At 38.7% G+C, this 114,604-nt stretch overlaps 15 protein-coding genes across 25 annotated transcripts; 8 read left to right on the top strand and 7 right to left on the bottom strand.

Moving 5' to 3' along the window:
* Positions 1–5,927: 5,927 nt before the first annotated feature.
* On the top strand, positions 5,928–10,094 carry RB195_021205 (uncharacterized protein; the record flags this gene model as incomplete). Its single annotated transcript, XM_064207826.1, has 15 exons — positions 5,928–5,964; positions 6,024–6,100; positions 6,254–6,343; positions 6,921–7,069; positions 7,127–7,221; positions 7,411–7,486; positions 7,566–7,675; positions 7,830–7,927; positions 8,578–8,685; positions 8,743–8,863; positions 9,401–9,486; positions 9,554–9,642; positions 9,702–9,809; positions 9,910–9,971; positions 10,039–10,094. The coding sequence occupies 15 exons, from the start codon at positions 5,928–5,930 to the stop codon at positions 10,092–10,094; spliced, it is 1,362 nt and encodes a 453-aa protein (XP_064063707.1).
* Positions 10,095–11,064: 970 nt separating this feature from the next.
* Positions 11,065–13,342, bottom strand: RB195_021204 (uncharacterized protein; the record flags this gene model as incomplete). Of its 2 annotated transcripts, XM_064207825.1 has the most annotated exons (8): positions 11,065–11,166; positions 11,399–11,409; positions 11,472–11,524; positions 12,019–12,087; positions 12,350–12,468; positions 12,522–12,657; positions 12,929–13,037; positions 13,237–13,342. In XM_064207825.1, 8 exons carry the CDS (start codon positions 13,340–13,342, stop codon positions 11,065–11,067), a joined length of 705 nt encoding a protein of 234 aa, XP_064063706.1. The 2 variants fall into 2 exon arrangements, with proteins under 2 accessions (XP_064063706.1, XP_013307209.1); XM_013451755.2 differs by lacking the exons at positions 11,065–11,166; positions 11,399–11,409 and having other exon boundaries at positions 11,425–11,524.
* Positions 13,343–18,202: 4,860 nt separating this feature from the next.
* RB195_021203 (uncharacterized protein) lies at positions 18,203–19,902 on the top strand (the record flags this gene model as incomplete). Of its 2 annotated transcripts, none has more annotated exons than XM_013451756.2 (4): positions 18,203–18,259; positions 19,117–19,251; positions 19,688–19,756; positions 19,825–19,902. In XM_013451756.2, 4 exons carry the CDS (start codon positions 18,203–18,205, stop codon positions 19,900–19,902), a joined length of 339 nt encoding a protein of 112 aa, XP_013307210.2. The 2 variants fall into 2 exon arrangements, with proteins under 2 accessions (XP_013307210.2, XP_064063705.1); XM_064207824.1 differs by having other exon boundaries at positions 18,227–18,259.
* Positions 19,903–21,490: 1,588 nt separating this feature from the next.
* Positions 21,491–33,707, bottom strand: RB195_021202 (uncharacterized protein; the record flags this gene model as incomplete). 2 transcript variants are annotated; one of them, XM_064207822.1, is made up of 28 exons in its annotated part: positions 21,491–21,594; positions 22,043–22,178; positions 22,883–23,014; positions 23,066–23,239; positions 23,344–23,467; positions 23,854–23,994; positions 24,053–24,153; positions 24,318–24,397; positions 24,519–24,677; positions 25,150–25,330; positions 25,398–25,469; positions 25,632–25,764; positions 25,835–25,968; positions 26,691–26,763; positions 26,837–26,909; positions 26,978–27,071; positions 27,136–27,206; positions 27,276–27,356; positions 27,449–27,572; positions 27,630–27,701; positions 27,766–27,938; positions 28,011–28,071; positions 28,846–28,956; positions 29,044–29,136; positions 29,215–29,337; positions 30,632–30,713; positions 31,519–31,707; positions 33,628–33,707. In XM_064207822.1, 28 exons carry the CDS (start codon positions 33,705–33,707, stop codon positions 21,491–21,493), a joined length of 3,171 nt encoding a protein of 1,056 aa, XP_064063703.1. The 2 variants fall into 2 exon arrangements, with proteins under 2 accessions (XP_064063703.1, XP_064063704.1); XM_064207823.1 differs by lacking the exons at positions 28,846–28,956; positions 29,044–29,136; positions 33,628–33,707 and adding an exon at positions 33,253–33,334 and having other exon boundaries at positions 31,519–31,696.
* A 779-nt stretch (positions 33,708–34,486) lies between these two features.
* RB195_021201 (uncharacterized protein) lies at positions 34,487–40,509 on the top strand (the record flags this gene model as incomplete). Of its 3 annotated transcripts, none has more annotated exons than XM_064207820.1 (15): positions 34,487–34,595; positions 36,676–36,706; positions 36,773–36,866; positions 38,309–38,404; positions 38,481–38,541; positions 38,600–38,723; positions 38,780–38,881; positions 38,953–39,035; positions 39,131–39,222; positions 39,281–39,392; positions 39,462–39,571; positions 39,637–39,768; positions 39,824–39,907; positions 39,963–40,064; positions 40,387–40,509. In XM_064207820.1, 15 exons carry the CDS (start codon positions 34,487–34,489, stop codon positions 40,507–40,509), a joined length of 1,455 nt encoding a protein of 484 aa, XP_064063700.1. The 3 variants fall into 3 exon arrangements, with proteins under 3 accessions (XP_064063700.1, XP_064063701.1, XP_064063702.1); XM_064207821.1 differs by lacking the exons at positions 34,487–34,595; positions 36,676–36,706 and adding exons at positions 36,399–36,463; positions 36,592–36,618; XM_064207819.1 differs by lacking the exons at positions 34,487–34,595; positions 36,676–36,706; positions 36,773–36,866.
* A 917-nt stretch (positions 40,510–41,426) lies between these two features.
* Positions 41,427–45,338, bottom strand: RB195_021200 (uncharacterized protein; the record flags this gene model as incomplete). Of its 2 annotated transcripts, XM_064207817.1 has the most annotated exons (13): positions 41,427–41,486; positions 41,821–41,939; positions 42,009–42,081; positions 42,172–42,285; positions 42,376–42,502; positions 43,070–43,194; positions 43,269–43,388; positions 43,454–43,534; positions 44,082–44,222; positions 44,661–44,776; positions 44,922–45,032; positions 45,101–45,209; positions 45,282–45,338. In XM_064207817.1, 13 exons carry the CDS (start codon positions 45,336–45,338, stop codon positions 41,427–41,429), a joined length of 1,353 nt encoding a protein of 450 aa, XP_064063699.1. The 2 variants fall into 2 exon arrangements, with proteins under 2 accessions (XP_064063699.1, XP_064063698.1); XM_064207818.1 differs by lacking the exon at positions 43,070–43,194 and having other exon boundaries at positions 42,376–42,491; positions 43,301–43,388; positions 44,082–44,255.
* A 1,734-nt stretch (positions 45,339–47,072) lies between these two features.
* Positions 47,073–49,710, top strand: RB195_021199 (uncharacterized protein; the record flags this gene model as incomplete). Of its 3 annotated transcripts, XM_064207816.1 has the most annotated exons (8): positions 47,286–47,296; positions 47,348–47,376; positions 47,457–47,550; positions 47,600–47,618; positions 47,679–47,762; positions 47,822–47,896; positions 48,119–48,168; positions 49,599–49,710. In XM_064207816.1, the coding sequence occupies 8 exons, from the start codon at positions 47,286–47,288 to the stop codon at positions 49,708–49,710; spliced, it is 474 nt and encodes a 157-aa protein (XP_064063696.1). The 3 variants fall into 3 exon arrangements, with proteins under 3 accessions (XP_064063695.1, XP_064063696.1, XP_064063697.1); XM_064207815.1 differs by lacking the exons at positions 47,286–47,296; positions 47,348–47,376; positions 47,457–47,550 and adding an exon at positions 47,073–47,142 and having other exon boundaries at positions 47,679–47,757; XM_064207814.1 differs by lacking the exons at positions 47,286–47,296; positions 47,348–47,376; positions 47,457–47,550; positions 47,600–47,618; positions 49,599–49,710 and having other exon boundaries at positions 47,664–47,762; positions 48,119–48,271.
* A 1,161-nt stretch (positions 49,711–50,871) lies between these two features.
* RB195_021198 (uncharacterized protein) lies at positions 50,872–51,273 on the bottom strand (the record flags this gene model as incomplete). Its single annotated transcript, XM_064207813.1, has 1 exon — positions 50,872–51,273. One exon carries the CDS (start codon positions 51,271–51,273, stop codon positions 50,872–50,874), a length of 402 nt encoding a protein of 133 aa, XP_064063694.1.
* A 158-nt stretch (positions 51,274–51,431) lies between these two features.
* On the top strand, positions 51,432–71,568 carry RB195_021197 (uncharacterized protein; the record flags this gene model as incomplete). Of its 2 annotated transcripts, none has more annotated exons than XM_064207812.1 (44): positions 51,432–51,606; positions 54,037–54,109; positions 57,857–57,926; positions 57,985–58,087; positions 58,523–58,622; positions 58,693–58,760; positions 58,817–58,913; positions 58,973–59,060; positions 59,117–59,212; positions 59,291–59,451; positions 59,518–59,614; positions 59,768–59,831; positions 59,897–59,970; positions 60,033–60,140; positions 60,196–60,336; positions 61,281–61,436; positions 61,498–61,583; positions 61,660–61,756; positions 62,175–62,314; positions 62,378–62,477; positions 62,539–62,720; positions 62,795–62,867; positions 62,924–63,082; positions 63,162–63,284; positions 63,744–63,851; positions 64,336–64,452; positions 64,535–64,660; positions 64,894–64,998; positions 65,079–65,221; positions 66,179–66,256; positions 66,558–66,666; positions 66,727–66,861; positions 68,297–68,395; positions 68,657–68,835; positions 68,906–69,052; positions 69,113–69,202; positions 69,642–69,849; positions 69,912–69,991; positions 70,076–70,256; positions 70,343–70,453; positions 70,507–70,616; positions 70,721–70,784; positions 71,328–71,435; positions 71,494–71,568. In XM_064207812.1, the coding sequence occupies 44 exons, from the start codon at positions 51,432–51,434 to the stop codon at positions 71,566–71,568; spliced, it is 5,004 nt and encodes a 1,667-aa protein (XP_064063692.1). The 2 variants fall into 2 exon arrangements, with proteins under 2 accessions (XP_064063692.1, XP_064063693.1); XM_064207811.1 differs by having other exon boundaries at positions 64,535–64,678.
* Positions 71,569–73,618: 2,050 nt separating this feature from the next.
* RB195_021194 (uncharacterized protein) lies at positions 73,619–82,641 on the bottom strand (the record flags this gene model as incomplete). Of its 2 annotated transcripts, XM_064207807.1 has the most annotated exons (7): positions 73,619–73,693; positions 73,968–74,040; positions 74,324–74,474; positions 74,576–74,701; positions 76,160–76,294; positions 81,444–81,763; positions 82,568–82,641. In XM_064207807.1, 7 exons carry the CDS (start codon positions 82,639–82,641, stop codon positions 73,619–73,621), a joined length of 954 nt encoding a protein of 317 aa, XP_064063688.1. The 2 variants fall into 2 exon arrangements, with proteins under 2 accessions (XP_064063688.1, XP_064063691.1); XM_064207808.1 differs by lacking the exons at positions 76,160–76,294; positions 81,444–81,763; positions 82,568–82,641 and having other exon boundaries at positions 74,576–74,699.
* RB195_021196 (uncharacterized protein) lies at positions 74,822–80,464 on the top strand (the record flags this gene model as incomplete). The annotated part of the gene is made up of 5 exons (XM_064207810.1): positions 74,822–74,905; positions 79,553–79,650; positions 79,782–79,844; positions 80,300–80,374; positions 80,461–80,464. The coding sequence occupies 5 exons, from the start codon at positions 74,822–74,824 to the stop codon at positions 80,462–80,464; spliced, it is 324 nt and encodes a 107-aa protein (XP_064063690.1).
* On the top strand, positions 81,152–81,475 carry RB195_021195 (uncharacterized protein; the record flags this gene model as incomplete). Its single annotated transcript, XM_064207809.1, has 1 exon — positions 81,152–81,475. One exon carries the CDS (start codon positions 81,152–81,154, stop codon positions 81,473–81,475), a length of 324 nt encoding a protein of 107 aa, XP_064063689.1.
* Positions 82,642–83,937: 1,296 nt separating the features above from the next.
* On the bottom strand, positions 83,938–100,691 carry RB195_021192 (uncharacterized protein; the record flags this gene model as incomplete). The annotated part of the gene is made up of 20 exons (XM_064207805.1): positions 83,938–84,106; positions 84,903–85,061; positions 85,129–85,291; positions 85,347–85,473; positions 85,534–85,602; positions 85,668–85,757; positions 85,826–85,899; positions 85,966–86,058; positions 86,113–86,216; positions 86,281–86,360; positions 86,438–86,530; positions 86,586–86,681; positions 86,748–86,804; positions 86,875–86,949; positions 87,025–87,123; positions 87,186–87,275; positions 87,332–87,454; positions 87,690–87,787; positions 87,853–87,922; positions 100,545–100,691. 20 exons carry the CDS (start codon positions 100,689–100,691, stop codon positions 83,938–83,940), a joined length of 2,076 nt encoding a protein of 691 aa, XP_064063686.1.
* On the top strand, positions 93,891–95,186 carry RB195_021193 (uncharacterized protein; the record flags this gene model as incomplete). Its single annotated transcript, XM_064207806.1, has 2 exons — positions 93,891–94,134; positions 94,960–95,186. The coding sequence occupies 2 exons, from the start codon at positions 93,891–93,893 to the stop codon at positions 95,184–95,186; spliced, it is 471 nt and encodes a 156-aa protein (XP_064063687.1).
* Positions 100,692–108,641: 7,950 nt separating the features above from the next.
* Positions 108,642–111,482, bottom strand: RB195_021191 (uncharacterized protein; the record flags this gene model as incomplete). The annotated part of the gene is made up of 1 exon (XM_064207804.1): positions 108,642–111,482. The coding sequence occupies one exon, from the start codon at positions 111,480–111,482 to the stop codon at positions 108,642–108,644; it is 2,841 nt and encodes a 946-aa protein (XP_064063685.1).
* Positions 111,483–114,604: the final 3,122 nt, after the last annotated feature.

Genomic DNA, 114,604 nt, shown 5'->3' with positions numbered 1-114,604 from the left:
ATTATAAAAAAAATTCGATTGCAGCAATCATGTATCAATATATACATGTTCATCAAGCGGTTTTCTTTTTTGTTTTCTTCGGTTCGGAAAAAGAAGATCATAAGAAAACTGTAGCCTGCTGAATATGAGGAATGAATTTAAAGAGCAAAAGATAGAAATTTAAAGGATAATAGCGGAACAAAATTTAGGAAAAAAAGAGGTAAACAGTATTCTTAATTAATTTATAAAAGTCATTTTAAAAAAAGTACTTTTTGGATACCACAGTTACACCCTTACACCAACTTTTGGAGCTAGAATTATCTCTGTGAGAATAGTTGACGCATAACAAATAAAAAATAATCCGAGAAAACAAAAATATATGTATGTTGGTCAATAAGGACTTATGGTGTACTTACAGTATCAGGAAGGAAATATTCGAGTTCAGCGAAACTTATCGGTGGAAGATCGTTTAAGGCTTCCTGAAAAAAGTAGTCTATGAAACAAATCAAAAATTAGGAGTTTTTCAAAGAATACTAAAAGATTTGTTAAATTCACTTCTGTACTCTGGTCCCTATTTACTTTTAAGCTCGCAGAATTGTACCCAATTCCCTTTCACTAATAGTAATGCGGAGGACGGTTGTGATCATTTCGGAGCTATACCGCCTATGACCTGGATTTACCTATTTTGGTAAACATTCCGTTTTCCAACCTGATTTTCCTCCTGCTGTTTTCTGAAGGACAAATGTCTCTTGTGCAAGGGCAAATGAAAAACATAATAATAAAAAGATTTGGCAAATTCTCCTGAAACACAAAACAGCCGAATATGTGAAGAACTTCTTCCCAGGCAACTGGTAACAAAAACTTTTCTGGAGGTGATCAGGGATTGATCGCCTTTTGTTGGACTTTTTTGAAATATGTGGCTGTTAAAATTAGGATACAACATTGAATAAACAGTTATTGATTACAGTTTACCATGTAAAAATTAGAAAAAAAATGATATGATAGCACGGTAGTGAAAGGATTTCAAGGATTTTAATTCACAGTGAGAATGAGAATAGGATAGTGATTGCAAATGTCCCGAAGATGAGGTAAAATTGAATTAGGAATACTCTGCGATGAATCGAAGAGAAAAGCAATGCATGAACAAATTAATCCCGAGGCTCCAAAAATCACTCGGTCTACCTCGCTTATCAGTAGATGAACATGTTCCGACAACGGACAAAATATTCATATCCATTTCAGGATTGAACTGAACAACTAATGTTTCGCTGATAAAAAAAAATAACTCACTCCAACAGGTTCTTCAGGTTTTCCAAACTGCATAAAATTCAAATGTTCACTTTCACCATGTGACCATTGTAAAAAGAATAATAATAGCAGAAATACTACAGCAATCATCGCGCGGACGAGTTTACTCGATCGTGCTCGCATGGAATATCCGTACTGGCGTTTTGTGATGATGAATGCCGGAAGATACTCTTCAGTTTGATCGAAAATTGTGGATGAAAAGCGAGAAGCAAAAGACTTATGGAGGTGTGCATTTCAGAGATGTTTTGAAACGATAATCTATTATAATAGTAAAAAGTAGGGCATTCAATTCGAACGGTGAGATTACAAAGATAGTAGTAGGAAATGAGTCTGGAAATCGTTAGGGACTTCTTTGCTCAGGTCATCCCAATATTTCCGTTAACTTAAAGACTTACTAACACTCTGCTTCTGATTTATAGTAGCATTTTTTTTGTCTATTTATTTATTTATTTATTCAGACTTCATATTTGTATCGCTTCAAAGCAATATAAATATGAAGTCTGAATATGATTAAAAAATATAATAGAATAATAATGAATAATAATAATGTCTTTCCCATTTGAGAATACGATTGTTCATGAATCAGCACTTCATCACTGAAAGTGAATAGCTAGCTCAGTCCGGGGCCTTAAACCTTAGGATTAGTCTTCGAGGATCCATGACATGTAGAGCAAAGATACTAAGAAAAAAGAAAGACAGCTGGATTTGGAACAGAACAGTACTACTGCTTTAATATTACCAAACTCTCCAAACAACCTTACTGGAAGGAAGCAGCTAAGTCATACTTCTTTGAAAGTCATCCAAAACTTTCAACGAAGAAAAAGAACAGAAAATTGCCTGAGAGATGGTTTTTCCGCAATCCTCATTCGAAGGCAACACTCCACGAATCTGAGGTGGTACGGATTTCAGATGGAGTACTCGTATACGGGATCGTAGATTATGGAGAGGGGGTGATTCCGTCCATTTCTTCCTAATTACCGTAAAAAAAAACGGGCCGGAAGATACGGCTTCAAGCGTTCCTGCACGCTATTTTCTACAGCGAGTTCGATTGGAGCGCGCCAGCCTTGTGCACACGCCGCATCTTCCGGGCCTTTTTCACGCCAATTAGCAAGAAATGAACGGAATCACCTACCTTTCCATAATCTACGATTCCGTATACGAATACTCCACCTGAAATCCTAGAGGAGTCTCACTTAAAGGCATCATCTAACGAATCCGTACCACCTCAGATTTGTACGGTGATGCCTTTAACTCATCCACCATATAAATTCTTGGGATCATATTTCGTCTTATTTCGTTTCCTGTGAATGTAACTGAACTCTGGAACAACCTCATAAGCGTTTATTTCGTTATAGGACCATGTAAGCCAACGACCGTTACACCTTACACAGAATCTGAGTGTTATAAGGTTTTTCAATGTTTCAGCTACCTGGATGGAGATCCGGGTAAGCTATAGACGTTTGTTGTGTTGCATTAGCAAATCCATATTAGAAAACTCTCAGAAGAACTGTTGGAGTAATGATATTTATTGAAGTCCAGGAAGTTACATCTTTTTTGAATGAGTGGTGGGAGTTCATCTGTTTGCCATCCAAACTTGATTTGATGCTCTTATGACGAGGAACCTACAACATCCAGAAAAGTCGGATTACAAAGAAATTACAAAGAAAGAGTGAAATTACAGAGGTAGATAAATTCGAAAAGCACAATCCTTTTCTAATTGAAAGAAAAAATCCAAAAAGCTTGGATCCGTTGGAAAGTTATTGCCCTAAACTTTTCACCTCCACAGTTAATGAAAAAAAAATTCGAGTTGATTCTGATCGAGGAACTGAGCTATCGAACCTCTTTAACTCAAATTCAATTGCTAGACATATGTAGAAGATAAAATTTATAAAATATATAAATCAATAGAATCGAATCAATTGATATTTCGTTCTGTTCTCTTTTTTTAGATACGCCACATTGACAATAATTTTTTATTGTGGATTTATTGTGACAATAAAATGAAAACGATAGATATCATATTCAACAACGTGAAACCGGTGAATTAGTTTATTTATTGAATTTTCAACAATATTTTATTTTATAATATGACCGTCACGCATCAATATTTCTTTTATGACCTAATCAATCACATTTCAAGTGTTATTCTTTCCAATATCACGTCAAAACTGGACTATTTATCCTTGTGTTTTCTGGATAGTTTTGTTTCAATTCGTCAGCACTTTTCCAAATACTCGTGGATGAGGCTCGTTTATTCCTTGGATATGTAAATTTTTACAAATACAACTGCCATTAGTTCTACAGTCACTGTTAAATTGAATCTTTCAGCTTTTCTTTTTTCCCTGAATTTCTTAATGGTGATTTTTACTGTTTTAGATTATCAATCATAACTATGCACTTGAAAATTTCTGCATAACAGTGTAGTTGATCCTCATTTTTGTCACAGTTCCAGTGCTTGCCAATAATGAATGATGGATGTCATGCGATTCGGATCAATCGATGCTACAAAAGAAATGAACGGACCGGGAAGAGGGTTCGAGGATTCCTGAATATGTTGTGAGTGTTTGTAATGAATTTTCGTTAGCTCGAATAAATTCTACAGAATCAGTGATTCAATCCAGAATATTGTCAGGATCTGAAGTAAAATCCAATCTGTCAAGAATTGAACATCTTTCCTTTTTTTTTTCTTCTTACATGTTAATGTTTGAATTTTTGAATCTTGCTCGTTGTCAATAGAAGAGTGCAACTTTTTTTTTTTCAAATGAGCAATCCGTGAACATATGTCGTTGTCCACGAATAATACACTCAATAACGCAACGCGTCTAACGTATGCTATAACATCACATCTACATCAGATTCAGATTCTGGATGTAAATTTTCGGCCGACGTAACTGCGCCGACGAGCCGATATTCTTTATTATTCAATTTCTGATTTAAATAAAAACGTGCGTATATTCCCAGTCTTTGTGAACGTCATCTGTGAACGCTTAATCATTTCATTAATGCTTCCACGTCTCATCACCATTCATGCAAATTTCTTTCGTACATCTACGGAATGTGCGTTTGTTACGTGTGTTATCATTACGTCAGCTATGGATCGTTACGATAAGACAAACGTTCGGGAAGAAAAAAAAAGATGCGTTCTCCTGTGAGTAGCTTTAGGAACGATAAGGTCACACTGAGGGGAAAAAAATACTCGGCGAGTGATTAATTTCTATCGTCGTGTTATCTATCAGAAAAGCACGATTCATCATTCTTTAACGATTTTTCCCTACTTTATACCTGCTTTTTAAATCTCCTGAACGAACGAAGATTGTGGATTTTATATCCTGAAAGTTGACGAATCAACTAGACGTGAAGTATCTTAGTGACGTTCTCGAATTTGTTTACTCAATCCGAGCAAATTTTCCCGCTCGAATTCCTCTCGGCTCACCTAGCACGTGGCCTCCCGCTCCAGAGTCGCACCGCCCCCGCGCTGACCTCTACGCTGGACGCACATCCATCCATTCATTCATTCACTCGTTTCTGGACTGATTACATTCCATTTTATTTGCTTGCCGTCGATGTGTGCATGCTTTTCAAATAAGACGTAAAAACCTAATTTGTATGGATTTTCATGGATACCACTTGTGAAATATGCACTATCTTCCAGAATTTTTCTTCCTTATGGACCACCATCACTTTCTAACGTAATGTTGCTCTGGTGTTCTTCCAGGAAAAAAAAACTTCATTAGTTGGGCCAACAAATCCAAAGTCTATTAACTCATGAAACATTTTCTAAGCAACGTTATCCGTTGCACAGTAGGTTTATACGTCAATCATTTGTCAAATTCAGGATTTTTATCGGAGTCGTAAATCGATAAAGGAACCGTTGAGCGATTATTCCTTTTTTCTTTGTCTTCTTTGCCAAACAAAGCATTTGTTCATTTTTTCGCACTTCATACGTGAAGCCACTGTTCACTACGCGCTTTGTTGACCCTGTACTATCGATTCTCAGCTATTTTCTGGCTAAATTCCTAGAAAAACTACTACTTGTAATATTTTGTTCATTGCGTTCTAGTAGTGTGATTCAAACTCATAACTACATGCGTTTTATATAGCAATGTTTACATTCCCAGACTTTTTTTTTACACCATGACAACTTTACGACTGCCATTAAATTAAGGCATATAAAATTGTGATTTGTGCGTTTTGTTCGTCCTTTTTTTTTCGTTGTAAACTTTTTTATCTTGAAAATGATCTTTTCTGGATTTTCTGTCAGCTTGATGTTTCCGTGCTAAGTCTCTTCAAGGGTTTTTGTTCTCAAAGCATTAATTGAAGTCCATGGAATTTACCTCGAAGTTTTCAAGCTATGTTCTCATCGTTATTTTTTTTTTTTTGCAATACTTTCTTCCTGCATGTTATTACAATTTGAGGAATTTCCAATAAACAATAATAAATCAATCACACTTCTTTGTCCTCATCGTTTCTCTTGATTATTCAGATTTTACTCTTTCCTCCTGAATTTTTCCAGCATGTCGCAGTTCATTTTAGCAATAGTGTCCCTAAATTTCGATTCGACTGTTTTTTGCTACTCATAACTCCTTAGTCGAATCCGATATTTATGGATTTATTTCAGGTGATAGCGAGATTGTAGAGAAATGCCCGATGGCACAGTGATAGATCAGCGTTCAAGAGGTAATCTGATTCATAAAATATTGTGAAATATGCTATTTTAATTGTTCCCCTACCTCTAGAACCGGATCCAGAAAGAACGATTTCCGATGAAGGCGCTCCATTCATTTCAAGCGGAAGTGATGATGATGCACCAAAGGCAGTTACATTCAGCTTATTTAAATTTCTATGTGCATTTTTTTATGCGTTGGAGTTTGATCGATAGAGTGCGGATGCAGGAGACGATGCTGGATCCTCATCCGGATTCGCCTCATCCGTGATGTCGTTGTTTTCTGAACAGTCAGAAATTCAGGATATTGGTAATCTTGTCTATCTTATTGTGATGCTACATGGAGTTGGTACACTGATGCCGTGGAATATGTTTATAACCATTGCTCCCGATGTAAGTTGACGTTTTAAATGTTATTCTTCGCGATTAAATGTTTTCTACTTAAACGAATAAAGGAAAACCATCCAGTTTGGCTTCTAACAAAATCCGCAGAAATAAAAGTTTGACATAGTATCCTGGGAAACTACTTTTCTCTGATGTATTGCATCTTTGAACAGTTATGACTCGTACATTTCCCTTCTGATTTACGAGCGTACAAAAAATTGCCTGCAAAAGATTTTGGTTTGTTTCTATCTTTCTGGAGATGCGACATTTACATGGATTTTTGTGAAGAAGAACATACAGCGGTTCAGATTGATTCAAATTGAATGTGATTGAAATGCAAATCCTGGAAATTCACTCCAACATAACGTTCGCATGCACGTTGTTCTGTTTCATGTAATTTGTTAAATAGAATAATAAGAACCATGTGGGTAAACACGAAAAGCTTGAATTATTTGATTCGGGATTAGAGGAAGATACTGTAAATATCCTAGGATGATTAAAGTGGTATTATCAGTCTGTTTCTTTCGTTTTTTTCGTAAACCAATCTATTGAATCTAATTTATCCATAAACTATCCTTTTTTATAGTATTATACGAATTACAAAATGAAGACGTTCGATGAAAACGGTACCGCTCATGCTACCGAATACTCGGCCAACTTCCTCAACTACCTCGCTATTGCCTCACAAATTCCTAACTTACTACTTAACTTTATTAACATTTTCGTTACAGTGAAGTAAGTGTTAAGAATTTCTAGCATGTATTCCTTTTTATCGTACATTTTCTATTTCAGGGGAGATTTAACGAAGCGAATTTCGCTTTCGTTGCTTATCGTCGGCTCAATGATTATCTTTACGATGAGTTTTGTTTATGTGGACACATGGTCATGTGAGTATTTTCTCCTATAAGCACCTTAATCAGCTTTTCCTTCTTTTCTTGTCGTTCCACTTCTTCTTCGTTAAATAACAGAAGCGTTAACAATGAAAACTTATGGTATTTCTGAAGCAACAGCTATTATTTTTGAATAGTTTAAAAATATCAAACTAAGCAGTTTAATTAATTAATCACTTTTTCTAGGGATGGGCACGTTTTTTGCCATCACTCTTATGTCAATCGTACTTTTAAATGGAGCGAATGGTATTTATCAAAACAGGTTAGATGTAAATATTGATTCAGGTGTATTTGATCCGAGTGGGATTTGATCATTCATCTATGTATTATTTATTTTTCAGTATTTTTGGACTTGCTTCCGATTTTCCATTCAAGTTTACTAACGCTGTCATTATTGGAAATAACCTTTGTGGAACTTTCGTTACTATAGTTAGTATTATCACAACTTTAGGTGAGTTCGCTTTATTTTCTGTTCTCTTTTTATTTATAATAGATGAAATTGCTTGTTGTTTCGCCTATTGCTCACAAATTAATATTTTTCGATAGATCCCAGCACAAAAATGGATTACTGTGTTCCTATTCGTATTAAAGTACCTCCATTATAGTGTCTAAGAACACCCCGAATGCAGCTTTTGCTTACTTTGGGATCTCCTTATTCACTCTTGGCGTGTGTTTCGCTTCGTTCTTCCTATTGAAAAAACAGGTACTGTATTTATTTTTCCTTATATATTTGTACTTGAAAATAGGAGCGCATATGCACACGTTGTGACTTTAAATTCACTCATCATGAATACTAATTTGAGGAAGCAGTGCACATAAAGAGATCGTCGGTTACTCATTGAAGCTCGGAAAATTCGAAAGCCTTTTGGCATTGTTCCAAATTTTCCGCTCTTAATCATGCCATCTGGGGAACTCTCTTACGACCTTGGCAAACCTTTGCAAACTTGACAGGGCATCGGGAGAATGTCCGTGAAGAAATGATGGATTACACGGAGGCAGAGCATATGTCTATGTCATGGGTTTAAATCGGAAAAGAAAAGAAGAAAAAAAGATCGATAAAATCGATATTATGCTTGCTTGATCGCTTGATCATCCCGCACGGCGAAGTTAGGATCGCTATATTCAGCCTGTATGGAAACCATTACGGGCGAGGAGGGCCCCTCTCTTTTCATGCTCTCGAAGGAAAATTGAGGGGAAAATACACAAAACATGGAAGAAAACCAATGCTAGACGGGAATTTCCCACATTATGTTTAGATCAAAGAACGAATTTCCTTTCTACAGCGAGATTATTTACCTATATTTGATATTTTATGGATATATATATATATACCCTAATTTTCATGTATTTTAGAGATTCTACCAGTATTATTCGAAGCGTGCTATGCAAGCAGGTCTAACCGAAGGGGACGTTAAGAAAAGTGGACCATCGGCTCAAGAATATTTAGATGCTTTCAAGCAGGTAAACAATATATAGTGTAAAAGAAACCCTTTTGTTATTATAAGTATGTTATTATAGGGATGGACTCAGATGGTCAACGTATATCTTGTATTCTTTGTGAGTTTATGCGTATTTCCGGGAATTATGGTGGATGTACGGGACGAATTAGTCGGGCAGGAATATTCGTTCATCCTTCCTGGTAATTATTACAACATTGAAAGTACTATTAACACTTAACTATTAAGTTCTGGAAAAAAAATTATCAAACCATAATATTCCGTGGCAAAATTCAAGAGGTTTTGCCTATGTATATCTGGATTAGAATACCGGTACACTGTTTGTTTAGCGGGACAAAATCACTCTAATGTATATTTTGTTGTAAATAAATTCCAAATCTTAAAAGTTGTTTACGAAAACAGTTTCGAAAGAGAATTTTCATTCTTTCAAATCTTTTCGCACTGCAATTTGTTCCCACTGACTCATGTTTATCAAAACGATTCTTCTTTGATTCTGACTCACTTCATACGTTCACACTTGCATTGATCATCATTTGTCTCCCATATGTTATAGCAAGAGAAAAAACACTAAAAATAAGAAGCTACCCAACAATTGAACATAATCTCTATATGTAGAGGAATGAATCTGTAGAACCAGGAAATTTTGAAAACTTTTTTCATTTTTATGACTTTTTTCCACTTTTTCTTGCAACAAATAATGTTGAACCGAGTTGTTACAGAGAGATTCTTTGTCCCAATTACATGCTTTTTACTATTCAACGTTTTTGCATTCATTGGTTCAATGCTTGCCGGTCGCTATCAATATGTATGTTTTACGTTTTACTAATTTTGGATTCTTCCATGCTTTCGTTTTCAACTCTTTACTCGTTCAGCCAGCACCGGACAAGCTCTGGATGGCAGTCTACCCACGTTTGTTATTTATCCCATTCTTTGCTTTCTGCAATTACAGACCTCTTACAAGGTAAATAAAACGTTTTTTCTTTGTTACAAATCTTCAACATATGTTGGTTTGATTTTCAGGACATGGCCAGTATTATTTCCTAGCACATGGTTGTACATATTCATGGGAATCATAATGAGCGTTTCCAGTGGATACCTTAGTGGTCTTTCAATGATGTACGCCCCGAGGTAATCACTAACTTTTAGAAACAGTATAGTACTGTAAGAGAGGGAGAAATATAATTACATGCATATAAAATTTGAATTGTCAACCTAACTATTCTATTAGAATTGTGGAACCCTCGAAGGGACGCATGGTCAGCATGATGGCTGGATTCTTCCTGATATTCGGTTAGTTATTAGACAATTATCACGACTTTTTTTTAGTCCATAAACCATTAAATTTTTACAATTTCAGGAATTGTTAGCGGTTTAGCCTTCACTATTGTTGTGTCGGCCTTCATAGAGCACTAACGTTATATCTTTGTTATAATGCGAATTTTTCCAGAAAATCTTTGTTATTCCTCAATTTCTCATTCCCTTTGTGAATCATTGTGCCTATACTTGTTGTTTTTCTGGTTGATCTATCATTAACATGACGGTTTAAGTCACTGTGGTGGCGTGACTCAATTCTTTGTTCAAATCACTACTAATTAAAAGTCACTACTGACTCATCTGTTTTCTATAGATTTTCTAGAATTTTCTAGCTCTATCTATATCTTTCCTCAGTTCAGTTGAACAAACGATGACACCTGTTGCCTCTGATCTATTACAAACATTAAAATACGAAGTCATCTGAATTGTAATTGCATAGATTTGTGGGTTCCAACGCTCAAGAGGATGCACCGACTATGAGCATGACCTGGGTACATCCTGTCACGAATATTCACGACTGAAAAAGATTGCAGACTTTTCGTTCTTTCATCTAATCACGTCTTTTATGTTGTCAAAATTAGTTCCACATCATATTTCTAATCTGATTGTCGTCTTCTCTTCAGTACCTCATCGTCCATTTGCCGTTTTCTGCCTCACGCAGATGGTCAAAATGATCATCGATGAGCGAATGCCAGTTAGAGATGAAGATTAGATTCTTGTTAACGTATTAAACACGTGTGGATTCGAATGAATTTAAACGGCTGAGAAATGCACACATCCTTCTCACTAATTTCTTTCATTAGTTATTCGTTTGACTGCTAGTGAAAGTCGTAAGGATCAACTGATCACAAACGCTCCTAATTATATAGAAACAATCTTCATATATGTATACATAGATAAAAACTTCAATAATTTAAGGGAAAAGAAGCATATCACATCGTAAAAGATCTAAAAGTTATTACACAGATGAGATTTTAAAGGGATAACATCACTGGTTTTGAAGAAAATGGCCAAAATTTCAAGTTTATACTTCTAAAAATTTTGGATATCTTGCCAAAGAAAGCAGCATTTAGAAATATAGAATCCTACTTTGAAGAAATTTGATGAGAAAAAAATTCACATGCTCACAACCATTATGCGAAGGCGAGAACATATGCACAAACATTAGCATCTGAAAATATGACGATTCATCTCTCAGATAGTTGTCTAAAGTATAGGAGAAGAGCACTATCTACAGATATTCATTCAGTGCAAGAATGATAGTGTAAAATGATACGGAGTGAGAGGGATCTTACAATCATGTATGCCAACTGACACATTCATAGACACCACATACATTCTTATGCATATGAGAGAAGAAACGATTAGAACCGAAAATAGGACTAATACATAAGTCATCTCACCGTATACGTGTCTCGTTGTCACGTTACTAACAGTTGCAGTCCTTCTTCTCCTGTCCAGCGGTAGCCGCAGCACGTGGAAGATTTTGTTTCGGTTGAACTCCCGTATCAGCTGCATTGAGGTCGATGCTGAAACTCAGAATAGAAAGTATAGTTCACGTGCGTCCGTGTACTTCACATATGTGAAAAAAGTGCTGAGTAATCCACGAGCAGTTGCAATGACGTTATAATATAGGAATGCATACAAACATTGGAAGCAATCGATGAATCATGGATTAGTTAGTTTGCGTTAAGTGAACCTACTCAGTAGAGAAAACTCAAATTTCCCCGCTCTAGAGGACAATGGCTCTTAAACAGCCAACGAACAGTCCAAGAGACGTTGTCATGGAATTTAGATCAGACTTTGTGGACAATTGTAGAGAGAAATTGCCTGTACCCTAATTCGGAGGAACACCTTTAACGTTTACAAAAGCCCTAAGCGTAGTTTGCTATCAAAATCACGAGGAAGAACAAAATAAATACAATGAAAACATAGCCAAATCTTTGTTTCAAGAAATAAAAGAAGCAAACATTTGCATACAGTTTTATGGAATCACCCTATAGTTTTTGTAAAAGTTAGTTACCTGCCGTCCTTTACATTTTGGTAGATCTTCCTCGCTGTTTCCAAAAACGCGTCTTCGACGTTGTCACCACTGAAAGAACAAATTAGCGAGCCGTGCGTGAACCCGCTTAAAAGTTGAAGCTGTCATGATATCCAGACATTTCGTCATGCATAACGTCAGACTAAAATACTGTAAATTTCAGAAGCGTACACTGAAAGTAGTTCCACGCTAGCAAACTTAGCTCATCCAATGTTGTTAAACATCGTCTACTGTTAGGAAAGAACGTGATGTGGTGCACAACAAATTAGTTTAAAAGTGAAAAACGGTACCAGTAAAGAATGAAAAAGCCTACGTCTTTGCCGAGCATTCTAGGAATGTAAGGCCATTTTCCTCAGCGAACGCTTTAGCCTCTTCGTAAGGTACATCTCGCTGTCCTTCGAGATCAGATTTATTGCCAATTAAGAAAATGGCCTGCAAAATTTGCCTATTGCATAATTCATGATTAAGTCAGGAGAATATCGAACCGTGTTCGGATTGGTTAGATTTCGTGCATCCGTTAGCCAGCTGCTGAGATGATTGTAGGTTGAGCGCCTTGTGATGTCATAAACCATCAGAGCTCCAGCAGCTCCACGATAATATGAACGTGTAACGGCCCGAAATCTAAAGTACAACAATTGGAGCAATTCATTGCAAGCTACAAAGAAGTTCCTCAAACAAGGAACTTCTGAAGATGCTTTTGCATTCATAAGAACTTCGTTAGAACGTGCTTTGCTAATCGCTGAAGAAAAAAAGCACAAAGGAAGACGCTCATCACTAATTTGTACCATTCTAGAATTTAGAGAAAACGTTCGAATTTAATGCTAAGGAGCGCGAAAATTAACCACAAACGTTACAGATGAAAGGAGGCACTATAATTGTTGAAGCTTTTTACCTTTCTTGCCCAGCAGTGTCCCAGATTTGAAGTTTGATTTTCTGTCCGCTGACCTCGATTATACGAGTCCCAAACTCAACACCGATGGTATGTGGGCAGTCTGCCATGACTAAACGGATAAAATTGGGGAACAAGAATATCATGTTGATGTGGTTAACACAGGGATGAAACCAATTTTCCCCTTTATTCCGTACTATTTCAAAGTAAACTCGCCTAAAGTGAAGGAAAATTAGACAAACACATAAAACACGACCACCATCTTTGAATTAAAAAAAATAGACAAATAATAAATATCAATGGTGACTCACACTTCTTTTCCGTAAATTGGTGCAACAAACATGATTTGCCAACACCCATATCACCGATGATTATGTATTTGAAGATGTAGGAGTAGTTATAGGGAGCTCCCGACATCCTCCAAAATTTTACCTGAAATGCTTTAAGGAATGCTATTGGAACGAAGTGAATTAAAACCAGCCAACGTGTCGAGATTAAATCGCGGTGACAGCCAGCTAAACACTTCAAAACACATATTGGTCAGCTAGCTATGGAGAGGAAAAACAGACGCATTCAACTCCGATCGATTGATTGCGCAGAGTGCATTTTTATTATGAGACCAGCCTGACGTTGAAAAGAGCACCTCTCTCCAAAAAATATGAAGACCTCAAAATGGAAAGCAAAAAAGTGTTAACGGTTGTATATAAATTTTGATTGTGAACTAGAATAACATCAATATGTAAAAAAAATGCAGGAAACAATATCGAAACAAATAGAAATATATAGAAGTGATACCTCAACATCACAACTTCAAATTTTTGCTCCAAGATAAATAAGTAATAAATAAAAATTCCCAATTCCCGAAGACATTAACAAACTAGTGGGTGTTGATGATTACTTCGTAAATAGTGGAACAACAACTCGAAACGTTGAAGGAGGAAAATTCTCGAGTATTAGAGAGTTAGTGGGACGAACAAGTTAGCACTTGAGGAAGAGTGCGAGTTTCGCAACCAAGCATCCACTAACACGACGCTCGATAGCACTCACCACGAACGATCAATGAAGTGACTAATGAACTGTCCCTACGACACTGAACCTTTAATTCGTAACCATATAACTTATCTACACCATTACTCGCACTCAATTGAGATGATATTTCCATCAAAGATCGAACAGCGGAAGAAAGACGGAACGAAAAACCACAATAACTGTTCTAGGAAGTAAGGTTTAAGGATTGTGGTAACCAGGTGTTGATTTAAAGCTGTAATAGAGGTGGTCAAGAAAACAACTAAATCAGTTTCTACTACGAAAAAGGACTAACTGAACGTGAAGACAACCGCTACGCCATGTGATCGATGATTCGCTGAGGTGTGATATTGATTGGCACCATTTAGGCGCCATTCAATTAATGCGCCAGTGACCTGGATTGACACAAATCCCTGTCCGTGTTCGAAATCTCCAATGGGAATTTCGGACCATTTGTTTCGTCGATTGTTGGTTTTTTCTTAGTTTTCCTCTTCATCTGTGAAAGGAGTAAGTCTCTCTTGTTTATATTTTAACATTGATTACTTCGTATAGTGTGGTGAATTTCTCGTATACATCCGAGCTCGTATCAAGTGTCTTTATCCTTGGAAAGATAATTACTGCGGTAGGAGATGGTGTCGCCCACTATTCTGATTCCGTGCTCCATTGGCATCTAGAAGAAAACGATAAGGAAACCATGGGCGACCACCTCTCCTCTTAACCGTACTGTAAGATGTTACTTCGCTGGTGTCTTGACGCAGACTCCGTTGCGGTGGTAATTCACTGTGGGACCTAACCATTTGTTCAATATTGCTATGTGAGGACTAGTGCATCTATATTTCTGCTAGGTGGTGTATTTAACCACAGACAAATTTTCATTGGACAGCAACATATCCAACTCAGGTCCATTCATTTGCTAGAGCGAGTTTATTCACCTGGATAAGTGATACGGGCTCTGGATTCTCGATAGCGAAGTTAGAGGACGGGTTAAGAGAGAGTGCTGATTACGCAAAGATCTTCCGTCTTGCTTTCTTTACGAAATAAGGGATGAAATGGATGAAATCAAATGGTTTTATGCGGGTACGATACACGCCCTAATATCCAATTATTCTAAAGAGGTAGCCGGCAGGTCTTCGTTTTATTAACCTGTAAGACTGAATGAAAATTCGGCAACGTTACGACGCGTTCCGATAGTTCCAACAGTGACGTTGATTTAAATGTGACTAATCGATTAAGAAAAAAATCTCTAGTTTCAGAGCGCTATTTTATTACGTTCAATTTCATTTATTTCATTGAAAAGGAGGTTAGAGGAACAAAACACAAATAGTCAGTAGGAAAAATGAAATGAGTATAGTCCGATCAAAATGACGTGAACATTGGTGCAGCTGCGTAAGCATTATTTCCTTCTTATCGTTAGCAGTTTTACTGCTTTCCAATTTCATCACGGAAAGAATTCTCATGCTCGGTCAAACACTCCCCCATACCGCTCCTTTTTTTTCACGGATGGCCAACATTACAGCTTATTAGTCTGGATCTATTCAGCGTTTTTAACATTGATTCGTCCCCTGTTTTTTTTTTTCCAGGTAGTAGACACAATTCCTATATCAATGACATCGTTGTGGTTTAATTTTTGTCTGCTCATTGAGAATTTGATATGTTCAGGTGCACATAGAAAATAGTATGAGAAATATCAGTATAAGAACAAGTAACAGTACAAGAAATAAATAGAATAAATATAGAATTATAGTATAAAAATATAAATAAGAAACAGTATTTATCTACAGTGAGTATCGTTGCGGTTACCAAATGAATTGATTTGTTAAATCAATGACTGTTTTGCCGGAAAAGTTGTTGTTAGGTCATTTCATGGAAAACTGTAAACTCGTCCAATATTCCACTTCAGACTTTATAGCTATTTCACAACTAAAAGTGAAATGATCGTTGCAACGGAATTTTTGAAGAAATGGACTTATTTCTGGCCTTTAGTGCGTATTTTAGTATGATGTTACGTTTAAACGAAAGAAACTCAGATTTAAGCGTGCGCACGTGCGCGGCCTGGCGCGCTCCAGATTTGTTATTAAAGGACACGGATTTTTCTGGCGCGCTGTTTGTGATTTCGAAATTCGAAGTTAACGGCGGATGTGTCATCCTTGTCATTGTTTTTGTGAAGTTTCTAGATGCTTTGTGTAGTTCGTAGTGTAAGATTAGAATTCTTCTCTTGAGTTTTTCTATACTTTCATTACTGTGCTGTTCATTTTTAGTGACTGTCTCGTAATCTTTCGAGTTTCCGGGCAGAGTGTGGTTGGAAGGGGAGGGCACTCAGCCGCGCTCTTATTTCTGGAAGTAAGTAACTAAATCAGTCGAGCCCTTAAGGCCTAAGCATTAGTATTAGAGGATCAATGACATGAAGGCTAAAGTTAATAAGCGAAAAAAGAAAGAATGAGCTTCCAGAAATAAGAGCACGGTTGAGTGCCCCGCCTCCACCACACTTTTCCCGAGGTTGCTCGAAGTATGGACTAATGTAATGTGTATTCCTTCTATGAAGTCATGCTTTTCTGAGACTGAACGAAAGGATCAAAATAGCTTGGAGCTTGCAGTTTTGAAGTGTTTGAGTTCGCACCATTTTTCAACACTTTGTTGAGGTATGGAATGAAGTAAAAAGATAGAAGAAGGCAAGATTTAGAAGTAATTGCAGGCGCATAAGGTATCGCTTGAAAAAATCCCCAGAAATTTGTGGGTTGTCGAAGTTGTGTGCTTAGAGAGTCCTTTTAAGAATTTCTCCACTTGTGGGAATGATGTCAGCAACTCGCTGCTCACCAAACATTTTATGGGGTTTTCGCTTATTTTCATTTGTTTTGCACAAGACTAGAACTAACAGTAGTGGATTTATCCCACTTGTGTGTGTGTGGTTTGATGATTCGTTTGGGTTCCGTGGGTTAATCATTCCTTGTACAAATTGTCTGCTCTCTTTCGCATTAATATAATCGGTTAACGATAATTTGTCAAAGTTCAGAGACATCAGGTGTTCTTTAGTACCAGAGAGAATGTTTGTTAGAATTTCAAACTCTCCGTTTCCGTAGCTCATATTGTGTTCAGACAATTATATTTTATCAAAAAGTGTTTCTAATTAATTTGACTTCTCTCTTTTTTCAGTTCATAGCGTAAGGAAATTTAATAGAAATTATGCAAAAGATGGCAGGAAATAGTCATTCAACAAAAAGATATTGTTCATAATTGAAGCCCTGAAAGCCAAACTCTCAAATTTTGTGTTCATTGTGAGAGCAGCTAAAAGACTTTTGTGTTTTCTTTTCAGTTGTTTTGATTTTTCCTTTACTGTCAAACTGATTCCCAGAAGGAGTAGTTTCCTAGTTTTTTGCGTAGGACCCAATGAGATGCGCATCAGGAGGTATCCGAGCTAATTTGGTGCAGCCAACAAGTCGAGACCAGACTAGTTGAGACAAGTTATGACACAAAACTTGACTAGTGATGTAGGAACTTCGAAATCCAATGAAATGGGTAACCAGAGAACTGTGTGAAGTTGAAATTTTACTTGTACAAAGGGAAAAGAAATATACCTTATACACATACTATAAATATATCTCCTATGTAGTCTTCTGCGTAACAATGCGGGATATTTCACGGGACTACTCGTTTATAGTGACTGTGGTGACATAACTACTAGATCCCAATTCTTTGGGATCCTGCATTGCGCCGCTGGATTAGGTCGTTCTTTTGCGCGCATTTTGAAGAATTTATGTATTTATGTAAGCAAACCTTGAAACATGTCAGTTAGTTTGTGTTAACTTGTCTTAACTTGTTTTATCTTGTCGGCTGTACCCAATTAACTTGGATACCTCCTGAGCGCCTCCCGACCCAATGATCTCATATTTTCAGTGGCCAGTGGTTATTTGGGATGAATTCCAGCATGGAATGTATTAATATTTTATGATTATTGTTAATATACTGTGGTACAGTTCGGGAGTTCTATTCTGTTTTGTAAAAAGAAAAACCATTTCATATATAACATTGATTGGAAAGAAGATAATCTTATTCGTTCTCAAGTATTAGTCATTACCGAAATATTGTGGGAGTTCATTGTCCATTGCCCTAGTTTTTTTCCCATTTATATCAGGGCCTTGCTGATGTCGTGAAACACGTCTCGTCATGCTCTGGATACTTCTCTTTTTTAAGTTGTAAATTTGGCGCATAAATGTCCTCCTTTTCGCAGATCTGGTGGTCTTCCATTTTTAAACAATGATTACGCGTCGTTCTCCTAGTATGTCTTACTTATACGCCACAAAATGCGAAAGGGTGGGTATTTTTGGGGTACTTTATTTTTACTACAGTCAGGTACGGTTTTTTGTTTCTTTTTTTTTGTCTTTTTGATGTCAGTTACAACCTTTCTAATCAGTGGGATCAGAGCATTTCTTGCATGCTTCTTTTTTTATTGACAAGACTTTTTATTCAACTCTGACCATTGTCTTTATGTTGTGTGGTCTTCTTCAAGAAGATTTCCATTCTAGCGCTAAAAGTCCGGAATTTAACTGCAGCTCACGACAGTGCTTATTTGATCAGGAATTTATGTTCAAAAATTTCTACGAAGGCTGAGATTTCTTTTCCCATTTCTGCGTCGAATTACCCAGACCATAATCTGATATTCTCGGTTAAGTAAAATTGATTTGTTAGTGCGGAACTGGGTTTGCAGGATAGTTCTCTCCTATCGTATTCCTGCATTTTTCACTTCTTCAAGTGGACACATATCTTCTATGTTTTGTGTTTTCGTGGCAAGAACGGGATTCTTTCTTCCAGTTTGTTGTTTGTCCTATCTTTCACTGTTGTAATCTGTGAATTGACATAGGAAATAGTTTCCCTCGAATTTGTTACGTTACTGCAACTCTGATAAGAGTCATTACTTTCATTACGCCGATCTGTTATCGGTACAATCGCTTTCCGGTAAAACAAGTGTTCAAATAGAAAGTTTTATTTTGTCATCAACTTCTTGTTAGGGTTCTGTATAGTTTTCTCAGGGTTATTTTAACTCGTAGTATTTGGTGATTCCTGAAGCGAGTTTACGTTTTGTTTCGTCATGTGACTTACCGATTTCGAGTAGTGTCATCTGCCATTTTGTTCATCTGGTCTCCTTTTTTATGTTTTCCGTTTATTTATAGCCTACTGACGCCATGTCGACTTCTGTGAAGCATCGAGAGTTCATCGGTGAGCCGATGGCCGAAAAGGAGGTCACTGCCATCGCTGGCATTGGACCTACATATGGTGCAAAACTAGCCGAAATAGGATTTGATAAGGTGAATTTTTTGATCTTTTTGTAAGCGTAATCAGTTAAGTTAATTTTTTGCTTTTCCTGCTTCTTGTTTTAAATTATTGTGATAGATGAGAGGTTTTTTTTGAATGAAACCACAGTTGGTTCTCTTTCGGAGAAGGTTCGTCGATGAAGAGACCACAGTTCTTAAGGGGATGGGTATTGCTGTTCTTTGACGGCGTTTCAGTTTTTTTCACTGTCAAAATTGTCTTATCTGATTGAGTAAGGGAGAATTTAACAGGAGCTTATGTCAAGAGAAATTCTTTTTCCTTTGCACACTTGAGGTTTCATTCATATCCGTTTGTTTGTCTATTTTCATATATTGTAGTCGAAGGAAATTTTCGAAAGAATGAATCTATTGATATTCTTCAAAACAATGTCGTAATACAGTTATTTTCTTATTAAAATTTCGTATATTGCAGGCTTACATCCTTTTCGGGCAGTTTTTGCTCCTCAAGAAAGACGAAGACCTCTTCACGGAATGGTTGAAGGTAAGTGCAGCTTTAACCTGTTTTTCTCCCTTAGTTCCACTTATCTGTTGGTTTTTTTTCTTTTCCAGGATACTGCCGGAGTGTCTTCTCAGCATGCGAAGAGCGCTTACAATTGTCTGAACGCTTGGGCGGAGCAGTTCATTTAGTTCCTAAATGAGCGAATCGCAGAGTATTTGGTTGCTTCTCTTGATTATGTTGTCAACTTGAAAACTTGTTTGCCCTACGGTTATTATGCATAGTTCTTCAAGAACTTTTTTGTGTTTTGTGAATAACATTGAATTTTGATAAGAAATTTCCGTTGACCATTGTTTTTCGATTAAGTACATAAAAGATTATGACCGAAGTTTGTGTGTTACTGTAAAGATAATGCACTCGAAATCAAAGTTCAGATGGTTTTTCGCAGTGGATTTCTATCTGTTATGGATACTTGACTGATTCTTTATGGTTTGGGTGAATTTTAAGGTGATACCTAGAAACTATGTATTTTTTTTTTGAATGTCACGGTTTATGTCGAATAGAGTTTGTCTTTGATGGCCTTTTCCACACTTGGAAGTCTCAGTTTGGCATCGGCTAAGAAAAAAGAACTAAAGCAGACGTTGCAAAGCTGTTCAGGACTGGATTTTTGTAATGAAATAAGATCCTGGAAAAGACAGGTATATGAGTTAATGGAAGATTCTTTTAAAACCTTTGTCTTGTTGGTGTCATTTTTGAAAAGTTTAAGTGAAACAGACGATTTTCGTTCTGTTAAACGAAACAAGGGGAGTGGTGCCGCGAATGAACGGAAAAAAGACTCTATGAGGAACGCTATCCTCATATCCTTCAGAGTCTGCGGACCAACTGGCAGACCTTAGGTGTGATAGGGAGGAGACGGACTCTCTTCAGATAAAGGGGTCTCGCTCATGGGATGACGATTCCTTCACCAACCATCTAAAAAGCGAAGGCGGTCGGAGCCCCGGCTCATGGCTCATCGCATCCGTGAAGCAGACCAATGTCTTCATATCCACGTGTTTTCCCATACGGCTTGTTCAGTCATCTGATACGTAGAGCTGACAAAATGTTCAGTGAACCGACTAACAAGTTCAGTATCCAGGTGGGTACGGGATGAATTACATGGATCTTAAACGATGTTTAGCGAACATGGGTCTAGTTACGTTAAGAAGGAAGAAATGAGCGTTGGGATACTAGGTTGAGTCATAAATAACTCTCGCCCAGGCACATAACACCTATTGTTTTTGTTTACGCATACATTGGGTTATCCAAGCGAAGGATTTTTGTTTTCGCTACGCCGGTAGAAATCCGGTTAGTCAAATATATGAAAAAAAAAACAAAACAAAACGGAAGGAATTTACAACTCAACCTAATATTACATTTTGTTTCAGTTGTGAATCTATGGTGACTGTAAACAATTCGATCGATGCCCTTCACCTTTTAAGGAATCTTACGCTGGAAATCTTCGTGGATTTCTGTTTCTTTGGAGGGTAAAGGTGAGTGCAGAGTGCTCCTCATTCCTCCTACGTGGTTTTGATTTTTTTTTGCTCTACGAAATCTTCACCACTCCATAGGATATGTTTCACTTAGACTTGTTTATTGTTGAACCTCACTAGATGGGATTTTCTTTCGTCTTTTAAAATTTTTATCCATTTATTAACATTTATTAACAACAGAGAAAATCTACAAAATAGTAAAGTATTTCGGAAAATTTTGAAAAAAATGAGCTTTTTTCGAGTAGAATTTTCAATTCGGTCGGAACATTCCTGATGTTGTTGGTGGGGTAGGGAGATGTCCATGATGGTGTGCGTCATGAATATGTTCATTTAGCCAATAGCAATTAACTTCTCCTGAATTGTTAATGAATGGTACATTTAATGGAATCTTATAAATAAAGAGGAATTACTGTAAACAAGTTCTCTGGCTGCACAGTTATAACTTAAAGGCATCACCCCACGAATCTGAGGTGGTACGGATTTCAGGTGGAGTATCTGTACACGAGATCGTAGATTAAGGAGAGGAGGGTGATTCCGTCCATTTTCTCCTAATTGCTGTGAAAAACGGGCCGGAAGATACGGCTTCGAGCGTTCCGGCGCGCTATTTTCTACAACGAGTTCGATTGGAGCGCTCCAGCCTTGTGCACGCGCCGCATCTTCCGGACCGTTTTTTTTACGGCAATTAGGAAGAAATGGACGGAATCACCCACCTCTCCACAATCTACGACACCTCAGATTCGTAGGGTTATACCTTTAAGGCATTTTTTAAAATTGGACTTTGTTGCTCTAATTATTCACATACCTTTTCCTTTAACCTGTACTATTCCTCGCTTCACTAACGTGTACTCATTGGTGGTCATAAGTCTCAATGCTGTTACTTCGCTGGTTTGGATCTGATTAGGAGGACAATTCGACTGCATCCTGGACGCGAAGTTTACCTAAAGTCGGTATTCGCAGACAAAATATCACGAAATTGACGTTGGAATCTGTATTTAGAAATAAAGAATTCGGGTTGTAGACTACTAGTATGAGCGAAAACGTCCTACCCCTGTGCGTGCCCCGTGGAGCCAATTTTTTGGTTTTACTTGAACACGCCGCTTAGGAGACCTCATTGATCATAGACAGCTCGCTGGTGGACGCAGCGCGTGTATATAACTGGCGCGTTCTTACGTACCTACCATAGGAAACAACTATAAATCTAGAAAGTATGAAAGTAAGTGGATCAAGGGCATCAGGGTAATTACTGTAGGTGTAAAGAGTTGCCCCATCGCGTAAAATGGTCTCCCTGAGTCCTGGTTTTGTAAATGGGGTTATGCGTCTCTCTTGTGGTACCGATATGAGTAAAGAAATCTACTTTGTAAGGATTCATTACGTCCATCCTTGTGGTGTAAAGAGTTGCCTCGTTGGTTAAATTGGTCCCCTGACTCCTGGTTTTGTAAATGGAGTTATGCGCTTCTTTTGTGATACTTGTCAACTGTAAAACAACTGACATCGAGCATTTCCAGGAATGCTGTTTTCAAAAAAGTCTTATAATTACAGATCTCGTAGAACGTGTACGTGAAAGATACGCAGAATTCCTACGTAACACGGTTATCGGAAACTTCGAAATCATTAACATTCCCCAAAACCGTTTGAACCTTACCGTATCGCCAAACAAACAATATCTTGGCGAGCGAATTCCGATCACTCCGGCCGCAATCGGTCCACAATGAAAGCCAATACGAACACGAATCTTGAAATCTGGACAATGAGCGACAACGTATGTGTAGGATTCCTGAAATAAATAATTCAAATTTGCAAAAAAAAACGAGCAGCTCTGCCCTACCTCTCGAATATCCAAACTGCATTCAGCAATTTCAATAACGTGACGACCCTCATTTTCATTCGGTACCCCGGATGCTACCATATACGTTTCACCGGTAGTTTCTACTTTATACGCGTCATGTTTCTTGATGATATTGTCAAAACGATCAAAAATATCATTTAAGAAGCTGATAACCTGAAACAGTTGGTTTAATTTAAAAGAAAATCTAGAAATTCCTAGTAAACCTAAACACATTTGACTCAAACTTTCTTATCCAAAACTGCCACCATATCACAAACCTCATCCGATCTGCTTTTCCTGACAAGAGCAGGAAAATCACAAAGCTGTACAAAGCATACTGTCGCAGCATCGTAACTACGTGGAGGTATGGTTCCACCTTGTTTGAGGACATCAGCGACAGATCTGTAAAATATGGTCATGTCGGTAGTTTTTTGTAACCACTACGGTTTCCCCTGAACTCTTCCCTCAGTAAGCAAAAACTCAGAGTGGAGACCTCACTGTTTATAGTTGCAGGCGAATCGCTGCGATCCGCCCGTCTTTAATCAATATCTATCAAAAGTATAATACTACATCGCCACTGATCGTGAAAATATGCGGCAAACCATTTCTTTCTTCTGGTTTATATAACTATAAATAATATAATATTGATAATAATAAATAATATAATATAGACGTAAAGATGCTGTTTGGTACTTCACAATTTTTCTACATGTTCCTTTATTGTGGACTGAGTTCTGGGATTGAATTCACACATCTTCGTTCCATAGTAACAAAATATTCGCACTAACGCTGGTAGCATCTCGTAGAGAAGGCGATTCGTCTGATCCTGAGCTTCCTGAAGCATCGCATTCCTTTCGGCAACGATTTGCTCAAGATTTTGTGCATATTTCTCGTTCATTCGTAGCATTTGATCAACCAAATTTCCTTTCCTGGATGAATATAAATTGCCTAACGATCCACTGATCATATTTTCTTTCTAAAGCTTACGAAGCACTGAAAGCTTTGTTCACTGCTGTTAGAACGTTACGGAGACTTGGTCGAGACTCTGAAGCAGTTGTATAGCATTCCTTCATAAGTCGGGTAAGGGCCTGAAAGTTAAAATTATTTATGATTATTTATCCACCGAACAACAATATCAACTAGAACGTTCTTCATTTTGTATTTATTCAACCTTCTAACAACTTCCCATATACATCTTTTTAAAAGTTTTGTTCGATAAAGAGTATTTTTTCAAAAAAAAAAAATGAAGGACGCTTGCCTTTTGCTCTGGTGAACCATCATAGTCGTCAACTTCTGGCTTCAATCGTCGTTTTAGGATTTCGGCTACTAATGCTGAAATGATTAAGCTGTTTTTTTTCTAGTAGCTGTGGCATTGTTTAGATGAATTTTTCTTTATTTAAGCTTAAAAATTAACTTAAAAAAACATGGAAAATGTGAGGAGAGAAACCTCTACCTCTTCCTCGTAAACCGGTCTTAGAAAATGGATCCTCTCTGTACATTAACCAATAGAGAATCATTCCCAAACTATAGATATCTCCTTGTGGAGAACCACGTGGATAATTGTCGCAATTTTCTGTTTCCTTAAGTAGTTCCGGTGCGAACATAGGGAAGTCTGAACACAAAAAAGTTTACTTATTACAGAAGACTTAGATCATTCCAGATTTTCTCAGGAATTTATCAGAGACAATGTTTACATTCAATATATGCACATAGATGTGGATTCTGTCATCCACATAACACTTAAAATGTGCATTTAATCAATATTATCCTGAATTATTGGGAATACACATGGAAAAAAGGAGGAATCAATCCAAAAAAAAGTAGTATGAAAAGGTTGGTCTGCAGCTCCGATCAGGAGAAGTCTGCTTGTTTCACCTTCAGCTAATAAAAAATACATAATAAACGCATAAAATAATTAACAAATTTTATTCTTAACTAATATAGTTCGATTTAACTTAACTTGATTTTTTTTTGAAAATTTTTTCCATGAAAGTTATACCGAAAATACAATTTAAATCAATAAAAAAAGCTACTCAACTAACACAACTTAATAATCGATCATCTTCAACAAAATCAGTACTCACAGTCAGGATTCAAGTTGTGTTCCGGCATGATTTGCAGCACTTTTTCTGCTATGAGCTCATGAAGCATACTGGCAACTCCGAAATGAGTTAATTTCAGGACCCAATTTGAGTCAACAAGGCAGTGTTTTGTTATCAGAAGACCATGATAACGTATTGGTGATTTGTGAAGATATTGTAGACCCTTAAATTGCATTTATTTTAGAACTTCGGACAATTCAATAACAATAAAATTCATCGAATTTCTATACCTTCAGTATATCTCTCAAAAATGCTGATCTGAACAAATCATCGATGGGAAAGTCCGGATCCTTGATGAAATCCTGAAATATGTACACATATTAGTAACGCTTGAAATTGTTGTTCAATGAAGTTGCCTCGCTATCAGCTGACTTTAGATCCTGACATAGATTTTGGCCAATAGTTTTGTCAAGTGGTATATGAATTTCTGGATAAAAGGATGATCGATAACAGGAAAAAAAAACCTCTAGAGACGCTCGGTCTATGAGCGCATAGAGAATGTAAAAATTCTCCAGTTCATTTGCACAAATTCCCAGGAACGTGGCTAAATTGTCGTGGTTCAATTGTCGTAGATCGTAAAGAAACTTGAGTTCAGGCCTACAAATAGATTTTGTGAAACAGATTTTGAAATGTGGCTGGATATTTGAGGAAAAAAACTGTGACCTACTTGGTCCATTTGATTTTCTTCAAATGCCTTAAACCAATAAATTCGGCTTTATTACTCCCAAGTAATGCATACGATGCTACTGTTCTTCTTTTTCCGGATATCCCCTCACCAGCTTTAGAACCTTTGAAATTTGCCTGAAACATGTCGAAATTCAATGTAATTCCTGAGTTTATTGTTTGTTACAGAGAAAAAAAATGTTGGAAAATAAAACCAGGGTTTCGCATGGTTGTTTTACGTTCACCATATAAAAGCAGCAAATATTGTTTTTCTCTTATTTTTGTGTGTTTGAAAAAATTCATGATCGTAGTTGATCTAAATTTGATCTTAGCATATCGATAACAAGATCGATAAAAATGTTTTCGGGGCGCCCACCAACCTGCGTCGCTGCAAAGCCATTTTGCCGGGCGTCAGGTTAAAATCCTCTTTTTTAGTTCAGTGTATAAATTTTTCACCTCCTACTTCGTTTTTTTAAAATAGGTTTACCTTTTCCCCCGTTCTTAATATGTTTTTTGAAAAATTAGAAAAAAAAATAGTCTTTTATTACTTTGATGTTTCGATTATTTGTTTTATTATTGAGGAGTGTACGTTTTGTATGATTTTTTTTCCTGTCCCGTGTAGTTAAACACTGGAAAAATCCTTAACTTACTAAATCTTAGCTACCATAACCAGAACAGCTACAGTTATTCTGGAAAAAATTGTTGTAAGGAAGACGTTTATAAATTAGTTACGTGCTGTTTTCCACTTTAATTCTTTTTTTGAACTAAGTATCCATAATTCCCACTAATAACCTTGTTTTTTTTAGTGTACTTTGCAGAATTCTACTTTTATTCGCTTTTTTCAAGTTATGTACAATTACCTGTTTATTCTCGATTATCTTTAATTGATCCTTGGGGATTTTCCAATGCATACGATAGACGTTGAAGCAGTGTCTGAAAAGTTATTCGAGTTCCTGTTTGTTTGTTTGTTTGTTGTTGTTGTTGTAAAAAAAACTAAAATTCATACCGTCTACTAATGATGTAACCAATAACAATAGCAACGACACCGATTACACCGAATACAATACCAAGGATCATTCCTGTAATATGATTTCTATTCCTTTTTTTTTGCAGGAATACGTTGAGGGAGAATTTCAAACAACCTCACCGATATGATTCTGACAATTTCCCAATCGGAGACATTCTTTTATCTGTTGTTGTTGTATGTCGGTAAGGAATTCAGCATCCATAATTTTTGACGTCTACAAAGATGATTATCCGAGAATTTTTTCCAGTAAAACAATTCGTTCGCCTACGAACACTTACCACTGTGAAACAAGTGATTGCTGAACATGGACTAGGTTGTGTAAGTACCTCGAAGATGACGTTGTATGGTCCTGAAAATGGAAGCGAATACGGTAGTGACTGTACATTAAACTGTGAGTTTTTTTTTACTAGTAATTTACCGTTAGGATCAGAGAGAGTATAGAAATAGTAATGATACAGCATTGTTCCTCCACCATCAAATTGAAATGCTCCCAATGAGTCTGTGGTTTTAAAGAAATTAGCAGTTTTTTTTTTACAAATGTAAAACATGTATGTATCTTCCCTTTCAAACTCATCCATATTCGGAACTTACTGGAAAAAGATTTCGATTTCATTGTATCGGAAAATGACTGCGTATCCCCTGTGCCTCCAATTTTAGCTCCATAACAATATCCATAACATGAGTTATACAATGAAATATATCTGTCCATATCGCCCTTGACGAGAATAATCAATAACTATAAGATGTATTGCTATATACGTAGCCCACCTACCTGTACAGGATTTGAAATCAACGATGATAGTCTTGCGCTGGCCATCGCATAGTTCTCCATATATGGTGCAAGCTGAAATCCATTTAAACACACTCAGCGATTGAGATACGGTAAGAGATGATACTGTCAGTCCTACCACAATAACATCGCTATCCGCGATTGTGGATCGTGCCCCGGAATCAGCGAAACAATTCTCTACTGGACTATCGCAAAGCACAATAACGATGTAGTGTTGGCTGGATAGTCCACGAACGTCTAATCGATCCAGAGCTTCTTTCAAATTCTCAAAATCTGCACCGATTGCGATCACTGAAACATCTTTGCGATTCCCTGGATTTCATTGGTTTCCCAGTTATTAGGCGTAGGAATCTATGTACATACCTTTTGTTGACATTTGTATAAACCGTATATTTTCGGATAGCCGACGAAAGTCTGAGGTAATCTAGAAGTAGAGTGCATGTGAGGCTGTCTGATAAGGTTTGAGAAATGTTTTTATTTTTGGAAAATTATTTATGGATTTTGCTGCGGTGAGGAGGTACTAGTTCTTTAATCTGAGTAGCAATATCGTACTGTATGACATTCTACTTTACTTTATCCACATTGAAGCTAGTTTTATACTTTTCTTCACATCAGGAAATGGTCGTTTTTCTAAAAAAATATCTTATCAAGGATCGATAATTTCTGATAACTTTTCGGTAGGGCTGATATAGCGCAGTCGGTAATAGGTTCAACTATGATTTCACGATCTGGGGTTCAAAACCGCTCTAGTGCAATCCAAGTCTTTCCTAATTCTGAACTCGATGAATCGGTATCAGACCTGTCTGAGAGGGTTAAAACACTGACTTAATCATTTGCTGGTCCTCGCAAATCATTGTATATCCCAACACGCGTTCCAAAACCTCAACGATTACGGATTTCAGTAAAACGCGTTGGCGCATTCCAGGTGGATTGATATGCCGGAGAGCTTATCCTTTATGCTTTGGATTAAGAAATCGCGTGCACCGGTTAGGACAAATCTGTGCGTTCTAGCGAATACGGTAGGCAAGAATGTGCAAAGATTCTTCCGCTGGATGATTCCTGAAGGAGAATCGGGACAATTTTGGCGAACTAGTTTCTCAAGCAGTGATAAATCCGCTAAAAACTATCATGAATTAATTTCTTTTTCAAATTCAAAAAATTAAAATTGAAGTATGCACCAAAAAGAAAAATCTCTCACCTCGAATTTATTCTTTATAAGTAAGGATCCAGTTGCATTTAAATAATCGTCAACAGCATTGACGATGGAATACTGGTCCCTGTTTAGAAGATGAGGGCCGACAAGCGTAATCTACACGATAGAAATTAAGTAGCAAAGAATAAAATTAGAAATTTATATTTTTTTTTGTGGTTCAATATTATTATTACAGATGCGTACCTGTAATTCCTCTAAATATCTAGCGATTTGTATAAGAGATTGCGAGATTCCTGCGGAAGATGAGGTTGCTACATTAACAGTGTTAGGGAATATCTTGAAAAGAAAAAAAAAGAATTTTTGTTGGAAATTAAGTACAAAAAGCAATATTCCCTCATTCTTCTTGCTACTTACCGTTGGATTCATAGCATAAGGTGAACTCAACGTCCTTGCGAAAACTGGTCTTTTCCAAAAATATCCAAGGCGACCTACTTGCTCTTGTTCATCGCTGCATGGTGGCGCCACATAAGCGTTCACCTAAATTAAAAGTTTAGTATCCTTCATTTAAGTTTTTGATCAGATTGCTTGGATTGATGGATTTTAAATGGAATTTGATGATGATTTTTAAAAATGAGTTTACGTGTGATTGTTTTGCAGTAGTAGGTAAACGTTCTTCAATTGCTGACACAAAAATATGGTGCCCTGGAAGAATCTGCACTTAATTATTAGGTTGGGGGAATAAGTTCGTAGAGTTTTTTTTTTTGTAATGATTTGGTTAATCTTTGGTAAAGTGTTTATACTATTTGAAAGAGCTCCTCTTGGTCTACAAAACTGTAATAATTGTTTTTTAAAATAATCTAGTTTTTTCGATTATTTTCCAACTTTAGAAATGGAATATCCAGGATTATGCAAAAATCAGCACTTTTTACACTTGTTTACTTTTCTTCGCTTTTCATCAGGATCAAAAAAGCTGCCACAGCCGCTCGGGAGATTTGCGACGTCTATAGAGGTGTCGTGAGCGTGCCCAGTGCACAGAAATGGTTTGCAAAATTAAAAATAACGGGTACTTTGACCTCGGATCTCGTCCTTCCGGCAGAGCCTTCGGATTTTGGCGAGAAAGGTTGTTTGGTAGGATTGGAAAGGTCTAGTACACTTAGATGTGGTCGAGAAAAAAAATACGGTCCACAAGGAACTCTGGATTGCACAGGTACACCGTGTAAATAAGGCTTATTGAACTGAAAAGATCCGAAAACCGCCCTCAGTGAGCTCGAATTGGTGGTTTCTCAGCATAGACCGTACTCTTCAGAGCTTGCGCCGACTGATTATCACTTCCTACAGCTGCAGGAGCTTTTTGACTTTTTGACGAAAAGCGAAAAAAAAGTAGTGGGTGTCGAAAATGCTTATTTTTAACCTTTAGATATCTCATTTCTTAGGATGAACAATGATAAAAAAATTAAATTCTTCATAAAAACAATCATCATAGTTCTTTGCTAAAATCTCCATAATATTTGAGAGAGCAAAAGAAGCTCTTTCAAATGTTACGAATACTTTACTAAAGTGCAAACATATTATTATAAAATAAAGTATAACATAAAACTCTACGAACGTGTTCGCCATTTTAATAGTTTGTAACGTTGGTGATTAAATTAATTGTTTTGAGAACGGCATCATGAAACGAATTGTGGAAAACATAAGGCAAACACAAACTTCAAATTGTCTCGCTAAGTTTCTGAAAGAAAAGTGACTTCTTTAGGGTTTTTCTAGTAATTTTCTCACCCATACGACTCTAATTGTTACGAATTCTTGAAAAGAAGTGATTAAGTATTCTTACATTTTCCCTAAAGAACAACTCCGCTGCCATTGATGTTCCTCTTGATGGACTATCGTGTGAGCATCCATTGCGAGGTACAATCCTGAATACATAGACTTACTATTTCAATCTGTTGAGATTTACGAATAGCATAAAGATGTTCCCATGTGGAAAAAAGTTTCGAATACCAGAAACTTTTCCTTTTTCAAAGGAAACTTAAAGAAAAGTCAAGTTTAGTTCAGATTCTTCTCGAAAAAGATGCAATTATTCTTTTGTGGTTAAAATGAACTGTGAAATAGATTTTTGCTTGGAAAAGTTAGTGGATACAATAGATTTAGTCGCCTTGTACATGCGCTTCATTTACAAAATGTTCACAATGCTCTATGATAGTAGACTTAGAAGTGAGTTAACAAACTCGTTTATAATGGGAATGAGCCAAAAGCTTTCCATGATCCCAGGAAATTATCAAAAATCCTAAAAAAAATAGGTGGATGACCGGTTATTTTGGTGAAAACTAATGAGAGGTTTCTTAAAAACAATTGAAATTTGAATTATACTAAAGTGCGCTTAGCCAGAGCCAATAGGAACTTTGTTTTCAACAATATTATTCTAGGATAAACGTGTTCTCTAATCATAAAATTAAAAAAAATAAAGTAAAAGTAATATAATACGAATACAATAATAATATAATATAAAAATAAAAACAATAAACAAATAATAATACAATATAATACATATAATACGAATATAAAGTAGTGTATTGGGCAAAGTTAACTTTTTTTTGAATCTTTGAGACATTTTGAATAATATTAAGATTGTTAGTGTAATACATGGGAAATGTTCGTGAGTTTCTGAGAAATTCCGTAAGTTAGGATTGTGGATTTCTTACTCAAGAATCGTGAACCTACTGAATAGGATCGGAAACGCAAGCGGAGTTTTGCCTCGCTTCTTCCAGAGCTGCTTCGCACAATTGTTGTAAGTCATCCATATCGCCAATAAGTCCCAATTTAAGGTGTTTGCTTGGAACAGTAAGAAATAGAAGAGCATTCATAAGGTGTGTTAGCATATCTTCAGGATGTAGCCATTCTGTAATAGTTCTTAAAAAATGTCGAAAAGGAAAAAAACCAAGAGAACTGAGAAGATTTCATTTATGCATAAATATGAATCAATATCAGTGAAGTAGCAGATGATGCCTCTGTTAACAGGTAATGAGCGAGTATGCGCCATTAGTGAGGTATTGAACGCATCCTATTGTGTAAGCACCTCAATACATCCTCGTAATCGACTCATGCGATGAGCACTTTATAATTTCTATAATACTTCCCTCAATAAAAGCTAGTCATATAGGTAGGAATCCATAATTCTTAGGAATGTCCATTTTTGTGGCAAAAAATACCCCCGAAGTTGAGCAAACCTTGTTCACCACCCGGAAAATATCCATGTTTTCGTGTCTTCTAATCACAGCACAAGATTTTGCTTACACAAAATTATCCATCATCAGATCCACAAATTTTTCAAACGTAAACTTTTATAGTTCTAGCATTTTTTTCAAATTTTGCACTTACTGAAATGGGGACTCTTTCTAAATACATCCGAAAAAATCTTTTCCCTCTATTTTCCTCAAGTAAGGCGAAGTTTATTTGTAAGAATTACGAATTTTATACAGAGTTGGTGCATCAAATATTTTCCGCTTGTAAAATGAATTTTTTGGACAAAGATGTTTCCCAAAAAACCTACTTTAACACCACTTTTCAACATGCCAAAAAAAATCGGTTTCTTTTCCATGAATTATCCAAAGGAACTTGTTTTTATATTTCTTTTTTCTTCATTGTTTATACGTCAAATATCGGTTATTTCGTTAATGTCTAGGTACTCCTTTTATAATTTTATGACGTGTGATTTGCTCCTTCTAGCAGTGTTTTTGTTGTAACATCTATAATATTTGAGTAAAAAAAAACTTGAAAAAACTGGCTGTGCATGATTCTTCGCCATCTGTCCATAATGAGTTAACATGAACTATAAGAGTTCATTTATGCCCTATTCAATGTAGATCTACTGAGGTTTTTCCTCCTCCCGTGTACTGGAATTAAGGAGTAATTAAATGATTCCGCTCAAAGCTTTCAACACATGGTTCTGGAACGGTTCTGGGATTTTTTTTTTCATTTAATACAATTTTTTGGGATTTTATTTGCTACACTTAGACGTGAACTGGTTGTAGAATTCTCTGATATTGTTTATATCCATGAATTATGGAGTTTCTAGCGGATTCTCTGTTAGACGTTGGTTTTATGTCTTCCTCTTAGTTAATGGTTGGTAGACTGATAGTGAAGCTATTGTTCGAGGATATCTTTCCTTGTAAAATCCTTTTATTAGTGGTAGATAGAGTATGAGACCTAGTGTGCAAGTACCACACCTCCATCCAGAAATCAGATGGATCAGGGGCACTCCACTTATCAGTTCACGAAGAAACTCTTTGCACTAGTACAGAGTAGTGAAACTCATTTCATCATTTCTGCAAGTGTAAACAGTTGCCTCGTGCGGCCAACTGATCCGTCCGCCCTTGATCCATTTCTCTTCTGGATTTGTTGACGATGGTTTGGTGTTTTTTTTTAGTAATATTTCTAACTACTCCAGGTTCCTACCGGCCACTGGAGAGAGCACTACATCGAAAGTTTCCACGAACCCTGCCTTTGAAGATGCGGATCTCTTTGGAGAATCCGACATCTGAATCTCACTCATATTTTACGGAGAAATCTCGAAACTGCTGAGATTTCGTAAAGAAAATCATACAAAAGTTTCCTCTCCGTCGGAAGTTGCGCCAGTGACCGATTCACGTGGATTCAATCGCATTCATGTGGTATTAAATCCCCAAAAAAAATCAAATTTCTTCTGGAAGAGCGTTTCCTACAAACAACCAAACTTACAGCATTTCGTCTGCTGTGAAAAATTAGCATTTTATGTATATGTATATTTTTCATGGAAAGTTCTTCTATCGAACATTACAGAGAAGAACTAACCCGGTGAGTATTTGTAGCTGACCATTTTCACTCGAATGTACGGTAGCACTTTTGATCCTTGAAAGGGCAATGGTCAACATTGACACCGTTCTCTGAACCGACATTAGCCCGTGGATGTTCTCTGATTAAGGCGATCGGTGGTTTTTTTTTTTCGTTCATTTAACGACGCTGACCTTTGTGTGTTCTTATCCTCCTAATCTGGAGGTGGATTGAAGGAACATTCACTGTAAATCCGAGAATTTACTTCGACTTTGTGTTCTTATTTTTGGAGCGACGATTTGAGAGGATCGAAACCGTTGCATTAAGGCAGGGGAGATCCGTCTTAGATTTGAATATGATTGAATATATGCTTTTATTCGCTCCTTATTTATATCTTTCGAATTTTTCTGTTTGTTTATTGTTTATAGATGTGAAAAAGTGCTTCATTTGTGGGAACGCGTGTGTGTGTTTTCGAACGATATCGTGTTTGTTTGAGTGTTGTTGGTGCGTAGGTGCGCTGTCGTTCAGTGTACGCACTCCACTCTAGTTATACGCTCCACTCTAGTTTTTACTTGAGTCGATTTTATCGTCGATTCGCCAATATCCATCTAAGGATGAACCGGTGGACAGTGTATGTACATGCAAGCCGAAAGCTGTTCAGTCGTGCTGTTGTGGCGCGAGATGCACTGACAACCACGTCGATGACGTCGTTGTCGTCGCAGCCTCGTCGTAGCCCGTCTGGTTTCACGCATCGTATTCATCATCGAGTTTCGAGTCCGTAGTGCACCATGATGTAGTGTTCCGCATTTTTGGATGTGCTATCAGCAACATCACATCTAACAACCTATGAGGGTGGTCTTTATTCTCGGCAGACTATAAGATGGCTATCGTAGACGCTCGCGGTCTGGGAAGTGAAAACGGACTCGGCACCACAACTCAGGATATAAATTCCGAGCGATGGTCATCGTGCGCGAATACACCCATAACCGGTACTAAAGAAATAAATCTTAGCGTTTTTTTTTTCTCGGAATTGAGAAAGCACACATGACAATTCCCAGTTGAAAAGAGATTCTCGGGAACTGGCCAGCATCTTCGCCTGCCCTGGATTAACCTCTTTGTAAAGGCAGTAGTCGCACTTCTTTTGTAAGTACGTTACGGTATTAGGTGACCAAAAGAGTATCTAATGGTCGGCGACCTCCTCTCGTGATTCAGAGGAAAGAAAAAACGACCTCATTGTTGGGTTTGAAATTTACCGAAAAGCAGGCCATGTTCCACAATGATAGGGCGTGATATCACTATGTCGTAAAGGGGAAGGGTGTTCCATTTTCTACAATCCTAGCAAAGCTCATCATTCTAACACGCACGCAAGAGAAAAAGTTGCCCCTGTCATTGATTTCAATGAGAGTCTTTGCAGTTTTTGCAAATTCAGAAGAAAACATTCATAGAGTTTATGTATAAGCACAGACAGGAAAGTAAATCATGGGAATTTCCCGGTTCTAATAATTTCTTTCACTCCTATAGTACATCACATGGTCCGTAAACAGTGAAATTTCGAGGACATATGTACTCAGCGTACTGAAGTGCACATTGTTTTCATTAACTTGTGAGATAAAGATTGTAAGTGGTTTTTTCCCCCCGGAACCCCACAGATAAAATCGAGCACAAAATGAAAACAAAACCACATGTCTGAAATCTGATGGGAACTTTTAAGACCTTTTGACGATGCCGCAAGATTTACAGTTGCACCGTATGACCGTATTCTTTGCATCAAAGTTGCAATTTTCGTGGAGTTCCTTGATCGCACCCGGCTAGGGCTAGAATCTATCTGTATCGAGTTCTCATGGATTTTCTATTCAGTTTCAGCAAAATGTTTGGGTATTTTGATTCAAATTATAGATGAGGTATTAGCAGCCGCGTTCGAGTTATCTATAGACAGGCTGTCATTTTTTCTGAGCATTATGTTTGACATTATGATTTTTTTTAGGATGCGTGTTTCCCTTTATTTGTTTCCAAGTGGTGATTTTTTGCATTTATGAGCTCTATTTGATTTTTCCGTTCTTTGCTCCAACCATGTTATAAAAAGTGGAAAATCCCCGCTGAAATTTCGTAGGACTGAGTGAAGAAGGATATGAGATGGAACTACTTCTATTAAGAAGGCGCCTAGAATAGTTATTTTCGAACCTTATTTGGATTTCCTCTGTTTGTTCTGGACATTATCGTTCACTCAGGATTTAACAGTTCGTCGCATAAGGACGCTTAACCTACTGGATTATAAAGTTTTCCGAATTAATTTGATATAATCCTAAATGCTGATCTGCTCCCGATTTCGTAGTGTGATCGTCTAATGCCACGAACGTTTTCTGAATAGGAGTTGGAGAGTGCAAATAGACTCAAGCGAAACTCCACACTGTGATATATATTACAGAACAGAAGAATTTTATATTTTTTTAATTCTTTGGAACGAAGAATTTGTGTTGCTGAGCATCTTCCCGTTTAATTGAATTCATGGCATGAACATTATTTTATTTTTATTCTCAATGGTTCATTTCTAATAGACCTATGACTTGGAGCTCTCGAGAAGTCTTCTATAAGTGTGAATCCTGGATTCAGCACAAAAATATCTATAGTATCCGTAAACCAGTTGCAGAGCTGCTGCGGCGAGGTGCAGTTGACCCGCCGCGCCCGATGCCAACGCATTATCCAATCATCGCCGGCGGTGCCGAGTACTGTATCCGGTGCACTCAAACCCAAAGTTCAGACGAACTCGTTCGAGAGGATTGAGGTGCAGAAGAATGACAGAGACACAGATCGAGCACCCCGCCCACAACTGGGCGTTCTGGCCTCCTGTACGTTATCGGTGGCGCATCGCATTCGCACATGTTCGATCCTCGTCCGTGGCTGCTTTCCTGCCTATACACCGCTGCGCTCTTTTTCTCCGTCCCTCTGTCGCTAGCTGTTTGGTACATCAGAAGGGAACTTATTCAGGAGACTACCGTTGCCGGCGACACTCAGGTAGCGCGCTGCACTCAGCTCCCCCAAACACCCCTTAATCTTGGTGGACCCGCTCAGAGCAGTTAACCATCAGTACAATCCCAAATCTGTAATCCCCAGTTAATTCTCAATCTTCATTCACTTCAATCACTGATATATACGGAGTCAATTTTAGCTCGGTGGCCTCTCCATCAGATCCTCCGAGAACACCGATCGCGCCGATACCACCATCGTCAAGCGTGACTTTGAAATTCGCGTTGACCACTAAGGTTTGGCTTCATGCATTTATTTTTGTTTATTTTCAACGGAAAAAAAAGAGGGAGAACCAACAGCTAAACACTACCACACAGCCAGACATTCTGCTTTTAAAAGCTTATCTCTTGATCTTGTGCTTACCAGATGCTTCTCCTCCTCATCGATGCATCTTTTCATCCATACATTGATTGACTGTTGATTCTATTTCGGTTAGAAATCAGCCTCATCGGTCACTTTTTCTTCTGAGATCTTACTGTGATTGGCGTTTTCATCTACGTGATTTATATCTACTGTAATGAAATAGATTTAAGATTTATGCGCTCGGTCATAATAGAACGTTTTTTCTCTCAGAATTTATTACCATACCTCTGTAGTTTTTTTTTTCTCGTGATAGGTGTATTTTTAACAGAGATCATTTGCTTCCTCATAACAAATAGCGCAATCTGTTCTCTGCACGAACAACCAACACAATCACGATTGTGCACGTGCGCTGATTCCACTGATGACGTTCACTGTGTCTCGACAGCGTGATGCTACTTTTGTGAGAAATTTGATCAGGCACCTTTACATGCCCTCAATTCGTGCTCGTCCTGTTCCGAAAACTCATATCCGGCTGTTGTGCGGGCCAGTTGTGTACTATCTTTTGAGAAATCTGCGAGAACGTGGACGCACCGGAACGTATCGGCATTTCGACTATTTATGACATACTTTCTCCTGTGCTTCCGTTCAGCGATCATCGCACAAGTATCGGCTGTACTTTGCGATTGTTTTTTTTTCGAGGATTTCTCGCGCTATGGTTGTCAACGCATTGTCGACGGCGGCCCGCTTATGTGCTTAACTTGCCTTCTTCATCTTGATCTTATGTCTGTTAGCGGCTTCTGCCTGTACATCCGCATTGCCGGGCATCCAGTTCCTTGGGCTTCTTCGTCGACGCACCGCGTTCTGACGTATCGCAGCGTGGAGCCATGCGGCAACTATCGCCGATCACCTTCCTCCCTCCAATCGTCAGTTCCTTGACTCGTTTTCCCTCCCGGAGAGTGTTACCGAAATCCCTACATATATTTGATTTCGCTTTGCGATAAACGTCTGAACAAAAGAAGCACGCTCGTGCGACCAGATTTCGCGAGGTATCGCACGCTGACATCTACCTATGTTCCAAATTGTTCGCGCTGCGTATCGTCTCTTCCGCGATTGCGATCTGCACTCGAGCGGAGCCGCTCCGAGGTTCTGAGGTCCGCCCGAGGTCCGCCTGAGGTCCGCCTCAATCAGGCCATTTCTGGTGCTCATCATTATTACAAATGTTTGATGAAGGATGAGGATGACCGCAATGTACAGTCATTCGAGAGACACGTGCTAAGATTAAGGCGCGATAAAGGACACACACACACACACAACGAAATCATCGTTACGGTTTTTACACGTTGTATCGTTCGCCGAACGTAAACACTTCCTTCAGATGCACGTGGTAATTATCCACCCCGAACAGTGGAACGGGGGTTCTGATCGATGTACAGTTGCATTGATACGACATTTTGTTTCTAAGAACTACAAGGTTCGATCCAATTTTTGTTTTTTTCCCCAATCAACCAGTGTTTATTTCTTCCTGAATTTCATACTTTTTTTTAAAGGTTACTTGGTTAACTACTATGATAGATGAGTACTGGAAAGATCACAAATTCGATGGCGTAGGTAAGGCGGACGATGCGCACATCTTTTTCCTGTTCATATTCACATCACCACATTCCAGACATCCGAGAAGTGAGCTTAAAACTGCATCCAGGTGATTGGTGGAGTCAAAATGTTGCATTAGGTTGGTATCTCGTCCTCAACAATATTAAACCTGACCTCGTTGTTGTGGATCATTCAGCGAGGTACGTTTTTTTCCCTCCCTAAAGTTTTTCGAGTTCACAGTGTTTTTGTGTTCCAGTTGTGTACCTCTTATTAAATGGCGTTATCCGAGTTGTAAAGTCCTATTCTATTGTCATTTCCCTCAACAACTCGTCACACCGTCGAGATTCTTCCTGTACAGGTTCATCCGAAGATTTTTTACGGTGTCGTTTCCCAATTCTTACCTAATTTTTTTTCTTTCGCTAATTATAGATGGTATTCAAATTTGATCGGTCTTATCGAAGAACATCTCTTTGAGCAAACCGATGTAATTATGGTTAACAGCCATTTCACAGGTGATTGTTTATTGTTGTTTATTTATTATTGTATTTGTTTATTGTATTTTCTATTACAGATATAATTTCTTTATGTAAAAAAAACACCATTACAGCATCCCAATTTGGTCGAGTCATGCCACGAATCGAAAAAAGTAAGATTCGGGTCGTGTACCCACCGTGCGATGTAGATTCTATTGTTATTTCGGTAGGAATGAAGTTTTGAACTTGAAACCATGACTGATCGAGAATTTTTTTCTATTAAGGCCAAGAAGCCGATGAGTCGCCGGGATCGGCCTCAGAATGATGTCTACATTTTTATGTCGATGAACAGATTTTGGCCAGAAAAAAGGCTCGACATCATCGTTGAAGCTGCCTGTGGGTGGAGAGAAGAGAAAAACAGCTTACTCTCAAAGTTTAATTCCCTTTATTAATCCTTACTTTAAGCCTTATTAAAAAAGCGCGGGTACAAATTTTTGGTGCAGTTAGCTGGCTCTGTGATGCCACATATCCCCGAAAGCCGGATATACTACGAACTGCTCCAGAAGATGACAAGGGTACGCATTCTCTGAATTTCGTGTGTGTGTGCGTAGACGCAGCTTACTGATGAGTGAACCTTCAGGATCTCGATGTTGCGGACGTCGTCCACTTCATTCCCTCTCCTTCAGAATGCCAAAAATTCGAATTATACCGTCAGTGCGATTCTGCACTGTATACCCCTCCAAACGAGCATTTCGGTATCGTTCCTATAGAGGTAGGTCTGGGAAAATCCGTCGAAATCCAGGAATTTTGTATTTTGCATCTTTCAGGCATTGGACCAACGTCGTCCCGTAATCGTTTGCGACAGTGGTGGGCCAGCAGAAACAGTTATAGAGGATGTGACTGGCAGCAAGGTGGACGTACTCTAATCGTCTATTTCGGACCAACATGTATATTTTACCGCTTCAGATCCCAAAACCGACGGGGGAATTGCTAGCCGAAGCAATGATGCATCATATCAAGAAACAGGACTGGCCTGCTCTCGACTGCGACGAGACCTACGAGAAACAGGTGAAGTTCTCTTCGTATTTTATCACTGCATCTGGATTTGGATGTGTTCTTTTCATTCTTTAAGCGCTTTTTTATTCGGCCTTCACTCGGATGTTATAATGTAAAAGTCGATCGATTTTTCTAATTTGGAATAATTTTTTTTTTTGACAAGGGCAGAAAAAAAGGATTTGAGGGATCATTTTGGAAGATTTTTTCTTTAAAGTTGGTGCTATTCGCTCCGAAACGACTTCGCTTTTTTGAAAAACTTTTCCACGAATATGATCCAGACAGCAGAGAAATCGTGGATTCTCCTATTCGTGTGAACGTTTTCTTTTTATTGCAGCGTGCTCGTTTCGACCGAGATTTCTCATTGCGCGGCTTTTGTGCACATATCGACGAAGCGGTCGCACAGCTGTTTCCCGATTTGGCATCGATATCATCTCGGAATCGTCGTGCATTGGCGTAACGAAACGATGCGTATACGATGTGAGCTCGATGGCGTGCGATACTGCGTACTCGGTCTCACCCGCCATTGCTCAGCGTTCTCATCGTCTTCTGTTTCAGTCTTCATATTGCGAGATTATATCATTTAAGAGTAGATCGAGTTAGCTATATGTTAGCGGATAAATCACATGAGTTGTGTACAAAACAAGTTCGTAAAGCACCAATGGATTCGTTCCGAATGGAGGTGTGGCACGTGCGCAACTCATGTGAAACACTTCTAATCGATGCGGGTGAGACTGATACGGCACGCGTTTGAGCCTTATAATGGCTCTGTATTGTTCACGATCCGTTGAGAATTTCTCTGATTTTCATCCTGTTTCTTGTTTGATATGATAGGTAAATTTTATATATATGTATGACATTTTCCTCGTATTTTTGTTGCATTGAAGTTTCGAGTAATTTATTCTTTTTTTTCCACTCTCTTTGCCCTCATTTTTGTTTATCGATTTTTGCTGATTTTGTAGTTAACGATGTTGATGTGATTTGATTGAAGAAGCTAGTATATGATTGTCTTTCAAAATTTTTTATTTTCTTTTTATGTGTGTTGTCTTTTTCCATAATTCAACGTCTTCTAAGACGCTCCTGCCTAGTTTGATTAGCATTGTCGCAGTGTCATATGAGAGATATTCAGAATTTTTAACAGTTCACGTCCTTTCCGAGCAGAAACACTTTACATTTGTGATAAATATCTTCAACAAATGGTCCTGGATTTGAATTCTTGCGTGTTTATTAGGTATTATCCACTAATTATTCATACAGATTATTATAATGACTATAAGGAAAGAGTATGTAGGTGAAAAATTACGGCAGGAGACACGCAACGATAAAATAAGATGGAGTGTAAATTTTGGTGTAGATTATTATCTGGATCGAACGACACTATTCTTCAACATCATGGTCTTGATCATCGAATTCTCCTTCATCGTCTGCGGTAGCTTCCTGAATAGTAAGGATGTTGATTTTTTTTCTACCTCTACCTCAGTACGAGTCTGGATAATTATTAGTGCCTGGGGCGGGGCTAGTCATCATTTCTCAACTTTTAGGCCGTTCAAGTTAGTTAATTCACCAAGATATGAGTTTAGGTACCCTCACTAACTTGAATGAGGTAAATATAGTTAGCGCAAGTACTGTAGAAAGATATAAAATTAGTTGAATGAAGGATACTGTAGAAGAGTGGGGATTATTTCATGGAACAGGTCAATCTCACCTTCCAGACGACATTTCCCATTTATTTATCCTAGCACTTCCTAGCTACCGGTGCTGATGAACCAACCTGATACTGCTGATATTCAGAAACCAGATCGTTCATATTTGACTCAGCCTCAGTGAACTCCATTTCATCCATCCCCTCACCAGTATACCAATGTAGGAATGCTTTACGGCGAAACATAGCTGAATTTTGGATTAGAAATAAATTTGCAAATAACGTATTTATCTAATTAAAATGTGACTTAAACAAACCTGTAAATTGTTCCGAGATTCTTTTGAAAAGTTCCTGGATTGCTGTTGAATTACCAACAAATGTAGCTGCCATCTAAATTTAACTTAGAAAATTTTGCAATTGACCTGAATTACAGGAAAAAAAAACTTGTAAAACATTGTTTAATATTTGTGTTTACCACACCTTCACTCCTCTAGGAGGGATATCGCATACAGCTGTCTTGACATTGTTCGGAATCCATTCCACAAAATAAGAGGAGTTCTTATTTTGCACATTAAGCATTTGTTCGTCGACTTCCTTAAAAAAAACTATTCATTTTAAGGGAATAAGATGTCCCGTTGATTAAAATAAGTCCAATTTTTTGGTGTACAAGAAATTTACTAGTACCTTCATACTCATTCGACCTCTGAACATCGCCGCTACAGTAAGATATCGACCGTGTCGAGGATCACATGCTGCCATCATGTTTTTAGCGTCGAACATTTGTTGTGTAAGCTCAGGGACTGTCAAAGACCTAAATTGAATTTTATTTCAAATTTTTTTGTCGGGGAGGAAGAACGGAATCCAGTGATGTCTTGTTTCTGGAAAAAAGGTTCTCCCCAGAAGTACAAATCTTTAAAATTTCGAGCTGAATTTACCACCAAAAAATTAATTAATATTATTTAATTTCCTCGAACGATGCTAAATGTCCTGGGATCTCGAGATGTATTATGAATTTCACTTTTACGCCTACATCTACGTCCGGATCCCTCATTTAAGCACCAAAATCCTGAAATCGTTAGTATTTTCGGTTCTGAAATAATCAAATTTTAATTATTATTACTAATTTGAAGAAGGGAAAGCTTCCTTCAAAGAATCGATTCGTATTCATAACACATGCCGCATTTTTTGCGTAACTTGTAGCTTGAAATTTGAAAATTTCACAGCTAAAATTGTAGCCATTTTCGTACTTGAGCTCATTTTTTTCCGTGACTTTCTTTTTTTTATACGGCAATTATTATCGCCGATGAATAGATGGAATAAATAGAGTAAATTTCCCGATGTTTTCATTCTCGATACGTCCGAGGTCATAAATGAAGACGAGAAAATTACTCGCCTATATTGTTGAGATCCTCGTGATGTTAGCGGAGCAAAACCAGGCATAAAGAAATGTAAACGAGGGAACGGTACCATATTTACGGCTAATTTACGTAAATCTGCATTAAGCTGAAATATTAAATAAATAATGTTATGGAATTAACTGATATATCCATCATATTGTATGTATAGTGAGTCCATACCTGTCCAGGAAATCGTAAACAAGTTGTCACACCACTCATTGTCATTGACACCAAATGATTCAAATCTCCATATGTTGGAGTTGTCAATTTCAGTGTACGGAAGCAAATATCGTAGAGAGCCTAAGCAAAGCGTTTTTCTCCAGGATACATCAAAGATCATTTCGAAAAAAAAAAAGAATTTCCACCTCATTGTCTATGCAAAATGTTTCGTCTGTGTTCTCGACAAGTTGATGAACTGAGAGAGTGGCATTATACGGTTCGACCACCTAAACAGCTATAATTTGGCTATTTACTTCAAAATAAAAAAAAATTATTTATCTTACCTATATAAAAGAAATTCTCTTTGGAAAAAGACAGACAATGTATAATTCTTTCTTTTTTTAAAATAAAGAGAAAACACTCGATGTAACGATATGAAACTGCTTTTGATGTACTGTGCACCAATGATTTTACTATTATTTATCTTATAATTATATTTTACTTACCAACTTAACTTACTATTACTTATCTTACTATTTATCCTATTTATATTTTGCTAGATCATTTCAGTCAACAACAGAATACCAAAACAATTAGTGAGTGAAAACTATCCGCATAATCTTCTATGAATCACACATTAGCTTCCCTCACTAACTCGTTATCCTTCTTTTCATCCGGAATCTTTTGTAGCGGATATTTTTGTTCTCACAGGTATCAAATAGAGGAAAAAAAATCTTATCTACATACTCTACTACAGAGCTATGTAGTTCCGTGACGTTGTAATTTTGCAAATATTTACACCTGAATCAAATCTTACGTTCGAAAGAAAATTACCGTATCGGAAACTTTTGGGCTTGGCACCACTGAAAACGTGTTCATTATTCGATCAGGATACTCTTCACGGATTTTTGAGATCAGAAGCGTTCCCATTCCAGAGCCAGTGCCACCGCCGAGCGAGTGGGTCATTTGGAAACCCTTAATTTCATTTTCACATGGATGTGCATCAGTCTTGAGTCAAATAATTTTCAAAGAAAAAAAAAGAAAAATATAATAGAGCTGGTCATGGGAACAAGAATTAAAAGAGGGTAAAAAACTAAATTTTTCACAGCAGGCCAAAAGAGTACTCAATACTCATCTGGGGAAGGCGTATATCAAAGAAATGGTATTCTATCGAGAAGTATTTAGTAGAGGACTAGGAGGAAAAAAACTGGAAGAACAAAAAAATGATTTCATAGATTGCTTGTCCGCCTTTTACTGAGTCCATACGAGTTCACAAATTCCTAGAACTCTTATTTGATGTCAAATAGGTTGGCGAATTTCAAAAAAATTATGATTAATGTCAACCAATTTTTACTTTGATTGAGAATTTTGCAGCTCTGTAGGTGAGAGTTTTTCGGATTGAAAAGGAAATACCTGAAGACAATCACAGCTTTCAGCCTCTTTTCTAACCACATCCAGAACATTATCCACCAATTCCGCTCCTTCTGTATAGTGTCCTTTCGCCCAATTGTTACCAGCACCGGATTGTCCTGAGAGATTTTATCCGATCAAAGGGTAGTGCATTTTCTTGGAGCCCACAGTTACGGTATGTATACAGTATGTGATTATATTTTATTATATTACTTATACTTTATACATATATTTTTAGTTTATATACTTTATTATATTACTAACCAAAAACAAAGTTATCCGGTCGAAATAGTTGTCCGAATGGACCAGCACGGACAGAATCCATTGTTCCTGGTTCCAGATCGACAAGGCATGCTCGAGGGACATATTTCCCACCTTAATCGATTCCAGTAAATTTATCATGAAGAAAAATAAGTTAAAAAATTAAATGAATGGATTCAGACCGCTTGCTTCATTGTAGTACACATTAATTCTTTCCAGTTGCAGATCAGAATCTCCGTTGTAGACACCAGTCGGCTCAATTCCGTGCTCATCTGAGATCACCTCCCAGAACTGAATGGATTATGATAGAAAAAAATGAACGGGATGAGTGGGATTGAGGACGAGCCAGCCAGTAGAACTCACTTTTGCTCCAATTTGATTCCCACATTGTCCAGCTTGGATGTGTACAATTTCACGCATTTTTCTAAAGTATAAATGATCCTTCCATTCGGATTTATTTTAAAAAAAAGATTAAGAAGGTAGTAATTTAACAGAATTAGCGAACTGCTTCTATGTTGTTAGTAGTGAATCAATGCAAATGTCATGGTAACGCGACGCAGTGTTCGATCAAAGAGCACCTGGAGGAAAACGACGACAATCCACGCCGGCTCATAGAGACGTATATCATGTGTTTATGAGCTCTACGCCTCAATAAATCCAGTTATTCACTAAGGAATAATTTAGAATGTGCAGAAAATCACTTTAAGTAATTACTCTGCGTTCAGAGGAATACGTTTAGCTGTTCTAGCTTCGATTTCCAGTAAAACGACGTACTACCTATTTTTCCGAAGGTTCAAATCGAAAAAAAAAAATGCAAAATGCACTTCTTTGACTTGAAAGAGTTGAATGTCAGGATCGTTAGAGTTGTAGCTAAAAAAAAACCAAAATTTAGGCAATTATTGAGTTTGAAGGTTGGAAAAATTGAAATTAAAAGAAATTCTGGTGTTCATATAAGAGCAAGGAATGTGAATTAACTTTTTTCTGCAAATAACTATGGAATAAGAAAATCATGGACTGGACCATGGACTAAATGGACTGCAAAAAAAAGGAGAACAAAGATTTTTTACATAAACACAAGATGTGAAAATTAGTAATGAAAATTAACTTCTTCCGTTTATTAACAATCGCATCCATGAGAAAATTTTCACATTTCCTGCTGTCTCGAAGAAAAAAATGCACTAGTAGAAGGAAAGAACGGTTAGCAAACCTATTGCTATCAGATGATCTAATTCTCTTTACGGAGAATTATAGGTTACACGTATAAATCCAGAAAAAAAAGATCAAGTTGAACTGGGATTGTGCATGTAAGACACACATCCGAACGTTGTGTGTCCGTCCATAGGGAATAAGTGACCCCCACCTCGCATCCAATAATGGCGACAGATGTGGAGCACGGAGGGGGGAAATACGTAAGATTTCACCGTTGTCATAGAAATAAAGAAATAGTGAGGGATTTATTGGAGAGGTAGTACGCAAATTTGTTAGCACTCAAATGGGGCCCACACATACACACGTCGAGTAAACGATTAAACGGGGGTGAACATACGCGTGCGTGGAGCAGTTGATCGCAGCAAAAGGTCGCAAAAATTGACGTACGCTAAAAATATCCATACTCGAATCCTTGGAATGATGTATTGAATTTTCAGTTACGAATTAGTGGTGTTGGAAAATCGTTGATATTGTTAAATAATGCGTCTAAAAATAGAAAAGAATTATTTTGTTAAATCTACGAATGAAAAATGAGAAAATCTTTCAAAATAGGAGAAGCATTGGTGTTTTTTATCTTTCAAATCACTTAACCTAAATTTTAAGTATATTTTTAGACATTTATTTTTCCACGGTCTATTTTGAGGATGTCCTTGGACTGGATTCACATCTATTTATGAGAATAACATCCAGAACATGACCAGCATAAAAAAGAGCACAGTGATCCATGCTACGCGGCAGAAAATCTCGATATGATCTCAATTTCGGACTTGATTTTTACGAAATCCAGTCTTCCTGGTTCCTGAAATAAATTTAGCAAGTTTTATTGAAAATCTTATTCATAAACGATATAATGTTGGGGGGCTACTACAATGAATGAATGTTTGAATAAATTAAAAGTCATTTTCATTCTGAACTCATTTGAACGTTCATAAAAAATGTCTCAGGATGAAAAGAAGAAAGGAGGAGAATGACACCAAAATGTTGATGAAATTGGGACATAAGGAGACTGAAATGAGTAAATGGCATTAATAACGAGTTAGGATTCCTTAGAAAACAAATGAATATGACCTATGAAGATCACAAAATCAACTTTTGATCTACCCCCTATAAAAGATCGCGCTCCGGCTTGGCGGAACCATTTTTGCGGTTTGTTCTGGAATGCTCTTCCTGTATGTTTCCGTAGAATAACCGTTCTCTTACATATTCCATATAAATTTAAGAATATTTCTTATTTATGAGGAACCAATAGGTTGGTGTTTTTATTCACATTTGATTATTGTAGATACCATTAAGCTTAGGATCCAATGTTTAAATTTTTTAAAACCTCAGATAGAAGGATATACGTCTCCGAGGCACTTTTTAAAAGTGTTTTTCCTGAACCTTGGATACAGTCCTTCTTTTGCACCATTGTCGCGCTTATATTGTGCTTACTTTGCGAAACAAAAGGAAAGTCTCAAATTGTTCACATCCAGAGCTTCGTTGTTTATCCAGGTTTCTTGAATATCCATCCAAATTAGCAGGTTGAAGCTTGTAATAATGTTCCAATTACAGAGTGTCGGATGCCGAACGCAAGCCCCAGCCGACTCCTCTCCGGTATCGATCCGCTCGAGACCACCCTGTTGGGCGCAATGTGAGGTCCTTCTCCACATGTTTACCACCATGGTTTCCATCGATATGAGCTGCAATCGTTCCAGGAGTTGAAAAGAATGGATCACGAGTTTGTAGACGTCGTTCTCACCTCTATGGATTTTCTTCCACCTACTCTTATGGTGAATTTATCGAAATTTGACTAAGTTATTATAATTAGTATGATTCCTAGGCAATTGAGAGAGTCTTGACGGGTAACATCTTTTTCGAAAGTGTTGGAACTCAGAAAATACCCGTAGGGAATTGTCCATCAATTTTTACTCCTTGCAATATACGTTTGGGGCCTCATTGCTCATGCAGTTTGCCTTATTACGGAGCTTCGCATATGTCTGGATTGTTTCCAGATACTATTGCACAGTACAGCACAGTACAGTACAGCTGCACAGTACACATGGTATTTTGGACTCAGAATAAATTTATTGAATTATTTCCTTGTGTGTAGTGACAATCGTCAAAATAAACTCATATTTTTTTTAGCAGTGACATTTTCTTTTTGAAATTGCCATGTTTCTAGCTTGAGTCAGTCTTTTCTTGCACTTTTTTTCGACGACTTTTGACGCACGAAGCAAAACTACCTCATTTTTAACGTCATCCTTGAAAATTCAATCATCGAAAAGTGTTCATCTGACGATGCATCGTTCCCCTGCGTGGATCCTCCTCAATTCGTGTCAGCAAACAGCGATAGAACAGCTGTCTCAATGCACACTTGTACATTTTGAGCGGGATGCAGGTGTGCGTGAATGTGTCTGTGAGCTTTTCAACCTCTCATGTCCTCAATAACTCTCCTCTGGACGTTAAATTTATGGGCCGAAATGCTGACGGCCGGTGTTTTGTTTATATTGAAGCTACATTTTGAAGTAATTCTAACTTCCTCTCTGAAATGGGGGCTGGTGGGTCTATAAACTGCGAGGACAACGTTCTTTCCCTCTCTTCTACCTTTTCCAGATCTTTTAAAGTCATAATACATAAGTATTTTATATTTCGATGATTTGTATTGTTCTATGAAATAGACGCGAATTTCAGTAGCTTGTAGGATTACGGGATTGAAATAGTCGAATTATGTTTTTTTTTACGGATACGAAATTCATGCCAGGCTTCACAACTTCTAGATTTTCACTGTATTTGTTTAATTGAGCTGGATGGTTGAGCGCTCGTGGCGTAATTGATGTATTCTGTCGTAAGGAATAGCCCGGAGAATCCGCGATCCTCAGGCGGTGCAACATACAGCATGCGCCGCTCTTTCTGCACGTTTTAAACTAGGCCCTCAAACTCCTCGCCCGTCATTACTTTTCATACGTTTTTTTCCATTCATACCACAAATTCTCGCTTAAACAACATCGTGAACATCTTTTACTGGAAATATTTCTAGGATTTTCGTGTTATGCAATTTAGATGATAACGGCTAATTCCTATCAATTGTGGTCGTTTCTTATCTTTTGAATCTTCTTTACTTCTGTACTCGCCACGATTCCTATTTTTAGTGCACCAATGTGGAATGGAACTTTACCAGAAACTTTTTTAAATTCAATATTTGAATTTTGCCAATTTGCATATAATTGGCAAAATCTTTTCATCAATTTTGTTATTTTAGCAATTTTAATTTTTCTGACTCGGAATTTGTTAGCCTCAATATAGTATTTCCTGTACTAGAATTCCAATTTTGTTGAATTTTCCAAAATTAACCGACTCTTCTCTCCTAGTTTTTCCGGCATAGCAGTTATGAACGAACAGATGTAGATTTCGTATCAATTTTAATATTGGCGAACTTTCAAGGAGTTGCACCGCAATTTCAAGCCATTCTGGAAAATCCTAAACGTGTTTCAGCTTAATTGCGCGTCTAATTGAGACAATTTTGTGTCCTACTAAATATCCAGGAGAAATATCCAGTCGTTTCTTGCGGGGTAAATTTTATCATGATGATGTGATGGTTGAGTAACTTTAACTATTTAGTTAACACCTAATGAGAACTTATGATCCACTATTCAATTTTCTCCTGAAAATTTTCCTTGGAACATCTGGATCCAATTTTTCTCCCTAAGGTACTAAAATATCGATTAAAAAAAGTGCGTTCGGCGGTGCATCTGGTAAAATCTTTGACGAATCGATTTATGTTTCTTGTCTACTGGTAATTAAGTAGTTAGAGTTATTCGTCAAGTACATTGCCATTATGGAAGTTGCGCTGACAGAAACGATTGGATATTACTGCTATCGTAGTGAGGTCTATTTAATACCTCATTAGCATCACTGAGGTTATGAGGTTTCATGCTTCAACATAGGAAGTTGAGAAACACGTCTCTAGTCTCTTTTGTTTATGGATCTATCGATTAGGGAGGAAAAAAAAAGTTCAGGAAGAGATCATATGAAAAACAAACGTCAGCTGTGGAATGTTCAATGCATTTTAAATCGTGTCTCTTTTTGATTAATTCTCTTCTGGAATACAAAAGAAAAGAGAAAGGTCATCACATTTTTTACAAAACATGGATGTCACGGATGTTTATCGGCTATTTCCCTTTGTTCTATTACGTGGTTTGACTCTCATAATATAAACAACATTCGGAAGCTTCCAAAATAAAAATCGAGGATTCAAGCTGTGTCTACATTAAGTGCTTTTAGTAGTCGATGCTTTGAGTCGTTTTCGCTTCGTTTTTCACTTTTTGTATTCTTCTGTCAGCGGGTTTATTTATTCGTTTAACTCTTTCCTCACAGAATTATTGCACATTGTTTCACGTATTCCTGAAAAAATGACGGCAAATACAGAAATAATGAGTTCTTTTCTCGTGTTTTGTTTGTTGGACACACCTCAACCCCAGCTAACCATCGACAATTGCTGATAGCAGCAATGTTCATACATCATTCGAATGTTTTTTTGCTCAACAGATTGGCAGAGGACACTCTGTTCGATTCAATACCTATTAATAGACGGTCATTTGTTTCTTACCTCTTCTTCCTTTATTCCTTCATAATCATTCTTCATTATTTTTTTGAAAGTTCTTTTTTTACTCTTAGTCGCTGCCGAGGTTAGAGCTATTAGGGTGTTCGGAAAGTATCTGCTGAAATACGGCAAAATTTCAAAACAACACAACTTTTTAACATTCTATTATTCGACGAAATAATCTCCATCAACATCGACAACCTTCTGCCAACGTCTCACAAGATCACGGATTCCTTTGGCGTGGAACTCCGGCGAATTGGAGGCGAAGAAATCCGGACTGTACAGCGAGTGCGGTAGAACTTCCCATCCGAATTCCAGAATTTTTTGGGAAGTCTTCTTCGCGATGTGAGAGCGCGCGTTATCATGCAGGAGGCGAACGTTGTAGAGCTTCGGGTGCTCCTTGCGGATCTTGTCGGCCAATCTTTGCAGTTGAGCGCAGTAGACCTCGGCAGTAGCTGTCGTGTTGTCCGGGAGCAGTTCGAAACGGTAGATTCCATGAACTCCCCACCAGATGCTCAGCATGACCTTCTTCTCATGGATTTCATCTTTCACGAAAGGATCTGGCATTTCATCGCCAGCGCACCACGCACGTTTGTGGGTGTGGTTGACGTAGAGGAACCAATTTTCATCTCCAGTGACAATGGTGTCCAGCCAGTCGAATCTGCGGTTTTTGGAGAGCAGCTGAGTGCAGATGTCCAGGCGTCTTTGGCGGTTGCCGTCGCTCAATGCATGTGGGAGTCACTGACCGAGCTTTTTCACCATTCCGAGAGATCGCAGTTCATTGTTCACGGTGGACAGCGAACAGCCAAGACTGGCAGCAAAATACCGCACACCTTCATATGGATGCTGCTCCGCCGGATTCTTCAGTTCGTCGAACGATATTGCAGTCGGTCGACCAGGGTGAGGCTCATCTTCGAGTTTCTTGTTTCCGGCTTTGAAGCGTTGGAACCAGGCGACCGCTCAGAAGGGGCTTCAGTGCCGAATACTTCACTTAAGTTTCGATGAGCTTCAGCAACGGGGTGGCCAGATTCGAACTGGTAAAGGAGTACTTGCCGAATATGGGTGGAAGAAATATGAGCCGTTATGAGATGAAATAGGCAAGGAGGAGGGAGCCGGATATGTGATGTGTGTACAAGCGGTAGTGTCTTTATATAATATATTTAAAACGGGAACTTCCAGAACATCTAAAAAATCGACGCTACTGTGGAATTTTCGGCAGATACTTCCCGAACACCCTAAAAAGTATCCGATCGGAAGAAACTTCTCAATTCCTCAAGCAAACTCCTAGCGAGTTCTATTCGGAACCTTTTACGTGCTAATACCTCTCCAAATGCGAAAAAATCCTGAAATTTGGCTGGAAATAATTTGATAAATCCCCGATAAGTGAGGATTACTGTGGATGCTGATAGTGCTTAGATAGTACAACTGTGTGAGCTACAGTACCATTACCATTACCAGCTACAGTACCGTATCGTTTACGCCGCGTATGAAGTTATTCAGATTTCGTGAGAAGGAACGTGAAAGCTTAACTAATGGCACCAGAATAGGCACTAATGGCTGATTTTGCTCTCTGTGCACGGGTTTGGGGCTAAACTACGCCGGCCACATGGTCCCAGATAAGGTCCCACCCATTTTCAGTTGCACCCTAGTAATTTGCTTATTTTAAATCATTTTATTTTTTGGTTATTTAATTTAATTATTTTGAACAACGGCATATACCTGTATGTGTTTAGGTCGACACCGTTCGCTTACACTAACTTTCTGTTAAAAACGTTGTTTTTTAGCCGAAAGACTCTGTGTTTGATGTTAATTTTATAAATGAACTACTCAATTTTGATCTTCTTTGTAAAATTTGTTAGGAAAAAATTGCAATCGATCCACGTTAATTTTTATGATGAACACGTCCTCAAAGAAGAAACTAAATTTGGGAAAAGAGTTGAATGAAAATTCTCTGGGCATTCTGGATAGAGCATGAATTCCAATTTTTTCTGTCAGAACTGTTTGTCACCTATTTGTTAACTAACTGTCTCCAGAGATTGTTTGTCATTCTTCCGAAATTAATTCATAACCATTATCCTGTCTAAATATTGTTGTCAAAATATATTTTAGTATTTATTGATTCGAAAACAAGTAGTAGTCAGTTTTTTTTTGAGCAAAATGACTTGAGGAAAAAAAGGAAAAAGGAAAAAGAAAGAAAGAAAGTAATTGTTCGAAAGTGTTTCCTTTTGTATTCTCTTTTCTCGAGGGACTTCCAGAATATCCTTGTTGCAATCGAATCACTTTGTTGCTTCGCTTTACTGCACTTTATTGATTCTGAAATCATCACTTTAAGTGGAGGCGATCGCGTGCGAACTCTTTTTTTTAACTGCTGATGTGAGGTTGTCCTCTGAGTCCTAAATGGCAGCCATTCCTCTTATTTCCTGTCTTATGTACGTGTTGAAACTGCGATAAGATATATTTCACTGGGATTCGACAGGTTTTCAACTTTTATTTTATTATTATTTTATAATTATTATTATTTATATATATTTTATTTTTATATATTTATATTTATATTTATATTTCATTATTATTATTATTATTTTATTTTTTTATTCAATTATTTTTCATTGCGATATTTGTCATATATTATATATTTATTATTATTTTATTTATATATATTTATTAATTTATTATATTATATTATATATTTATTCGCTATTTTTATTTCAGAAAATGGAACAAATATTAATTTCCGTGTGAAAGATTTTTCTTCTGAGGTTTTTGAGTATTCGCACAAATTTTTCATTTCAAATCTTCAAGTACACTCGGATCTTCATTCACGTGTATTTGAATTTATTGGAAAAAGTTCCTCTTTCTTTTCTAAATGAGGATTTTGTCGATCCTGGTGCATCGGTGCTCTGCCTTCTTTTCAATTTTTTCCATGTAGACTGGAGCCACGTAGTATGTAGGTGGAAGGTTACTTTAAAATTGGAATATTTCTTTTAAAAAAAGTGCGAAGCTGCAATTGTTAAAGTATCATATATCATTATGTTTTTATATTATTATTATATTAATGTCATTATAGAACAGCGGAAAATTCATGGAATGAGAAATATTACTATATTATCAATACGACACTTCTTCTACATTTTTTCTCTTAGGAACCAACTTTCTTAATAATTTTCCTTCTCATCTTTCTTCCTCGTTTGAGGTCAGCTCAGCTTTTTTCCTGAATAATCTGGCTGCGTTTTATTTTTTATTAAATGCTGCGTGTTTCTGTCTGTTTCTAGTAGAGAATGTAATTATATGCAATTATATTATGTTTTATTGTTGTTCTTTGTTTTATAGATCGTGGATTTCATATGTCCTCAGAGCCACGAACCACGCAAGATGATCCTGCAGCTGGACCCTCTACGTCAAGGTACAATATCGACAGTTTTTTTCTTTTGCCGCTTTGAAAGTACATACATCCTTGTCGACACATTTCTGAAACCACCTGTGTACCACCTGTGTGTGGCTATTACTAACAGGTGTGAAATAAGTGACTATAGCGATTGCTATACTTAAACTGTGTTCATTTGTGCATTGGAATGTATCCAGGAACGTCCCCGGAAGTCCTTGGATTATAAAGGTCCTCTCTAAACATGGGACTATGTATTCTATTCTATTTTTGGAAGAAAAAAGGCTTTTGAATTTTTTGTTCGGTTCACTGATTCAAAATTTCCAACATTTCGCTTAATCCTTAAGTTTCTATTACATGTTAAGAGAAAAGAACCTGATCGCTTAATTATTAATATTTTTATTCACAATTTTTATATAATTTTTATAATTTTTAGGATGATACTGAAAATTAGAAATTGAATGAACTAAAACGGCCTATAACGTGGTAGCATATTTGCAGTTTTTATAAATGCATCGTTTCCTGGTACTGTTCCAGAATTTCAGAATTTAGGAAGAAAAGCAGGCTGTAGATGCTCTTAGCAGAGCACGGCTCGAAAACCGAGGTCCAAATCGCAGAGTTACTTTTGGTTGCATCCGTATCTTATCCATAATTATTTTGTTTTAAACTTATTGCAAATGACTTTTTACAATTTTTCACCTTCTTACCTCAGCTCTTTTTATGTATCTCCCGAAAAAAGAGGTTATAAAATTTTTTTTAAAATAGTTTCTAGACAGCAAAGACTCGTTTGGATTTCATCTTTGTAACTTAGCAGTAATTTGGTTCGTTGTTTAAATTTTGAGCAAAATAATGAACACATATTTTAGAGGTATTTAGAACTCATTTGCAGGTACAATACTCTGCATGAACATTGAAAAACCGACGGTGAGTGACGGTGCGGCACCGTCGGCTACCGTCGCCCGTTCAGTACTTCCACAGAAGTGAAGATTTCTTTAAAATCTTTACACAGATGGATTCGACTCGTTGAGATCTATTCAAATATGTATACCATGTAGAACGAATCTATTAAACATGCGGAATAATGCTTGAAAACACCAAAATCATACCTATTTTAACCATTTAGGGGCAATTACAACAGTTTTCGAGGAGGAAATTTATTTTTAGGTGCTGAACAATGTTATGTTCTGTTATTTCTAGAAAGAAGAATGAGTTCCTACCAAATTAAATCATTTGTTCGAATTATTTCTATAATATTAGTCAGAGCTTCGAAAACGGTTTTTTGGGCTTTTGCTGAATTCCAACAACTTTAATACGAGAAATAAATGATAAAAAGTGAATACGTCCCCAGAATAGTGCTTAGAACAACTTATATTTTGACAAGAGGTGAGTTTTTTTCGTCTGCTGGTATCAGAAGGTGGGATATAATCCTTCAAAGTTCACAGGTTGCCAATCACAGCAGGAAAAAAATAGTTTGTTGTCAACTTTGAGCATTTATTAATCCTCAAAGAGCTAGGTAGCACAACTTCACCAGGTTTATTTTTGTAGCAGATAAAATATACTACTGTATTTTACTTTAAGAAACTCCGTATATGCGCTTATCTTTTATGCTAGAAGCATCAAAGTAGGTAAGTTCCAGTTTTTTCGCGTAGTGCATGATCTCGTTGTGATTTCCTGGCGTTTTGTTTGGCTATTGAAACCGTGATAACTAGAATCTTTTTCAACTTTTGATTTTACACCAATATCTGAGTTTTCACGGTGTTACACCATGTTTGACTTTTTACTGATTTCCTAGAGCTCGGTCTTTTCTCGCACCTTTGCGAAGGCATAGCGCCTCCCAATCGGGTTACGCATGTCGAACAGTGCAGGACTATGGGGGCGCCATTGCCATACACATGGTGTCACAAGTTCATAGAACGATCACAGCTTGACAATAATGACGTTTATTAAATATAACCTTAGTAATTAAATATCATCATTAAACACCAGAACACTGAAATCACTATTCGAGATTGTCCGTTTCAAAATCACTTTCCGTTTGACGCCCTTCTAGGATATTTCCTCCATTGCGCTTGATAACTCTTCGCAAACGTCTCTTAATGCAAATCGCAATTTCAAGAATGGAATATCCAGCTATTGAACTGGCCTGCTGAGTCCCCAGATTTGAATCCTATTGAATTAGTATGGGGTAACATGAAGAGTTATATTAGGTAATTGGCATTATTTTATTATTTTACAAAGATTTTATCTACCAAATTCCATTTAATTTTATCTGATTTTGCTAACTTCCAAATGAGGTGTTATTCTTTGTCTTTGGAATTTAGACGTCGCGGCGTTCGTACAATAAGCGAATTGAAATCTTCTATCCTTGCATATTGGGAAAAATTAACGTCGGAGACTTGTGAAAAATACGCAGCTGGCATTAAGAGACGTTTGCGAAGAGACTCTTCATGTTACCCCATACTAATTCAATAGGATTCAAATCTGGGGACTCAGCAGGCCAGTTCAATAGCTGGATATTCCATTCTTGAAATTGCGATTTGCATTAAGAGACGTTTGCGAAGAGTTATCAAGCGCAATGGAGGAAATATCCTAGAAGGGCGTCAAACGGAAAGTGATTTTGAAACGGACAATCTCGAATAGTGATTTCAGTGTTCTGGTGTTTAATGATGATATTTAATTACTAAGGTTATATTTAATAAACGTCATTATTGTCAAGCTGTGATCGTTCTATGAACTTGTGACACCATGTGTATGGCAATGGCGCCCCCATAGTCCTGCACTGTTCGACATGCGTAACCCGATTGGGAGGCGCTATGCCTTCGCAAAGGTGCGAGAAAAGACCGAGCTCTAGGAAATCAGTAAAAAGTCAAACATGGTGTAACACCGTGAAAACTCAGATATTGGTGTAAAATCAAAAGTTGAAAAAGATTCTAGTTATCACGGTTTCAATAGCCAAACAAAACGCCAGGAAATCACAACGAGATCATGCACTACGCGAAAAAACTGGAACTTACCTACTTTGATGCTTCTAGCATAAAAGATAAGCGCATATACGGAGTTTCTTAAAGTAAAATACAGTAGTATATTTTATCTGCTACAAAAATAAACCTGGTGAAGTTGTGCTACCTAGCTCTTTGAGGATTAATAAATGCTCAAAGTTGACAACAAACTATTTTTTTCCTGCTGTGATTGGCAACCTGTGAACTTTGAAGGATTATATCCCACCTTCTGATACCAGCAGACGAAAAAAACTCACCTCTTGTCAAAATATAAGTTGTTCTAAGCACTATTCTGGGGACGTATTCACTTTTTATCATTTATTTCTCGTATTAAAGTTGTTGGAATTCAGCAAAAGCCCAAAAAACCGTTTTCGAAGCTCTGACTAATATTATAGAAATAATTCGAACAAATGATTTAATTTGGTAGGAACTCATTCTTCTTTCTAGAAATAACAGAACATAACATTGTTCAGCACCTAAAAATAAATTTCCTCCTCGAAAACTGTTGTAATTGCCCCTAAATGGTTAAAATAGGTATGATTTTGGTGTTTTCAAGCATTATTCCGCATGTTTAATAGATTCGTTCTACATGGTATACATATTTGAATAGATCTCAACGAGTCGAATCCATCTGTGTAAAGATTTTAAAGAAATCTTCACTTCTGTGGAAGTACTGAACGGGCGACGGTAGCCGACGGTGCCGCACCGTCACTCACCGTCGGTTTTTCAATGTTCATGCAGAGTATTGTAGTTACAGATTTCTTTGCAGAAGCGAAAATCAGGAACCGATAAAAGGTATCCTAAAACGACCCTCAATTAAAGCGGAGAGCAAAGATCAGGTACGGAGTCGTTCAGTGAGAATGAAACATGGGAATAATTAAACTTTTTCCTTTGCAGGTAGTTCCAACAATCACTCATCGACCATCTCCTGATCGTTTTCCAGACAAACCCAGTACACGTATCCCGAAATTATCGGTTACTTGGTGGGAAAAGAATGCAGGTATAATTTCGTAGAGTAATTAATTCTTGGGCATCAAACTCATTGAAGGCAAGGCTAAATTTAGATTATAATTTGATTAAATCCTTCTTTTATGAGTATTTTGTTAATTTGTTATATCAAATAACTCCTCCTGGTACTGTCTAGTACTATAGGAATTTAATTTTCTTTACACAATATTGTTGTGAACGATACCTCATTAAATTATCTTTGATCCGAGAGTTTTACTTCTTTTTATAAATTATTGATGATGTCAACGTTTTTTTAGCTGACTATTTAAGTTTTGATTCAGGTTGGTTTAAATTAGCTAGTAGAAGTTGTGGATTCCTCGATTTTTGTAACATTGATCTAGGATTTAGTGCTACGTATGTAGTTAGCGAAATCCTGCTTAGCAAAGTTGAGATGAAGTTACTGTAAAAAAAGAACTTTTGTGTTTAGTGGCAATATTCGGTGATACCAGCGATGAGAACAATACGGATTCTGAGCAGTTATTCAAGGATCTTGGTAACGGTGCCAGCTCTGAACAGACAGATGAAAGGTGCTCTGAATTTCTTAATTAAAATTAAAAATTACGGTACTAGTTCGTTAATTGTATGAAAATCCCTCAGACAAACGGCTATTCTCGATTCTGAAGATGATTCGGAGGAGGTTTTGTTGGAATCACAGGATCTTTTTGGTGTGTTTACGGTAATTGTGTGAATACTGTAGAAAAACGACCATCTTACATCTTAGAAGATGAACCACGTGATGAGACTATGAGTGTGGCGAGTTCTACCGGATCTGCTTCGACGACTGTGGTAGGACGATGGTGGACAGGAAAGGATACGAGGTTAGAAATATTCACTTGAATCACAAGGATGTTCCCGAAGCGTCACGGCTCATCTACAGATTTGTACCACATTGCCATCGACGAGGATGTAATCATAATCACGGTGATTTGGGTGAATATCTAACGCCTACACAACGAAGGAATAGGGTAAATATTCCCTGGATTTTTACTGTTGATCTGGAGAAATTGTTATCTTTTCTTAGGAAGTGAATGATCTCAAAAATGAATTAAAAACGGCGTTGAAAGAAAGAGACGAGAAGGAACGTCATCTTGAAGAGCTCCGTGAGCGTATTAAAGAGGTATGTGGTCAGGAGGAACGGAGGAGTCACTACTGTGGAGGTCACTATGGTCTATTTTTAAGGTTTTTTATTTTTAAGGTGGAGGTACTGAACGTGAAGCAGGCATCTCTATCCGATAGTCATCGAATGATGATGAGGGAACGTGAAGCGGCTGAAACTCATGAACGTGAGAAGAAACAGATGGAAAGAAGACATGCGGTCAGAGTGAACCAGCTGGTCCAGGAAACACTTTCGGCCAGGTGAGCTGATGAACCTCGGAGAAGTATTATTTCACATTAATTTTTCCGAAGAAGAAGAATTTTCAGGGATGAAATTATTCGACTCACTTCTCGAGTGAAGGATCTTGAATCTGTCCTTAACGTCTCACGTACAGACTCCGAAACGATGACCGATCCTGTTCAGGTGGCGATTTATGTCCAATTATTTGGTTTTTTTTTCGGATAGAAATCAGAAAAAGGAAAAGAAAAAAAAAAGAAAAAGAAAAAGAAAAAGTAGAAAAAGTTCAGGATTCAGATGTGTATCAGAAAAATTCTAACCTATTCAACAATGTTTCAGTATGCTCATCCTGCATCACAAAGTCCGATCACATTCGACCCTGTCGATCCTAATCAAGGAACAGGTTTGGTTACTGTCTGCACACAGATTACTTTTTTTTTAAATTTCACGTTAATGTTGTAATATCAGCACTTCGATCGCCTCCACCAACAACAATTTCACCATCAATGCCGATGTCACCAGTGCATAGTCTTCCTGAGCAGGTATGGATACTTCCTTCTCTGTTTCTTCAATTTATATTTGTTAAAAAACATCACCTTTTCAGATGACCATGTCATCACCGGTCTTAACTTCACCTCAGTGCTTACCTGTCGAATCGAAACTCACCGGTCAACCGATGTACCTCAGTCAAGAGGCACTAAATCATATTCAGGTGGATTGGGAGTTTTATTGCGAGTTCGTCTTAGAGTATGATTTTCCGGATATAGGCTTGTCAAAATGAAGCGTTCATCTGGAGAACGAAAGCCGCTCAATTGGAGATCGTCGTCAAGGATCAGCTATCGAAAGCGAATCGTATTGAGGAAGCGCTTCGTGCGGAATTGTTCGCCGTTCGGGCTGGTAAGACGCAGGTAACTGTATTATTCTCCTGCTTTTTGTGTGGATTCCACTTGAATTACAATAGAAATAAATAAAGAAATACGAGAAATCAGCGGAACTCATGTTGTACTTTGTCATGGAGGAAAAAACCATTTTCACCTCAGCACGGACCTAACCCACTATTCTAAATCAAATAAATCTCTCAACAACCACACAGTAATTTAGAGTTGAGAGATAGAGGAAACGGAAATTCCTCCATGATAGCATGGATTTGCAAAGTGCATCTTCGACAGGAAATAACATGGAAAAGCACGGGAAATCTAATGCTCGTTGTGAAGGGTTTTTAATCGAAACATTGGATCCCGAACATATGTTGCCGGAGAAATTCCTAGGTTTAGTATCGATTAGTGACTACAGGACTCAACTTTATAGTGCCAACATTCAAGAAGATCGAACTGGGAACTTACTCAGAGATTACTGATTATTTCCGGATAGAGAGGTGTATTAAATATTTCATAGTTGGGTCGAAATTTACTTCTTTCCATCAGATGATGACCTATTTGAATCTGAAAACGTTTCATGGTAATCTTCCAATCTCTCATCGTTTGCCAGAAAAAGTTTTCTTCTGGATGTTTCAAATATGTTGAGAAATTTATTAGTAACTTCTATTAATGTCTAAAAACTCATATTCTTCCACAGGTACTCATCCGTAATCCATATTTATTCTATAATTCCTCCTCAACGCTCCTGTAGATAAATAAGAAGATCTACTCGTGATGGTTCAGTATTACTGTACAGGAAGTTCAATCCACAAACAGAATCCAAGCTTCTGGCTCTCAGATAGGCTAGGAATTGAGCACTTTCAGTAGAATGATGTTGTTGAACTGTTTCTTACATTCTAACACAGTAATTTTTATAAATTTTAAATTCCGGTGAATTTAGGTGCTGCGCAACTTAATTTAGATCGATTTTTTAGGATTCGGATGTGCAAAAAACATCAACGGCTACTGGTGAAGATGTCGCTACCGGAACTCCAACAAGAATTTCTCCAGTTCCATTTGAGTGCACTATGCCTTCATGTGTTGAACGGAAGAAAGATCTGATCCAGGAAAACAACCGCTTGCTTGAACAGGTGTGAATCCGAACTCGTGACTCAAATGCGAATGCTAGGAGTAATTTTTTTTTAAATCTAGATAGAAGAGGTGAACATGAGGATTCGTGAGTTAGAGGATGATGTCGGTGCGTTACGTCACGAATTGGATAGCCTAGAAGATCATCGGTATCTTTATATCTTCTGGATCTTCTGGATTTTTATTTTCTGTTCAGGAACAGATTTATATATCCTTACGTTATAGCGATCGCCTCAAGCAACAGCTGGACCTGGCCGTGCAAGAACGCGATTCAAAAATTGCCGAAGTTGCTGCCTGCAATATAGTCATTGCACGACATCAGGTGAAGGTTTTCTGGAGCAAGAGCTTTTTATGGAAGCTTTAGTGTTGAACTTTGTTCTCCTCACGATTTACAACGAAATATAACTCTCAATAAATTATCCTTGGAATTTTTCATGTGATTGAATCACTACACTAGTACAAAGTTGTAGGTTGCTCATTAACCAATCATATCGTTTGTGAGACACTCCCTACGGATGACGTGATTGGTCGAAATCGACCAATCGATTGTAGCTGTGTTCATATATGTGCATTAAGTTATAGGGAAGAAAACAAGTGAACAATTTGTGACAGTGAAAGGAAGTTTGGTAAAGAGTTTCCAGAAGTCTAGTTTTTGAGGATTTTGGAATCCTAGAATTAGAATTTGAGCGAATAAATTCAAAATTATCCTGAAAATTCCTAGAAAATGTTATTATTTCAAGGCCGAGAAGGAAACGATGCAAAAAGCGATTGCGTATATGGAAGAGCGTATGCAAGTCTATCAAAACACCTTAATGGCGCATGATCTTGTCGTAAGCGATGAGAATAGCAGTGATTGGCGTAAAGGATTTGTGGATCCGAGGTGAGCTTCCTTCGTTTTTTTTTTCTTTTCGGGAAAAACATAATTGAAAGATCCCTTTCTCAGGTACAATGTTATGTTTTCTAAACGAGTTCAAACAACGTTGACCGCCGAGACTTTATCAAAGCATGAGGACGAGTTTGCGTTCACAAAAAGAAAACTTACGGTTTGGATTGAAATTCCTTCATATTAGGAGGTCTTCTAGCACTTTACTGGATATATTCCAGGAATTACATAATGAATTCGCATCGAATCGTACGGATCTTCATGAACGTTTCGAAGAAATCGAGAAGATTCTGCTCACCAAAACTCAACTTGTCGACACATTATCCAAACAACTTGAGGACACACGTCGTGATCAACGTCAAGAAATCGATTCACATCAAAAAGAAAGGGAATCCTACAAGAAGTGAGATAAGCTGCCTTGACGTTTCTGGATGTTTCTATCCGAAATCTATTTGAATTCCACTAGCTTCTCTTCAGGAAACTGGAGGAACTCTCAGCGACTGCTGAGAAGTTGCCGGTGCTGGAAAGCCGAATAGAGCAGCTACAAAAGGTTGGTGACCCTGCTAGCTCTTTTTAGATCGATAATTGATTTTCGACAAATTTCAGGAAAAGAGTGAGTTCGATATACGTTATACAGCGCAACGTGAAGAGTTGGAACGTACACTCGAGGAAGCATTGTCGGAAGCGCTGGCCAAATACAAGGAACAGACCGATTACTGGAAAGGTAAACAGGCAGCGCTGGAGCAGAATCTTGAAAGGGCAAAGGTTAGTTTTCCTGTACTTCTTTCCATGGATTTTTCCGTCTTTCTACACTTATCGGGAAGAAATTGGAGAGTGAGTTTAGGCGGAAATCGCTCAACATTTAAAAGAGAAGGAGGATATGAAGATCAAAGCAAAATTGGATCGTGCTGATCTCGAATGTCGCCTAACAAGTAGCATTGATCATGTGGCTCAATTGAACAATCAAGTACGTATTCACACCTATTCTCTGGATTCCGATCTCTGGATTTATTACGCGAATCGATGCGTGCTAATTGTCAGTGCACATGTAATTGCCTGGGGCGGTAAGCGCGCCTCTGACGTAAAGGAGTTAAGCTGACGATAAGCTGACCACCTGGAGTTGAAAAATAGTGTTGAAATTACACTAAAATTCTTTTTAAAAATATTTTCGAATTTTTTCGGACGTGAAGTAGACTCAGGATGTTCCATCTTCACTGCACTTGTGGAGGATTGGTAGAGAAACGTTGTCATAATACTAGTAAAAAAATTTACAATTTAAATTTGCAGAGAAATAATTACAAAATTCATTCATACAAATTCAATTCACTTACTCGTTTTCGAACTCTGGTGTTAATCGAACTAAATGTTTTTAGATTATCTGTTTTTTTTTATAATCTGATTAAATACGGAATATTTTTGAATTCAGATCAACAAAAGTCGTCGAGATGTGGAATGTGAGGCTCGTCCTCGACAAGTCAGCAAATATGTCGCATGTAGACCAAACTCCAGAAGCAAATCGACAATAATCGCAAAGGTAGGAGTAGTTCTCTGGAGGAGTCGGTGGGATTCAGGAGTTATTTCGGATATTTTATTTCGGATATCTATTTGGATAGTCTTTTCTTGTCTAATTTTCTTATCTTAATTTTATCATATTTTCTATTTCTATTATCTTAGCTATTATTTATCCTACTTTATTACTCTATTATCTATTTTCGGAGAGATTTTTGGATATTATTTAATTTTCGGATATCTTTCTTAATATCTTGAAGAATACAAAAAATCTTGAAATAGTATCTTGATAATAATTTTTGGTTAGTATCTTTCTGTAGCTTATAAATAATAAATACATAAATAAATAAATTATAAATAATAATAAAAGCCAATAATAAAATATAATAAAATTATTGTTACTCTCTCGTCCTTGTTTCCTCTCTTTCCCCTTCCGCTTTTCACTGTCCTTCCGCCTTTCTTTATTTTTCCCTTTTTCGTTCTTCATTCATTCTTTTATTTTATTTTAGGGTGATTTATTTGATGAAAACGAAGAACGTCTCAAGTTATGCCAAGGTGAACTGACAACAACTCGTCGACAAGTACACGTATTACAGCAGAAGTTGATCAGTACGATGCAAGAAAAGGTTTTTTCAAATTTTATCATTTTTTTTTTCGAAAATTTGAATCAAGTCTGTTAGTTGAACCTCCTGTGAACTTTTATTTTAGGCCGACAAACGAGTTCAAGTACGTCGTCGCATCGCTTGTGTTGTTGATCGTGAACCCGAACCACAAAAAGTGGATCTGGAAAAACTAGAAGCACTCCAGACAAAGAATGCAGAACTACGTGAACAGGTGACCAGCGAGTTGCATGTCAGTTTTTTTTTCTCTACCTTTCGCTAATTACTTTATCCTAACTCTTTTCCTTTTTAATGTAATGTTGTGATGCATGATCACTTCTTTTTTTTTAGTGTAAATCGCTTTTTTTGTGTTGTGACGTCATTACATCCTTATTGGATTCTTGCATTGTTATTTATTTATTTATTGTGTTGTTTTATTGTTGTTATACAGTTGTTTTTTTGTATTAGTTGACATCTGCTGAGGAGGAGAAGGCGACATTGGTACGAAGTGAACGTGAACGAATTCGACATCTTGTGAACGAGTTTGAAAATGTCCGGCGTGAACTAGATCAAGTCCGTGCATTGAGAAATTCTAAATTGAATAATAATGTCAATAAATGCATTTTTTGTAGTGGATATGTGTACCGTTTCAGGAAATGAATCGATACGAGTCTGAAAAAACGTGGTTGAAATCTCGTATACGTAATCTTGAAACGGATAATGAGGAACTTCAACGTACAATTGAGGCTCAAGCTGCTGGTGGTGCAAGCACATCAAGGGATCCTCCTCCAATACGGTAGTCTTTCATCTATTTTCCATTTTTCTTCGTAAATAGCATTCTGGAAAGCTTAATCCCTGGTCATATCACGATTTTCCAACGATTCCTTCCTCTTCTTAGGATATCAACAATTTAGGATTTTTGAGGGAATAGCGCTAGATGATCATCTGAAATAGTTGAAAATGAAATTGAAATTTGTTAGAATCAGATTATTTTATTATGAAATAATTACATTCTTTTAGCTTATGAATCCTCTTTTTTTGTTCCTTTCAGCTTGTGAACGTTCTGAATAAAAGATAGAAAATAAATAAGAATAATAGAAAATAAAGAACAAAGAAAAAGAAGTGCCAAAAGAATGTCGAATAAAACATGGCAAAATATGTATCGTAATTTTATGGATTTTAAAAAGGTGTGCTGCACGAGTTTTTCTTGGACGGCGATGCTGTACAAAATAGATATGGAAAGGAAATTTTAGCTGTGCTACGGACCAATTATTGTTACTCTCTCGTCCTTGTTTCCTCTCTTTCCCCTTCCTTTCCTTTTTGTTTTTCCCTTTTTGGTTCTTCGTCCATTCTTTGTCCGATCTTTCCTTGTTGTTTCTTTCTTCTCTCTATCACCATTCATCCCTCCTATTTTCTATCATTCTTTGGTCCTTCTTCTCCAGGAGATGTAGGATTGGAGTATGCTCCCAATGGATTTCTTCCCACAATTTATCTTCAATATTTTTCTGTGACAACTGCCTCGTGAAGCCTCTGCGTGTGGACTGCGGTTCCGCAAAATGGTCAAGGATTTACAAATTAGTTTGGAATCCTGGAATGTTAGATTTATTGCGAATTTAAAGATTAAAAGAACCGTATCCAGCAGATTCAAGAAGGATCCGAAAGACTACGGTTCTTTTTTACATTTCCCTGTATCTCTGGATGTTTTCCAGCTCCATATTGTTCTTGTAGCCTGCTCAGCTCTTGTATATTTCAGGAAGACGTTATCTGAATCAGAGATCGGCACTGATGATGAGTCCTCTCGTCTGCGAACTGAGAATGTCCGCCTGAAAAGGTTATTCTTTTCACTTACAACCCCTTGGGGAAAGCTGAATTCCAGCGGAAAGTGTTTTTTTTTTGTCAGGATATGGTTTTAACGCGAATAACCATTGAAGAATAACTGGTATAATGCATGTTGTTTTATTTGTTGTACACAAATAGAATAAATGACGTATGATGTGGGGAATATTTGGTTCGTACCGGCTAGAGATGATTGCTGAATAATTATTTTTTGTTGAGCTCATGGCCCTCATTTGACTAAAACCAGATTATTTTCTTGTCAAACACACATTATTCTTCACTATCCACATTTTTAGGGAACTGGAGAAAGTTCGCGATTCCTTGCGTAAGACAGCATCCGTGGTTGGACGAGATCGTAGTCAACTTTCTCCAGCATTCGCAACTCTAGCTGATGATCTGAATTTGGTTCGAAAACGTAAAATTCCAAGTTCTAGGAATTTTCCCCGTTTAATACGAGACTTATAGGTCAAGTCGGACCTTGAACAAATCCTCAACACAATGGATAATCGAGGACCAAGTAACGATGAGAATATTCGAGAAGGATCAGGTTCAGCTGCAAGCGGTAAAAGTCCAGTTGAAGATGAAGAGTTGTTGCATTCGGTCAGTGGTTTGCTGAAGAAGAATTTCGAATAAACAAACAAACAGAAGAAACCATAGCTTGTATGGGTCATTGAAACTTTGAAATTTGAAGTTCACACCCGAAAAATTTTTTTTGAAAAATTTTTAACCTGCTCCCGGCTCTTTGCTCTTAACGACACCTGTGGAGAACTGCTTAAGAAGCATTGTCATAAAACGTCTTGTGGAGGTGTGGAGGATTTCGCTCATGAAATTGTTCCATAAATGGACGGATTGTTTGCTGAGCGCACCAAAAACATCAGAATGGTTGAAAAACAGCAAAGAAACCAGAATGAACGAGTTTTGTTGCAGCACTGGTAACTCAGTTATTTTTTTACTCTAATCGACTTTAACAAAAACATCGTTCGGACAAATTTCCGATGTTGAATGCTTCCCGGTAGTATTTGAGGTTCGAAGCTTAATTTCCAAGTATCGCACAGAAAATACGAAATATCCCCTACAAATCGAGGAATCAAAAGGGTTAGAAGCATCGGAACCCTCAGTTTAGTCAAACGAAGCGACTTTTTGCACTCACAAGGATGAACGGAATGAAACGAGCAAGGATTTTATTCCTTTTGCTTATCTAAAGTGCTTTTTTTGTGCAGAATTTATCCAATTCATGGGCTCTCAGTTTATCACTCCTACAAATTTAAAGCATTTTCTCGCTGAGGTCTCTGATGCCCTTGACGTGTTTACTATTATTTCTATTATTATTTTATCATTTATTAATTGTATTATTACTCATTATTATTGGTATTTCTGGTAGGTGTTTTGCGTTTTCGTCAAAATCCTGCAGTGTTGAGTCTCGAACCTCACCTTCCACTGAAAAAAAACCACTTACTACTACTCACTTACTTACTACTTGTCGAAGCGCATAAATCGAATCTAACTGTTTAATGGATTCTCTCATTTCTGCTTTTAATGTCGAATATTCTGCTATGGCACACGTTTATACTTCTCGTTATCTTCCCACCTACGTGCCTTTTCTTCGCCCAGTTGGAGACCAGTTCTCGCATGGCACAAAATAGTTTTATGTGGGTTTTTTTCCTTTTAAATTAAAATGAAATCACCTAAACTTACGCACTTAGTTTACTTACACTTACTTAGTTTCCAAATACAAATTTTGTTACTAATCATCACATGAGAAGTGATGAGTGATTATTTCAGAGTGTAGCAGAATCTATCTGAATCCACGCATTAGTGAGAAGCGGGTTTTTTTTTTCTCTGTACTGTGCATTTGAGAATTCGTCGATTACACTAGATCACTAGTGCGGCATGGTTTTGTAGATCGAACTAACCTTGCCGTGGAGTTACTTATATTTTTCGTGAAGCGTTTCAAGTTCGTCAACAAGCTTTACGCCAACTGAATTGACGCTTTCGAGTGGTGAACGTTTGGAAAACAAATGAAAACAAATTTCAGAATATCCTTGAAACGGTTATGATGGGCTGGGAGACGGACGAGAGGGAAAATTTGACTCGAGACTTATTACGATCACGTCAAGAAAGAAATCTTATGAAGGTTGGAATATCGCCAATAAATTGTCAAATATTTAGGAGTCATGGAAAAAGTAGATTTTTTACGTATAAACTAACTTGGATCTTCTTCGAAGCTGTTCTGTTTTTTTTTCTAATTAAACTAAAAAGAAGAAGGGATTTTGATTGATACTGGAGCACAGGAGTTCATACAACACTTTTTTTTACAATAAGCAAATCTGTTGTCGGATGTTTGAACCATCCAAATGACGAATAGATCCCTCAAGTAATGTTTGAATATTTCCAGACCCGCATCGATCGATTGACCCGTCAACTCAACGAGACCCAAGCAGAACTGGAGGTTTATCGACGAGAAGGCGTAATACCTCGATCCACTTCTGCTCAGCGCAATCCTCATCCTGTAATCCGCAGCCGAAGCGCTACTAACGTTACTTGTGATGTCACAAATGTGCATGAAGTCGAGGAGTGAGTCTAAAGGAACCTCTGCATTACCGTATCTATGCGTATCAGTTTCGGGATTTTCCTCTTCTTTCAGATGGAAAGAAAAATGTGGTACAATGTTCCGAGAACTGAATGCAATGAGAGCCGGTTATCAACGTGCTCAAGATGATCGTCGAGAGTTGAAAATCCAGGTAGCGATGCTTCGCGGAGAGCTGGAAATTGCACGCTGCCAAAATGAAAGGTGCCTCAAGGGAAGGTTTAGAGGTAGAGTTTAGTCAGATCCGAGATTTCCATATTTCAGAGATGCGGATACGTCCGTGGATTCTTCTGTTTACTTTTCTCCTATATCTGCACGAAGTAGGAGCTACCATACTCCTAGTGAATTGCGTCGGTATGTAGACTTAATAATTTATGTATACTTTGTGATTCTAAATTTCTGGGCTTTCTTTCTTCGATTTTTTTCCTCTTCCTTAAAAAAACTTAAAAATAATATTGGATTTATTCGTGATATTATTTTCGAACCAGTATTATTCTGTGTAACCTTTCCCTCCCTCTTAGATCACATTGGAACCCCGCAGTTCTGTTTTAACCATTCCAACGTTTATAATACTAGCTCGATAATATTTGAAATGCTAAATAATACTAAAAAGAACAGTATTTCGAGAAAAGAGCGAAAATCCTTGTTTTGAGGAATTTGAAATTTTATCCAGATGCTTTATCAAAAATTGTAACTCCATTATCACGTACATCAATGAAGCGAACATGAAAAAAATTAGGATCTCTAATAATATTTGGGTGTCCTATCATGCCCTAAATGGATTTTTTTCCAGAGAATACCGTAGCCAAGTGATTGTTCATGAGAATCCACGTCCGTTCGACCGTGGATCTACACGTGAAACAGTTGCATGTCGTGTATCAGCAACCCCACCCACAAAATCAGAGCCGACTAACCAGGATCGTCGTTCTCGCAGCGAACAAGGAAGACGGACCATTTCAGCAAGGATGGATCAGATGGAACGCCGTCGATGCGCTAGAAAGGTGATCCAGAGATGTTTCCCCGTAATTGCTTCTTTATTTAATATCCAAAAAGAAATCCTTAGAATATCCCCTCATCATTGTCATCGTCAATAACATCGGTTGGCGATTGTAATTGGCTCGACAATATTCCACAACAATCAGGGTTAGTTTTTTTTCTTAGTTATTTTTTTTTTGTTCTTCTCAACGGGAAATATGATCTTGGCAGAAATCCTCATTTTTTTCTCAGGAAAACCGTCCCATTGATGTCACAATCGTGGCATGAGCATAGCGAACGCAAATTCGAGGCCGAATTGCATTCCCAAGTGAATCGCCGCGAATCACGTGCGGTATCGTTGCGAGAACGTGTTGGTCAGCTTCTGCGTGAAAATCGATCTCTTCAAACACAATTAGCACTTGCAAATGCGGATGTATGTAATATTTAGATATATTATTTTTTTAAGACATCGTTTTTTTCCATGAACTCTTAAATAAATGCAAAATTTTTATCTTTTAGATAATAAGCGCCAAAAAATGCAAGTTTGACAACGAGCGGCTGAACAGATTAGAAGAAGAAAAGGACGCATTAGGGGCGAAAGTCGAGTTACTCCTCGCAAAAATCGAACACGTGAGGCATAACGTGAGATTTTTAGCACCGTCGAACTCATTTCGCAGTTCTAGGACTCCTCATCAGCTCGTGAGGCACTGGCAGAGGTCGAAGCAAGGTTGGCGGTGAGTCGTAATGAGAACACAATGTATGAGAAGAAAATCCGAGATATGGAGGAGGAAAGGTATGGAAATAATAATTAAAAATAATTTTAGAAAATTTTTGGAAATAATTTTAATTCAGAAATTTTAATATTGTGATACTAGCTGAATTAATGGTGTTTTTCAGGAGAGAAATGTATTTGGTTATGTTCAAAAAGGGTCAGGAAGCGGCAGCTATGGATCTAAAAGAGGTGAGGAAGTTCTCAAAAGAAGAATTTTGGATTAATTCTATATGTATTCTATGTATTCTACGTTAATTATATTTTTGATTCATAATTGTTAAAATGAGAAAAAATGAATGTTGAATAGTAGCAAAATTGGTAATAAAAATAATAATTTCATAATTAATAATTTTAATTTATTTTCATTCATTCATAATTTTCATTATTTCATCCATTTTTTTCGGTTATTTTCATTCATGATTGTTAAAATAGAAAATATATGTTGAATGATAATTAAATTGATAATTAATTAAATTTAAAAAAAATAAAAATCAGATTCTTTTGAATGAAAAATTTTAGGAAATAATAGTGGTACATGAAAAAATGTTAGGTAAAATTTTAATTTTCATTGCTAAAACTGAATGTTAAATTAATTAATTGTTAAAATATTGCTTCTCCTTTGTAAGATGAAAGTGAAAAATTTCATCGAATGTAGCTGTACGTAACACAATGTCATGTTGGTATGGCCGATCGATTTCCATGTTTTCTACACACAAAATAGAAGTTTTTCAGGTTGCTCAAGTCGACCAAATGACGCAGGATCGCGTCGTGCTGCGATTTTTACACGATGCATTCTATTATTACTTATTAAATAAAGGCGATGCTAAGGAACATTTACAGGTTTGTAACATTTTTTGTAGTTAGGTGTTAATGTTTTCCTAAGTGATCGTTCTTCCAGGCTATCATGACGATGCTGGATTTCAGTGTTGAACAAAAGGATGAGGTGGCAAAGAGGAAAGGTCGATCTCATTGATTTCTTGAACTAGTCATCTCCTATCTTGCAATATTTACGGGTCATTTATTTTCTTTAAAATATCATCGAGTCAATTCACAGTGTGAGGTGTCCAGAAATAATACACAACGACCTCATGTCTATGCCTAGGACCAATCATTTCCGTTTTCTACAGCTTTTTTTTACACAAAGCATCTCATCTTAAGTCTTCCTGGTGATATTCACTTATCTCATGTAAGAAAATTCTTTTTTTTTTTATTTCTATCCATTTACTTTCTTGTTAAGCCGGTTATGAAATGTAGAGAATTTACTTATTACATGTATTGTGCTTTTTTTTCTCGGTGAAATTATAAATCTTTTTACGGTCATCACAAAAAATACTTGGTGCCCTGTTTGGGCCATGAGCTGGAAGTATTTGCACGAGATATTTCGAAAAAAGAGAAGAATTCTCTTTTATTAATTCCTTAAGACTATTTTGAAATTTTTAAAATATTCACTGCTATGTTCTTGAGTAGGTGCTTGGTTTCCGTATGGACCGTGTCGAATCCGTACAGAAATCGACGAAAAAATTCCTAGTCGATCCATGGTTGTCAATTCTCAACGATCACTCGGCTTGACCAACACTATTCACTGATTATGGGTGGTCCCTGTTGTGTCGATCCAGGCTAGTTAGATCTGCTATTTTTTCCCATGACGGACTTTTTTCTGTGAAGTTATTTAAAATAATTTTGTGGATTTGAGTCATTGATGAGGTCTGATTCCACAACATTTAATTGCGTGACTGTGGGCATTGCAGGACGCATACCTCAATGTTGATATTGCTGAGAGAAATTTGATGCCTGAGGCATTGATACTATTAATTGAATATTTAATTATCTACGCATCTATGCAACGGTAAGAAACAAGCTGTCATTAGCGCAGGATGTGTCCCTTTCGGGCTTCCTTACTTAATCCCTATGGGGATGCGCCTACGCGTCTCAAAATTAACTCAGAGTTCGTTTGAGGTTTATGAACGCGCGTGCAGCCTTACAATAACTTGCAGAGGTTAGCCGATGTGCCAACTCAGTATTTTTATCCTTCCAGAAAAGTCTGGTACCAATTTATCGACCCCAGAGGGATGAAAGGTTTGGTTTGGACTAGGACGGAATCGAGCCTCCGATCGATTGTAATATCCAATGAAATTGTAATATATGCGAAAAAAAAAACAATGAAAAAGTAGTGCACGATTGGAAGGGACTCGATCTCGTTGCTATTTACGTAATTTAGGTAAAACTAACTAAAAAGTGTTAAGTCAATGTTTTTATCCTCTCAGACAAATTTGGTACCGATTCAATGGAACCAGGGGAACTAAAGGTTTAGTTGTCCTGAAAGCGGTTTTGAACCATTGATAGATCGTGTAGTCACAGCCAAACCTCTTACCAACTGCGCCACACCCATCCCCTTGCAGCACATGGGACTCAAAAATCCCCAGCTTTGAGAATTCTGTCATCGATGTCAAATCGGTCTAGGTTGTGGTGCAGTTGCGTAGACGATTGCTCTCGAATCGACGCTGCAGAATCCTCGCTCACCTCGGCAACTTCGCGCAACAAGCGAAGGTCCCATCGCGACCGCCCACGCAACTGCATCACAAATCAGAACGTTAGTTAGTCATAGCTTTGACTCGACTATAGCCACTAATGCCATGCTAAATTTCCTTATTTATGCACATTTTTGGAACAAAAAAAATCAAATGAATTCAGCCTGAATTCAGAAATTGAATTTTTACAGTACACCTGGAATAAATTTTCTCATTTTTGGTCAATAACTACACAGTTGAATCAAAAAATGACCGAATCTTCTTTCCTGCTATTACAATGTGAAACAGTAAAAAAAGGTTTTCTTTTCGCAGAGGTGGTCCGGAGGGGGAAAAGCCTAATTCAAAAATGTCTTTTCATGGAGAAATTGAGTTATGTATGTTGAGAAATTATATTTTATAGATTCAAATGTGCTCTCTATCTTGTCATTCCATTTATTTTGTAATACATCCTTGAATAATTTTACAAATTCGTAGATCACATGTTTTTACACAAAGTTATGGTGATTGCTTGCTTAGCCATGCAGCAACATCCTTCTTCTTCTGCTTTTCGCAGACCTCATAGGTGCGGACCTGCAGAATAAACTAATTTAGAAAAATCCAAGAACTATGATCACCTAAGTGCATTAAATCAGATTGTTGACTAGTATAATGGTAATCAATTTCAGGTGGTTTTTTGAAAAATTCAAAATTCCTTGCTTCTAAAACTGAGATTAATTAGAGCATGAAGTGTCCCGTACGTGTACTGTAACCTTGCAAAAACCGACTTATATTTGAGCTTAGGGGAATATTATTCTCTTTGAAAATAAAAAAAAAGAATGTGAGAATGAAAAAAAGCTCCACTAACCTTACAAAGCGCTTCAAAGTCCATAGAGAAGCGATCACTATCGATGTCTAGATTAGCGGGTTCCGAGTCGATACTGTAACTGATTTTTGTTTAAATTCGGAATAATATTTTAAAATAAGAAATGAATTAATTGGTAACTGCTTCCATAACGCTTCTTGGATGCTCTGAAACTGCTATAAAAAACCAACTACAAATAGGCTTTGAGTGAGATTTTGATTCCAGGAGCGAAAAAAAAAACAACTAAACGTGTAATATTTTGGTCAAGTGTAATATTAATATTTATGTGTTAACAAAATGAATAAGATTGCTGTGTTTTTCTGGATTTTAATTCAGGAAAAGGTCAAAAAAATGGGAACCTTGGCATTTTGATTATGTTTTCTTCCTGATACGTTTTTATCAAACGTCTTTCGCCGATCTTAAATTCTCCACACGATCTTGTTTTACCGATTTGAGCTAGTTGTTTGTGACGTTTCACAACTGGCCTCTCACCAATGGAATCAAATATGGCTGAAATGTAATAAATAATAGGAATAAATAGAAGAATTTTAAAAAATAAATTACTTCAGAATAACCCAATAATAATTTCTGAGGGATGATTTGTTGCTTACGCTGTTCATTGCATGAAGTGGACGAGTTCGGCGTTTTTGGTGATCTCGGTGAAACTGGACTCTGTTTTTTGATTCCGACGACTTTCCGCAGTAAGTCGAATTCGCTGGCGGATTTGTTGGCCATTCCTGAATTTATCCTTCCTATTATCATTTATCCACATATATTTTTTTTGCTAATAATAGCATAATAATGAAACTGTCATCTATCCACTCATATTTTTTTGCTGATGTATCTGATGAGACAGCATGGGTGCTCCAATACCTGAAAACGATGAAATGGGTCCCATGCCTTCGGATTTTAGCGCCGACGAACCGCCAGAAGGTACTGTGGTGGGCCCTACGGCGTGTTGCGTGGACAAGCGCTAGTAAGCCCTGAGGAAAGAACTATGATATCATGCAATTGCGCAAAGCCCAAAAACTTCGAAGTGGATCATGGAGCCAAATTAAACGACAGAAACGGCTGAGATATGTCCCGCGGCATCATATGGGTGGGCCAGGACAAAAGACGCTAAAGTGGGTCCCACGAAATCACTTGGGCGCCGAAAAACCCTGAACAAAGTCCCACATCATCATTTATCTAGGACCGGGCAGGAAAGAACTGAAGATCTTTCGACTTTCACCTATAATGACATTTTTGAAGTAGATCAAAAAAGCGCTATCGTTAACAAAAATTATTTTAAAGCTGTGGCGGAAAATTGCAGGAACTGCTACTGCTTTAAGTTTTTTCTCATCAATTTGGGCGAACGAAGCGGGACCACAAGAAGTTTGAACCCCCGGCGTTAGCTGGTAGTTAAAGTGGTAGTAAATAATATTGTATAATGTAATATTAAGAGATTATTAGTAATTAGTACATAATTAAGTGATACGTAGTACAATATAATACTGCTCTTGTTTAATTAATACTAAAAGTCTTTTAAGTAGATCTTCGACAGAAGGAAATAGTAGGTAACCTCTCGAAAGTTCCACAAGATTTTTTTCGCCAATCTACACTTTTAATTCGATTTTTCTTCCTGTTTCGTTTCAAATCTTCCTTTTTCGTCCACTTAAATCTTATACAAAATCTTGAAGAAACGTGGTTTCAAAGAAATTGTGGAATTTCTCTTCCATAAGAAAAAATCCGAACTTCTCTCTTCCCCTCTCCTATGTCACTCATGTCACTCACGTTTACCTTAGTGAATGATAGAAAATAATATACCGTATACATGATGTCTAAAAATCCTCTCATAAACGCATATTGCTGTAACATATTCGTATCGGAGCATTGAATAGTTGCATTAAATGGGATAGCAGACGATACCTATTTCTTCGATGAGGTTGCCAAGTCAACGGAAACGGATGCTCCGGAAAACAAAAACTAAGCATTCAAGAATCATTGATAAATTTATATAAAACGTTCAGAAGCTATCAAAATTTTTCTACAAACGGAAATTAGTTTGGAGAAAATTTTCGATAGCTTCTGAGCGTTTTATATACTACTACTACTCGGAAATTACTTTTTTTTATAAACCTTATCCTATAAACAACGGAATTTCATAAGATAAGAGGATCTGGGTAATCAGAGAAAAAAAATTTAACAAATTTTACCTGCAACCCGTGCATTGTTGTCTCCAATAAGGACTTCTCGTGCTTTGCTATTGAATCCACGATGAGGAATTTTTGTGGTTTGAGATGTGGAATCGCACATAACCTTATGTTTATGTATATGTACTCGGAATAATTCTTAAACATACAGTATACGTAGAGAAATAGTAATTCCATTTCAGGAAAAATTTGTGGATGTGAAAAATTGGATTTATTCAAAGGAATAGTGAATACGGTAGCTCAGAGTAAGTATGAACCTAACACTTTATCATACTGTCATTATCGACTGTGGAGACTAACCACCTTAATTATCGTTAAAAAAATAAGTAGAAAGCGATTTGATAGGAGTTTTATATTTCTGGATGGAGTTCCGTGCGTTTGACATCGGCAAATAAAACATTTTTTTAGGATTATTTATTAATAAAAATGTACTTACAAAATTAATGACGAATTTTCCATAAAAGAAGATATATCCTAGATGCATCGAAAATTAGTCCGTTTAAAATCGAGAATGACTTATTATTTTACATTTAAAAATGATATTGGAATGTTTTCGGTTATGTTTCAGAGATTCAAAGACGGTTAACGATCCAAAAACATTGTCACTGTTATCCCCACTTAAAATGGGCGTTTGAAAAAAATGTTACCATTTTTCCTTTGTTTTTTTTTAGGAGGGAGAACATTGCCAAAATAATTCTGAAAAAAAACTCGCTTAGGTCCAGGAACTGGCAAACAAAACCCCGCAAAACAATCTGAGTACATAGCGATTCATTCTGATTTTCTATAGTGCGGTGGAATAAAAGCATTTAATTTTGGAACGAAAAAAAAATAAACGATAATGATTAACAAAATAATAAGGCAAACAAGTCGCGTTAAAACAATTTGTTCTAATTTTGATTCCTTGTTAATTTTATCTAACTGATTAATTTAATTACAGTACTGCTGAAAAGATTTCCCTTTGTACATAGGTGAGTGATGATGCCTCTGTTCCCTTCTCATTTGATTTCCGAAAATGTCCTAGATTTTTTCTCCTTTTCATTGATTTCTGCTTCACTAATTACTTCACGGAATCTACAAGTACTGAATAGAACTAAATGTCGAGCATTTCACGGTCTAAATAAACAATAGGAATTTTCCTTTTCATATTTTATAACTTTTTAATAGCTCCTGAGAAAAACCCGTATACCTTTCCAGATAAATGTTATATTTTTAAACCTCCACAAGTGATATATCTTCGACGGATGCGCTAACGGAGAGAGTGTCGTAGGGCGTATTTGGAGCGGTTAAGGGAGTGAATTATTATTTGGGATACCGTGTTGATCACGGATTTAGTTCAGAAGAGAAGACAAATAATGAAAAATCTTTTTTTAAAAATCTTTACGAAGGACTTTAACTGGGTTTTAATTATCAGAACATTGTATACCAAATATTTTTTCAATGAAAACTATATGTTGGAATAATGAAGCACGCTTACCCCAATGTGACCCCTGGGTAGGCTGGCGAAAAAAAAAATGCTGATACAAGTAATGGTGAAGAAAAATACTAATACTAGTAATGATGATAATACTAGTAATGGCGACGAAAGAAACTTTTTAGAGTATTTTGAGCGAAGTTCATCGTGCATATCCATGACAAGCTGTGGAGAATCTCCTACAGTTGTTTCAAAATTGGCTCCAGATTTTTGTGGCAGTAGTATAAAGGATAAGGTGTTTGGCGTTGATCAATCTCTTGGAAAGATCCCAACACGTACGGCTTCAATTCAGAATTCAGGAAGTTCATAAACACATTAATCAGTAGAATTTACTAGGTTGTATGAGCTAAAAATGTTTTCAGTGAAATTGTAGCTTTTAGAAAATGAATTATAGAGACTAGGGTAAGAATAAACGTCACCCAGAACTGTGACGCTAAAACAGGTCTAATTCCACATTCCAGGAGGAGAAATATGAATATTTCTCCATCCAAAACAAAAAAAAAACAAAGTGCAGTAATAATCAAACAACATGATTAAGGACCGAATAAAACGCAGGATAATATGCCCATCAGTGTTACGATGGCGACGGGCTGAAACTGCATAGTTACTTATTGATAAAGAGGGAGGAGATGCGTCCGAGCATTGAAGGATAATTCATGGAAAAACTACTTTAGAATAGTTTAGCGTATCCGCAATTCAAATTGACAAAATTTGAAAAGAGTTCCTGAAAAATCTTCCAGAAATGTTCTTCTTTTGGCAAATCACTACTTAATAGATAAAGATAAGTTGATCGACGTTGACAAATCCTTTTGGGATGTGCCAGGGCGATCGGCCTCAATGAAGAATCATATGGATTTTTTAAAGATTTATTTTACGAATTAATATTATTATTATAAAACTAAGATTTAGCATATGTAGTTTTTATAATAACTTGCGGGGAACCGATTTTTCAGCTCTGTCTTTGTGCCCCCAGAAAAGACTGGCACTAAATTAGTGGTCCAGCCGGATTTAAAGGACTTTTATAACCCGAACAGTTTGAACCGATAATATTGAGGTGTCTTTTCTCGTTGTGCTGCACCCATTCTCAATATTTGATCTCATCGATTGTGTAGTGTGTGATCGATTTGTTTTATTGTTCGTCAAAATCACTAGTAATGTAAATCACTCAAAAAAGAGTAACGAACTATTCAAAACATTTAAATACGTATATCTCTAAACCTTAGTTGATTTACTTTCTTACTGCCTCATACGAATGCACAGCGTCTTCGATAAGAAAAATAGGAGAATTATTTTTCATCAATTTCTTTTCGCATGAGAAAGTCTTTGTGAGGTGTTAATGCGTCGAGTCAAAACAACATTGCGAAAATAAGAAGAACTGCTCACTACTTGCGTAGTCAAATATCCTAGCAAAGCATAAACGCACATCTTCCAAAAATGCGCGAATTGAAAAGTTTATCAAATATTCGCAGTTACACTACTCATATTTATATTCATTCGGAAGACCGCCAGTGCCACTATGTCCGTAAAGGAGCTTCTTTTTTTTTCGCTTCCCTTTCAGGAAAGTTGTCGTTGCAGCCGCTGTATCACCGATCCATTAATATCTTTCGTTTTATTTATATTATTTGTTATATTTGTTATATATTATTTGTTTATATCATTTATATAACAGCGGATATTGGTCCTAAAATTTCTTAATGCTGCACATCTCGAATGAGTTATGAGGATCTGGGCCTTCTCCAATTGTTTTTCTACTTTTGAAGAAAAGTGCTGTAATGATTCGCGGATATGATAAATAGACTTAGGTTTCGAAAGAAATCACTTTTCTGCTCCAATGTTTTTTTTTCTCCTGGGAGGTCTCCTTCTACAGTATCATTTTCGTTGCCGTTGATCTTTGACCTACTTGAACGGACGACAGGATGGTCTAGTCAGTGACTATCGATGGGAGTTTCGCTTGGGAGGTGATCCCACGAGGTGGTTCCGGCATACATAGTTGTCTTCAGTTTATCGGAAGCGAGGATCGCAGGTAAATTCCACGCTTAAATTATCAGAATAACTATTAAGAAGACCTAATGTCAGTCATTTAAAATATTTTATTTTGTTATTTTTATTAAAATTATTTCTGACCAAATGGATATGAATTCAATTACATTGTAGGTCAAACCACCATGTGATCGATAAAGAAAATGAAAACTGGACAAATCGAAGGATCACAATGAGGTAACTGATGCATTGCTCACATTCTCTGATGTTTTATCTTTTTTTCTAAGCTCTTAAAAAATTTAGAAGCTGTGGTTTTTTTGTGAAGACTAAACAGCATTTATTTTAACAACTTTTTAGTATAAGGAAACCTTAGGGTTTTTTTTTTCAGGGGATAAATAGCAATTATTCACCCCCACCTTGTAGTTAAACAACATGAATTAAATTTGATGCAAAACATAGAATTGTTTTTCGGTGTGTTTTGTTCAACCTTCACCATTTTCGTCTATTCGTAGATCCTCTCAGTTACGAGGTCGAATCTTATGGGAACGTGCGATATTATCTTTGAAAGTGTTGAGTTTCATAGAACTGTAAATGGCACACAGCACTTTCTATTTCACTGGTGTTTGATTCAATAAAAATTTCTCACTACGAAATGATTTATATGAAACCGCAAAAAATTAGTACGTTTTCAGACGGCGCTCCAATTACCCAATGAAGAAATCCATACGATTTTGTGGAGAAGAAAGAAGACCGAGAAGAAGTGGAAAGTCAGTTGATCTATTAGTTTTTGTTTGTCAGTACTGTAACTATATAAGAAAAAAACCCATTCATTCTTGCTGTAACAACGATTTAGATGATCGTGGACCTAAACCATCCATAGAAACGAAGATGATGGCTGTTAAAACTTCATGGAAGAACCAGAGATTACTTGGTTCGGAAGGAAAGAAAAATTCCCTACACTGATAAAAAGCAAATATGTATCGAGTTATATATTCTGTGCAGAAATTTTGCTCTCATTTTCATCCACAGTGTTTTTTCGTCGAAAATATTCGTGTGTAGTGTTTTATTTGTAGTTTAATCAAAAATAAATATAACTGCCTCATACTGTGACTCCACAATTCCAACTGAACAACACTCTAAATCAATCTCTGGAAGATAACTGTACCACCAGTAATGGAGATCATCACGATATCACAGTTAATTTTCAATTAACATCCCTCTATCTCTTAGTGTAGGTCACCACAGATCAATTGAATATTGTAGATCATCACTGGTCAATGTGCCGATACCGTTACCCTGGAGATCACACACCCATCATCCCTTAGTGTAGGTCACCACAGATCAATTGAATATTGTAGATCATCAGTGATCAATGTGCCGATACCGTTACCCTGGAGACCACACACCCATTATCTCTTAGTGTAGGTCACCACAGATCAATTGAATATTGTAGATCATCACTGATCCGTGGTGACGCACCGCCCGTGTTGGTGATGCACCGCCCGTGGTGACGATGTACCGCCCGTGCGCCGCCCGTGGTGACGATGTACCGCCCGTGCGCCGCCCGTGTTGGCGACGGGCCGCCCGTGGTGGCGACGTACCGCCCGTGCGCCGCCCGTGTTGGCGATGGGCCGCCCGTGGTGGCGACGTACCGCCCGTGCGCCGCCCGTGTCGGCAACGGGCCGCCCGTGGTGGCGACGTACCGCCCGTGCGCCGCCCGTGTTGGCAATGGGCCGCCCGTGGTGACGATGCACCGCCCGTGCGCCGCCCGTGTTGGCAATGGGCCGCCCGTGGTGACGACGTACCGCCCGTGCGCCGCCCGTGGTGACGACGTACCGCCCGTGTTGGCAATGAGCCGCCCGTGGTGACGATGCATCGATTGCATCGATTCCGTTGACTTTCTGTTTCCGCCCAATTGCTGCGCTTTTGGAACGAGCGCAGCTATCGAGGCGGTACCGACGCCATTCGATTCGGCGTCTCTACATCCTCCCCGATCACCCGTGCAATGTCTCAGGCGAGGAACATACGCTATACCTGCGCATAAACGATCACTCGGGAGGGATATACATAGGTTCTGAGCGCCCAACTTATAACCACTGTCTTTTAGTTTCTGATCTCTCACCGTCGCATCGTATATCGCACGGGTTGACTTTCCCCTTAAAACATGGGGATAATAATTCAGGAGTTTTTCAATGCTAATTCTCCAAGCTGTTTGGTTATCCTGGATCATAGAAATATTTGGTATGAGTATTTAGAAAATCGAATTAAGAAAAGAAGAGAAACGCGAAAAAAATCAGTTACTCGCGAGGAATCTCGAACCAAACCTTCGTAGTGATTTTGTAATGCAATACCAGATGCGCGATCGATTCCACGAGAATCCCTTGGATTCCAGCCAGACTTCTTTGTGATCTTGACCAATCTGATGCTCCTCTCAGACAAAACTCTTCAATGGAAAAACCGCATTAGAACAGCGAGACCAACTTTTTTTTCCTCTCAGACCACTAAACTGTCTCGGATTCTTGGAGTTGTCTGCAAAACTGTTGGTTCCTGAAATAGGCATGAGGAACTGCCTACCGCGTGACCTACTGGCGACAGAGTGTAGATCATATAGTCAGCAGTTTCGAGTCAAATTTAACTCATTCCCTTACCTATGTATTATTTAATCTAACAGTTGTTGAATATTTTTCTACCTGTTAAATAAGAACATGTTAAAAATTTATGGGACCAGATGTATGGTATTTAATTTATACATTCATGCCATTCTTAAATATAATTATCTACTTTTATATCTTATTATTTCAACTAACAGATATCTTTTTTATGATGATTTTTTTAAATACGTTTGCAGAGTACACAATAACCATATTTTTCACCAATAACTGCCTATTTCTGTCTTGGATACTCGTGGATATAGTGTGTTTGTGGATTTCAACATTCAGTATTTGTTGATTTGTTGTAACACGTAGCTGAATAGCCGATTTATTCTCTTTGAACCAATAAAAATTCCAAAAACAAAAACGACGTGCGATCTCATATGAGAGCACAAGAGGCTCAAATAGAGAGTAACACGGAGAGGTAAAACCACAGTACCGCACCGTTCACACAAACCATCTCAACAAACATAAAATGAGGAAGTGGCAACCCGGCAACGAGATCATGCGGACGTGGTCCTCAGTCACGGCCGCCTCGAATTGAGGGGGAGGGATGGATACATGATTGTGTTGTACGTGCATGCTTAAGGCGGGATACTCATTTCTTTCCGGGATCAAAACGGTAAGGATCGGTGTTAGGAGAAGGTCGGTGAGCGCGCAAGGTATGTGCGGTTTGACCTAACTGGGAACTCACCGAGAGAGGACGCCTCATTTGAGTGTGCTTTTTGTGTACGTGTACACTTTCTGAAGAGTGATGAAAAGTAAACAATAATAGTAATAATAATAATAGTATAAAAAAACACAATTTCCCAATCACGAATCTAATTGCACTATAGATAAAGAGAATGTTATAGGTGGGGTTGATGCTGGAGCAGAGCGGAAATATTAAAGAAAAACAAAGTGTAGACGAACGGAAGGAAAACACAACAAGCGCTCTTATTATTATCGAACATTATAATTTAAAAAAGAATATTAGGACATAAGGTCGAGATAAACTCAGTGGAGGTAGATTGTAGAGAGGTTTTTTAGAAATAAACCGGGCCATGAAAGGTCGAAACGACAAATAATTTCTTTTGTGCTCGCCTTGTTTTGAAATATGGAAATTATAGAAGATTTTTACGTAATTCCGTAATTATTCTAGCGTAACCGGTGTCAGACACTCGACTAATATACAACGTAAATACTATGAAAATGATCGACTAACCACATACTTTCGGGAGGGTCACGCGCAGTGAAAATAAAGTGGAAAGAACAAAAAAAAAAGAAGGAAACAGAAAAAAACTACGAATCACAAAGATGGATGAGGTATTAACATATGATTACGACATCGTAGCAAGAAGAGGAGATAGTTTATAAAATAATACAAACATAACCAGGACCTCCTTTTTCCACATAAAACGTGGTGATGAAAAAAAAAATGTAAATGACACATCCTATGTGAGGAGAACGCACGTGCCACCTCGACCAGAGGGGACGTGCACAAGCATCACGGGGATAATAAGAATAAAACTGGATACAGTAGGCTGACAAAATAGACAAATCACGTAATAAAAATGGATGACACATGAGTTGGATGTAAATAAGAGGGTGGATATACGCGAGTGAGTGAGTGCATTTGTGCATGAAGGTGGTGTAAAGGTGGAAGAGGAGCACGTCTTACGAACTCATCAACGTCGATCCTATTCGACTTTGAAGAACTCACGCGGTAGAGGTTCAGCCTCGCTCGTGTTCACTGTGCCCAAAAAGAGCATACCGCACGAGGCAGAGATTTCTCGCAGCATACGAAGCGCCGTCGGAAGTTGCTCATTCAATTTGTGCGCATCGTCTCCGTAAAGTGATTCCAGATATCTGCAACAGAGAACGTTGAGATTTCCCGTCTCATCAAAAAATAATAATCGAAAAAGGAAACGGAAATTTCAACGGCTGACTCTTCGTGGATTAACGGATCAGCAAAAGATGGAGTCGCAAACGCTTCGTAAGAGATGCTTTACTTCCTTAGCAGGGAGGAAAAAATATCAACAAAGATCGCAGCAAAACACAACGCAAAATGTTCATCCAGTGTTTGTCATATTTTATCCTGGAGACCGAGTCCAACATTTTTTCAGTTCCGCAGCTGTGAGCTGGCTGGTTTGAAGGAATTTTCACGGATCAAGTGCAAAGTTGTATTAAATAAATAAGGAGGACCATAGATATCAAGTAGTATAAAACTTATTCGTCCCGCTCCATCTTGGCGGTGAAATTGGTCAAATTAAAAAAAAAAATCGAACGGAAATGGATCCAGCATGGAAATTTCGCTAGACGATTCCAGAATTCCAGATAGTGATTTGATGAGAAGGATGGAAAGAAAGAATGAGGTAAAGTGGATCGATTAGTATGAAAATGATGGTTAGTGGAAGGACCGCGGATGGTGAACATCAATCAAAAGGGTTCCGATGTGACTGATAGAAATATGCGATCGGGCAATACATCCCAATACAATAACGGTAATTTTTTCGAATTTGATTGAATTGAAGTTATTTTGACTTGATACTATGAAAGAAATACTTAGGAACATAGATGATGATGAGAAAAGGCACATTTCTACTGAAATTGAGAAAACATTACTATAGTTGTTCAAGGTTTTTTCAAAAAAAAAGAACCATACCTGTTCAGGAGGGCGCAGAATTGCTCATGATGTCTGGCAATAATCCTACGATCTTCTGGATCGGTGATGCAATCTCTTGGTGAAAACAATACGATAAGCATAATCATAGAGATCACCAAATCGTTACTGCGAATATCCTCGTGGAAGATTTTAAAGAATCTGAAAGTGGTCTGTTAGATTTCAAAAATAAACAAAAAAAATAAATCGAACTATAGACTCGACTCACTGAAGGAAGCGCATCTTCTGCTCGGATCTGACATCGGCGTTTAGTTGGTCGAACATATTGATGGATACTTCACAGCTTTCTTTCAGTGTTGGTGTTGTCCACGATCCAGAACTGCTATCGAAGCGTCGTACACCACGAACGGTGAGCATTTCGATCATTCCTCCTCAAAATTAGAAAATATGCTACTATTTATTATAAGTGTGGAGGTGAGCATAAACCTTTCAGAAGCGCAAATTTCCCATCCTGACTGAGGTCATTAAATGCTGGTAATTTTTTGGCCATCTTCACAAATCGGCGCATTGTCACATCCATGATGTTCATTATATCAGCCGGAGACTTCTCATTCTTGATTATATCAAATTACAAACTTTTCTACTATGCCAACCAAATATTTTTCCTCTTCACCTTCAGGAACGAGGTCTTTTGGCGTCCCTGCTCCATTGGATCGTTCATACCTTTAAAAGCTTCCTGAATCTGAAATACAAAACATTTCATTTGTAAAGTTGCTGGCTCAGCATCAGGATTTTCCAGATGCGTACCAAGTCGAGTGCTTGCAATTCTGCCGCATTCAACTGATAGCTAAGCCTCTTGTCTGAGGAGGAGGATAATGACGTTCCAGATGTTTCCGCCTGCGAAAAGCAACATTCCACTAGACAAAAATCTGCAATAGTTGATCATATCGTGCAATTCAGTTTACCTCATGAGGTAGATTGGCAGAGCTCGTGGAAGTCGACGACGTGACACCAACGGACGCGGACGCGGAGTGGTCATCTGGACTATCAATCTTCAAGGCATCCTCGATTGTATTGTGGAAGAACATATTCATCTTCTCCAGACCTTCTTCGTAGTTACTGCTGGTGAACGACGCCTTCGGTAGATCGCCACTTGAAGCCGCTCCAAGATCCGTGTACGTAGGTATGCCTGAATCCACTAAAATCTAATCCTTATTAACAGTAGGTGAAATGACTATTATTGTGATTGTACCTGCCCGAATCTGCGAAATATTGTGAACCGGTAACATTTGACTGGACGGTGATTGGAATGGCCTTGGTTGAGGTGCCACCAACTCCGACGGTGAATACGCTGGTCTGAATGAGGGGAAAAAATTTCAAAAGGGGAAAAAATACTGGCGAATCATCTTGAACGATTTACCTCTTCGAAAGAGGTTCATCCTCGCCGGGACGTGTGGCGCGTTGAACCAGGCTATGGTATTCGTCCATCGAAATGATGACCTACAGTAGGAAAGGAAGTGAGAAGAAGTACGAATAAAATTTGCATCTATGCACTACATGTATGAGGTAGTGCTCACTTGACGCGATGGATCCACCACCTTATTACCGGACATCGTTGCCTGTGGTAACTGTGAACGAAGGCGTTGTTGCATCATCATGTTTGACTCGTACTGTAACGGAAAACACTGATCCAGAATCACGTTCCAGAAAATATAATTAACTTACTGCATCTGGACTTCCTTGACTCCCCGCCATTAAGCCCAACGGACGTGATGGAGGTGAATCGGAGGCGCCAGATCCGGCAGGACTCATAAGCGGGTACTGAAATTATGTGGGGCCTTTGAAATCAACTAGAGAAGACAGAGAAATTTCAGGAATGACACGAACTTGTCCAGCTGGGCTTACCAACGGCGGCATCCCTCCTCGACCGCTGAGGGCTCCGAGCTGAAACTGTAGTGCAATACTGAGGTCATCGTAACAATCAGGTAAGAAAACGTTTTGAACACAAATAAACCTGCGCGTCGACCATCGGTGAGATCGACAACGGGGACGTCATTGCCTTTACAGCTGCATGTTGTCGTGCCAACTCCTGAATCGAACGTTGTTCGTGTCCTTTCTTTCATCTTTTGATTCTGGATATCTTTCCAATTCTATTATATTTTACCTGTTTTTGTCTTTGCTGATTCGCCATATTATTAAGGCGAGAATTTTTCCTTCGTCGTAGTTGTTCCTCATTTAATATCCACTCTTTTTTCATTCCCACCTACAAACAGAAAATTTTTATAAGAACACTTTATGATTCACCTGCTAAGAGGAATTGCGTACCGCAAAACATTTCCGCAATCGACATTTTTGACAAAAGCGCCTACTGACGGCGTTAATTTCACAGTCTTCCGAGTAAGGACACTTGAATTCCTGGAAAAAAATTGTCTTAGAGTGTTTTAGGAAATGTTTTGAAGGTACCATCGTACCTTTGGCCGAAGTGCGTTGCGACGGAAGAACGCCTTGCATGACTCGCATGTGATGACGTTAAAATTATAACCGGTAGCGTGGTCGCCACACACTCTGCACGTCTTCTGCCTACGTCGTGCTTCCTGGAAAAAAAAGAGAAGTGCTCAAAAATGTAGCATTTTTCCGAATGCATCCCAATGATCACATCCACAAATTCGGCGAAAATCAATTAAAGGTTCAACGAGTGGGAATACCAACGTATGCAATATATCAAAACAAAAAGTAACTTTGATTGATTTTTCTTCTCTCATTGATTTATAAACATCTTCTTATCATCAATAACGAACGGAGAGAAATTTTATATGCGACTCAACTCACCCCATCACTGTTGGGATCGATACCACTTGCATCTGGAGAAGCGCATGCAGCAGCCATGCCTTCCTCCATTTTTGCAGGAGTTAAGGCAGGATTAAAACCTGGAACTAAGGCTAATCACTACTGATTCTGTATGAGAAAATTCAGCGTACAATTCGATTCTCACCGTTCATCAGTTGTCCACTGAGAGATGGAGGCGAATGTATGACCGGATCGTCCGGTGTGCTCATCTGCGGCTAGAATACGAAAAATATTCAAATATCTACATTCTGTGCATTTTTTTCTAGCAAAATTGTAATCAATCATTCAATCAATCAGTCAATCAATCAATCATTTTCTCACATCCTCTATGTGGTGATTAACTTAGTAATTTAGGATAGCTCGTCTGGCATGTAAAAACTTCTGGACGAGTTCGGCAACCGTTAAGACCAACTATTCAGATTACATTGTCATGTCATGCGAAACAAATAATAATTTTCTACGGGAATAAGGAAGTAGCGGATTCATAATACAAATGAGAACACTGTAGGACGACAGCGCAACTAACGACGATGACACGGACGGTCTCACGGTCTTTAGGATCACAATCCAGGTCCGCTTCCAAATGAATAATTTGAAGGAAGGGACAAATAGTTGGTTGTAACCCATCAACGCTGCACTATAAAACGTCCATGAAATGTCAGAAACGTCGATCAATCGTTGACTGATCACATAATGCTCTACGGAAGAAGCATAACAATAGAAAAGCGACTAAGGAAAACGAAAATTAGTTTCATTCTACGCTTCGATCTGGACAATTAGATCCACACCAGGGCCATTAATCAGGGGAAAAAAGTCTGGAAGAGCAAAATTAATAGAGGCCAACTTTATTCGGTTCCTTTTCTGGGGAAATAACACTTTCAAGACCACTATTAGTGATTAAAACTAAGGATTTGATTTATTTGTCGAATTCTACTCACCTTGCCATAAAACTTATTTAGCATACTCCAATTGAGGTAGTTCTGTGAGGAGAGAAGGTTGTTAACGTCCACCATAATAATTAGGGTGACGAATAAATGAAGTGTGTTTAGCGCTGGACGCGACTTGTCACGACCTTCGCTGTTGCGAGAGCAGAGCTTTAGTGCTGATCGCTGAACCTCAGCTGCTTCACCATTCCGAAGCCCTCAAACGTCCGAAATCTAACGGCACCGGAAGACGACGACGACGACGACGACGGCAACGATACGCACACACACACACAACACACACAAACAATGTAGACGATGTGATATACACGCGAAGTGCTCAAAGATCTTTACGGAAAGAGGAAGCAGATTGAGGGAAATGAGGCAGTAGTATTGACGAGGCTTGAGGCGAGAATCAGTAGACAGGAGGCAACGATTACACGAGAGAAGAACATAACACAGCATAAGCGAAGCTTAGAATAGATTCAGGATTGAAACAGGAACGATTGCAATCAGGATATTCAGAATTATTGGACATCGAGGAGGAGGGCAATCCAATCGGAATGCCTCGAAACCATCGTGACTAAGTACATGTGTCATGGCTAGCAGCTGTCATTTTCCTTACTATATCCAAAATATCAACTAGTATTCTTGTCTCCAACTTTTTATACATAATGTAAGGCCGAATGGATTCATTTTTTTTTATGCTGATTTTGATAGTATAACGCCTTATTTATGCGTTCATATCGTACTGCATAGAGCACTAATGAGCATATACGTAGAAAATGCAAAGGTGGGACGGCGTTACATGTTACCGTAGCGACAGTTATTCGCAACTAGCACCCCATCAACTCAGCAATCGTGCACAATAACAATACAAGCGAAGCTGCAATTCCTCTCGTTTTTTTTTTGTCGCTCTCGCTCCTGCATTCCGTGTGTTCCCTGTGCCAAACACCCTAGCGAACTCTCTCAATTGAAAATAACTGCGACATAAGAAGTATGAGAGAGAGATCAATGAGAGCACACCGTTGCAGCGCAGACAAACAAGCATAAAACGAAGAGAAAAAAAAAAGAAGAAACAAAAGAGAAAGAAGCCAAAGAGATACGTGAAAGGAAGAGATGATGGAGCGCAGAGAGTGAGGGCATCTCAAGGACTCGCATGGATGGCGGCGCATGCTTGGCTGGTTGTGTTGCGAATCATCGTTTTTAGCCGTTCGTTCGGTTGCGCAGCGCGTTCGTGAACGACCTTCATTCAGCGAAAAACCTTGAACAACGCCATATAGTTAACGTGTCCTATTAAAATACGAGCACAGCGCAGTAGCGAACGAACGAACGCATAGATAGGTCGAATACAGCAATGACCGAGGTCAGCCATCCACAAATGAACACGTAAAAATAAGTGTATCGAGTCAATCGTCAATTAAAAAAAAAACCCCCCTCGTCCCTGCCAGAAAAATCTTACACTTTGACCATTATGTCATGGACTTCCACGCCTCATCCGATTTCTCAGAGAAAAATTCATTCGGTTAATGACGGGAAAAAAGATCATCTCACAGCTGGAAATGACGAGCTATTCCTAGCTTATCTACATGCCGCTAGAGTTTAGAATTTAGCATAACTTTGAAAATAAAAGAAAAATCTCACGTAAACAAGTCCCGTTGACTTCAAAAACACTACTTTCTTTCAGTACTTTCCAGTGATTGTCGCAAAATCTCATCAAAAAAATTATTTTTGAAATTATAATGATTTCATTTTGCAGACTACATGTTAAAATATCACTCTAATATATTGTGAAAGGAATAAATAAATGTCTCAACGTCTCAAGGAAGAAGAGAACGGAATGGCTCTTGTAGGATAGGCGGCTCAAAGTGAAATGTTCCAGAAACTTGGATAGAATATTAGTTCCAGCAAGAACTAGTTTAAAAAAGGGACGTAATTGCATTTATATTGGAAAGTGATGCTGCAATTTAGAGCACTTCGGCCAAGATCCACGCTAAAGAGTCGTCATATTTCTTGAGGTTCATCCTTTTCCGTGACCGAACCTCGTTTTGGTGGGAAGTGCTAATTAAGTTCTACTGCTTCAATACAGGTAATTAGAGGTTGAAGCAATCCAAGAGTTTTAACGCACATTTTCTCACTGATTCGAAACATGTCCGGAATTCTTTTGGCGAAGAACCAGAGCTGGGATCTATGATTACGTGTTTCTTATTGTTCCTTCCGTTTGCTTTTCATGAGTAATCAGGGAAGGCAGAGGCAACAAAACCGAATGTGTTGTGACGTCGGGAAGAAAGCACGCTCTTTCGCATTGAACGAGATCCACACATGTGGTCGTCGTCCAAGAAGGAAATGAGGAGAGCAGAGCTGGGATGGCTGTGTTGGCGGCGGCGGCGAACAGTGAGCGCGAACGGGCGGCCGAGCGCGAACCGCTCAACAACCACGGCGATGCCAGAGGTCTATGAAACTACCGTATACTTCTAGGATGTTATTCTGCGTTCAGGCAAAAACAACTCACCATGGAGCAACGTAGGGGAGGAGGAAAACACACACGCACCACACATGCTCCACAATAACAACACAGCTGAAAGGATCGGAGAACAGCTTGCAGAGAGACCGCTGACGAAGTGGAGGCGCAGTACCAACATTAGGTTGAAAACACCGGACGAAATTAACAAACGAACGCGTGTTTTCGCATTCAGCCATCCGTCGCATGTGTGCCAGGAAGTTCGCGACGTTGCAGTTCACCCTTCGGGACTCTGTTCAGCGGAATCAACGCCAGCGTGTCAACGTTCACTGAATCTCGGCGGGAAGGAGACATGGGAAAGAAACGCTCGAAGAGACCAGAGAGGAACCTCCTAGACGGAGTGTTTCTGGAAACGCACGTGAGCAGAAAGGAAATGATTCGCTGTCAGACCTGAGCAGACATACTTCGTTCTACGACAAAATGACGGAAGGGAACCACCACAAAGCAAGCACTCAAGCAATCTCTGATGCGAACTTTGCCAACGCTGTAGATTGCTACGATCGTTTCGTCCAGGAAAAGCTGATATCACCGCCGTCGTCTTCATATCCGGCCTATGAAAGGGAAAAGAGTGCACTATAAGGCGGGGAAGGCTAAGAAATGGGAAAATAAGGGCCAAAAAGAAGCTTTCCGAAGATAGGCGAAATAAAAACAATAACAACATCGTTTCGATCCATCCGAAAGTATAATCAACTAATCTTTAATCTCAATCTTTTGTTATTATTCATAAGAAATGTTAGTTTTATTTAATTCTACTAAAACAAGATATTATGAGAACGCAAAAGCGATCAGAGCAACCTCTTTTGAAACGCAGAAAAAAATGTTCTGGTGAGGGCATATACTTACTGGCTGAGGCAAAAAAGGGGCACGCCCCCGTTCACATGGTACACGTTCGCATTTTTCACGCCCTTCGAGAACTTATAACTACATCAAAACCTCACAACGGCGAGAAAATAAGCTGAAGAGGAGGAGAACAATTCCAAGAAGGGCGACGAAAGTACCAATGATGATTTCAAAAGAAAATCCTCAATAACCAACACGGAACAAGAAGCATGAGTTCAGTGCAGTCTGGTACACATGTTGATGATGTGTTTTTTTTTTTCGGATGCACTCTTTTTATACGTTTTTTTTCTGCATAAAAAAGATGTTTCCAGAAGAAAGTGATAGAATGCTGGTAAGTTTACTGAGATTATTTCGATGTATTTCGTTCTGTAAGGACAAAGAACCCTCCTAACGTATGTTATGCAGACTTTCCGGACCAAAAGGAATTCCTACAACCCCCACAATATTTCTATTCTCACCACACTTTCAGATGTGCATGTGTGTGTCGTTCAAGTTGCGTTGTTACCCCCGTTCGAGCGTTGGCGCGTTAACCGAGGACAGTGGAACACACTCGCGATTTGATTGGTCTTGAGCGGATGGCAGCGGTCCCGCCCACTTTGGCCGGGACTACGGTAGTGCTCATGTTATTCCCGAGATTACATACACGCGGACGAAAACAGGATTGATGACGGCAACCACGCAAGGGACAAGCTCTCAAAACAACCTCAGACAGTGGCATAACGCTAATACGAAGAGATTATCGCCGCTTGTGGGCTCGATGAGATAAGTACCAAAAATCATACGAGGAACTTCACAGAGGAAGAAAAACGTGTTAAGCATCCGTGAGCACAAGCAAAACCATACGAAAAAAAAAGACGTGGAAAAAATCGAAGTATGTGAATGTCTGCTTAGAAACTCAAAATACTCAGCGGATCCATGGAATTAAACACAACAAAACTTAATAGGACATAAGCGATGCGGCTACGTGTAACTCTCGTTTTTACCACCAACAGGAAAGATAATCGTGATGAAAGAGAGGGCACTAGTAACAGCTCTACACCATTATCACACAAGAGTACGTGGATCAGAAAGATCACATGAACTCCGGCTGGCAAAATATACATTTAATTAGGGATGAAACGCACAAACAAAAGTGCAAACTTAGTTCATCGCTGGTCGTGGCCGCCAGCGGGAAACAAAAGTTACCGTCAACAACTACGGTAGTCTAGGGCTGACGATGAAAAAATCAGCAGTCCGCAGCGTTGGTCGCCGCGCCGAACACCATACAGGCTACACTATCGTTATTGCATATCAACTGAGAATGAAAAGCACCGAAGAGTAAGTGGGACCACCCATTGTCGACCGCTGAATAGGCGCGTAAGAATCGCGGAAAGCGGCAGAAATAAGGCGAAATTAGGTTAGAATCGTCACATCCATTCTCAAAAGATAACTGAGTCCAGACTGTGTTATGTTGTCGAAAAAAAAAAACAGAAAGCAAAAAAACTTGACTGTGAAAGAAAAAAGTGGGTTTTTCTTACGAAACACTTGGAAAAAAAAGAATAATTTCTAGAGAGTCGCTGCTGTACTAAACAAATATGTGGTCCAGACAGTATTCCTGGATGTATAAGTGCACTTTGGAAAATCTAGAAAAAAATCGATTTTTCTTTTTTTTTCTTGTGAAAAAGGGATTTCAGGGTACAGAAGGAAAAGGAAACGTGGCATATTCACGGCTGAAGATGTCTGAAGCAGTTATCGTCATGTTAAAATATGTAAAGTAGTCTCAGTTGATGAAATAAGGCCAAACAAAATCAAATCTTAGATTACATCAAATAATCATTGAAAGCACTAAAAATGGACTGACTGGTTCAAAGTGGAAAAGAAAAGAGCGAAAAAAAGCGCTCTGGGGTACGAGGACGAACGATGAGACGAAAACATCAACAGGGTTGGCACACGAAGAGTGCTGTTGCCAGCGAAAAACAAGTCGAGAATGAGGGATGTGGATGCACCACTTGGATCGCAGAGCGACGAGGCGGACAGACGCACTCGCACACGTGCCGAAGAGCTACGACTCAAACAAAACTGCAACACACATCGGAACGAGGAACGACACCACGACGGCGGCGTCGACGGCGGCGGCGGCCGCCGCCGCCGCTGCGTCAACGAGGTGAAGGAGGGAGCGGCGGAGCGTATCGCGGGGACCGTCGACTCCACCATTCTTAACTATGAACATCATGCAGTCACGTGAAAAGTTCCGAACGAATCGTTTTTTCTTCTCCGATGCTGGAAGCCGTCATCGACCACCGAACGATAGGCCAATGTTAACACAACGACCACAGCACCACAGCAGCATCGCAATGCTGCCATCGATGTTTCATTTCGTTATTTCAACAGAGCAATTGTGAAGTGTAAACAGGGCGTTGGCTACGGTACACACCTAATCGATATTCTGCAGTCCTCCTCCGTCTGTCGTGAAACCAAGCCACACATCCGAACGCATCCATTTCTTCCTTTTTTTCACCGAACAATATGTAGGGAGCCGAAAGACTATTGAATGCTTGTATCCGATACAGTCATCCAGTGAATCGACCACGTAGGTGCTTCGCTAAATTCCCCCTCGAAACTGACGACTAGACTTTTGCCCTTTTGCTGCTGCTCCGAAGAGTGCAGTGGTCAGAAAAAAAAAGTTTGCAAATAAGACCAAACGATTTGAAAGTCATAGAAACAGCGGATGTATGGATAAAAGAGCGGAGTGGTTTTGTTCCGGAGATGATTTTTTATACAGGATAAGCAACAAATTATTCCGTACAATCTGCACAATTAGTATTGTTATCCTTGTTCGCGGAACAAATAGAGTGCAGTAGGGAGTTTTTTCACACGGAAACGCTCGAATTCTATACTTTTTATCGTTCAGGACCATGTGGTAAATTTAAGATGCTAAAGATGAGGTAAGGACACATAGTAAGGTAGGGAGGGACAGCATTCATTGCAGTGCGATGCGAACATTTGGGGGGAAAAAACCACGTAGCGATTTTGCTTGCCCTTTTATGCGTCATCGCTCATTTCTTCACGGGATGTACCGCAATTGTGGATGTTGTTGTTGTTGATGATGATAATGATGATGATTACGATGATGATGATGAGGAGGAGGATGATGACGACGATGGTGGTGGTGGTGGTGGCGAAGGCGGCGGCGATGTGATGGTGGCCGCCGGCTGAATACGTGCAACACAACGACGCAGTCAGCGCACCCGTTCCGACCTTCATTTCTTCTTCCACCCAGTAAATAGTACCAAAAACAACTTACATAGACGTTACTGTAGACATCGTGGTAGAGCATTCTGACAAGTCCTGGGTGCCAGACGGGTGCCACTAACCATAAGAACGCACAAAAAGCCGGTTAGCAGTAGTGGGTAACGAGAGAGTAACATGAACGTTGAGATGGCAGACATTGCAAGGGCGAACGGGCCAGGACGCAGAGGATAGAGGAAAGTGATAACAAACATAGTCTGAGCAGGACAAACCACTGCCGCTCCCCACACACGGATTATGATCCTGCACTCTTGGCCTCGAACCACCTGGAACACGTTCGCATTGCTTGTGCTAACGCGTAAACGTTAACTACGTCCCTTACGTCTACGGTAGCGGTTGCGATGGCGCTTATCGCATACATGGTGCTAGTGTTCGCACTTGAACATGTTTAAACAAACATTCTGCATATCATATTGTTTTTACTGGTCCGCTGAAATTGCGACAATGCGGCAACAGCAAAGAATGCCAACGCGTTTATTGCGCTTTCACTCTTCCCTCATCTCATGCGTAAAAAGTGCGAAACAGAGAGTTCGACCGAATCGATTTTGAGGTGTTTTCGAGGGGAGGGGGAGGAGGCACAGAGAGAGCGGAGGAGAGAAGCACCGTTGCATAGCCAGTGCACGACGACGATGACGCCGACGACGACGCCGACGCCGACAACGCCGGCAGCGCACTCGCGTTCCCATAAAGTGCAATGTTTTGCTCCGACGTCCACAACGAAAACAACTACCCCTCCGTTAAGCGAATTTATCAACTTAGATCATGCAGAGGAGACCCCGCGAAAACACATATCACATAGAATTTGAAGCCGACCAAGTACCACACTCTCGATTTCACTCCAACTCCTCTAACTCCCTCTCTTAATGCTATTAAAAGTGATTAGATGAGAAGCACCGTAAGTGGGTGTGCTGTGACAGGGGAGGAAACCGAAGAGAACAAGAGAATCTTGATCCTTTTACAATGTTTCACTGAGGAGTTCAAGTAAAAAAAAACTCCGAGACCGTTCGAACTTCGTGCATCACACTGTTGGACATATCGTGCAATTTCTGAGAAATTTTTGAGATATTCATCCTATTAAACTATTTCTAACCTTCGAGGACCTCGTATATCTATTCTCACTGAAACAGGAAAGGTTTTTGAAATCGATTCAAAAATTTATAGAATAATATCCAGAGTATCAGCCGAATAGGAGATTATTAGGAATAGCTTGAGGTTTCCAGAGATCCAAGAACAATAGTAGAAGTGATAAATGAAGAGGTTCCAGGTGTTTGAAGCCATCTAGGTATATAAATCTATAGAAAAGAAATCCTTGAAGTGAATTCCCTTACAATCACTCTATTTAAAAACTAGAAATTTTTCTATTCGACATGACTCAATGAAATAAGTCAATTTTGTAGTACAAAAATAAAACAGAATTTTGTAGACGACAATGTAACGCACATCGCGTAACAACAGCAAGGAGAACAATTAGCAAAATGGGGAAACTAAGATGAGATTTTTTCCTCTTCGGATTTTTTTCTCGCTTACTTTTGTTTCCGTATCGGATATCATGGCAACCTAAGACTTTTATGATAGTAATTTCTCTGAGCAAAAATAGAAATCTAATCAAAAAAAAAAATAGATACGGAAGTGGACAAAAAGTTAATGAATCTTTTTTAATGAGGGAAACTATTCTCTGTGAACTTCCGCCTTTCTCTTTGAAGTGCACTAAGAATGACGGAAAATAGCATTCGAAAAGAACGTTCGCGAAGAATTTTATTCAAAAAGAACTCTGATGCAAAGTTTGAAGTGCTGCTTTTTTTTTCTAATCTGAAACCAGTTAGAACTGCAATTGCATTGATGTTGTTCATTTTTATTTGGAAACATAGGATCGCTTAAATATATTCTAGTTGCAGCATTGGTTTTTCTTTTTCTTTCAAAACGACAATTTTTTAGTCATTTATAGTTATGGAAATAGGAAATTTTATAGCGCCTCTCAGAAAAATTTATGAATTAATTTCTTCAAAATGAAGGTATGAAGGCTGGAAATGCTATAGATACGTACATACGAAAGAAATGTTGCAAAAAAAAATAAGGTGTTCTAAAGAAAATCATTTTTGTTAGTGATGGTGAAAAGAAATTTTCTAGCAAAATTTGTTGTGAGTGGAAATTTCGAAGGATAATCTGGAGGATAAAAAAGGATAGACAAATTTCCATATGGTATTTATAAGATTGTTGTGAATGACGTGAGGAAACGATTCACGTTTCATCGTCAGAAGGAGGAGGAGGAGAATCCTAGCGATCTTTGGTAATGATAAAACCGAACAGAATTGTCCTGGTAGCAGCAGCAGGAACAGCAGCAACGAAAACACATAACGATACACACACACACACACACACACATCTATGCACATACAGAGGGCGAATGCTAAATACAAACAATTCACACACACACACACACACACACACAGATGCCAAACGCACACACGTTAACGAACGTGACAATATGTTCGAGCCCGTTCCGTTCGTTCTTGATAGGAGAATATGTTATGCATTGAAAACAATCAACGAAAGCACAGCGGACAGCAGTGCACACAGTATATTTCAGCAAAGAGAGCTGTGAAAAATAATATTCTCTCTCTGTGTGTGCGCTTGTGTGTGTGTGTCGAAGGGGAATGTGAAGAGTTTAGTAGGTGAGTAGCGGACGGGAGGGGAGTGGGGACGTCAAATTCAGGTGATTCTAGAATTCCACGAATAGTTAGTTAGCTGGGCACATAGGCAAGCGGATGAGATTCATGTGATGAGCGATTTCAGCGATATGCGATGAAATATTTGATGATGGATTTTTTTCTTCTTCTTATCTGCTAAATGTCTACAGCTACCTATTAACCTCATAGCGGAACGTTGAGAGGTAAATGCACATTCGATCAACGCCAGGGAACGCTTCGACCCCGCTTTACACCACACACTCGCAAGTTCGTATCGCTTTCGTCTGACCTTCGCTCTCATCATCCCGGTGCCACGCAAAATATAGACTATCAACCACCAACAAATGAACTATTCACTTCTGCTGATCATCATTTTTGCAGCAATTTCAAACGGAACTCGTCAGAGTTTCGTCTCACGATTTTGCGCACATCGAACTTTCCACACAATCAACTATCCAGTTTGCACGACGAAGAATATAGAGAGAATATCATTTTTGTTTCTCTTCGAAGGGAATTGGAAACAGAAATCGACTTAGAGCACTTACATCGACTCAGTTATCTACAGTTCAACATTTAAGCACTGGAAATTCCAAAAGATTCGAACGAGAGGACTTTAAAAAATTCTCGAAGAAATTTCTAGCACTCTACACAAACCTCATCACACACAGATTGAGGATGAGAGTTATAGGTGTCGTTCGCACTCGCTGGTTCGTTCGTTCGTTCGTTCGTTTCGCGGACGCTTGTAGTCATCGCGGTGCTTGGCACTAGTCACCAAAAGGATAAACAATTTGAGACGTGGGACGTGCATCTAGCTGACGACTGATACTATTGTCACATAAAATTAGTAACAAAATTTTACTTGCACTACTACGTGATCGCAAGAACAGCAAATAATCGCAGCTGTACCCATTATCTTTCGATATATTTGCGTTTTCAACACAAAACAAGCGTGCAAGCAGGTGTTTAGGACGATAGAAGTACGCATTTTTATGTGTAGCAAATCACCTCCTCTCATGTGTCACGCTAATTTGAGGAGGTATGAGGAGGCAGGAGTAGTGGAGTAGCGAAGAATTGCTGCCAGCTATTCGAACACGTTTAGTTGTTTAGTTACCGAATATGAAATAAACAGATACACACACACACAGCATGGATCCATGAAATTTCATGGATCCGATCCATGAAAAAACGAGAACGTTCTATAGATGCGAAATGACTGACCGTAAAAACATTTCTGTACATTTGTGTGTAAGTGGCAGTCATATAGTGTGTGTTGAACTGTAGAGGGAGCGATGCGTGGTGGATGGAAGCGGGGGGGGGAAGGGGTGGTCGTCGTTCGTTCGTTCGTTCGTGGTTACGCCTAACGTGTTCCTATTCGGATTCAAGTGCAAAATACGTTCTCTTTCAATATTTCAGCACTTTTCAGCGCTTTCAATAATCATCCATCCTAGAACACATTCAACCTCTTTTCACATGCAGTTCTGGACAACTGCCACCATTATACAACGATATAATGATCAATAACAACCGAGACTGCCGCATGCGACATATTCGCACTTTTAATGACATTTCAACCATATTTTTACTTGTCACAGAATTAATACTATTCCTAAAAATATTTACGTACGGGATTCACTTGCGTATATTCAATATTCGCCTCGATTCGTTCTACGCATTTCAATGCGTTCGAATCCGGACCGTTGTTAGCCGCCAACGCCTTCGCACAGCGTTTTGGCTGTCGTTCCAAGGTTGCCCTTACTGGACGTTTTTGATCGATTCCAACAAAGGGGGAACGGCTGACGGCGGTCTTCGGCCGTTCGCGAAAAAAAAAAACGCGGTCGCAACACTCCGCTCTGCTTCTCCATGAAATAGAGGCTATTTCGTGGACTCCACTTGTTTATCGAAGCTCCCTCGCTATCTCCATACCTTATGCTCTCTCATTCCCTCTCTGTCACATCTCCTCTCGACAGTTATTTTAAAGACGTTACTGTTTGTTTCAAAACTTCTGAAGTGAACAAGTAAAGGAAATAGAAACAACTAAGAAGCAGGGGAAAAAAGCATGACTAGAACTCGAATAAAAAAAGTCCATCATGAGATGGAATTATAACAGTAATAAAAAAAAATATAGAGCCGGTTTAATAAATGACCGAAACGGAAATAATGGGAAGAATTAAATGTGGCACTCACCATTAGCGCCCGTAATATTAGCTCCAACGACATACCGGTGGAATAATATATATGGAACAATTCGAACCGTACCGAACGTGTAAGCAGAGCAACAGGCAAATCAGCGCAGCGTCGAGAGTCGCAGAGAACACCGAGTTCAGTTTTATATATGGGATGTTCCAGTGCTGGCCTTGAGAGACGAACGCATTGTGGTTAGGGTAGCCCAAGGACACGCCACTTTTCGCTTTTGACAGATTTGCTAGCAACATACTGCTATGGGGACCATAACAATGGTGGATATATTGAGGAATGTCCTCGGAAATACGTAAACACACGCACACGTACGCAAGCACTCATCCTTAACTCGCACTGGCTGCACTTTCACTACTGTCGGCAATTTTCGAATACCACCTACCTCGTCATCGACACAAATGTTCGGCGGTGGGGTCATCGTGGTGGTGGTGGTGGTGGTGGTGGAGGTGGTGGTGGTGGCGGTTGTGGCGGTGGTGGCGGTGGCGGTGGTGGCGCTCTGCTCGTCCGGCTCACGTTTCAGCTTCCTCATCGGCGTGGAAGAGTTCGAAATCTCTTGACCCTTTGAACGATGAGCACTGAGCACGCTGGCTTGCGCCGGCGCTCGAGCGACGTCGCTCTCGGCTACGAGTCCGCTTCTTTTCGTTATACCGAAAATTGATGTGTGGTTCAATGATTTTTCAACCGAACACCCACTTAACACAGGTGTTCTCTCGATTTCCTAAATAAAATCATTGCGAAAAAAAAATAATCGGGATAAATAGTTAATAAATTCTAACTCGAATCATCATAATCTCATACCTTGAACGCAGATTCTACGGATGGTTCGGATGAATGTGCAGATGATAACAGTGAATCAATCAAAAAATAATTGCACCGTTGAGATTTTGGCGAACGCGTTGTTTGCGTATTGCGATATACACAATTATGAATAGCGGAATAAATGCAATCCAAGAATGGATTACAATTTTTTGCTTTACTTTCACAATATTAGCACAATAGCTGAATATAGCTCATTGAATGTAGTTCTTGTAATAGCGAAAAATCCTCTCTTTTTCGTATGCACCCCGTATATGACCTGAGTCACGTGTGCTCAAGTCAAAGTGTTGAATTCCTGCAATACAGAATAAGAATACGTGGAATATTAACGGAATAACATTTCAGTAAAAAAAAAATACACGGAATATCGTAATCGGAGAAAGCATAAAATTCACCAATAGTGCAAGATTGAAAGAAATTGAGAGTTAGGAACGAACACGAAATGTCTACATGAAATATTTCCCTCAAACTGAAATAAAAATAGAGCTTTATTATTTTGTAGAACTCAATCAAAAGAAAAAAAAAGAGCAGTCAAGGAGAATTCTTCACATTTTTTTTCCCCACGAACGTCTGCTTCAGGGACAGCTATTCGCACTTCCTATTAATCATCTCATAGGAAAATCAAAGGATGTACGAGAAAAAAAAGGGAACAGTTGAGAGGAGCGTATGACACTGAATAGTGACGTTGCGGGAGTTCGATCTTTCTTTGACGTTAACTAATCGCGTTTTAAAGTGCGGCCAGCGAACGTGCGTGCACGCGGTTCGGCGGCGGCGGCGGCGGTGACGGACGGAGCGCGTCGCGCCGATCGCCGCGCGAAATCGCGCGAACACCGTTCGCTACGACATCAGCATTGACGAGCGCTGCGTTTGGGCGGTGCTTCCCGACGCTCGTTCTCTTTTTTTTTCATATCGGTCGCCGCTGCGACAGCGACAGCGATCGCACCTGCTGCACCCGTGCGCCGGGACAGGCGAACTGCTGCAGCCGCATGCGAGTGCGAGAAACGCGAGTGACGCTACGTAAATGAGAGTGCGGCTGCGTGCATGTGTGTGTATGTGTGTGTGTGTGTATGTGAGTGTGTGTGTGTGTGAGTTCGCCAAGCGCCCGTGCCTGCTAGTGCTGGCCGTTCGCGCGTTCCCTCAGCTATGTTCGTGCCATCGCATTCCAATCGTGCCACTCATCACACCTTATGCATTCATGCGACTCAAAAGATCGTTGGCTTCATGCCCTCCTGAACTAACTTCATCATATCGCAAGTTGCTCGAAAGTGCTTGTCAACACACACACACACACACACACACGCCTTTTGTGCTCTTATCTATCCCACATCAGGAACGTTCCATAAACCTCCGTGCAAACTGTAGTTCGCACGTGTGTCGATGATTCGTAAGGCAAAGTTTACAAATTTTAGGCTGCGCTGAGAACATCATGGAAATGCAATGATATCCAAGAAATGAAGAAAAATACAAAAGAGAATAATCGAATAATAATTCAGAAGATATGATTGCACTATCATAAGAAGCTAGGCGTATAAATTGTTGAGAAATACGATCAAAAAACCACTTTTTTCATGTATAACACATATATCCATGGAAAAACTGATGGACTATTAAGGTCGAAATTGAATTGAGGCGTAACAGAAGCAGGTACGTAAAAAGTAGTCGGAGATTTTGGGAAAAAAAAATTCCCGGAAAAAAAGCGCAAAATTTCTATCATTCGGAGAAAAAACTTCCGAATAAGAGCACATGTTTTGAAATTTAGAAATGGAAAGGTGCAAGAATACAGTAATTTTAAAATTTAGAAAAAATAAATTTAAAAAACCCTTCAAGTATTATTTATGAGAGGTCTAGAACGATAGGTAAGATATGTGGGATATTTGGAATGTATTGAGGAAGAGGAAAATCATCTATTTATTTATTTATTTTGATTATACAGTACTAATTCTCGTAATATTATAAAGTAGAAGTGCTATTTTCATGGAAGAAGGAATGAAATCTTCATCCAGAAAAAAAAATTGTTTCTATAAATAATATCATGGATGTGTCATGAGAAGAATTAAGATTCGGAAGCGTTATGCGAACGAATAAATCGCGAACATAACATACATATCCATACAAGTGCAGTGATGAAGAGAAAGGAAAAAAAACTACTGTAAATCCAATAAAGCTATTATATGTTTTGTAATATAATGTAATGTTAAACAGTCGTATCGCTCGCTTTTCATCGAGCAAACCAGGCGCACACCACGAGGGTAACATGGACATGCGGACAGATACAAAAGAGAGAGAAAAAAAACACGATCGTCCCCTCGGCCTCCATGAAAACTATCCTAAGCATGAAATGTGGGGAAAAAAAGCATAGATTGATGAGAAAGAAAGAAAAACCGACGTATAGAAATGATGGTGATAAATTTGTAGAAATTTTTTCCCGCTTCTTCCTGACTTAAGAACGTTCCCAAAAATGTAAAACGAACAGTGTTTAGAATAAACAAATAGTCGTATATCAGGTGATACCTACCGTAATCCACAGTAATATGACGCCTAAAGTAAGTTCTTTAGTTTCAAATAAAGAGTCAATAATATGCGCTAAATTGGGTTCAATGAGGTTAATAGTTGTTTGGTTAGCGAAAAAAAGTTTCCCGTTTCATTTGAACACTATCAGAAAAAGTAGGTGTGATGAGGAAATATTCCAGAAAAAAGAAGTTGTAGTGAGAAAATTCCTCAAACTATGTCTTCTTTGCCTTCGAACCTCAAAAGATCATGGATTTTTTTTGGGCCTTTTTTTAGGATGATGCAATTTTTTACAACGATTTTTTCTCTTGTGAACCAAAAACTATAAACGTAGAAGTTTCTGGAAATGTATGAATATATGAGACAGACGTCTATGAGCAGTTTCTATTCTTATTAGCTCTAAAATAATTTTTATTGGTACTTTGGGAGAAAAATGAGCAAACAGGTTTGGTACAATGGTATTGCTGAGGTGACAGAGATAGAATAAAGAGAATAAGGAGGGACAGTATGGAATTTTCCTTTATCCATGTTTTTGTGGTGTTTTTTTTTTCTAAAAAAAAAAACTTTTCAAATATCGATAAGTTGGGAGAGAGGGGTAGAACATGGTATTGGGATATGGGATACAGTATAGAAAAGATAAAACGAGAAAAGCAGTAAAGGAAATCGAATGAGAAAGAATAATAAAATATTGATCGCGTGGTGAGGAAGTGAGCGAGAGCGGAAGTGTTCCCGTACCGTTGAACATGATGAATTGTTCACAACAACGACGGGGAAAAAAACCGTTATAGAATGAGATGCCCTAGGGGGAAAATTGTGGATACGTTTCTCGAACGTCATCCACACGGAGTCGTAGAGCTGTGCACGGGTGGAATCGCTTTGGTAAAACGAGTTTATAGCGAAGATAGCGTGACGACGAGAGAAAAACCCTCGCAAAAGTGCAAAATCAATACGCTTGCACTTGCCCCGCACACAAATGCTGGCTGGTTGCAATTGCCTCCCCCTCGTCGAAGAGCGCTCGCACTCCTCATCGCTTCGATTCTCATTATTCTCGACCACGGTCAGAAGCAATGGAACCTCTAACACTTGCAGTGACGAACACACGCATCTCATCGAACACCCGAACTAATCACAAAAAAAAACCCCCCCGGAAAAAAAACTATCCGGGGAAACTTCGCATGAACACATCCACAACCGAAATTCCACTGACTACTATGTCCGCGTAAAGAATGTGTGACTTCGGAAAATTGTTGCAGCGGCTAAGTGGACGCGGTGGGCGAGGATTTCCCATCCAAGAGCCTTGTCGAAGAGGGCGAAACACACGCACATTGAGGTCTTTGTTCGGGTGCGAAACATTGCAGCGGCGGCGGTGGCGGCGGCGGTGGCGACGACGAGAACGCGATCCGAAAAAAAAAGTTGTACGTTTTAGTGCGATATGTCGCGATGCGATGCGATGCTGAACTTCTTCTGATCTCACGATTCCACAGTTTATGAAAGCTGAAGTCAGAAGTGCAAGTGAAATTGCACGTGCCGTAGCACAATCGCAGATCCCCGGGCGTGAGCGTTCGTGCACCATTTCGCTATCAATCGTTCAACGACAACCATTTTTTTCCGTGCTGGACCATAATAGAAAACATATACATATAAATAAATAAAGAATAATGTTAAACGATAGACGTTTAAGCGTTTCTCCAAACTATCGCGCTATATAGCGCTGTTTCTCGTTTTCTTTTCCATAATGCATGATAATATTATTGAATATTGATTGCTATCACTTTAAAAATGGGACGGGTGTGGCGCAGTCGGTTAGAGGTCCGTTGTAGCCACAAGGGTCGATGGTTCGAAACCACCCCTGTGCCAACCGAACCCATCATCCGTCCGGGGTCGATAAAATGGTGCCAGACTTTTATGGAAGCATAAAAACACTGATATGATCATCGGCTGGCCTTCGCAAGTCATTGTATAGGCCAGTAACACGTTCGTAAATCTCAAACGATTCTGAATCGGAATGGATCTGGTGGTGGGTCCCAAGCGGACTGATTAACGCAAGACCCTTCATCCTTTTTTACTGTAAAAATAATCGAAGCGATTGGCTTATAAATTTTTTTAAAGAACATTAGATCCTGATTAAATTGTACCACTTTGCATTTATTATCCAGGAAACAAGCTCCAATTTTTAGCACATTTTCATGCGGTTCTTTACGAATGTTTTATGCACATCTCCATACGCTGACACTACAATTTTCTTCTCCGAGAATTTCTTCCGAGATGAACTTTTACAATCCCTTCTTAAATACATACCGTGCAAAAACACTTCAATTTTTCTGAGTTGATCTTCTTTTTTTCAAGGACGTGGTGATTTTTTTTCAAGGACGATCCAAAAAAAACTTGTCTTGAGGTTTAACTACATCCAAAATTTCAATGGATGCTAATGTGCCTCAATCGTTTCCATTAATACACGTTAGAATGAACTTTATTTTTTAGGAAATGAGCTAGAATAAATGTTATTTGACTAAAAGAGAGCTGAAATTCTGGATCAAATGTTTCACATAAAGAATATTTTTTACAGTAGTAAAACACATTTAAAAAAAAAAGATAGAGACTAAAGTTAAAAAGGTGGATCGTTTCGCGTCTAACTAGACGATCCACTTTAGATTAGCCTCCCCTTGAGGCTAAAATAAGACCTTAAAAAAGACGCTCCTCAAAAAAAAAGGAAGACCTATATTTGATAAAGTAATTAAATTCGAAACTGTCACTACTTTGATAAAGTAATAAAGTAATTAAATTTGATAATCATCACTAACTGCTGATCAGTAAATGCAGTACAAGCGAAGGGACACAAATTTTATGTAATTATTTCATGTATCTTTCACCTTGGACACAAAACCCTTCTCAACTAATAATGTTATTTTTTTATTTCCTAATTTTGTTTTCTCTATTACTGTGACATGCAAAATTTTTTCCTGTTTTCTCATTACATTTTTATACAAAGAAAATTCATTGCTCACCACTGAAAATTATAGGTACGAACAACTACGAAACATACATTTCCATAGTATGAACGATTATTTTCAATTTTTTATCCTCGATCCAACATTTTTTCATTTTCTTTTTTTTAGATTTAAAAATGTCGTGTAGAAGTTTTACTCCCACATAAGAAATCTAACCAAAACTTACTTATAGCTAACCCACCTTACATTAAGACTATGAAAAAAAGAATAAGAAAAGGAGACTATAAAATACAAATAATAACATATAAATATATAATAGAATATAGAATAGAATAAAAAAAATTTAAAAAATAGAATAAAAAAGTGTTAGTATATATCAGTATTCTTCTACATAAATATATTTTCAAGGCTAATCAATGTTTTCAAGGCTTATTTAAAAATAAAAAAAAAACAAATTAGACAAAAATTTTGAGATTATGTTCACAAGAAGTATTAAAAGTTTTCGACATCATCTGAACTATCACCACCTTGTTTATTTGTAGATGGGGAAAGAAATACTACTATACTGCAACTGTGTTCGCAAGTTCCGATAGAGAATCGTACAATAATTGAAATTACAAAAAAAAAATAATAAAGGATAAAGTTTCTGGAGTTAATCAATCCGCTCGAGATGCGCCCCCACGTTCACTTCAATTCAGAATCGTTTGAGGTTCACGAACGTGTTTCTGGCCTATACAATGACTTGCGGTGGCTAGCCGATGTGTCAAGTCAGTGTTTTTATCCTCCCGGACAAGTCTGGCACCAATTTATCGACCCCGGAGGGATGAAAGGCTTGGTGAGCACTAGGGCGGATTCGAACCTCCGATCGATCGTGCAGGAAGCGAAACCGAAATCTAACCGCTACACTACACCCACCCCAAAAAAAAAGAACAATAATTTAGTAATAACGATTCAAAGAATTTGGTGAAAATTGCGATGTTCTAAAATTAAACGCTCTAAGCTTCCCAGTGGATTTTGCATATAACAAACTGTCCTTGGTTTCAATAATTGTTTTCTTTAGTAGAGCCGTGTCCTTGGTTTTTTTTTTTCGTTTTTTTTTTGTGGGGGATGAGTTGGAGGAGGAGGAGATTTCCCTAAAATTGGGAAAAAATAAAGCACCGTACTAAGAATCTTCTAAAACGGATATTTTGAATTCACTTCTTTCTAGAATAATAAAAATTCCACAAACAAATTTTACAATCATCGTTAAAGGTAGTGTGTCACGAAAGTGAGGATATCGGGGTCTCTATGGAGAAATATAAAGTTCGGGATGTAGATTACGAGAATGAGCGTGGCTTCACTCAATTCCCCTTAGTCATCCTGAAAAACGCCGTGGGAACCATTCTGGTGCTTACGAGGTACGTTAGAACGTACTAACTTACTCTCGTACACGCTAAAGCTCCCTCAGCAGTCTATTCATTGGTTTTACTTGAGAGAGCCACTGATGAGACCTCACTGATTCTCGTCCGCTCGTTCGTAGATGCGGCGCGTGCGCAATTCAGACCTGTTCTAACGCACATCGTAGGAACAAACGCTGTTTCCCACGGCGTTTTTCACGACAATTAGGGGGAATTGATCGGGACCACGCTCGTTTTCCTAATCTACATCCCGAACTCTGTATTTGCCGATAGAGACCTCATCGCAGTCAAATCCTTGGTATAGATTTAAGTCGCGACGTTCGCATAACGAAAGTCAGGGCCGATTGGACAACTAAAATCTAGGCGTAATTTTTTTAAAAAATTACTCCTTAATAACTTAATTTACTTGGATAAAAGTCCGAAAATGTAGTTCATCTTACTATCACTGCTAGTCAGTTAAACTGTTAATCCTCAGTGATCGTGTACGTCCCAGCAACAATGGCCTCGTTTCTTTTCCTCACAATCGTCATTCAAAAACTTCATAAGGTCCGTGAGTGTTGACGATGTCCAGATCCTTGAACCGTGTCCAGTTAACCTCTCAGGAAGTCTAACCGGATAGGCTGATTGGCCTGTTCGTGGTCCAACTGTATTCACCTCATCTCGTCGGCGTTTTTTCCTCCCTGGATATTTTGGATCTTTCAGAAGCGTGAAAGTTCGACTTTCCTTGAATTTTGGCATAAGGATTGCATGATGATCTGACTTTCCAGAGTCTGGTAAAGGGGACGACGGAGAAAAAATTGATCACCTTGATCACCTTGACTCCCGTTGATCTTCGAACTGGTCGAGCGGGCGCCAGTAATTCTTCCATTTGTCCCGATCGCGTGCCAGAGTAGCCCAGTGGTTCCTCCTTTCGCGTGGGACACGAAGAGCATCATATTTTTCTTTCAAGGACTTCGTGAAGAAATCTGACCATCGGGTCGGCGGTCTTCCTGTAGTGCGCTTAATATCGCGGGGAACCCAGTCGCTCACGGCTCTGGTCCAACGGTTGTCATTAAAGCGCATCACGTGTCCGGCCCACCTTATTTTACTTTCCTTGGCAAACGCGGCAGCGTCTCTAATCTTCGATCGCTGACGTAGGAGAGAACTTCGAATCCCGTCCCTCACTTGCGTGAAACGGGATACTCCTAGCATCACTCTCTCAATTGCGCGTTCAATGACGCTCACCGCGTTTTCTTCCTGCTTGCGAAATGCCCAGGTTTCCGAAGCATAGGTCAAAGCAGGAAGTACGGTGGTGTTGAAGAGGTGAGCACGGAGCCGGGTGTTCCTGGTCTTCTTCACTACATCCTCGATGCTCTTGTACGCTCCCCAAGCCGCTCGTCTCCTCCTGCCCAGCTCGGGGGTCAGGTCGTTCATCATGTTCAGTTCCCGACCCAGATAAACGTAGCTGGTGCATTCGGATATGTTCGTTCCGTTGAGCGTGAATGGGGCATCCGAGACCCATCCGTTCCGCATGAACATCGTCTTTTGTAGATTCAGCTGAAGACCGATGCATCCACATGTTTCGTCGAATTCGGTCAGCATTCGTTCCGCTTGGCTGATGCTAGGTGTTACCAGTACGATGTCATCAGCAAAGCGCAAATGGTGTAGCTGCCGTCCATCAACCTTCACTCCCATGTCGTCCCATTCCAACTTTCGCATTGCGTTCTCGAGGGTGGCTGTGAATATTTTGGGTGAAATTGTATCACCCTGTCGGACCCCCCTCTTCACGTCAATGACGATGTTCTTGTAGAATGGCGAAATTCCGGTCGTGAAGTTACTGTACAACTCTCGAAGTACCTTTATATATTGAGTAGGGACGCCTTGGTTGTCCAAGGCTTCCACGACCGCTTCCGTCTCAACCGAGTCGAAAGCCTTCTTTAAGTCGATGAAGGTGAGACAGAGCGGCATCTTGTACTCTCGTGATACCTCGATGAGTTTCGAAACAGTGTGAATGTGGTCAATCGTGCTGAATCCTTTTCGAAACCCTGCTTGCTCGCATGGCTGTCCTTCATCCAAGACTTTTTCAATCCTATTAAGGATTACTCTTGTAAAGAGCTTGTAGATGACGGACAGTAGGCAGATTGGGCGATAGTTGCCGATGTCATGTGGATCTCCCTTTTTATACAACAACACGGTCTTGCTGGTCTTCCACTGTTTAGGAACCTTGCATTCCGACAGATAACGTGTAAAGAGCCTCGCCAGGGTGTTGATGAGTATTGGCGGAAGGCTCTTCAGGTGTTCTGGTCTTATTCTGTCGGGACCGGGTGCCGTACGATTTCTTACCGACATGATAGCATGTCGTATTTCGGACGGGAGAACCTCTGGAATGACTTGTCCATCTTCCCTCGGATGGTGAGGAGGCAAGTGGACATGGCTGTCGAAGAGATCAGAGTAGAAGTCGTAGATGATTTTCTCCATCCCCCTTCTCGATGCAATGGTTGTTCCCTTTGGGTTCCGGAGAGCAGTCATCCTCGTCTTGCGACTGGCGAAGTCTCGACGGGCATAGCGGATGCTTTTCCCCGCCTCTGCAGCTTCAGCCAGCACTTCTGCTCTTCTCTCTTTAAGGTCTTCCTTTATCGCCTCTCGGCAAAGCCTTGCGAGCTCGGACGTGAGTTCTCGGTTCCCTGCGGCTCGTGCTGCTCCACGCTGGCGTATCAGCTCAAGAGTTTCAAGAGACAGACGCCTCTTGGTGGTTTTAAAACTCTCAGCCTTCTTCGCGCAGTCGTGAAGGTGTTCGACAAGCCGGTCATATTCCTCGTCGATGTTGTCCATTGCAGAATCTTTCCAAAAGCCGGCTAGCGTAGCGAAGAGATCCCAGTTGATGGTAGTCCTGGGATTTCTCTCTCTGAACTTGGCGGCTTTCTCTGCTCTCCTTGTGAAGGAAAATCTTCCTCGGAGGAGGCGATGGTCCGATCCCGTATAGAACTTTGGTACAACACCGACGTCCGTCAGGCAGAACCTTTTATTGACGATGATGTGGTCTATTTCATTACGGTACCCTCCACCGGGTGACTCCCACGTCCAGCGTAAAGAAGAGGGCTTCTGAAATTGCGAGTTCCCATGGATGGTCTTAGTCGTCATGATGAACTCGGAGAGCCTCTCTCCCTGGTCATTCCATTGTAGGCCGTGGGTCCCGATGTGAAGTTCCTCCGGCGTTCTTCTTGGGCCAACCTTAGCGTTGAAATCGCCAATTATGACCTTGTAAAAGGCATGATCTTCTTGGTAGAACTTCTCCAGGTCCATATAGAAAGCTTCGACTTCTTCTTCTTCGTAGCTTGATGTTGGAGCGTAAACGACGAAGATAGTCAAAGCTGGTATTGGGCCACATCTTCTCATCCGCAGACGTCCGATTCGGGTCGTAAGTTGTTCAAAAGAGTCGATGTTCTTTGCCATACTCGTGTTGACGAGGACGCCAACTCCACCAACACCTCTACTGTCGCATGTTCCTAAGAACAGTTCTTCTCCAGTTTCATATACGGCGTTGAGAGGGTGACGTCGTCTCGTCTCGGTCAGTCCGATGACGTCGTACTTGATCTTCTTGGCTTGCATCATCAGATCTTCGATGGCCGCTTCCGATGCAAGCGTACGTGCGTTATAAGTACAGATCGCCATCCTAGCCCTTTTCCGTTTTGGTAGCCTACATGACTCCTGCAACCCCGTCCTACCTGGCGCTACCGTACCAGGCTTTCCTCCGGAATCAGGAGACTCTTTTCTATTACTGTGTTTTGCTTAAAATTTTAAAACCCATGGGCAGGTTGCAAGCCTCTAGTCCCATGAGTTTCTGGGAGAACTTTCGTTCTCCCGGTGTGGACATGTGGAGCTTATTTGTTGGAGGCGACTCCAAACCGCCTCCCTTGCACCTCCCAGTCACTTGATTGCAGGCTTTTGGCCGGACCGACGTGGGATACAAGGATGTCATGAGTCAGTCCTGGCTCAGCAGAAACAGGGAGTCCATCCCCTGAATCCACCTGCGTCTCTGGGCAAGCGCAAGGTCGCTTTTGGTCCGCGTTTAGCTCCCTATCCGCCACCCGGGGACGCTCCACGTAGCCTCGCGACTAACCGGCTGTGATCCCTCTAGTGAGGGAGATCCGTGGGGAGAAAAAAAATTACCATAATAAATTCGGCGGTACTTCACGTAGTAGTTTGAATGTCTTAAAACCTCGGCATATTCTATTTAGGCCTCTGAAGACGGCGAAAAAGCCGAAACGTCAGGCAAATAAAGGGTTCCATCTAAAAATCTCGCAGGCACACTATCACAAATCATGCCATAATAAAGTTTCTCAAATATTTGGCATCTGTTAGTATCTCTTTCTTGGTATTTTTTGTCCATCTGACGTCCGTTCCTCTCACAACGTGACCGGGCCAATTTGTGTTTAGTTCCGGATTCGAAAGCACGCAGGTTACAATTTGTGGACATTGTTCTCGTGTTGAAACCGTCCTCATCACAAGTCACGCTCGAGTCATCGTGGGCCAAATTCAACGACGTCTGCTCAACCAAGAATCAGAACGTTTCCAAACGGTCGCTATATCGTCCAACAGCAGAGAAGACAGGTCCGTTGTGTTTAGAACTGAGGTGGAATCCGTACTAAAGAGGCAGATTTTTTCCCGCAGTTGTCGGAGGTTTAGCTTTGAGTCCAACTTGTCGTCAAGCTATATGGAACATCCGAAACTACCATCCGGCTGGTTTTCCCAGATAGTAGGGAATCTTGGTGGTGGTTTACTCTCAGCCAAGCTTATGATGAGGGCGAGACGTGTAGTTGGGACAGGATCATCCCGAAACCGACCCCGCGCCAGCCTCTCTCATTCTCTCTAATGTAGTCGCTTTCGAAGCAATTAAAAATTAGATGTAATAAATGGAATTTAAAAAATTAATTCGAAAGGTTAGTAAATGAAAAAAAAAGGCAAAATAATGTAACAAATAGCCGACTAAACACAATTTGTAATTGAAATACAAATAAATTTACAGCTATTACGATTTGGAACCAATTTTAGCTATGAACACTGTCAATTATTGGGAATGAGTGCAGCATTAGTGCAATTTTTGGCGGATTGAAATAAATATTTATAACTTGGTCCCAAAAAAAAACAAAGGCAGGCGAAGGGAAAGTAAGAAGCGCATTCTATAAAAGAAAGTTTGCACCGTAAAATAGTTAGTTCAGTCTCTTGAGAAACACCTGGAGATTTTTTTTCTTTTTTTTTTTTGACTGAGGTGCAAAATTTCAGGAAATTTTGCAGCTTATCCCAATTAACTTTTGAGAGAACGAGAAAAAGCTGTGGAAAAAGAAAAACAAAGCTCTGGTAAAAAAAAATTATCCCCTATAACATACCTTAGAGTAGGTGGATTTTTATACAGAATGAGTTGACTTATTGGACCTTGTCCGAAGTCATACATATTTTGACACCCGGCCAAAATTCTGGATTTTCGCACTTTTCTCGTTCTGATACTACGGCAGATAAAAGATCCGCTGCTATTCCTTGATATAACATCACGGAGAACCGCTATCTGCAAATCCGAATCGTTTATCCTTGCTCCATCTCTAAAGGTGTTCAGGAAAAATTGAAAAATGTGAGGAAAAATTCACTATTTTTCTCGACTGGACTCCAAGAAAGAACTAGAAGGGATAGAAACGCCACATTTCGCAAAGCAAAAAAAACAAATAAAATTCTTATGTACAAATTTGCAACATTTTACTGGATGTACTTTATTAGAAGTATTGTAATTCAGTAAATTATGCGGACAACTTTTACAGATTTTATTTCTATCTTCGAGTGTAGATGTCTTTTTTCGCATTGAACCCTTTACAAAAAAGGTTATTCAAAAAAAGAGTCTTAGTAATAATAAAAAATAAATCATAATAAAATAAAATAATTCATAATAAAAAGTTGTCCATGTTTTATCGGTGTAGATAAGTAAATAGATAAATAATAAGCAATAACAAATCAATATATTGACTTATTTCTGTAAACATTGTAGTTCCCCCGCCTCTCGCCCCTGCTTCTACTTGGTGCTCTTATACTCAGGTCAGCTTCAGAAGAACCCTTCCATTATCTCTTTCCGAGCGGATTTCCGATTTTGCAAATGTTTTTGCATATTCAGTGGGCAGTAAAGGACCAGTAATCCAAAATAAAACCAATTTTTTCGAGGAACTGTACTTTTTTAATCGTTACATAGCATTTCGAAAAATTTTTCCTTCGTTTTATCATCCTTACAGTTTTAATCAAAGTATTTATGACGTATCACGTTCATTGTATTATAAGATAGGTTTTTCTTCGTGTCAAAAGTTGGATGGCATATCCTGACATTCTCTCTTTAAAATCTATCTCTTACATTAACTATTTTCACTACAGTACTTTCTATTTCTTTGGAAAAGAAGAAGCGATTTCATTTCTGGTTATTCTACTATACATTTTTATATTTCCTACCGGGGAAATAAAAAAATGCTTCACCTAGGTTTCAAGCCCAGCGTTCTAAAATGCCTCTACTCAACATCAAATTAATTCTTTTCCTCTCCTCTCTTCTTCCTTCGTCACCATTCGTCCTCCTCCCTACCTCATTTCCCTTCTCACTACTCCCCCTTTCTTCACCTTTTTTCCTCTCTTGTTGAAAAAATCCCAACGTAATCATTATTCTCTTTATGATCTCTGATGGAGTAGTAAATTCGCGCCTCCTGATCACGTATATCACCATGGATTGAAAATTCTTCTCTTCCCAGTAACTAGACAACAGCTCGAGA

Source organism: Necator americanus, chromosome X (assembly GCF_031761385.1).
Source record: "Necator americanus strain Aroian chromosome X, whole genome shotgun sequence".
NCBI classification, from domain to species: domain Eukaryota; kingdom Metazoa; phylum Nematoda; class Chromadorea; order Rhabditida; family Ancylostomatidae; genus Necator; species Necator americanus.
Note: the sequence above shows the minus strand (reverse complement) of the source record. Positions and strands in the feature narration are given on the sequence as shown.